Genomic DNA, 144,179 nt, shown 5'->3' with positions numbered 1-144,179 from the left:
GAAGTTAATACTCTGTTCACTGATTGAGGACAAACACCTCACCCTTGAAAAACTCAACTTCCGAATCACAAGTTTTGATTATGGCTTTCCTGATCTGAAGAACAAGCCATCTGTAATTGGTAGGCATGAACTTAAAAATCCTGAAGGAGCAATGCATCAGTCTGCAGCCCAAACATGGTGTCTCCTCAGGTTATTGCCGTGTATGATTGGAGACCTCATACCTGAAGAAAACGAGCACTGGGAACTCTTGCTTCTCCTTCTGGAATGCATGGAATTGATTTTCTCGCCATCTCTCACACCAGAAGCTGCAGTTTACTTGGCTGCCATCATAGATGAGCATCACTCTCTGTTTCTTGAGCTGTACCCTAATTTGCATCTTCGTCCGAAGCACCATTTTATGGTCCACTATCCTAATGCAATTTTGAAATTAGGACCCCTGATACAGTTCTGGTCTATGCGATTTGAGGCTAAACATGGCTTTTTTTAAACGCATCAGCCATGTCACCTGTAACTTCAAAAATATCTGCAAGACCATGGCATTTCGACATCAGATGATGCAGTGCTACTCCCTTCTTTCTGGTTCTGTGTTCAAAAGTGAAACAGAAGTTGGCCCAGGTCACAGCACTTTGCTTGCTGTAATGGATGGTTTTGGTGATGTACAAAGTGGACTTGAAGATTTCCCACCTTTTACAGAAACTTTTATTCCAGCTTGGATAAGGGTAAATGGTACACAGTACAAGCCTGGCATGACAGTATTTCTGTCCTACACTGCTGATGGTGAGCCCCAGTTTGGTCTTGTGAAAAAGATTCTAGTCTTGGATCACTCAGTCAAGCTTGTAGTCCAAAAGTGGGATACAGTAGGTTTCGAGAGGCATTTTTTTGCCTACGGTGTAATAACAACCACTAATGTGTTTGCTGTTGATCTTAGTTCTCTCCTGGACCATCACCCTCTGCATGCAGTGCAGTCCTACAGAGACAATGACATTTGCTTATATGTTTCACTTAGATACAGAATCTTTTAAGATTCTGTGTTTGCTGAAGAAAGGTATGTAAGCTTGCATCTATGCTCATTAAAGGGATGGTTCGGAGTAAAATCAACCTAGGGTCCTTTGCACCATGACCTCGAGCCAAACACCAAAACCCCCCCCAACCACCAGAAGCCTTTTTTTCCTTGGTCGAACATTATTAAAGTTAGTGCTATTTAGAGAGATCAGCCAGATGGCTTAGTGCAGGCGCTAATGGAACCAATGCTGTATCTGGTAAACTTCTACAGTAGTACAAATAGGTTCTGTACTCATAAAATGAGGCATTGGAAAGTTTGTAAGTACATCAGGAGTTTATTTAAATAACACTTGCCTAAAGGCTCATGCTACCGCTAACCCGGACATCGAGGTCACTTCTGTGATTTGGGAAAAGCCTGTAAAATCCTGGCAGAAAGCGATGCATAAGGATCTAGTGTAACGACGCCCAGTTCCAGGAATGCACTAATATTTTGTTGGTGGTACCAGTTTGCAACAATTATTACTTAACAAACTGGTACTACCAACAAAATATTAGTGCATTCCTGGAACTGGGCGTCGTTACACTACATCCTTATGCATCGCTTTCTGCCAGGCGGTAGCATGAGCCTTTAGGCAAGTGTTATTTAAATAAACTCCTGATGTACTTACAAACTTTCCAATGCCTCATTTTATGAGTACAGAACCCATTTGTACTACTGTATAAGTTTGGTACCATTCCGGGCATTATTAGTGGGGTAATTCACCAGATACAGCCTTGGATCCATTAGCGCCTGCACTGAGCCATCTGGCTGATATCTCTAAAAAAAGATCTAACTTTATTAATGTTCGACCAAGGGAAAAAAGGCTTCTGGTGGGGGGATGGGGGGGGGGGTGTTTGGCTCGAGGTCATGGTGCAAAGGACCCTAGGTTGATTTTACTCCGAACCATCCCTTTAACTTCCTCTGTTTTTTATAACCTTTATCTGTTATGTACAGGTTTGTTTTCAACAGTTTAGGAATTTAAGTATTTGAATTGGTAAGTATTCTGGTAAGTGTTAATTTAAAGCAGTAGTTATCTTCCTTTTTCTGGCATGTCCCCCTGCAGAAGTCATTGTTGGGCTTTTCATGATTTATTTTAACTGTTCTGTTTCTTAGACAGAATGATTGTAGAGAATTGTTGTTCATTTTTGACCTAATGATCTTGAGATCTGCAGTTGTTTAGAAACATTACAAGAGACATTACTAATTTGTGTGCATCTATGATCCTCTTTCTCAGATCTGCATTGAACTCCTTGGACTTTCCCCAAACAAAGCCTTTTTATTCTGACAGAGAGAAGCTAGCTACCAGTTGTAGTTAATCATGATAAATATTAGGATGTTGAGAAACTTTGGCCTTGACATGTTCAATATGTTTGAAACTTTCAGTTATAATGATTTAAATTTGAGTAGATAATTGTATATTTTTGACCCTGTATTGATTTCAGAAGAACAGAAGATATTTTTTATTGTAACTAAAGTTGTATGTTCTACAATCATTCTGCCCCAGTAAAATAGCAGTTAAAAAACATGAAAGCCCAGTATTGCCATTGCATTCATGTCTACAATGAGTGTATAAATGTCTGAACTGTAACTATCTAGTTTGCCAGTCTCAGCAACCCGCCAACAGAGAGTAACAGTTCGGTAGAATTAGGAGAGATGGAGATGGTAGAACAAACCCCGACCCCAAATCCTCTCACCGTGGCTCTGCAACTTTATCCAGCATTTGTAAGTATTGACTTTATTTACATTTGTATTGGGTATTGACCAAATATGTAACAATGAAACTGAAAAGGAACTGCTTTTACAATTGCTCAAAGTTATTTGAATATATTACAAAATGCAAAAAGTCCTCACAGAGAAGGTTATGTTGCTCTTTCGTTGTGATTCTATTTTTTTTATAGGAAATTCGTCAGATATTGCAACGTTCCCTTGAAGGGAAATCAATAGTAAAGAGTTTGGATGAAATGCAATCTATTACCACCAAACAGAGGAGGCTACTTGTAAGAATCCTTATATCCCACTTGCTGGAAACAAATGGGGAAATGTGAGTGAGCTATATTTAAATTAGCATGCGAACACCAGCAGCTACTAAGTGCTTAGAAGACATAATTGGCCATTCTCATTATTTAGCGTTTAAACATGAAAATACCAAGATTACTTCTAATTATAAAATGGTTAGTTCCAGTCCTTGATTCTGACTGGTCAATAGCAGTGTTTTATTTACGATAAAGCATGGCTATGACCGCTTCACCCAATGGTTCTGTGTATCACTGCACAACATCCTTAGCAACCACTCTTTGCAACATAAACATATCTTCTCAATTGATATTGTTCATTGAAGCTTACTGTATTATGTTGAAGAGTAATGTGAGAGAGACATCGGCTGAAGGGGTTACTTTGCTTCGCGTACCTAACAACCCCCTTCAACCGTGACTTATTCACGAGACAGGACTAGCATCGAGTACCTAATTACTTATGTGAAGCCTGAGTAAGATCATACTGGCCTCTGCAAAAGCCTACCATATTGCCCCTTTTTTGACAACTTCATCAACTTCTGTTGTTTACATAACAGGCCATCCTCAGACACAAAGAAAGGACTTGCCATGGCTTTGGTGTATGAATTTCCATGCCTAAAGGATGATACAGGCACTAGCTACGTAAGTAAAACCCGCTTTACATAAAAGGATGTATTTATTTATTAATTTATTATTTATTGTTATTTGTTTACTAACTTTATGTTTGTTTAATTATTATGGTGGGAGGGGTTATTCTGGGGACAAAAGTTATAACTTTAATTGTATGAAGTTTTTTGTTACTGTTTTGGAAAAATGTACAAGTAAATATATATTAAAAAAAAATAATATATATATATATATATATACACAGTATACATATTAGGGCTGGGTGATTTAAGTTATTGAGCAAGTACATAACATTAGTGTTGAAAACTGTCTCTTTACCCTGATTTTGCAATAATAAGTTCATAATAATGATTTATAATTAGAGCTGTTGGGTTTGATCTTGTGGGAAATGTCAGTTTGAGTCTCTACTTTTTTCCTCTTATTGAAAGTCGTGAAAACAGTTTTTCTTTTGATATTTGAGCAAATGGGAACGTAAAAATATATTTAATGTAGCCTCTCATTCACCGCTATAGAAATTAACCCAACTATGACGACTTCCGCTTCTGAGAAACCTGGATATGTGAAAACGGTCTATATTGACACAAACAATATTTATGGCTCCCTAAAATCCCTTTCAGTCATCTCTTGTACAAAACTATGCTTCACCCAATCCTGGTCACTTTAAGCTGAATTTATTCTAATGTCACAGGGAGCTTGGTACACACCTGGACGTAAACACAGGCCTGCTACAGGTTTCCTTGAAGAGCGTCTGCGGAATGTTAGGAAACGGATGAGAAAGTTAAAGCAACCTGGTCACCTAGAACCACAGCAGGACCATATCATCTCTACACCAGGTAATGGATCGTAATTTTCAATCAATTCTAGGTCTCTGAAAGGATTAGTCAAGCAGGTGTTATTAAAATTAATCATACAGTTGTTATAAAGGGAACTTTTTTTATACCAGGCTGTTAACAGCTTTATTTCTGCTGTAAGTGGCCATTTGGCACTTAAGCCCAAATTATAGTTCTCCTGAACATGACAGTCCGCTCACCGTTCACACAGGTGCCAGATTTTTCTGCTCACACAGACAAACATGCATACACAAGGTTGACCGTGACAGTGAGCACCCTATAGTGGTCAGAAATTGCTTAATGCAGATTAAAAAAACAGGCAGCATTAGCCAATAGCCAAGTTTCCATCCGGTTTTTAACGCTGTTTTGTTATTGACAAAGTAAATATGCACAAAAAAAGCTTGTGAAATTTGTTGTCACAAATTTTATGCTTGCACTTTATCATTCTTATTTAACAGAATGTGGAATGCCTCTCGAAAAAGTTCAGGAGATGGTTGAGTGGTTGAAGGTCCACAAATATCCCATCTCTGAAGTCGAAAATTATATGAAGGAAACGGCTGTTTACAGAGGCAAGTGGATCCGCAACAATGGGTCTAAAAGCATTGCGGAAGTTTTGAAGGAGTTCCCCAGGCTTGTAGACAATCCTGGCATGGTAAGAATTATTTTTGTTGATTTTTATTATTATTTTATTAATTATTTTGGTTTTATTGAAGACATTTGAGAAGTGAGCATCCTGGTTATTTAACTTTGAACATCTTTTTTGGACTTTGATTGCTGATTTGTTGTCATGGCACAAATAGCCAGATTATAAATTGACATTTATGATTATAGCCTGATGTGTTGTAGGTACTGATGTAACATTTGGCAAATTTGGACTATACAAAAGGAGAAGAAGGGTAAATTCATATCGAGTGCACTGATTAAAGGCGACTTCTCTTACTAACTGTACTGTTACTCTGAACTGACTACTTCACTGATCTAACTAAAATACTTGACTATTAACACCTAAGTTACAACCTTTATTAAAGGAAAAACCTGAATCCATGACTCCTACAAGTGAGGGGATGTGGGGGAATTTTTGCAGGCATGGTTTTGGTCCACTTATCTTCTTAGAGCAGGGGTCTCCAATCCATGTTCCTGGAGGTCCACAGAGTTTAGCTACAACCTACTCCAACATTAATGCCTGTATGTTTCTAGCAGTGCCAAAACGCATTCAGTGGGTCAAAGTTGTTTTGAGTGATCACCTTTATCATAAAACATTTTTATCCTCCTGGAAGTGGTCTCTTCCACGAGGACAATGCCACCTCAATGGTTTAAATTAAATGCTGAATGGTTTAATCTATATCCAACTGAACACCTGTGGGAGATTTTAGACCAGCACTGTCTAACAAGCTTTTCTTCACCATCATCAAATCACCAAAAGATTTAATATCTTTTAGAAGAAGGATGTTTCATCTCTGTAAAAGAAATTCAAAAACTTGTCAAATCAATGCAAAGGAGCGCTCAAGCTGTTCTGGTGGCATTTGAAGTACCAAAACTGTACTTTACTTTACTTTACTTTACTTAACTTAAGACATTTTATGTTGGTTTTTCCTTTAATTTCTAACTGATAATCTGTCAAATTAACATATTTTAGTACTTTGCTCTTTCCTAACAGGTACTTTCTGCAAACACATATTTTTTAACCGTATTGTTCTAGTTACATGTGTTTTCTATGTTTTCAAAATGTATCAGATTTCACAAGATTTCTGTATCCTGTATCCTGATGCAGCGAGGAAACTGTTTGAAAACTGGACCACGATAAGTGAAAGAATACTTCCATATGCCCAGCGAGAGGGTAAACTGCCCTCAGTACTGGGTGACATGACACCAGGTAAGCTATTTCTTCTAATGTTATAATTTTGTCATAATTTTGTTTTTGTTCACCTACCTAAAGCATTTCAGCCTTCCATGAAGTAGCTCTAAAAACAATGTCTTTTTTTTTATTCACCATGTAGTCTTCAATACGATCCTTGCTGTTACGTCTCCTCTACTTCTCTGTCTACCACCACTGTTGCAGTTTCAAACTTATATCATTCATAGCCTATATTTAGCACAAAAATTCTAAATAGTCCCCATAAATTTAGAAACTTGATGCAGGTATTCTTAGTCAGTCAGTCATTTTACAATGATAAAATTAAATTAAAAAAGCTTAAATATCGCTTGCTTGTTTCGCATTCTTTTTAAAAGCAAGCTTTCCAATGAACACCATATATAAGACTTTTTTTATATAAAAGAATCAACACTCTTGGTTATAGGGCTGTAAAATCGATTAATCGCATTTAACATAAAAGTCTGTGTTAAAATAATGTATGTGTGTGTATGTTATATTTAGCACCCATAATATACACAAACATATATTATGTTACACATACATTCCTTGGACCACTTTTGATAGATACTGACCACTGCTGACCAGGAACACACCTCAAGTGCTGCAGTTTTGGAGATGCTCTGACCCAGACGTCTAGCCATCACAATTTGGCCCTTGTCAAACTCGCTCAAATCCTTACACTTGCCCATTTTTCCTGCTTCCAACACATCAACTTTGAGGACAGAATGTTCACTTGCTGCCTAATATATCCCACCCACTAACAGGTTCTGTGATGAAGAGATAATCAGTGTTAAGAAAAGTCAGAAATGCTACTTTAGAAATATGAATTGTTATATACAGCATACTATATAAATGTTAATGCAACTTTATGTATTTTGGTCAAATTGTTTAGCTGCTAAAGAGGAGACAGCTTTGAAGGTCCTGCCAACTCTGCTTCCCCCATCCATCTACAGGATAGGAGGAAAGGTCTTCAGACCCACCACAGAAGAGGCCCAGAAGTCATTTATTGACATGCAACCTGTAAGTTTGCTTTAGTGTTTCTACTTCAATAAGGGTGGACGTTTGCACTGTTTGATATGCTTGATAACTATGAAAGTAATTCAGAGTTACAATATTGATAATTTACAATATTTATAATTTTATATATTTATAAAGCTGCAGTCCATAACCTTTTTTTTTGTGTGTGTTCAAAATTTACAAATAGTATATAATGAGTGAGTACATCATGAATCCATTTTCCAAATCGTGTTTTTGTCTTATCCTGAATCACTAACGGTACACCTATATAATAAGTCTCTATATTCAGACTATTTTAGACTGGCGGAGGAGCACAGTACCTGTGTGACTCGTCATAGACATAAAAAGAGAGAAGTAACTCCGGTTACAATGTTCTTCCGCAAAACGCATGCAGTTCTGTTTATTAACCGCTAGAGCACCAAAAGTTATGGACTGCAGCTTTACCCAACAAAAGTTAAGGAAAGCTGCAATTCGTAACTTTTTTTGGATACAAATTTTTACAAAAATCTGTTATTGAGCAAGTACATGAAAGATCAGTGTCCTTTCCCAGTGTCCCAGTCACCTTAAAGGATTAGTTCTCCCCAAAATGAAAATGTCCTAATAATTTACTCACCAAAATGCCATCCAAGATATCCATGTCTTTCTTTCCTCAGTGCGAGAGAAATTATGTTTTTTGAGGAAAACATTTCTGGATTTTACTTCTAACAATGGGCTTCATTGGTGACCATTCTTTTTTAAGTCCAAATCAATGCAGTTTCAAAAGTCTTTGAAGTGTTTAAACGGGCTGTACACGATCACAGCTGAAGAAGAGGTTGTTATCTAGTGAAACGATAGGTCATTTTAAATTTTATTTTATAATTTATAGACTTTTTACCTTCAATAGTTCGGACTGAGCTGATCAACAAACGGACAGGGAATTACGTCATCACGTTGAAAGGTCACGCCTACTATTCATATTCATCAGAATGTTATTCATTTACTATTCATATTCATATTCACTGAATAATATTACTATATATATATATATATATATATATATATATATATAATTGCAAATAATACTATTTGAACTATCCTCCTATGTATGGTCGCATAAATTATAATTTCAAATTTTTTGAAAATGACCTATTGTTTCACTAGATAACAACCGCTTCTTCAGCTGTGATCACGTACAGCCCATTTAAACACTTCAAAGACTTTTGAAACTGCATTTGGACTTAAAAACGATGGTAACCAATGAAGTCCATTGTTAGATGAAAAATCCAGAAATGTTTTCCTCAAAAAACATAATTTCTCTCGCACTGAGGAAAGAAAGACATGGATATCTTGGATGGCATTGGGGTGAGTAAATTATTAGGACATTTTCATTTTGGGGAGAACTAATCCTTTAACTTCCCCCGATTCACAACGGTACATTTATAATATTGATTTATAATTTGAGCTGTCGAGTCCAATTTCACTGGAAATGTCTGTCTGTATGCTAAGAATATACAACCATTATATCGCAAGTCAGAGTACTGGTGATGGTGCTTCATTTTTAGCTTGTTCTTATAGCAGTTATTTAGAATTTAAACCACATCAAGAAAATGGCTTCAAATTAACCAAACCAGTAAATGAGAATACCAAAAGTACTGTAAGTAAACAACCATAAACAAAGAACAGAACATTTTACCTGAAGAATAACATTTAAATGAGAAAACTATAGGCCTTTATCAAAGTACGTGTCGTCACATCTGGCTCTGATTAGTAGTGTTAAGGAATTTCCGCCTGTATTATTTTCAATGGACAGGCGCCAGTTTAAAATTTAAACTTACATGATACCCTACCATGCATGTCATCTTTCATTTTATTGGAAATGGCAAGGTTATGGGTTTGATTCCCAGGGAAAGCAAAAACTGATAAGAATGTAAATGTGTATCTTGAAATGCAATGTAAGTCGCTTTGGATAAAAGCGTCTGCCAAATGCATAAATGTAAATTATCTAAGCTGAAAATTATCTAAGCTTATCTAAATGATCATCAGTGCTGCCAGTCAGGAGATTTGTGCAAGCGGATTTGTGAGTTTTAATGTTAAAGACACTATCAACATTACAGTAATATTTAGACTTTTTTTAATGCCTAAATGTTGATAATATTAGTCCAAATTATTCTTTTATTAACATTACTATAAATATGTAAATACACATTTTGTCATATTTGGTAATGTTTGCAATACAATTTTTTTTATATTTCCACCAAAAAAGCTTAACTAGCATGTCAGTTATATTGCAGCACTCTAAGTTATTGTGTGTAATCAACAGGTTGGGACCAACATGGTTGAATATTTAAACCATGAGCTGACTGGAGCATTGCTGCACATTCTGTGCCTCAGTGATGAGACAAGGGGGACATCACAGACCTTTGCCATTATTCCAGGCCACGCCATTGAGACTGAGTCTTTGTTGGAGGCGGTTGATCTTTGCTTTAAAGCTTTTTTTGTTTTTGATGTTCAGTACACCAAGCAGTGTCTCCCCACCTGGGAGTTTCTCCAGCATGCTGTATATAAAATTGAAGGAAAAGAGTCCTCCGCTGTAAAGTTTTTGAGGACAACAGTGGTTTCAGGCCCACATGATATGTAGATGATTTTATGTATTTTGTTGCTGTTCTTAAATCAACACATCTTAATAAATTAAATTGTAATCAAATGAGAGTTCAAATTAGTTGTTTAATGACTTTTAAAGCCTGAATATTTGGACAGATTTACATTTGTTATAAAGTCTGTGGGGAAGGGTGAATGTCAGAGGGTGTGTGGGTGGGGGGGTAAAGAATGTATTCAATATTGTATACAAACAAAGTATTAAAGAAATGTATTGTTTTTAAAGAAATAATATGTTTTAAATTAAATGAGATTCAAATCACATATACATGGCCTCTCTGGTTTATTGTATTACAGAGACAATAATTATTTTACATTCGTAATATAAAATATATTTGTAACTAATGTATAAAGGCAGTGAGACAGGAAATAATCTATTTATTATTAAATAATAATTATTTATTTGATTAAACTATTTGTTTGACTTAACCCAGCAAGAGGGTTAATTTTACCCACTGGTTGGGTCAAATGAATGACCCAGTAATATGGGTTAAACGGTAAAACCCAGCACTTGGGTCAAACCAACCCAGCGCGTGTTCTGTCCAATAGTGACCCAGCAGCGTGGTTAAGGTTGGGTTATTTTTTAACCCAGCAGTTTTTAGAGTGTATAGTCCAATGGTACGCACATTTGAAGAGATAATAATTTGATGACATGTTTGTAAAATATTTCGTCATACAGAATAACATTTCTATTCATTTTACACTGATTTATGCGATCTGAAGAACTAAAACAGCTAACAGAGCTAGCGATTACTCTCCTCTTATTGATTCTCGTCAGCTATGACATCAGTGCAATATCATTAGTTTGTAAAGCGGTCAAATATCAATCACCAAAAGGATGTCTTTCTGCAATGAAGCTGTCTGTGTCATTGATAAAATATATGAAAGACAAAAGTAAAAAAATATTTGATTCCAGCTTGTTAAATGTGAATATGTTCTAGTGTCTTCTCTCCTCTGTGACAGTCAACTGAATATCTTATACACTTTAAGTATCAAAGTGATACTAACTGCAGAACAGTTGTGCATTTGTAATGCTTTGTCTGTAAATGATCATTTTATATGAATAATATTTTCAAAACACTTATTTTCATACCGTTTGATGCTGTTTTCTATGCAATTAAAAATAAAGGGAGGTCCTTTTAGACAGAAGGTCAGAATGAGGGTTGAAAATAAAGCCTTTTCTGCTTTTTTATGCAAAACACTTTATAAAAAATTATAAGTTAACCTGAAGAAACATAAAAATAAATAATAATAATAAAACGCGTAACCACAACTTGCACATCTACATATTTTGTAATGGAAAAACACATGCACAGAAAACACAAAAGCAGAAATTCTCAGCAGTTGCTCCTGCAAGCACCAGAGCAACACATACTCCTCCTATACCGAATACTTACACAACCCAACCTAAAACAAAGTCATTTTTCCTAGGGATTGGCATAGAGAAAAGGGAAATAAACGGGGTTGTTTTCTTTTGTTTTTGTTTTTTTTTTTTTTTTTTTATTGTATTTTTTTTCATTTATGTGTGTGTTATATATATATATATCACCTTCATCAGTTACTATATCAAGTGTACAGAAATGGCGCCATCTAGTGTTTAATGCCTGCAAAAGGCATTACAGTGCTAGTGGGTAAACTAATTGATATTGTGCAAAATGATAATAGCTTTCAACCTGTGAACAGCATGATGATGATCCAGCTTCAGTCTGTCTCTGAATCTCTCTTTACACTGAACACCTGTACAGATCTCTCTCTGACCTCCAGTGATTTCAGCGATGGGAGTCTCATTAAAATAAAACCCTCATCAGTTCATTTGGGTTGTTTATGACAGCAGGATCAAAAGTAGCAGCATCTCCCTTCTTAACTGACTTTTATTTTATCTGTCTCTGCACCAGGAACATCTGAATCACAAATAAACATCTGCTGCATGAAACAAGAAATAACTCAATATTGGCAGCAAACAAAACCCAAATTTAAAGTTTCAGCTGAATATGAAATGTCTATATAGTTTATTGTTGGGAATGTGCTTTGTGACATAAATAGCATCACTGATTATAGTGAGAAGGCCTGGACTCCACAGCCAAGAACCACTGAAAGGCTTTCTGAATGACATGGAAAGCAAGCAATCACAGTTCATGCTGTTTAGGGGTTTGGAAATGTAACCTCAATGTGTCTACAATATCTGACTGGTATGTAAAACTCTTGGATGTATTTTAAAAAGTCTGTACCATATTCTTCACCTAATTCGAATACTTCTGAGAATCCAGCATTTAGTTATTCCTGATAAACATTAAGATGTACAGTTAAAGAGCACTATGCACATCTCTGGGAAATCATGGGAAACAACTTTTGTTGCCATATGCATTGGATGTTCAGCTAACAGTCTGTAGGCATGACATCTAAGACTTTGGCCCTGTCTTAAATGGCACACTTTATGCACTTGTCTTGTAGTCTTACAAGTGAGGCTGTGTATGTGTGTCTGTTAAGTCCACAAGACTGTATGGCATTTCATTTGTCATTTCAGGTTTCTAACAGAAGCTGCAGTGACGCAATGCCTTTATCAATCAGCAATCGGCTCATTTACTTGTCCATTCCTGACCTAAAGTCTTCTCTTTTGCTGAGTTCACACTGGTGCTAGCTTCGCAGCAGATCCAACAGTCAGGGGCAGGGCCAATGATGTCCGAAACGAAGATTATGAGGCAGGCATGGAAATGGAGATGCATCTCATGTAAATCTGTTTGCAGCGAGTAGTGAGAGCACTGAACATATGAAAAGAAAAAATCACACAACTCACAAAGACAATAGCTACTGGACATGAAATAAACAATAAATTGTGTAGGGTTGCCACCCGTCCCTTAAAATACGGAATCGTCCCGTATTTGAGAATAAAACAGCGCGTCCCGCTTTGAATCAATACGGGACGGGGTTATTTTCTGAGTTGTCTTCAATGCAGCATCTCATGCAAATCATCCCACCGGCATTCTGTGAAGACTCGTCCTATACTGCCCCTGATTGGGTAATACACGCTGCCATCGTTGGATTGATTGGTTTGTTTCAGGTTCACGGCCAATCAGAGACAGAGGAGGGCGGGTCTCTTGGCAGAGAGCGATTTGAAAAAATGGCGGAGGTTGATCCCATAGACAGTAAAAGAAATGATCTGCAGATACCCCCCGCGTCCAGCGCTGAAACGAAAGCGGATGCAAAAGTACCGACGAGAGTGGGAGGAATCAAATACTTGGCTGGAAAGTGTCAGCGGAAATGAGTATCAAGCACAATTTGTGGTCGAGTGTTCTCTGTTGCACACGGTGGCTTGTCAGATGTGCGACAGCATGCCTCGGGAGAACAACATTCATACACTTTACAATAAGGTTCATTTATTAAACATTGGTGTATTAACTAACATGAACTAACAATGAGTAAGTAATACATTTGTTACAGTATTTATTCATATTATTATTATTTACAGTATTTATTGTTAATGTTAGTTAATAGAAATAAAGCTGTTCATTGTTTGTTCATGTTAGTTCAGTGCCATTAAATAATATTAACAAGATTTTAATAAAGTATTATTAAATGTGGAAATTAACATGAACAAAGATGGACAATTGCTGTATAAGTGCAGTTCATTATTAGTTAATGTTAATTAATGTAGTTAACTAATGAACCTTATTTTAAAGTGTTAGCGATTTGTTTATTGCCTGCAAACAATGACAAATATTTTATCCAAAATCTGTGTTCACGCCACCTTATACAAGTATTAAAGTTAATTAGCAATTAATATTTTTATGAAAACATATTTTAAGCTGTGATTTACCACCACTGGCACGTCATCGGACCTGTGGTCATCGTGGCCCTGAGAGGTGTACCCCCCAGGCGTCCTTTCTTTTTCTGTATTGAAGGTGTATAATTGTATACACAACAAAGCGAGGATCTAAACAAGACAAAGGTGAAAACAATCAATTATAAGCAGTACTAGAACAAATTCAGTGCTGTAAAAATGACAACACTGTGACTAAGCATGTATAACTCACCTTGGACAGGGAAACTAAAGATCTTCTCACTCATGATGCTGCTGTTGATGATCTTCAGTTTATATTCTCTGTGTCTGTGAAATTGACCTTTGAACTTCTAGTTTAGGGACACAATTTCCTGTCCCATGAGAGTCCTTCTCTGTTCCTGTAGCCTGTCTTTGATACCTGGCCTTTTTTTAGCCTCTGTTTAGAGTCCTTGTGTGGTTCATGTGGTCAGAGAGTGTTCTGCCTGAAGGAAAACAGGAGGGGAAAAATACATATTTCATCCTGCTTACTTCTTGGCAGCCAGATAACACAGAATGAGAGAGGAAGATAGCAACAAAACCAAGTTTCTTCTCTCACTGGATGTTTTTATCAGGTGTTTGGACTCTCATTTTGATGGCACCTATTCACTGCAGAGGATCCGTTGGTGAATAAATGATGTAATGTTAAATTTCTCGATATCAATTCCAGTGAAGAGCATAATTTATATGATACATATATTTTAGACGTTATGTAATGACATTTAGATGTTTTAAGTGACTAAAGTGTCCAAATACTTATGCTACTGTATGTTTATATACAGCATGCAATTCCACAGATAACTCTTTACACTGAGAACACTATGTCCTGTGGAAAAAAAAAAAAACTATAGAAGGCTGTCCTTGTCAAACATCCTGTCTTGTGCAACACTCTTGAATTGGGATAAACATAATATTTCATTGTTTGCTTATGTTCACATAGTTTAGAGCTCTTGAACTATTGCATAAGTGACTTTAGCTTGGTTTTCTCAGCATATACTTTAAGTTTCTGATGTTTACAAGGCTACATTTATTGGATCAAAATATACTGAAAAAATATTATCACAATTAAAAACAACCACAGTCTGAAGAGTGACATGATCCTTCAGAAATCTAATCTAATATGCTGATTTGGTGCAAAGAAACATTTATGTTTATTATTATAAATTCTGAAAAGAGTTATGCTGCTATATATATATATATATATATATATATATATATATATATATATATATATATATATATATATATATATATATATATATAGGATTCAGCATTTATTTGAAGTATAAGTCATTTCTATCATTAAAAATGTTTTTACTGTCAACTTTGCTCAACTTATTTTATTTTTGCTGAATACAAATAATAATTTCTTTAAAACAAATCATACTAACCCCAAAGATTTGAACCCTTTGAACAGAAGTGTATCTCAAACCACCTGAAAATTATTGAATATAAACACCTATATATGTATTTGCTCTTGGAAAGTAGATTCAAAAAGTTTAACTGAACTACAGTCAAAATAATTAAGTCATATTTTTAATAAATGTAAAAATTAAGAATGATATACAGTTATTTTCATTTAAATGCATTTATATTCTTACAGTAACAGCGATATATATCTGTTTATGAAGTTTAATATATAAAATACTTTGTAACATTATGAATGTCTTTCATGTCACTTTTAAGAAATGTAATGTATTTTATTTTTTATGCTTTTTAAAATATGTAAATTTGTAAATATTTCTGCATTTAATAATCTTCCTCTTATAAGCAGTCTTACTCTCCTGCTTCATGCTCTCTTCATATTTTACTGTTTACTTTCTCTCTATGTCTCTTTCACAAGCACAGGGAGATACACGGGCCTCCTCACTGTTTAGCTGATCTTAAGGAATCCTTTGGCTTAGTGGGCTGCACAGGAGGAAATTCCACCGGCTCAAATGTTCTCAGTAAAAGCCCCAGCATGGATCAAAGACCCGGAATCCCTGCAACCCGTCGACTCTGCAGGGACAGCGAGAGGCCTGGAGGAATGAACGTGACAGTACAACAGATGGTTCTCCTCCAGTCAGCAGACAGACTATGGTTAGAATGGTATTTAAGGTATCACTATGTTCACAAAAATAACTGGTAACCAAAACATATGTGCGTGACCGTAAGAAGTCTGTACTTGTTTTTTATTCCACATCATAATTCTATTGATGAAGGATAATAAAGAAGGGGAGAGACTACTCATATTGCGGATTTAAAAGCACCAGGACTGTTTTCAGAAAAGATTTAGTGCAGAATGTGCTATCTTTTTAATCTGTGAGTGTTTTCTGATGGTCTTTATGTGTGGTATCATGCAAAAGGCCCTAGAGAGCCATAATTTGCAAGATTGCACTTGACTGAAAAAACCTGTCAAAGCTATAAGTTTTACAGCTGCCTAAATAATGTGAAGGTCAGAGGTGGTTCCCTTTTTTGAGGAATTCAGCTGTTTTAAAGAACAGAATGTTCCTGGTTGTAAGTGATGTAAGAAAAACACCGCAACATCCTCCTCCATTGGAAAAGTTCTGGGGGGCTTTAAGATTTCTTTAGCAGTACTCCAGGAAATTGTGGTGGCAGTGTCACTGTGGTCAGTTATATGCAGTTGGTTCATATATAAAAGTGTATACCAAAACAGCTTTTCGATGGTTCACTATTTGTTCATTTGTCAGGAGAGTTCTTTGTTACTGCTGACATTCAGTTTTAGATTACACAAATGCTGCTAAATGCTAAAGTAAGATGTTATAAACAATATCACATTGTATAAACAACAGAATCAGTTGCTTGATATGTGATATGCAGTGCAAGAGAGGGATCTAATGAATCAATGTGGTCTCTTTGCTCAATTAGCTCTCGAGGGACAGTGTCTGGCAGCAAGGTCAAGGTTTTGGACACACATGTTGCGTAATACACTTAGATCACAGTGCCCTGTTTAGGAATTCCATTAGAATTGCAAAATCTTCTGCTTTCTCTGCTCAGAACATTTTTAAACCATTTGAAATTGAGTGCATTTAGCTGACTTGCTGTTTTCATGTTGCTTTTTTACTTCCAAAAGTTCCCACACCCATCCTAATTTCTCCCTGAATTACATCAATGCATATTAAATGAAAGTTAAATGTTCAGGTTATGACTTTAAAATGGTTTAGCAATATTTGGGACAACAGACCAGCATGCATACATTATTATAAAAAAATAATAATAATAAAAAAAAAAACACAACAACATGGGGTGGCCTGATTATTTATTTATTTATAAATGCATACATATATATGGGACTATTTAAGTGAAACAAAGGACCATTTAAATAAAACTTTGATTTAAATGGTATAAAAAATAGATTAAAGAGTGTTTTTAAAAAGCGCCAGTGCATTTAACACATTTTTAACCCTTTTTAAGTGACTTGCAAAAGCATTATTATTATTATTAAAAGTTAGAACTGTGCAAATTGCTGTAATTTAACTATGTAAAAACTGTTATTTGTTTTTATATATTTTTTAAAATATATTTCTTGCCGTGACCGTTAAAGGGTTAAAAAAGTGCACTGTCCATTTAATGGCCTGCAGTGGCAGCTGTGCTGTTAACTTTGTCCCTGCCACACAAAGACACATTAAAGCTGCTTTAAATGTCCACCATTCAATTGTCCTTTCCCTACACACACACACACACACACCAACTTGCCATATGTCTACCCGTAAGCCCCGCCCCCAGCTCTTGAGATCCCGCCCACCAACCCGTAGGATCGAATATCACGTCCGTCTTTTGCTGCATCACTCCTTATTTCATCCAAAAATCAACAGCGGCACTGTTTAAGCTGAAACTTCTCGACCACGCGGATTTGACAGCACAGATCGTCAAATCGTCCACTGTATTCTAAACCGGGGGTTGGGAGGGGAGAATCAGATCTTTTGACCCCAGTCTGTGTCTGTGTTTGTGATGTTCATGATGGTCAGAGATCCAGACTGATTATCTAGTTTCAGTCTGTCTCTGAATCTATGTATAGATCAAACTGAATCACTGATTTGAGCAATGAGAGTTTCATAAAAAAAAAAAAATCTCCTGTAATCTTCTCTTGGAATGAGGATAAAAAGACACACACACACACACACACACACACACACACACACAAGTTCAAACATCACTTCAATATCTACTATTTCCAGGCTATTATAAAAAAAATTGAGATGGCCACCCCCTGATGACTATGTCTAAACCCCAAATAAACTTTCGGTCATGCCCAACATTTTTCTAGGTAACAGTAGGTCTCTATCTTTAACCCCTTTCAAGCCACAGGATTTTGAAATCTTGATGTCAAAATACAGCAAACCCCCCCCCCCCAAAAAAAAAAAAACAATGGCACCTAAAGGGTTAAAAGTGTACAAAACATTTAACGTTACTCCAATATTCCTCTGTAATTTTGCACCTCTGTAGTGTTTAGAAAGCCAATTTGCACCCTGGAAACTAAAATGCACTACAAAGACAACATTACACAACAGTAGAGCAAAAATAAATTAAACTTTGTTGATTGTTTGTGGTCAGAGTTTGTTCACAAGAAGTAAATAACTGTGGTCAACTGCGGTCTGAAAATACACAGGCAAGCCAGTGCTTTTTGACAGTACTCGGTCAAGCCAGCTGCAATTAGTTTTTTTATTGGTTTGTGCGTGTAATTGCTTAGTTATGGTATGTGTGCGGGGAGCAGTCAAAATGAACCCAAAAATACTGCATACAATTTCATTTAACACAAAAAAATACCATAAAGCCACATCAGAATATCAATTTTCCACCAGGGCACGATTAATAAAAATGTGTGTGTGTTTGTTTTTATATATGACTAGACTTGAACATTGATTTTTTTTTATACATTACTATTTGTACATTCACATTTGTTTTGTGCATTTATTAATGTACATAATTTATTAATGTTATTAACAATTGTAAATAATTATATATAATTTGTTAACGTTAACGTCATATTACTTATGTTACATTTTTCATATTACCATAATTCATATTAATATAATATGTATTTTTAACTCTCTCTCTCTCTCTGGGCTATACACCCACCCACCCACCCAAACACACACACACACACACACACACACACACACATGTATGGCAAAATCCCTCCAAGCTTCTTAGTGCATTCAAACTCTTTTACATCATGCCCCATTTTCAAACACTCATAAAAATCTTTCCTTTATATGTTTGCTTATTCATTAAATTAATCCCTCTTCACAGACATCCTGGTTATTATTGTATACATTTTATAATATTTTTACTGTGGTTTTGGAGAAAATGAATGGCAAATTCATTCCAAAAAAACAGCAAAGTGCATTCTAGCACTGGCACCATTTCCCATTTTCAAACACTCATAAGAATATTTCCTTTATAGGTTTGCTCATTCATTAAAGGTGCCATCTGTAATGTTTGGCAAAAAAAAATCAAGTCATACTCCACATTTCATAACAGATGGGGGCAGTTTGCCTCAATAAAGTGAATTGGTCTACTCTAGAGTAACAAACGAGAAACGGCATAGTCTCTATGCTCCGCCCCTACCTTCACAACAAAACTACAGTCATAGCCGAAGCCTAACTGTGCGTTCACACCGCCGGCGTCTAGAGCGTCAAAAATCGCTCTTGCCGCTCTGCTCACGATGCTGCAGAAAGATTTGTGAGCGTTCAGACGCTCTGACATAGATCGAATGCTTATTTTGTATTTAAAGCGGCCGCAAAGCAAACAAGCTTGTTGATCTCGTGCAGACTAACCACAAGGAGTTAAGTTAACCTCATTAAATATTGTTGTGGATGAAATATTAGGATCCTTTACTTAAAATGAACAATCTCAGACACCTTGGTCCACGTATCACTTTTAATTTATTTTTTATGTCCCTGTACGCAAAAAGGGACACATCATAGATTAATACAAACGCTAAACAGCAATAATCAACCTGTCCTTTATTCTGCTTGGGAACTAATGTGCCAACTCTCAAGCATTCAGCGTGAGACACACGCAATTGATTCTTTTCACACGCTTTCACGCCACACATAATTTTTTTCACACACAGAAAAAGCACGAAGCAAAGAGGACACGGAGACCAACAGACTAGACAGAGCAGGTTAGTTATGATATAATAATAGGGCTGTGCAAAAAATCGAATGCGATTTTCATGCACCTCTCATCAGTAAAGACGCTCCTGTAATTAGAAGTATATCCCCAGCCTGTGCGTTCAGATCAGGGTTGCCAGGTTTTCACAACAAATCCTGCCCAGTTGCTTCTTAAAATTAGTCCAAAACTAGCCCAATCGCGTTTTCTGGAGGTTCCCCGATAAAAATTGCTTCCCGGAGTTAAAATATAAATTTTTGGGAAGGGTTTCCCTGGTAAAATTAGCATTTTAGGGGCTAAATATCACGTTATTTGGTATTGGGATTGCTTCAAACCGCGGACATGAAAAACAACCGCAGACTTGGCAACACTGGTTCAGGTGGAGCGGCTGTTACTACACAGAGCCGTAGTCTACCGACAACTAACACAAAATCGCTTTCAAAATCGATACATTTCTATGTTATAACTTCCCGAAAACAAATACACAAACATATAAAACAAACTTCTAGCGAAATACTGACAGCATCTAACTTACCAATCCAAAAGAAATGTTGCAAGTTTGGAGTCGAACCTCATTTCTTTCAGGTCCATCAGTTGTATCCAGCGATTAAAAGCAGTGCCGATGTTAATTTGATTTGTGTTCCCGAATGCGGTTGTTTCCCTGTAGCGGGTGACGCTTAGCCTGGTAATACCAGACTCTGCTACTTCACTTTGCTTCATAGACAGAGTCTGGAATGGCATAATAGAGAAGTGTTTTCTCTCTCGCTAGGAGGCGCTTGTCTGAAGTTTAAAATCATTGGTTACCCGTAAGCCAATCAGATACGTTTAGTTAAGACGTATGTTATGTGCCTGTACAGCCGCATCGAAGCACAGACATCATGCATCGAACCGAACTCAAATCTATGATTGAACTTCCACTGTAAACCTGTTGTAAACACATGATGATGCGAGCGAAATACCGGAGTGAACATGGCTGTAAACGACTTTTGCAGATTATGCGAAGTTAATCTACGCATCTACGTCACGGCTCTCAGCCCGCCCTCTGTTCGTTGATTGGCCCGGCTGTTTCCAGACCGGTGGCAAACAGAAAGCTCTGACGCTGTACAGAAGCGAAATGAAATTGAGCGGAAGTAGGAAGTCTGACGTAGTCAGGCTAGGTGACGCTCTCTTCCCTGAACTGAAATGAACTAGTGGGCTGTACTTTCCACACGATTGACACCAGGTTCAAGTACACGCCCACAAGCCGTGCGAGTTATTCGTGTATTGCAGGTTGGCTGGTGGTTATGTTGCCCGCATATCGCCTCCCATGGCCGAAACTGGTATTACAACACCTGTCGGGCCTGGGCTAGTAATGCTAATGTTAATTAAGGTTGATATCTCTGCAGCACTATAACTTGACATTTTTTTAATGACATCATCGCCCTTATTTCTTCTCATTCTTTTGATGCGTGTAGGTCATGTTATGGATATTTTTACCTCAATTTTTGCATATGGCACCTTTAAAGGGGGGGTGAAATGCTATTTCATGCATACTGAGTTTTTTACACTGTTAAAGAGTTGGATTCCCATGCTAAACATGGGTCCCAAGGGCACGTCTGCTGGAAGAGCGCGCGCTCCCGTATAGCAGAGCACTGAGAGCACAGACATTCACTGATCAGAGCGAGAGCGTCGCGAAATGTCACAAAAGGAGTGTGTTTTTGGTTGCCAGGGCAAGACAACCCTGCACAGATTACCAAAAAAAAAAAAAACAGCATTAAGGGACCAGTGGATGTAGTTTATTTTTACAGAGCATCAACGGAGTTGTGCAAGTGTTTGTGTTTGTTCCCTGCATTTCGAAGATGCTTGTTTTACAAACAAGGCCCAGTTTGACGCTGGATTTGCACATTGTTTATTTCTTAAGGATAATGCAGTCCCAATGAAAAAGGGTCACGATCATGTGTTGGTAAAACTGCTTCAAATATCTCTGTGTTGTTAACTTAGCTATCGGCGCATAAGCACATCAAGTAAACAACATGCGATGTTGTCATCAAACTGCACTTTCCACATGTACAGCTTAAAAAAAAAAAAAAAAAAGACGACAAAGTGGAACTTAGTCATTTTCCAAAACCGCTAAGCAAATATATACTGTTTCAGTACATACCACATAGAGACGTCGTTGCTGATGCTGCTCTTGTTAAATTTCAGCCTCTGGATCTGATTCTGGATCATAAATATACGCTGAATCTGACTGTTAGCCATGGTTTGTTTTGGATGTTTTTTTCCTCACGGTAATGTCACAGCTTCCAAACGCTCTCAACGCAAAAGCCTACTGGCGCTCGTGATTCTTTAGCTCCGCCCACACGTCACGCCTCCAGGCGGTCGTGTTTTTCCGGGAAAAATCGGTACAGACTATCTTTCTCTTATAAATATAATAAAACTAAAGACTTTTTGGAGTTATGAAGGATGCAGTACTACTCTATAGGTAGTCAAGATTAACAGGAGATTGAGTGAAAACGAGCATTCCCCCCCCCCCCCCTTTAAATAATTCCTGTTCACAGTCACCCTGGTTATTATTGTTAATTTTCTGATAATTGTATGGTATAGTTTTCACAAGCATTAGCACTTTTAAGTCATGACCCATTTTCAAACACTCAAAAAAACCAAAAAAAAAAAAAACATGAAATGCTAAGTATTAATTTAAAGCTAATCAGTGAAGCTGCTATACTACTTCTATATACAGTAGCTTCTTCTGCAATCCTTTCTTTGGATGAAGAGAAAGCATTTGAAAGAATGGAGTGGAGCTTTTGGTGTTCTGTTCTAAAGCATTTTGGGTTGGCTCCCTTTTCCTACAAGCAGGCAAAACTATTTATTCTGAATGGTCAGCCAGAGTGCTCACTGGTTCTTATATCCCCTTCCTTTTATCTTGGCAGGAATACTCATCAAGGTTGTCCCCATCACCTTTGCTTTTTAGTTTATCATTAGAGCCTTTGGCCCAAGCGATCAGACAATGTCCCACAATAGTTCCAATTAGCTGTATGAATACGTACCATAACATTTCACGGACCCACTTTATATTAAGTGGCCTTAACTACTATGTACTTACATTTTAATTAATAATTTAGTACAATGTACTTATTGTGTACATACATGTTTTTACATTGTACTTATATAAAAAAAAAAAAAAAAAACTACATGTAATTACATCTGTATTTAATTTCTGTAATTACATTTATAATTACACTGTTGACCCATACTTTACACCTTAACCCACCCTTAAACTTACCCATACCTCCAACCCTCTCCCTAACCTTACCCCTATCCCACCTCAATAGCAGCAAAAGTGTTTTACAATACAATATGAACACAATAAGTACATTGTACTTATCTTTTTATGTAAGTACATAGTAGTTAAGGCCACCTAATATAAAGTGGGACCCATTTCACTTTACGTTGATGACGTTTTGTTGTATATACTGTATCAAATATTACCGACTTGGTAAAGAAATGCTTAAAATTCTTTCTCTGTTGTTAGTTTTTTGTGTTTGTTTTTATGACGCGAAGCGAAGGAAGTTTAATCAAGGAATATTCAAGGATCATTTATTAACCCTTTGAACTGTTTACATCTGAGCAAGAAGCATGGAGCATGGGCAAATGCTGATAAAGCTTCAGGAAGTATTCTACAAGTAACCCAACTTTTTTCTCCGGATGTACCAATGTTTGTTATGGGTGATTTTAACCATTGTTTACTGGATAACACCCTGAGAGACTTTTACAAATATGCCACATGTCCAACAAGACATAACAGACCTCTAGATTTATGTTATGGTTCCATTGTAAATCTCTCCCTCTTCCCCCGCTAGGTGGGGCTGACCTTAACTCTATTCAACTTGTCCCATTGTATCATACAGCCCTAAGGAGGGGGGAATGTTTGGACTGACTGCTTACAAGGGTGTTATGAATGCACTGGTTGGGAAATGTTTAAAGACTCATGTTCGCTGTTCACTGTGTTGATAACAAAAATAATTTTAATATAATACTGGAAGGATATAGAGATGATTTTCAGCTTGCACAAGCATTAGGGCTGGGCGATATGGCTTAAACACCAAACCCGATTTTCGATTTTAATCGATTTTTTTTCCCTACAAAGAAATTGCTCAAAAACAAATGTACTCTTTTTTTGTTTTTGGTTCTGATTTTCACTTATGTAGTTTAATCTAAATTTCCCCTTTGTGCATAAGTGTAACAGGAAACAATCCTCAAAACATGCTTGTAAACGAGATGGCAGGCACTGCCATTGTAAACAGTGAAAATTCTAATAACTTACAGTGACACAATGCACCTTCAAAACTGACAGACAGCCTCCGCAGCGGGCATGACCGATGTCGCAGATCTCACAGACAAACGACTTAATATGATCGCACATTAGAAATGTTTGGTGAGATAAAATGTGCACGATAACATTATTAAGGAAAAATACATAGGTCTTTCATAATTTAGCCCCGGGGCCAGTTTAATACCGGGTTACGGTACCCATCCCTACTGTTTAAGATGCTGGAATAAATTTGTTGTGCTGCTACCTTTTGTAGCAACGGCTTTTAAACACACTTTGCAGTGGCGTTATTTGTTCTGTGTCTGACACTAAAAAAGCAAACCAATTCCAAACAACGGATGAAATGGTGCCTTTCTTTGGAACGAGCTCTGCGCTGTTAACTGTCATGTTGTCTGTGTGCGGCTGTAAGGAAAGTGGGGGGGAGGGCGAGCCCACTCTGAACTACGGAAGCCTAAGGGGAGAGCCGGTGGTGGAAGTTAAAGAGAAAACTGATTTTCATTAAAAACAAATCGCCCTTAACGTCAAATTCGAGTTAATCGATAAAATCGATTTATCGCCCAGCCCTAACAAGCATTCAATTAATTCTTTGTAAAGTTTGATACTCATGATTTTGAGAATATTCTCTGGGAGCATTATTTAATTTGTAATAGACCTATTCCATTTGAAGAACAGGATGATATTAACACATTTAAACATCTAAAAGCTAGAAAAGGTCGGGTCCTGATAATAGTGAATTTCGGTCTCTCCCTTCGCTAGGTTCTGTGGAGGGAGAGACAGAAGGATGGTGAGGTTTGAGGAGAGACACATGGAATGTGGGGTGAATCGGAGGAAGCATCCAATCTCCTGAACCTTCCTCTCCGTCTGCCCATTAGATTGGGGATGGTACCCGGAGGACAGGCTGATGGCCAAACCTAGGAGCGAGTGGAAAGCCTTCCAGACCCGGGAGATGAACTGGGGGCCTCGGTCCGAGACGATATCCTCTGGGATGCCGAAGTACCTGAAGACATGATTAAATAACAGTTCAGCTGTTTCCATGGCTGTGGGCAGACACTTCAAAGGAAGAAGACGACAGGATTTAGAAAATCTATCCACTATGACAAGAATGCAGGTATTGTTATCTGAAGGAGGGAGATCGGTTATGAAATCCACCCCTAGGTGTGACCACGGGTGATTGGGAATGGGCAGAGGATGGAGCTTGCCTGATGGAAGATGGCGAGGGCTTTTGGATATGGCACAGCTTGTACATCCAATCACGTACCTCCTGACATGCGAGGCCATGTTGGGCCACCAGAAGCGTTCCTTCAGCAACGAGAGGGTTTCATTGACCCCCAGATGACCAGTGCCAAGTGATGTGTGAGCGGAGTGAATGAGTGGAGTGCGCCGTGTCCTGGGGATATACTGAAGACCTGGTGGGCAACCCGGTGAGGTATTGGTGGTAGGCTCAGTAAGAGGAAGAGTCTCATTGGACCAGGAAATAGGAGAGACAATGACTTTCTGGAAGAATGGTTTCTGGAGTTTTGGGATTCTCTTCGGGGGCGTAACATCTGGAAAGGGCCTCAGCCTTCACGTTTTTCACCCCTGGGCAGTATGAGAAAGTGAAATGGAAGCGGGTGAAGAATAACACCCAGCTGGCTTGTCTAGGATTTAATCTTTTGGCCACTCGAAGATACTCTAAATTCTTATGATCTGTGAGGACCAGAAAGGGGTGTTTGGCTCCCTCTAACCAATGCCTTCATTCCCCCAAAGCCAGTTTGAGGGCCAACAGTTCCACACACACACACACACGGATCTTCAGAGGATCTCTGGAGAGAGGGAAGACACACACACGGATCTTCGGAGGATCGCTGGAGAGAGGTAAGACACGCACACGGATCTTCAGAGGACCGCTGGAGAGAGGTAAGACACGCACACGGATCTTCAGAGGATCGCTGGAGAGAGGTAAGACACACACGGATCTTCGGAGGATCGCTGGAGAGAGGTAAGACACACACGGATCTTCGGAGGATCGCTGGAGAGAGGTAAGACACACACACACACACACACACACACACACGGATCTTCAGAGGATCGCTGGAGAGAGGTAAGACACACACGGATCTTCGGAGGATCGCTGGAGAGAGGTAAGACACACACACGAATCTTCAGAGGATCGCTGGAGAGAGGTAAGACACACACACGGATCTTCAGAGGATCGCTGGAGAGAGGTAAGACACACACACACACACACACGGATCTTCAGAGGATCGCTGGAGAGAGGTAAGACACACACGGATCTTCGGAGGATCGCTGGAGAGAGGTAAGACACACACACGGATCTTCAGAGGATCGCTGGAGAGAGGTAAGACACACACACGGATCTTCGGAGGATCGCTGGAGAGAGGTAAGACACACACGGATCTTCAGAGGATCGCTGGAGAGAGGTAAGACACACACACACGGGATCTTCAGAGGATCGCTGGAGAGAGGTAAGACACACACGGATCTTCAGAGGATCGCTGGAGAGAGGTAAGACACAGACACACACACACGGATCTTCGGAGGATCGCTGGAGAGAGGTAAGACACACACACACACGGATCTTCAGAGGATCGCTGGAGAGAGGTAAGACACACACGGATCTTCAGAGGATCGCTGGAGAGAGGTAAGACACACACACACGGATCTTCAGAGGATCGCTGGAGAGAGGTAAGACACAAACGGATCTTCGGAGGATCGCTGGAGAGAGGTAAGACACACACACACACGGATCTTCAGAGGATCGCTGGAGAGAGGTAAGACACACACACACACGGATCTTCAGAGGATCGCTGGAGAGAGGTAAGACACACACACGGATCTTCGGAGGATCGCTGGAGAGAGGTAAGACACACACACACGGATCTTCAGAGGATCGCTGGAGAGAGGTAAGACACACACACACACACACACACACACACACGGATCTTCAGAGGATCGCTGGAGAGAGGTAAGACACACACACGGATCTTCGGAGGATCGCTGGAGAGAGGTAAGACACACACACACACACACGGATCTTCAGAGGATCGCTGGAGAGAGGTAAGACATACACACGGATCTTCGGAGGATCGCTGGAGAGAGGTAAGACACACACACACACGGATCTTCAGAGGATCGCTGGAGAGAGGTAAGACACACACACGGATCTTCGGAGGATCGCTGGAGAGAGGTAAGACACACACACACGGATCTTCAGAGGATCGCTGGAGAGAGGTAAGACACACACACACACACACACACACACGGATCTTCAGAGGATCGCTGGAGAGAGGTAAGACACACACACGGATCTTCGGAGGATCGCTGGAGAGAGGTAAGACACACACACGGATCTTCGGAGGATCGCTGGAGAGAGGTAAGACACACACACACACACACACACACACGGATCTTCAGAGGATCGCTGGAGAGAGGTAAGACACAAACGGATCTTCGGAGGATTGCTGGAGAGAGGTAAGACACACACACGGATCTTCGGAGGATCGCTGGAGAGAGGTAAGACACACACACACGGATCTTCAGAGGATCGCTGGAGAGAGGTAAGACACACACACACATACGGATCTTCGGAGGATCGCTGGAGAGAGGTAAGACACACACACACGGATCTTCAGAGGATTGCTGGAGAGAGGTAAGACACAAACGGATCTTCGGAGGATCGCTGGAGAGAGGTAAGACACACACACACACACACACGGATCTTCAGAGGATCGCTGGAGAGAGGTAAGACACACGGATCTTCGGAGGATCGCTGGAGAGAGGTAAGACACACACACACACACACACACACACACACACACGGATCTTCAGAGGATCGCTGGAGAGAGGTAAGACACACACACACATACGGATCTTCGGAGGATCGCTGGAGAGAGGTAAGACACACACACACACGGATCTTCGGAGGATCGCTGGAGAGAGGTAAGACACACACACACACGGATCTTCGGAGGATCGCTGGAGAGAGGTAAGACACACACACACACGGATCTTCGGAGGATCGCTGGAGAGAGGTAAGACACACACACACACGGATCTTCGGAGGATCGCTGGAGAGAGGTAAGACACACACACACGGATCTTCAGAGGATCGCTGGAGAGAGGTAAGACACACACACACGGATCTTCAGAGGATCGCTGGAGAGAGGTAAGACACAAACGGATCTTCGGAGGATTGCTGGAGAGAGGTAAGACACACACACACGGATCTTCGGAGGATTGCTGGAGAGAGGTAAGACACACACACGGATCTTCAGAGGATCGCTGGAGCGAGGTAAGACACACACACACGGATCTTCGGAGGATCGCTGGAGAGAGGTAAGACACAAACGGATCTTCGGAGGATCGCTGGAGAGAGGTAAGACACACACACACGGATCTTCAGAGGATCGCTGGAGAGAGGTAAGACACAAATGGATCTTCGGAGGATTGCTGGAGAGAGGTAAGACACACACACGGATCTTCAGAGGATCGCTGGAGAGAGGTAAGACACAAATGGATCTTCGGAGGATCGCTGGAGAGAGGTAAGACACACACACACGGATCTTCGGAGGATCGCTGGAGAGAGGTAAGACACACACACACACACACACACACACGGATCTTCGGAGGATCGCTGGAGAGAGGTAAGACACAGACACACACACACGGATCTTTGGAGGATCGCTGGAGTGAGGTAAGACACACACACACACGGATCTTCGGAGGATCGCTGGAGAGAGGTAAGACACACACACACGGATCTTCGGAGGATCGCTGGAGAGAGGTAAATAGAAGAGGAGTTAGTCCTTAGAGTTAACATACAGGAAAGATCTTGTCGCGAACATGACTGGACATCGGATGAGTGCGTGTGTGGTTTTTATGGTGCTGAGGTGATTGGGTGGTGATGAGGATCAGGTGGATGTGATCAGTATTCCGGTGAGAGCGTGCGTAGTGATTGAGTGGAGGTGGAACCTGGCGTGTTTGTAACAAATATAAAGAGAACAACTATTAAAGATCAGGTGGATGCATATATGTATTTGGGATGTTGTTTGATTGATAACAAGCTGAATTTTAATGTAAATGTCGAGATTGTCCAAATCTGACGTTGATAGATCATTGATGATTATTAAAGGAATGGATTAAGTGATGCCAACCTGACCATATCTTTCCATCCTTATATTAAATATTTAATTAACAAATTGTGTGATTATAAAACAACTTATTGATCAGTATTTAACCACTTAGATGTTTTGATGCAAGAGTGGAATGTGTAACAGTAAGCCTTTAAAGGGCTTTGTCTATATGTATATTTGTCTGTATATCTCCTCATCCTATGGTAAATTGGATAGATTTTAGTTTGGCTTCTAGAGGTGTTGTGAGTATAATTTATAAATCACTTGTGGTACGACAGTATTCAAACATTCTTCATCTAAGGGGTTTACGGGAAAGAGGCATTTATATATATATATATATATATATATATATATATATATATATATATATATATATATATATATATATTAGGCATATATTCTTATATATATTTTTTTTTTCCCCAATATATTGCAATACATTGAAAGCGGCAATCATTTATATATTGCAATATATTGTATAATGTATCATCAATATATTATTAAATGTATTCAAATATATAAAATTTTAGAAAATAAAAAAGGGAAAATAATATATAACAATATATCACAATACATTTTAAGAAATATATTGGTAAATATATTTTCCTTTCGTAAGGGTCTCCTCGTAACCTACCATTGATGATATACAGACCCAGGCTTTGACAGAGCTCCAGGAGGTCTTTCCCATTCTTATTTACTATATGATCGTGATTATTTCTTTGGATATGGGAGAATGCATTATTAATAAGTTTGTTGTTGATGTATTTGCTCCCTTATGTGTCGGTGAAGTTCGGCTGTAGTCCTGTTCTTGTGTTCAGGTCTCCAAAGCACATTTCCATGGGCCTGGAAGTGGCTTGTCTCTCATTATGGAGAACATGTCTTCTCTGTAGTAGGGGAAATCTGATGGTGGGATGTATATGGCACACAGGTATATATCTTTTCTGGATGGGAGCAGTTCCTTGTGGATTTTAAGCCAGGAGTAGTATTTGCATTGCTTCACTGCGTTGATGTGGTTGTGGAGTTTTGATTTGTACCAGATTATTTGTCCTCCTGAGTCCCTTCCCTGTCGGACTGTGTTGAGTTTTTGTGATGGTAGGATGATTACTCTGTAGTTGGGTGGGCAGTGCGTGACGGTGTCTGCCCTGCTCCACGTCTCCTGTAAAATTATAATATCCATCTCTTTGATGCTCTTCTGGAATTCAGTGTTTGAGCTCTTCTTATATCCTTGAATATTCCACATTGATATTGACAGAGTAATTTGAAGAGTTCACGGTATAGAGTTCCTGTTTTCAAAAATAGAGGTAATCCTTTTCTAATGTAATATAGTGTTTTGGAAAAGTAAAGGTGGGTGTCTTTGGTGGTGATCTGGTGCAAACTGGGGTTTCTGCTGATGGGCTGGTGTAGATCTGTGGTGGTGTAGTGCTGGTGCATGGGGTGTTCTGGTGTGGATTTTAGCATGTTGTGGGGGTCTCTGGTATTGTGCAGCCAGTGGTGGTCATTCTCTGTGATGAGTTTGTAGGTTTATGCTGGGTGTCTGGTTTTGTGTTCTGTAGGTTGACAGCTGTGTTGTTTTTAGGGGTGTGAAGGTGTTTTGTCTGCCCCACGCTGTGTCTTTCAGTGTTTTTGCAAACACATTGACTTTGTCCTTCTTTATGTGTACATGGTCATACAGGTCCCTGATTGTGATGGAGGGGTGATGAGCCAGGTGCACATTGGGTAGGCGAGCACATCCTTTGGAGATGTGAGCGTTGACTCTCTGGATGGTGTCTGGGTGGATGTCTCTGCGGGGTAAGAGGGTAGAGATGGTGATCTTTGTGTTGGGGTAGATCTCTGTAGCCTTCTCTGCTACTCTGCAGATCAGCTGCCCAACTCTCTCCTGTTCCCTTCTCAAGTCGTTGGTGCCTGTGTGTATAATGATATGTGAGGGTGTGCCAAAGGTGGAGTCGGAACGTATTCTGAGGGCATCCCCTGTTTTTGGGCACCAGAGTTTTGTTGTTTTAAGGCCTGGGAAAAGTATTTCTCCGTGTAGGAACTTCCCATTGGAGTTCTGTTTTCACTGGCTGTTTCTCAGCTGGGGTTGTAGCGGTCATGTTTTTTCTGAGGAGTCTCTGGGTTTTTGGAGCCTGCGGGTGTTCCTGCTTCCCTTTGGCTGTTCCAGGGCAGTGTAATGTCTGCTCAAAGTTTGTGAGGGCAGCATTGTTTCCCTGTATCATTACTGTTCCATTTTGATAAAAGTTTATTGTCAGGTGTCTGTTCTCTGGTTCTTTTTCTGAAGAAGATGCACATAAATGCACAATTGTCTGCCTTTACAGATTCCATGTTTGGTGTGATACTGGAACAGTGTGCAGGAGGCAGTGTGCCATGCAGTCGGGTGACGTGTAGAAGAGCAGGTTTGTGGTGAAGGTCTTGCCCTTACTGTTAAAGTATCTTTAAACAGTGTTTCTGGGTTTTCCTTCTGATTTTGAGCTTGTGTTGTTGTCTGCTCTTCTCAGACTTGATTTGTGGTTAAATCCTTGTTAAGATGGAATAATCCTTTTTGTTAAATCTGTGAAGTTTGTAAGTGGTTCTTCTCTAACAGTTTTTTGTGTTCGTTCCCTTCTGAAGCCTTGTTGTAGGGTCCACTCCAGTGTCCTTTTGTTTAGGTTTCACAAACTTGTCTTGTTTTCAAGAGATTTTCTCCTAATTTCTTGAAAAAATAAATATTTTTTTTTATATATATAGTGAACTTGTGTTCGCTGTCACATTTTTGTTAATTTTGTATTTTTATCTTTACCTCATATTAGAAGCAAGAAACTTTAGGAACTCTTGTTATGACCTCTCTCTCTGAATGTCTCTCTCTCTCTCTATTAACTGGATTAAAACTGCAGTGATAACAGCATTAACCTACATATCATTGTCTCAAGGCTCTGTTATTATCTCTAAAATTATGTTTTGGAATTTGCAAAGTGAAGGTTTGAAGGAAGGTTTGAGATGACTGGGATGCATAAAAAAGGTTAACTCATTCAGGATGGATTTTTTTTTTTTTTAATTTTTTTTTTTACAAATAATCTCAACAATGTCTTGGTGTGTAGTTGTGACTCCTGGCTGTTAAAATTATTAGATAAATAATTCCCGATGTGGTACGGCTCCTATTAATTGAATGATTGAATTTAAGAACTACAATCAAATTTTTTTTTTTTTTTTTTTTGACTAAACAAGCACTTATTGCGACAGAAAACACTGTAATGTTTCCACTGATTAAGAAATATTTGTGTTTGCTTTGGTGGTAATATTAGACCTATTACTGTATATTAATAGGCACAAAAATTTGTTTTGCCTATGTCATGAAAAGAGGAAATCTAGCCCTCCAAATGAGATGAAGCGAGGTTATAGAAGGTATTTTCATCAAAAACAAATGAAGAAAATTCAAGGTAAATTTTGCTTGATTGGTTAATTTTATTATTATTCGACACTTCCAAAACATGCTATACATTTAATAATTGTTTTTAAAAAATTAAGTTCAATAAAATATTTTGCATACATGAAATGCTAAGTATTAATTCAAAGTTAATCAGTGAAGTTATAAAAAAAATTTTCACAAAACAACTACAGAAATATCATTTCCACCGCACCTCCCTGTGTGATTGCGGAAATGACAGCATGTTGTGGAAATGACAATTATGGTTAAAAAGTACAATTGATATGGATTGCAAGAGTATTTGTGTAATACTTTTTTTAATATTATAATGTATTACAATACTATTTATATTTATATCATTATATTATTTTGATTACTAAGTTATATTACTTTAAATGAATAGATTTCATTTTTATCTATTTAACAAACAAAATAAAGGTCACAGGCGTATAGCGACAAAATAAAACCTGAGCCTATAAAATTTGAAGAGAGACCTAAGAGACAGGGTGAGATACCTGACGAAAAAAGAAAAAGGATCAAACTACTCCTTTTGAGGAAACAATAGAGAATCAGTTAAAGAAATAGACTAGAGGAGAATAAAAAAGTGTCTCAATGCATGCTTATCTTTCCACCACCACACACTCTCCTGATGTTGCTTAGCAGCCAGAACAGAATGTTGACCTTTTACCCACACCGCCTTCTGCCAGATCTCATTCCAAACACTGGAGGGGTAGTGCATGCAGTACTGAATGAGAGTAAGCCAAGCTTAAGAAAGCTTAAGAAAGGCAAAGAAATACAGCCAGCGGTATGATAGACTGATTTAAAAAATGAGACAGGCTGACTCTCCAAATACATCATCCAAAACGGGAAATGGTAAGAACACCTAGCACTCTATGAAAAACTTTCACAATGCTCTGATCGCTGAACTCAAACACATCCTTTCCAAAATCTGGTACCAAGTCAAGAATATCATAGGCCCAATCCCTGAGTCTGCACCAGTGACCAAACATCACAAGGAAATTACTGTGTTTGGAAAGGAATCTGTGAAACATCTCATTAGATTTGGCCTTGAATCACTCACACACACCCACGTGCACAAACACTCCCTTTCCCCTACACATGCAAACACACATACACTGACATACACATTCAAGGTGCTCAAAATCTTCCACAGTCCACATCTCTGTTTAAATGATGCAGTTTCAGGCATTTTTTTTTTTTACAGTTAATCTAATTTCACTATGAAACACTCACAGTTATTAAGCCTCATAATTATCTCACAATGTTGAAATTTTAATGCTTCATTCATTGCTTATATTTTTGCATTGCCATCAGCATTTTCAGTTGTTTACAGTATGCACTACAAACTTTCATCTGTGAGACAAATCAGCTTTATACATCAATCTCAGCACTATCAAACAGCAGGTGTGGTTATTTTTAATGACTTTGTGAATTGAGTTCAATGAGTGCGATGAGTGTGAGAATTTGTTCTAACAAATATATCTACTCTTTCTCTACATTCACGTTAATTTTTTTTTTTTCATTTCCATCACAACCCTGTCATTTCCATCACAACCCTGTCATTTCCACAACCACCTTGTCATTTCCATCACCACACTCATTAAAAAAAATATATATATTTAAAAAGTTCTGAAGTACTGAAACAGCTTACAAATGGCTGAGATAAGAGATGCTGTGCCATCCTGTTAGGATGAAAACATGCCGATGCTAATCATGATGCTGCGGCCGCTGGAAGAGTTTCTCAGCACGGACTTCCCTTGAGACCCAGGGTTTTATACTCCCTGTGGGAAAAAGTCGATGGTACGGCATATGGTTTGAGACTATACTTATATCCATCACCACCTGTAAGCTCTTTCAGTAGCTGTAGTCATCATGTCAATATTTAATTTTCAGAGTTGTCTATTCCGACTTGTGTTGCGGTAATAAACATCGACAGGCAGCAGCAGTAGTTCACCGAGTGCAACCGTTTTACATCATCAGAATAATGCCCCCCTCAGTCAAAAATATATATATATATATATAAGACTATGTGAACTAGTTAGCCACAGTGGCTATTTTTTTTTTTTTTTTAAATGGCCTATGGGGCAAAGTGAGCCAAATTCTGTGGAGTAAATCGAGCCAGCATTTCAACTTACCCCACCATAAGGCACTGTAGTCAAGTTAAATCTCTGCATTATAAACTGGTATTTTAATGGGATATTACTGGTTTAGTTTATCATGTATACATATATTGTAGTTCATTTGATAGGGATTGTGTACAAGTGAACCAAATTCTTTTCACATTATAATCAGATATATCTTTCCACCTGTAGTCGTTACTGGCCAACTAACTCTATTTAGTATGGTTTTAGGAAGACTTCAACTTTAGTGTTCAACAAAGAGAGCAAATTATTACCGAAAAAAAAAAAAAAAAATAGCAAATGACTAATTCAGTGAATCATCCACTGACTGTAATGTGGATTGTAAAGCATCTACATGTCAATGCAGCGGGAATCTGGTCTCCATTCAGACAACACACCCACTGTGTCTGTCATTTGTTCTTACCGCCACAACATGCATTACACATAAAAAAATAAAAATAAAAAAAAAACATAAATAATGCAGAAAAGCTGCAACGCGCACAGTGTCTTTTTTTTTTTTAAGGGGGACCCTTTAAACTCAACAAAATGGTCAAATAGTCTACATAGGCTATATCAAGAGCATGCTCCCAGATGAAAACAGAGAACAAAATACCTTTTGGATGAGGTGGATTACAGCCCTGCACGGGCCTCAAATATAGGCCCGCCCTTTCTAGTATCAGTTCAGACATGTTTTTTGCCCATAACAAGACATGATGCCATAAAAGGGAGAAAAAGATAATCCACCTTTCTTATTCCCATTAGTAAGCCTTCCATTCCAACTTTTGTGTGAAAGACAGAAGTGTTTAAACGGCTGCTGATGACTCAGGAGGACGGAAAAAGAAAATGTCTAAAAATATTCTGTTGATGTTGCATTAATAACAGTGTACCTCTTTCAGCATTGAGAAACCAAACATTTGTTTCCAGTTCTTATTTATTCATGATTAAAAAAACAAAACAACAACAGCACATTACCAATCACCAGAGAAACATGTTCCGACACCGCATCCAGTTACAGGCACTGATCCTAAATACTCTCAGCTACAGTAGGTCTTTCATTAACCTCAAAATAAATCAGTGACTTTCCAGGCTTACAGGGTGGACATACTGTAGGCTATAAAAAGCAATGCTATTCAGAGTTTGTTCCAGTCTGGGTTAATGTTAGTGACTAATCCAAATATACATTTGTAACATAATAATCTCAGTCAAAAACAGTAGAAACATTTACAGTATCAGTAGTGCAGACTATGAAGAGCACTTTTTGTCCTCCACTAAGAGTGTGAGGAGTGACATTTCTGTATAATGCTCTTCTCTGTGAGGCAATTGTGGAAAATGCACTCATTGTGTCACAGTTGTAGGAGGATGTGAACAGGCAAGAGAAATGTCTTATGTCTTCTTGCAAAAGAGAAATGTCTTATGTCTTTTTGCAAAAGATAAGAAAGAAATAATCGCTCAACATTCCTGTCTAGAACACTTTAGCAGCTTTGAAAAAAGCATTTATTGAAAAATACATCTATTCCCACGTGTTGTTTAGTTATTTACATTATTGCTCATATATCATGTTAGTCTAAATGTTCTTAATTCATTTACAAATATCTATTTTTAAATTGAAATTGAAATCCTGGACTCTCCATTATTATTATTATTATTATTATTATTATTATTATTATTATTATTATTAAGCCAGTTTCACCTTGAGATTGATTTAAAGATGTCCTTTGTCACTCAAAGCAATGTCTTTATTAACACCATTCACCTGAAACAAAAAAACAAAAAACAGATTCATAAATGGTAAAAGTATCTGATGTGTCACTTACACAAACAACAAAAAAATAAATTAAATGAACCATTATTCTTTTGAAGTTGTGTCTTCCCACATCATCAGCTGTATGAAATACTTACATGCTGTGGTGCTCTGCTGTATCTCTTGGAGCGACAGTAAATGTAAATCAAACCAGCAATCAGAGCTGCGACTGCAAGCAGAACAGAAACAACTATTCCTGCTACAGCAGCTGAAGACAACCCTGAATCTGAAACAGATAAAGACAGACAGACATATTTACAGCTTTGGTCAAAATTGTATGGCATTGATTTAACTGATGAATGGTGCCTTTTTTTTTTTTTTTTTTTTGTAACCGCAGTGAACATGTCACACCACTGTTAACTCAACAAGCCACTGGAAATAGCCTGATATTATTGTTGGTATGTTACTAACATTATTCACATGGTTTTGAGTTAAGCTTTCTTTTTTTATAGAAAACGCATTGAATGACTGAATTATACACTCACCAATGACATTAACATTTAATCTTTTCACTCTGGTGATACTAAAACTGCTGCTGCTGATGATCTCTAGTGTATATTCTCCAGAGTCTGTGTTTGTGATGTTCATGATGGTCAGAGATCCATTCTGATGATCCAGCTTCAGTCTGTCTCTGAATCTCTGGTCATTATCTTTACACTGAACATCTGTACAGGTTTTATTGTGATCACCAGTAATTCGAGCGATGAGAGTGTCATTAAAAAACCATGTCAACACATCATTTGGTTTTCTTCTTTCACCAGAATCTAAAGTGACAGATTCTCCCTCGTTTGTCTTCACTTCATCTCGTTCAGCAGCAGGAACACCTGAAACACAAACCAACAGCTGCTGGAGGATCTTTCTGCTGGAATTAATAACAAACTCCACATGAATCAACTGTGAAGATGAAAGCAACAAGCCCTTTCTTGCCCTTTCTTGATAAACAAAAAAAAAAACATTCTCATTTAAACACAGTTATCATCTGGTTGGAGATGATTAGATGCTGTCATCTCCATCTGAATTCAGCTACACATTTTATGAAAAAAAAAAAAAAAAAAAAATTATATATATATATATATATATATATATAGACACACACACACATATACATTGACTCACTTTTGACGATAACATTGAAGTTTTTTTCACTGCTGCTGGTACTACTGATGATCTTCAGTTTATATTCTCCAGAGTCAGTGTTTGTGATGTTCATGATGGTCAGAGATCCAGTCTGATGATCCAGCTTCAGTCTGTCTCTGAATCTCTCAGTCCCTTCATTACACTCAACATCTGAACAGATAAAACGGAGATCTCCACTGATTTGAGCGATGCGAGTGTCACTGAAATACCATTTAATATCTTCTTGTTGGTTTGTAGCAACACCAGTGTGTAGAGCGACTGAATCTCCCTCCATCACTGACACCGACAGTTTATCTGATCCAACACCAGATGCAACTGAAGAAAAAAGAATATATAAACAATACAACACTGCTACAATATTCTATATTGTCTATATCTATATCATGAAGATTTTGAGTAGAGAAACATGTCTAGATTCGTAAAAAAATATGATGTTCAGATAATACAGTGCCATGTTTTCAACAGAATATATTTAAGTCCTATATTTTTCCCATGTAAATAGTATAGCTTATTTAGGCTTTGCTCTGTTTATGTAAAGTGTTTCAACATTTACTGACGGTATGATACCATGTTATGTTTTTATATTTGGGCTGCATTGTTACTTACAATTTCGTTGAAATTGATCTAAACTGTATTTCAGCTGCGTTAGGTTACTACTTTTTTATCATTAACAACGTGACACAAAGAAATCGTGCTCGAGAGAGTTGATGTAAGGAATAAATGTCTTACCGTGGCTGAGTAAAAACAATATCCACGCAAGAGAATTACAGAGAAGCTTCATTTTCACAATTTTCCCCGCAGGATATGAATACAGATTCTGTTTTGTGAACGCGTTCTGTTCTTCTGCTACACAAGAGACACCGATTTACAGGTAGGCTAGTTATTAAAAGTGAAAGCAACATTCTTGTGAACTTCTCTGTGGAAGCGAGTCATTACCTAACTCGTGTTTCAGACTGCGCGAGCTTCACCTGCTCAGTTCTACTCGACGCTGCGTGGTAGATGTGTGCGAGCGCGTATTCAAGGCGCTTCCGTCTTCGTTAGTAAATCCTCCTTCGGTTTTTATATTTATTCATATTCATATTCATATATATATATATATATATATATATGTTATTGTAGTTGTTTTTTTCTGCTAAATAAATGCATACATTGGATTATGTTTTGACCAAAGTCTTCCTATTTACAGTTAACTAGGGTGACCATATGTGCAGTTCATACGGGACACGTCCCAGTCAGGATTTTAATAGTAATGCCTAAAATATCCAGGTTTTGGCTATTTGCACTGTGCAGGTCGATCGTTGTGTAACATTCATGAGAGCTATAAAGAGCAGAGCAGACTCCTCCTTATGCTTTCGAATCGCTTTTACGTGTTTGTTCGTTAATTTTTTTTTTTTTTTTTTTTTTTTTTTTTTGTGCACAGCGACGCTTCAAGTCAATCGAACGAACAAACACGTGCGCATTTGCATCGCTTTGATCGTTCCCAGAGCTCACCTTCTCACACGCAGCCCCACGATTGGTCGATTATGTACAATACCTGCATGTTATTGGTCAAACTGCTCCGGATGTTTTAGGCATTATTAAAATCCTGGCCTGGACGTGTCCTGTATGAACTGCGCATATGGTCACCCTACAGTTAACATTATTCTAAATCTGTTGAATCAATGGATTTTTTTTTTCTTTTCATAAAAAGATCTAAATCAAATAGTGTTATTGCATATTCCACCAGACTCCTGTTCTACATGTCCACAAGTACCAGTGTTCTAATTTTCATATCATTTTATGGTATCATTCTTTAATAATTACATGCCAAAATCATAGAAAATGGCATCTTTCTCACTACTCAAATTTAGAAAATTCATAAATTTAATCAAACTGTTTTCTGAAAACTCCACAAGACTCTTGTTCTACATATCCCCATGTACCACTGTGGGGATTTTCATCTCATTTTACTTTATCTTTAATAATTGCATTCCAAACTCATGGAAAATGCTATCGTATGTCACATTTGAAAATGCATAAAATATTTTAATCAAATTGTTTTCTGATATCTCGTGTTCAACATGACACCAAGTATCACTGTGGCCATTTTCATATCATTTTACTGAATCATTATTTAATAATTGCATGCCAGAATCATGTAAAATAGTACCCTTCTAATTAGTCAAAGTTTGAAAATTAATTTAAAAAAAAATTAATTAAAAAAATGTAAATATATTTCTGCAAAGTCCAAAAGACTCTTGTTCTACATGACTCTGAGTACCACTGTCTCATTCTTTAATAATTTCATGTTAAAATCATGACAAAAAAGCAGGCATCAAGCTCAACTGGGTGCTTGACCAAGAAACAAGCGAGAAAAAATAAATAAATAAAGATTTATGTGTCACGTTCATGAACTTTGTTTCCTTTTTTGGTCACCTTCCTAGTTTTGGTTAATTGATTATTCCCACCTGTTTTCAGTTCCCTCATCACCTACCGATTGTTTAAATACACATTCTGTTAAGTTCTCCCTCGTCCGTGATTGTTTGCATGTTTAGATGTTGATGTGTTTGTATGTAGATGTTTGCAACCTCACCTAAATGTGTAAATGCTAAATGTAATTTTGTATATTGTTTGTATTCTCCCTTTGTCATCAGTAAACTCCTTTTTTGTTCCCGATCCTCCTCTTGCACTTTGTTTTACATTTAGCACTACCTTAGTTCGTAACAGAATCACAGACCAAACAGTATAGTTTAATTTAGCAGCGTTTTTTCTTTCATTTATTTATTTATTTATTTATTTTTTATTTTTTTTCCTCTCCCGAAATGGCCATCCCAGCAGTCCGTCTCCTATGCCTGGAGCAACTTGACCGTTTGCTGGAGGACCACACCAGGGACTTTTTAGATCTGGCGTGCCTTACTCACTTGCTAGACCGCTCGCTCTCTAACTTCTTCTACACCGGCCTGAGCGAGCGGTGTAAGGCACGCCTACCAGCGAACGGTCCCCGAGAGGATTTCGCCGCTTTTGTGGAGTGGGTGCTGGAGAAAAACGGTTCTTCATGGACCGTCAGCACCGCCGAAGAGGATATCTCCAGCCCCACTCCCGACCCAGAGACCAGCCAACCACCATCACGCCGCACGGAGCCAGAGCCCACCGCAACCGCAGAGCCCGAGCCAATCACTGACAGGAAGCAGGATCTCGAGAGCGCGACTGACCAGGTGTGCGAGCCGGCAACACCGTGCATCGTGGGAGTCCTCATGGAGATTGAGGGCGTGGAGGAAAGCCCTGCCCACACTCCTACGACAGAGGGTGAGCTGTATGCAGTCTCTGGAAATCATATGGAGCAAGTTCTGGACCTTATGGACTGGTCTATGGAGGTAATCCCTAATTTTCCTGTTTTTTCCGCTGGTTCCGTCCAGCCCTGATCCCCCTGTATACACTCTCAGTCTCCCACTCCTACTTCCTCCAGTCAGTTCCTATGCTCCATTTCCGCTGGTTCTGCCCAGCCCTGAGTTTTCTGTTGCTCCACTGGTTCCGCCCAGCTCTGAATCTTCTGTGTCTCTGCTGGTTCCGCCCAGCTCTGAATCTTCTGTGTCTCCGCTGGTTCCGCCCAGCTCTGAATCTTCTGTGTCTCCTGTGTTCCCTCCCGGCCTGCCTCTCCCACCTCCTCCATGACCTACTGGTCCCTCTGCTCCACTTCTGCTGGTTCCGTCCAGCCCTGATCCTCCTGTCCTTCCTCCCATCCTTCCTCTCTCTCCTCCTCCTAGACCAGCCAGTTCCTCATCATCCCTGCTGGTGCCAGTCAGTCCCGCAGCTCACCCTCAGTCCGTGCCATCTGGGCGCGATGGTTCGCCGCTGGACTGCCAGTCTCCAGCTCTGCCTTGGCGCATTAAGGCCCTGTCTCCGCCTCCGAGCCCTGGACTCCTCCTCGGTCCTTCGACCCAGCGGCTCCGCCTTGGCTCTTAGCTCCCTCGTCTCCACCGTGGCCTGGCATCCCACCTGCTCCACCGGGCTCCCTTGTCCCTCCGGCTCCACCTTGGTCAGTCGTCGACCATCCGCCGCCTCGGGACTCCACTCCTCTGGTTCCACCTCGTCATTCCATCCCTCCGGCTCTGTCAGGCTCCTCCTTCCCTCTGGTTCCACCTCCATTCTCGGTCGCTCTGGCTCCACAGCGGTCTGCCAGAACCCCGCCTCCGCCTTGGTCGCCTTCTTCTCCACCTAGGCACTCCGGATCCTCGACGTCACCCTGGCTCTGCGGCTTTGCTGCTCCATCTTGGGCTCCTCACCCACCGGTGCAGTCTCCGCCTGTTGGCCCCCTGGTGTCGTCGACCCCTCCTTCACCATGGCTCCTTCCGCAGTTGACTCCACCATGGATCTCCGTCCTGGCTGGTCTCTGGTGGACCATCTGGCTCCTCCTGCTCCTGGCTCCTCCCTGGCTCCTCCCTCCATCCACTCCGCCCTGGTCCCTACCTCCATGCTCCCTCGTCACCTCTTGGCATGCTCTTGGCCTGCTCCTCGCCCGCCTCCAGAACCCCCACCCTCCCTCCGCTGGTATTCCTCTTGCGGTGCGAGGACGCACCGTTCCGGGAGAGGGCGAACTGTCACGTTCATGAACTTGGTTTCCTTTTTTGGTCACCTTCCTAGTTTTGGTTAATTGATTATTCCCACCTGTTTCCAGTTCCCTCATCACCTCCCGATTGTTTAAATACCCATTCTGTTGAGTTCTCCCTCGTCCGTGATTGTTTGCATGTTAAGATGTTGATGTGTTTGTATGTAGATGTTTGCAACCTCACCTAAATGTGTAAATGCTAAATGTAATCTTGTATATTGTCTGTATTCTCCCTTCGTCATCAGTAAACTCAGTACTCAGTACTAATTTGTATATTGTGGCACATTTCCTCATTATGGTGAATGATCTCCAGTGTCTCCAAGATGCTTCAAGAAACCCACCTGCAAAGCTACAAGTGCTGCTAACCATTGTAGGCACTTGTGTAAAATGCTGTAAAAATACTGCAACATTACATGTATCAATAACTACATTAAATCAACATTATGTGAGCATTCTGTAGTGAATCAGCTCAAAGGGGAAATATGAATAAAACATGACCAGTTATGATTAATTATAAATATTTAGACTCGCTGTAAGTATTTACTTGACCTCTCAGTGTCAACTGTCTGTAACCAGAGACCAGATCAAATATTAAATTGGAATAGGCTATATAAATTTTTATTCAACTTAACATATAAATATTTGATGTCATGACATGTCCATGTTGTGGGTCAAGACTGAGAAACCGCTCGCTCACACACAAATTCATGATGAGAATTACCAACCTTCATCAAGCCAAATATAATGTCAAATACAGTACACAGTCAATATCCAAAACCCATCCCAAAGCCAGCCAAAAGTAAATAAAAGTCTCCAGGTTTGTTTGTATGTGGATATAGCGAGGTCAATAGCATCTGTCAGGAAATGTGGTAAGCAATTATTAAAAAATGATAAAGTAAAGTAAGATGACAATTACCACACTGGTACTTGGGGAGATGTAGAGTCTGGTGTGTTTGCAGAAAACATTTTAATACATTTTTTTTATTAATTTTGAAATATGACTGTATAGGGAGAAAGATAGCATGTTTCATTAATTTGGCATGCAATAAAAAAAATGATACAGTAAAATAAGAAAATCACAACATTGGTACTTGGGGACATGGAGAATAACAGTCTGGTGGAGTTTACAGAAAACAGTTTGATTTTAATTTGTTTTAATGAATTTTCAAATATGCATGTATAGTGAGAAAGATGATTAGATTATATAAACATTAAAGACGATTATAAAAGAATGATACAGTGAAATAATATGAAAATCACCACATGTAGATGTTTTTTTGTCATGCAATTCTTAAATAATTACACAGTGAAATTATATGAAAACCGTTTGGTTTTGTCCTTTTTTCTTTTCTTTTCTTTTTTACCTCACACTTTTTTTTTTTTTTTTTTTTTACCAAAACTTAAATAGAAGGCCGTGAATATAAATATGAATAAATATAACAACCGAAGGAGGATTTACTAAAGAAGACGGAAGCACCCTCGAAGCTTGCATTTTCCACGCAGCGTCGAGTAGACGCGCAATGAACTTGACGCGCTCATAGCGTGCGCCCGCGTCGATAGTGTGAACGCAGTTGACCCCAGTAATGATATTAGTATCTGAGTATCTGAGCGGACTGAATTTCAGTCTGTGCTAAATTTATTCTGAAATGAAACGCTCTAGATCCACAGTTTCATTTCTCCAGTGCACCTTGGCAGTCTCGTCTACGTTCATATCATTTTACATTCTAGTCTGGTGAATGTGCAGAACTTGATATTGAACTTTTGGTAATGTCTGCTTCTTTTATCCTGTGTCACAGGATCAACAAGTGAACTAGAGGAAGCAAGTGCTTCATAATAAATCTTTACCGTGACCACGATGTCTGTGTGCTAGCAAGCCAAAAGTGTTAAATATACTCGTGTGTATTTTAGTCATGGGCTGTGAATCGACACAAGCTTTTTTAAACTTGTTATCACTTGACATAGCTAACTCTTATGACTGAGTTTTTCCCATTCTTTTCTTTTCCCCGTCAGGCTCACATGGTAGTTACTCAGCAGCCAACAGGTTACAACAGGTTGCAACACGAATATGCAGCACACTCTATTTTGCGGCGCCAGAGTAATGAATGGTGCCTCAGTTAATCTGCGTCACACACAGTGGCTGGAGCCACTCCCCCTTTGCCCTCATCGGCAAAGTTGCCCCTCGCGTTAGAAATTAAAATATTCCACCCTGTAAGGGACATACAAATGGTTATCACAACATGTTAATAATATAAATGTTTAGAAATAATGAGCTTTTCTTGTATAGTAGCCTATATGTCCCTTATGACATCTTATTTTTATTTTCAAAACAATTTCTTATGAAAAGAATGTGTCTTGATTATTAAGAACAGGTACTATAGGTTGGTAAGTAATAAAAATGTTTTGCTCAAAATTTAAATGTGCTGTTAGTGCTCCTCACCTCAAAAAATAAGACACAAGTATGCCAAACATTTAACATTACTCTCAAACTATTATTTAAAATTACTTGTCTAACGGGTGGAAATTAGCATAACAGAGTGGAACACCAGTGTTAACAGGTTCTAACAGTGGACAAGCTTTCCATCAGTCTCCTGCCTGGTTCCCCACCTGTAATGTGTGGAACTGCACCTATATAACTGCCCCTTAGCGGGAAGTCGTGGTCTAGTGGTTAGAGAGTTTGATTCCTTCCATCTCCAAGAGGTCGTCCATCTAGCGCCTCCACTGCCAGCAGAGAGTTTCAAGGAATCAACGGAATGTTATGTTGTCGGGCAAACTCATGTGACATGAAATGACCTACTGCCCCTGAGTCCAATAGTGGTAAGCGGGATATATTATGGGGAAGTTGTGGCCTAGTGGTTACAGAGTTTGACTCCTAACCCTAGGGTTGTGGGTTTGAGTCTCGGGCCAGCAATATCATGACTGAAGTGCCCTTGAGCAAGGCACTGAACCCCAACTGCTCAGTGGGCACCACAGCATAAATGGCTGTTCACGGTGTGTGTGTGTGTGTGTGTGTGTGTGTGTGTGTGTGTTCACTTCATATGGGTTAAATGAAGAGCACAAATTCTGATGGGTCTCCATACTTGGCTGAATGTCACTTAAACAACAAAAAACTAACATTTAAAGTAAACATATCACTCTTCAGAGACAATTGTATGGGTTTTTTAAGCATGTCTTGGAAAAATATGCCTGAATGCATGAACTCACAGCAAAAGAAGTAGGAAGCAGTGGTTTTACTCTCAATACCTCAAGTATATTAGAGTATACAAGATAATACTTTTACTTAAAGGACAGTTCAGCCAAAAATGAAAATTCTGTAATCATTTACTCACCATCAAGTTGTTCCAGGTTTGGAATTTTCATTTATGGGTGACCTATCCCTTTAGCGAAGGTTTTAAATATGACTAGTATTTTTTTCCCGATATGGTATTGGTAGTTACTAAAAGTATCATATATCAATATTTCTTCTACTAATTATGTTGTCATAGCTCTAAACAGTTTCTCCTTTCCTTTCCCTAAATCAGACCAGACTCCTGTACTGCAGGATAAAGCTGAATCTGCCATTTGTAATGGTTTTCAACTGAGCAAGGGAGGCCCAGACAGTGCTGCTGGATCTTCTGAGAAGTGAACGCCAACAGTGATTGGTGCCACAATCCAGACCCTGGTGTTTCTCTTCTGTCTGCCAGTGGTACATCATAAAGAGGGTATCCAAAGTGTTTGACATGTGTCTCATTCCACTGTCCACCGCATTGTCGTCCAAGAGACTGAGGAGGTGCTGGCCATTCACCAAGAGATTGACCTCCTGAAGACCCCAGAACACATGAGGCAGGGCCGGACTCAAAACTGTTGTTGTTTTTGTGATGTTAAACCTAAACTATGCTGTAAACAGTTGTTGAACAATTTGTTTTAATGTGTAAAAAAAATATTTACAGGACAAAAAATTAATAAACATAAAATAATGTTTTGTGAAAAAATTATAAGCTGAATAAAAAAAAAGTACATAAGTACTTCTCTTTTATTTACACATGTAAATATGCAAAACAAAATACAAAATGTACAGAGAGTACTCGGGCTTATTTACGGAAACTACACACGGCAAATGAATAAGTATACTTATGCATTTCATTTTTAACTTGCATCACAAAAATAAACTACAGAAATTAGGTCGTTTCATTGACAATATGACATTTAAAAAAGATATAAAAAAAAACTGTAATGTACGCATTTTTTCCCACTGTTTTCTTTTGGCTAATGAAGAATGTATTTGTTAAGCATTCTCTCAAAAAAAGAAAACGTGTGCTCTTCTCTCCTCTGTCTCGCTTTGGAGTTTGATGTCCTTCCTGAGCAGCTACACCAGCTTCAACTCGCCCCCTCACCTATTTGTCCCAGGACACTCACGACCTCACCTGTATGTGGGGGTGGACTCATTTAAAATAATGTAATCATCAGGTTTTAGCCAGGTTTCTGTCAAACAGAGCACATCTAGATTATGATCAGTGATCATATTATTTACAAAAAATGTTTTCGTAGAAAGGGATCTGATATTCAATAAGCCAAGCTTTATTATTTGTTTATCCGTTTTGCATCTGTTTGTTGAATCTCAATTAAATTGTTACTCAACTTGGTTTGGAAATTTTCTAGTTCGGGGAACAGACACAGTCTCTATAGTGTGATATCTAGGTGAAAGAGTCTCTATGCGCTGAGAATTAACTGACCTCTGTGACGGGAGGCAGCTAGCAGACGGTCGGTTTAGCCAGTCTGTCTGCTTCCTGACCTGGGCCCCAGTTAGTCAAGTATAAACATTAAGACTATGTGCCATATTTCTAGACAGAAGAGTGGCGCCACATTTGACTATGGTGGCTGGTGTCTCTATATTCACGTTCCGTACAATAGAATCACCAATAACTAGAGCACTTTCATCAGGTTTCTCAGTGGGTGCATCACTGAGTGGGGAGAACCTGTTTAATGTTTTGATCGGAACAGAAGAGCGGTGTTTTGACCCACGACTACGCTGCCTCACCTTCACCCAGTTGCCCTGCTGCAGGGGCTCTGTTTCCAGAACCGAACAATGTTCAGGAATCCCTGAGCTAGATGCATCCAAAGCCATATCATCACTAGTCCTTGATGAAATATTCTTACCACAGTTGTTTGATGAACTTGGAGCTGGAGCGAGAGAGAGGAGAGGAGAGAAGAAAAATGTCCCAGGACACTCACCCCCTCACCTGTCCCAGAACACTCGCCCCCTCACCTGTCTGTCCCAGGAAACTCACTCCCTCGCCTGTCGCAGGACACTCACTCCCTCACCTGTCCCAGGATACCCACTCCCTCACCTGGGACCTGACCTGTCCCAGGACACTCGCCCCCTCACCTGTCCAAGGACACTCACTCCCTCACTTGTCCCAGGACACTTGGCAAATGAACCATGCTTGTTAAGAACAACACCACAATGAATTTCAGCAAAAATGTGTCTATTAACTTTGAATTTTTTAAGTCATTCCCCAGCAGACTCACTTTCTCCAGGATAGTACTAAAACGAGAAAACTGGAACACTTATGAAAAATATATAGACAGGTTTGCAATCTTAACATTAGAAAATATGACACAGCAGGGCATGCAGACAAAATACTGAAGTGCTTAAGTTTTGTTAAAAGGTGCATGACAGCACTTCAAAAACACAACAAAGGGAAAGCCCTATATTTTGGCTGTCCTATTCTTTGTGGGCTTTATGTAAAAAAAAAAAAAAAAAACCTCACCTGGCTTTTGACACTTTTGCTAGGTATTTGAGTAAATAAAACCACAATTCAATGTGAAATCCTCCACAGAACTCTCACCTGCCATGTTCTTTGAATATAAACACTGTATGTATGTACTATCCTAGCATGCTAATCCCAAATTGACAAAATTTTTATAGTAAGTAGCAAATAAATGCAAAGTTGGCGATTTGTCAATGCTATATTTTACAAATGCATTGGTGTACTTTTACAAAAACGTATGCACCATTGAGACAATGACGTGAAAGTACTCAAAAAGTTCTGAGATAGTGAATAGTGAATTTGAGAAAGTTATAATGAAATTACAAATAAATGTTAATAGCTTTCTGTGAATTCTGCCTATTGTAATGAGACTGCTATTAATAGATTCATTGGGTCATGCTGAGAACAGTGATACAAATGTTGCCATAGACAGCCAAACTTCCTGTCTGCCATTTTGATTTTCTTTAAAATCCTTCTTTTTCAAACGCCTCCTGGACCATTTGTTATATTTTCACCAAAATCACATCATCTTCATGCTGATAAAATGTTATGGATCTTATGTTTATAGGCAAAACCATTTTTTTGCATACCACAGGAATCATGCCAAAATGACACTTGTTTGCTTTGATTCATTTGATAACAGCGCCACATATTGGTCAAACGTGGTAAGCCAATAAATCTAATTACTAGAGGTTGTATTTATGATTTTTTTTTTTCAGTAGTTTTGACTGAAATCATCCTAAAATTACTTCAGTTACTAATTTCAGCAGTTTGTCTGATGCTTGTTTCTTTAGTGCTTGGCCCTGTAATTGCTGCTTGCAGCTATATTTAGTATTTATTTACAACAATAAAAAGACAAGGTAAACAGGTGAAATGAGTCTTTTGGAATTACAATATGAACATTTAAATTTCTACCTGCAAGCTGAAAAATAACATTATCATGTAGCCTAAACATTAGAAATCTTTCACCGACATAGGAGAGTAGTGGGGAAGTCGTGGTCTAGTGGTTAGAGAGTATGACTCCTAACTCTAGGGTTGTGGGTTTGAGTCTCGGGCCCCAACTGCTCCCTGGGCACTGCAGTGTAAATAGCCGCCCACTACTCTGGGTGTGTGTTCACTGCTGTGTGTGTGCACTTTGGATGGGTTAAATGCAGAGCATGAATTCTGAGTATGGTCACCATACTTGGCTGTTTGTCATGTCATTTTCAGTAGTAGAGAAAGACCTTGAAAAAAGAAATGTGCACCTGATGGTAGATTTTGTAACTGCACACTCTGACTGCTATTCCCGCTGGGAGTTTGATTGACGAGCAATCTGACCAATCATAATACAGAATCTGCCATTTTTGTCAAACAAACCAGAAAGTAGTAGATTAATATTAGTCGACCTGAACTTGAAAAATTGTGTATATTGCCATCTCTCCGCAATTCAGGCGTTACAGCAATCTTTCCCAACACATTAAAGATGTTTACATTTAGATTTATTCATTTAGCAGACCCTTTTATCCAAAGCAATATACAATTGGGGAATACATCAAACGATTCGCATTAAAGAGGTAAACAGACACAGGAAGTACTGATAATACCAAGTTTCAGGGATTTTTCAAATAGTACGAGCTAGACAGGAGAATAAGTAAAGTCAAGCAAAGGTGTGGTTTTTTTTTAAAGATGACGTTAGGAATGATGAAAGAGATGAGTTTTCAGATGTCACTTGAAAATTGTCGGGAATCAGCAATCTGGATAGGATTGGGAAGATCACCCCACCAGCCAGGAACGGTGAACGAGAATGTTCTGGAATGTGATGTTGTGCCTTTCTATGATGGCACCACAAGGTGTTTCTCACTAGTAGATCTCAGACTTCTGGAGGGAATGTAGATTCATAATAATGATAGTGAATGGAGCCACAAAATGGTATTCATTGTTCAAGTTTCTTAAAAAATGACAAACTTTGAAAGATGAGACTTAATTTCATACCTAGAGTAACCTGCTCTATCATGCCTGCTGGTGTGCTGCCAGTTTCCTCTTTGTTCTGTGATGTATTTTTCATCATGGCTTGTCAGACATAGCAACAGCAATGAAGTGGGACATGTCTATCCAAATTGTCAATTAGCATCTTTATTTATTAATCTCATGGCTATTAATTACACACACACACACACACAGGCGCGCTGGAAGCTGTTTCATGCGGGGGGGGGGGGGGTGGGCTGAGGGCTGGGTTGGAAAATATGTGACGTCATTATGTTGTGACTGACGACATGAAATTTCTCTACTAGTCTTCTCCCCTGGCGTGATTGTTACTGTTTTATACACAAAGATTTTGCTTGATGTACTTGTACTTCGAAGTTTAATAAAAAAAAAAAAAAAAAAAAATCTCTGTACTGTTTAGGCTATGTGTTGTAGCCATTAAAGAAAACACATTTGGTTTCATATTTGTTTAAATATTATAGGCTAATGTAATTTTTTGATTTATTTAATCAATGTTTATTATGAAAGTGAGCATGCAGCATGAGAAAGATATGATAAATCATGCGCAATAGCCTATGAGATATGGAGTGGATAAGACATTATTTTGACCACTTTATTGAGTTTTGTTTTGTAGAAAGACTCTGTTTAAAAGATTTTCGTTTTGTATAAATTGTATCTTAATTTTGATCAATATTTTATCAACCCATTGCCTGTATTTAATAAACAAGCAAATATATTAGCAGACAATGTAATAAGGTGCTGGCACATCACTTGTATTGCACGTGAACTGGAGGGCGCAGAAACTCAGCTTGTGCCTCACAGACAGTTTTGAGAAATATAGGCTATCTATTATAGAAAGCTTAAAAATGTCTACTTTTAAACTAAAATATTAAAAACGAAAAGAAATAGGCTACTCTCTGAATATGTAGGCCTAATCCATATGAAATGTGCATTTCTCACTGGTGTTCATGGTGAGTCCGCATCGTCTTTGCAGCGACACAGAAAACACCATTTTATTAATAAACAATTAAATGTCTCCTTGCTATTTTTGACAAATTCATAATCATTTCTTTAGCCGGTTCTTTGTGGCAAAATTATGCATGCGGTCGTGCGCTTGAGAGCGGCTAGTAAACGCCCATTATTCTGATCGGAACAAAGCATGACAAATTCTACATTTATTTCATTTTCTCCATAGAAATGAGAGGCCAAGTCACAAGTCAAATAATTATTTTATTTACAATAATAGTGATTGTCGGAAGAGATGGCTTCCCTTGGCTTCAGGGAGAAAACGCCACTGAGAACAGGAATGGTCATGACATCCTTTGTTTGAGAAGAATTCCCATCATTATTTTTACTTTTCTTAACTGTGTTACCCGAAAAAAAGTCAGAAATACGTTTCTGCTGCTTATTGCTAGCCATGACCAAACAAGTGTGAGGTGACGGAAGTATTCCTGAGGAGGCTACACTGTAAAAAATGTACTGTAGAATTTACAGGATTTTACTGGCAAAAAAGTTGCCAATAAAATCCTGTAAAAATGATGTTAATTGCTGTAAAATGGATTACAGGATATTACTGCAAAGCAAATTACAGTTAATTGCTGTATGTGAAATACAGTAGTTTGTAGTATTTTTTACAGTAACATTGAATTTTACAAGTAGTTTATTTTACAGCAATATTTTGTAAATTCACTAAAGTACAGTATTTACCTGGCAAAAAAGTTGCCAACAAAGTCCTGTAAATATATTTTACAGCATTTTTTTGTAATTTCATTAAATTACAGTATTTAGCTGGCAACAAAAGTTGCCAATAAAATCATGTAAATACCCCTAAATACAATATGATGTTGTAATAATTTAACAATGAAACTGCTTTAAAGAATAATTTTAACAGTAAACTATAAAATACTGATATAAATGCATTATCATGAGCTCTATCTTAATACATTTACAAATGAATGAAAACCAAGTCAATTATGCTGCAAATAAGTATTTATTAAAACTGGCAGAAAGACATTGCAAGGCTTTTACTGGTAAAATAATATTTTCAGTCTTTCAACAGTTAAATATTATCATATAAATAGCATAGCATCACAAATAACTTAAAAAAAAGACACATTCAGAGTAGAACATTAACTTTCTATAAAAATGAAAGTCGATCAACAGAATTTGTATAATTTATTTAAACATTTAAAAATGAAAAAAAAAATGTTTTAAAGGAAAGGATTCAAATAAAATGCTGGAATCAACAATAAATCACAAATTCTGTTGTTTGAGCTTATGTTCTATTAAATTAAAAATATTCCTGCAAAAGACAATTTAATAAATACATACTGAAAGTCCATCAACTTTCTGAGATGAGCACACATGAGGGTTGTCCCTCTTGTTTTGCCTCTATGTGTCCGTCTTGTATCCAGTGAGTGTTGTGATTCCAAGAAAACATCTGCACATAAAAACAAGCAAAAGCATCAGGATAAAGTTATGTATCAAATGAAACTAGATGTCAATAAAATAAATGTCAATATGCCACTTATACAATACAATCAGCATTTACCAGTACTTAAAAGGTTACTCCACCCCAAAATGAAAATCTTGCCATTAATCACTTACCTCCATGTCGTTCCAAACCCGTAAAAGCTTTGTTCGTCTTCTGAACACAATTTAAGATATTCTGAATGCAACTGGGAAGATTGTGACTGTCCCATAGACTCTCCAGTAAATACCACTGTCAAAGCCCAGAAAAGTATGAAAGACATCATCAGAATAGTCCATCAGTGGTTCAACAGTAACGTTATGAACTGACGACAATATTTTTTGTATGCAAAGAAAACAAAAATAACGATTTATTCAACAATTCACCTCCTCTGCGTCAGTGTAGTGCCATTTTTGGATAGTATCTGTTGGACACACACTTCATAGCCTGTTCTGTGTCAGCTGGGTCACATGGACACGCTTTCTATGTTTATTTACGCTTGGATTTGAACGAAAACAGCTATGATAACGACTTTGTTGAATAAAGTTGTTCTTTTTGTTTTCTTTGCATAAAAAAATTATTCTTGTAGCTTTGTAAAATTACAGTTGAACCACTGATGGCAGATGGACTATTCTGACAATCCTTTTCATACTTTTCTGGGCTTAGACATTAATTGTTTGGCAGTCAGTGGGACAGACGCAAGCCTCCCGGTTCTCATCTGAAATATCTTAAATTGTGTTCCGAAGATGAACATAGCTTTTACGGTTTGGAACGACACTAACAGTTAACGGTGATGAATGACTACTTTTCATTTTGAATAAGTAACCTTTTTTGCGAATGAAATTACTTAAGTAAAACTTGTTACCTTTGAAAAAATTAATGTGTGCAAAAGATGCCTGCTCCCGGGACGCACAATGTTGAGGTGTGAATTCACAACCATCTGACCCTCAAATAGTCAAAAGCCACTGGGTGGACCTGAAATGAATAAATATATGCAATAATGTAACCTACAATGCAGTATTTCAATATAAAATGTAATCTAAATTACAAGTTTATCAAATTATTTAAATAATTAATATATTACCTAATAAAATCAGCTTCAGAGTCTTGAAGCATCGAACATTTCTTCACATCAGCTGCTATACTTTGCACCTAAAAGACATAAAGAAAATAATCTTGTGATTTCTTTAAAGCATTATGTACTGTAAATGAGACCAAAATTAACACCCCAAAAGGCATATATATTAAAATAAACAAACTATTATAAATTATATAATTTATAATTATAAATTGTAATATTACATTGTAGGACTGTACCACCAATCAAATTAAATAATTAACAGTGCAAAATTATATGAAATTTGAAAATACAATTAATAAATGTTGGAAAAATGCAATGCTGCTTATTAAACCTGAAACTAATCCGCCATTAGGTGGCAGTAAATAACTTAATGAGGGAATCAACTGAGTCATTCATTGAACTGATCCGTTCAACAAAGATGATTCATTTAGCTCAAGTTTGGAGAGTTTTGATCGGAGAATGAGCAAAATAGTTTTGCTTTGGTCTTTGTTTGGAACTATATTCGTCTGGGAAATACAACAACAGTTAATATTGTGTCTAAAAAAGTAAGTAACTTGTTAACTAATTGTTTATTGAACTATGTATTTGCAATCGTGATACTCAGCAAAACAGCTCAATCACTTGTGATGCTTCTTATATCATATGTTATGAATAAACTCAACAGTTGAACATTTACCTCATGTATTTTCTGTGAGTTTATGTGTGCTGTTAAGCTTGTTTTGATGTTGAACGAAACGTTAATATAATCATAATCATTCTCGTGTTTCGATGCTTCTCGTGTTTCTTTTTTTTTTTTCCTTCTTTCTTTTTTCTTTTTTAATCAGGCTAACTTGTCCAGTCGGGCATATAAAGATCTCTTTCACTTATTATAGTAAGGCGTCGAGTCAATATGGGACATTTGAACACATATAAACGAATGAAATTTCAAATGTTGCTGTTCGTCAGTTATTTAGATAGATATTAACCTTAGTTACTATGACAATTGTTCACATTAGGTAAACACTACTTTTAAATGCTCTCAATAAGAACATTTTACTTCCAATAATCGAACATTTGGCGTAACTATGCTATGATAGCAATGCCCAGTTTACTGCACAGAAGTTACCAAGGCCACTAAATGTCAGGATAGGAGGCTATTGTGACATGAAATCGCTTATAAAGTAACTTAAATACATATAAAAGGTTATATTTCTTAAGTATAATTAAGTGAACTTACCAGGAATTATGAATAAAGCATCTTATCTTCAATCGTTCTCGGGCTGCTCCAGTCGGCTGGGTTTCTGAATTTGAATGATGCGCGCAATCCCATAATGCCACACTACAGTAAGTTAGTGTAGGAAACATCTGCTTCTTGTAAATGAATTACAGTTGACGTGGAAATATACTGTTAACAACTGTAAAACCTTATTTGACCCATAATGCATTGCGAATTACAGCTGCACCTTGTAAAATGTTTATACAGTAAAATTCTGTAAAATTTTGCTGTAGAAACTACAGCAATTTTTTACAGTGTAGGTTAGTCTTTTATCAACGAAATATTAAAATAATTAATCATTAGTTTATATATTATACACTATATCTTAATCCCACATTAAACACATTGTTATGTCTATTTTTTATTTTTTTCACGTTTTTAAAGGGGGGGGGGGTGAAATGCTATTTCATGCATACTGAGTTTTTTACACTGTTAAAGAGTTGGATTCCCATGCTAAACATGGACAAAGTTTAAAAAATTAAGTTGTACGTTTGAAGGAGTATTTCTGTTCCAAAAATACTCCGGAAAGTTTTTTTCGAGTATGGCTCTGTGTGACGTTAGATGGAGCGGAATTTCCTTTATATGGGTGCTAAGGGCACTTCTGCCGGAACAGCGCGCGCTCCCATATAGCAGAGCACTGAGAGCACAACAGACATTCACTGATCAGAGCGAGAGTGTCGCAAAATGTCACAAAAGGAGTGTGTTTTTGGTTGCCAGGGCAAGACAACCCTGCACAGATTACCAAAGAAAAAACAGCATTAAGGGACCAGTGGATGGAGTTTATTTTTACAGAGCAAAAATACAGTTGTGCAAGTGTTTTTTTTTTTTACAGTTGTGCAAGTGTTTTTGTTTGTTCCCCTGCATTTCGAAGATGCTTGTTTTACAAAAAAGGCCCAGTTTGACGACGGATTTGCTTATCGTTTATTTCTTAAGGATGATGCAATCCCAAGAAAAAGGGTCACGATCGTGTGTTGGAACCGCAGGCGGTGAGTAAAACTGCTTAAAGGGGGGGTGAAATGCTCGTTTTCACTCAATATCCTGTTAATCTTGAGTACCTATAGAGTAGTACTGCACCCTTCATAACTCCAAAAAGTCTTTAGTTTTATTATATTCATATGAGAAAGATAGTCTGTACTGATTTTTCCTGGAAAAACACGACCGGCTGGAGGCGTGACGTGTGAACGGTAGTGATCGACCGATATTGGTTTTTTATAACCGATACCGATACCGATTATTTGTATGTTTATTTACCCGATAACCGATATGCAGAACCGATATTTATTTACTGTTATACTTCTGTTTCTGACAATTATTACAACACAAATGAGCTGAAAAAAACATTTTATTTATAACAATCACTCCCCCCTTGCATACAAAAAAAAAAAAACATTCTATAATACACAAATAAATAGAGAGGTCTGAGTCCAAAAAATTTAAGCGCACTGTTACTAAGTGTCTTTGTTTTAAAATAAAAGCTTTGATGAGGTAAAAAAATAAAAACAGGTAAAAAAATAAAGCACAAAAATGATTCTAACATATTGGTGGGGGCGGGAGGGCTATATAGGAGTGCATAGCCATTTACTCCCAGCTAAGCAGAACTAGGTTTTAGTGTAGAAAACAGAGTCTTTCAGCATTCTGCCCTGTAAGCCTGCTTCCTTCAAAAATGTCATGCAGTGGCCGTGCTTGAGGCTTCCTGATCATCAACCCAGTCAGGTGCTGAGCAATATGAACGAACTTTTTTTTCCCGAGACTATATAAAGTTAAACAGCACTTGTCAGTTGGCATTTTATGATCTAGATTCAATCTAACGTTAGATCATGAAATGCCATCTGACAAAGTGCTGTTTGACTATAACTTAATCAACCGCGATCGCGCATGGAGATAATAAATAATTAATTTCCACAAAGCGGTATATGTAGCCTATATGTGTATTAGCTAAATAATTGTTATGTAGTAAATGATAATATAATCTAGGGTGTTTAAACAAGATAATCTTGTCAAAAGTTTCATTCAGTGGCATTGCTTGAGGCTTCCTGATCATCAACCCAGTCAGGTGCTGAGCAATATGAACGAACTTTTTTTCCCGAGACTATATAAAGTTAAACAGCACTTGTCAGTTGGCATTTTATGATCTAAATTTAATCTAACGTTAAATCATGAAATGCCATCTGACAAAGTGCTGTTTGACTATAACTTAATCAACCGCGATCGCGCATGGAGATAATAAATAATTAATTTCCACAAAGCGGTAGGCTATATTTATATGTGTATTAGCGAAATAATTGTTATGTAGTAAATGATAATATAATCTAGGGTGTTTAAACAAGATAATCTTGTCAAAGGTTTCATTCAGTCGCCGTGCTTAAGCCTCCAGATCATCCGTCAGTTGCTAAGCAATATGAACAAACTTTCTCTTCTAGACTAATGGTGAGCAAATACAACAGATAGAGAATTAAATTCAACGCTTTTATTTTCAACATGCACTCATTCATGTCTGTTTTATTTAATTCATGTAAAGATACGTCTTTATTGGGGCAGGACATGATGAATTACACTACGTGACTCAATGAGTTCGTCTCAATTGTTTAGAAACAAGCTGCATAAATTAACTATATCAGGAATTTATGTCTCAGATCTCATTTGTGCATGTCTGTTATGTTAAATAAAGTTGATTAATTAAAGCAAACCAAGTAGAACATATATTTACCTGTGCACTGAGTTGTTTTTGACTGATCTCCTCAGACACCCGGGCTGCAATGGCGGAAATCTCAAAACGGCCACAAGATGGCGCCGTAAATCGGCGAATCCGATATTACAAAACCGATACCCGATTATGGAAAAATGCTTAAATATCGGGAAAAATATCGGTAAACAGATACATCGGTCGATCACTAGTGAACGGAGCTAAAGAATCACGAGCGCCAGTAGGTTTTTGCGTTGAGAGCGTTTGGAAGCTGTGACATTACCTTGAGGAAAAAACCATCATCCAAAATAAACCATGGCTAACAGTCAGATTCAGCCGTTTATTTATGATCCAAAATCAGATCCAGAGGCTGAAACTGAACGAGAGCAACAGCAGCAACGACTCGCTCCGAGCGGGGCTCGAACCCGGGTCTCCGATGGGAGGCGGACGCACTAACAAGGAGGGGCAGGGGGGGGGGCTGCAGCCCCCGCAGCACCCCCCTTCCCGCACCATTGCACACACACACACACAAATATATATATATATATATTAGGGGTGTAACGGTTCACAAAATTCACGGTTCGGTTCGATACGATACACTGATGTCACGGTTCGGTTCGGTTCGGTTCGGTACGTTTTAGATACAGCAAAATGTAAAAACATCTCAACTTTTCAGAATGCTGCAAGCGCACCGCGGGTCATGTGACAAGAACTAACCAATCAGCTTCGTCCTTTCCCGTAACAACGTTGAAAACTCAGCCAAGATGAAGGAACAGCTGATCATAGCTGTATATGGATTGCCATTTTGAAATAAATTTAGTAGCAGAGCTACTGCAAGCGATTTTTAGAGCTGCAAATCCATTTATCCTTCGCTGAAATTTCCGCGTGGAGAGAGCACGTCATTGTTGCTTAGCAAAGACAGACGCCTCATGAGCGCTTCTGCCCGAGCGCTTTGGAAAGGAGGAGAAAGACGCGCTTAGCGTTTTCCATGCATTTTTAGGCGCGACATGTGAACGGCCCCTAAGGCGCTCGCTCACTCAGCACGCGCTGAAGGCTCGTTGCAAAATGTCGAATGCATTTAACAGACCAGAAATATAAGATCCTAAAATAACCAACAGGTCTGGTGTTTGGGTGCACTTTGGATTCCCTGTAAGCTATAATACCAGTGTCTAAATGCTGCAGGGATGGTTTGTTGCGTGCGTGCTTCTCCTTTTTTTCGTCTTTTCCCAAATAGTACTGACACATATATCCCAGATATTCCCGCTGGTGTTTTTTTTTTCTTTTTTTTTTTTTTTGTATTCCCGCTGGTGTACCCTGTCATGTTGCAGATGCGACATACCGTTGTTTTTTTATCCACCACTCTCTTGCCATCACCATTATAGCTTAAAGGGAATCCAAAGTGCACCCAAACACCAGACCTGTTGGTTATTGGAGGATCTTCTCATTTCTAGTCTGTTAAACGCATTGGCTATTTTGCAACGAGCCTGCAGCGCGTACTGAGTGAGCGAGCGCCTGACTGAATAGCCAAACATAAACATATAAGTTGGTGTTTTTTTCTTCTTCGGGAGTGTCAGGGGCGTTGCCTGTTGCGTTGTTTGGGTTATTGGGCTACCTTGTTGAACGCATATCATTATATTTCTCTCTCTCTCTTTTTTTTTTTTTTCAAATATAATTAATTACTCCAACGAACCGTTCGGTATACATAATGCGTACCGCGTACCGAACCGAAAGCATCGTACCGAACGGTTCAATACGAATACGCGTATCGTTACACCCCTAATATATATATATATATATATATATATATATATATATATATATATATATAAATAGAGAGAGAGAGAGAGCGAGAGAGAGAGAGAGAATATATACATACAAAAATAAACTATATAAAATATTATTAAAAAAATAATAATTCAGTTCACCTACTTGTTCTGCTTTCTGGTATTTGACGTGCCAACTGCAGCAGTAAAGGCAAAGAACAGGAAAATATGACCTAAAATAGAAAGGAAGTACTTAATTTAAAAAAAAAAAAAAATGACATAACTGATTCAGAAGAAGAAATGACAGCCAACTCTGTTTGGACCAAGTATGCGTGTGCATATCAAGTTATTTATAAATTGTCATTCTAAAATATATGTTTTTATTTCAACTTATTTATGATTGCTTCTGCTACTGCAGTGACCAACATTGCATTTCTGTCATTAATTGCTTATAGAAGCTGGTAAAGCATCTGTGTTACTTAGTGTTTTGTTTAGCTGTCAGTCTGTGAATGTCATCAAAGACAAATGAAAATTCTAGATTGTTAGTTACAGTAAAACAAAATACTGAAAGAAAAAAAAAAACCTAGCCCTGTCTCCGATTTGACTGTTTATTAAGGATTCAACATTTAATAATTAAGACATGTTTTGAGGATATGAGATTTATAGTCAAGTCAAGTTAAGTCAACTTTATTTATATAGCCCTTTAAACAAAACAGATTGTGTCAAAGCAACTGAACAACATTAATTAGGAAAACAGTGTGTCAGTAATGCAAAATGACAGTTAAAGGCAGTTCATCATTGAATTCAATGATGCCATCTCAGTTCAGTTTAAACAGTGTCTGTGCAATCATTTGCAATCAAGTCAACGATATCGCTGTAAATGAAGTGACCCCAACTAAGCAAGCCAGAGGCGACAGCGGCAAGGAACCGAAACTCCATCCGTGACAGAATGGAGAAAAAACTACAGTGACCTCTGAATAAGAGGGAAACAGACTAATATTAGCGTAGATGCCACTCTTCTAATGATGTACATGGGGTGTTATGGGAAATGTTCCCGGTTCCGGTTTACCTAATTAATGCAGCCTAAAAATCCTTTAACGGATTTGGATATTAAAAGCATATTAGTATGTTATGTGTATGCCAGGTTAAAGAGATGGGTCTTTAATCTAGATTTAAACTGCAAGAGTGTGTCTGCCTCCCGAACAATGTTAGGTAAGTTATTCCAGAGTTTAGGCGCCAAATAAGAAAAGGATCTGCCGCCCGCAGTTGATTTTGATATTCTAGGTATTATCAAATTGCCTGAGTTATGAGAATGCTGCGGATGTAGAGGATTATAATGTAAAAGGAGCTCATTCAAATACTGAGGTGCTAAACCATTCAGGGCTTTATAAGTAAAAAGCAATATTTTAAAATATATACAATGTTTGATAGGGAGCCAGTGCAGCGTTGACAGGACCAGGCTAATAACGCCATACTTCCTGGTTCTAGTAAGAACTCTTGCTGCTGCATTTTGGACTAGCTGTAGTTTGTTTACTAAGCGTGCAGAACAACCACCCAATAAAGCATTACAATAGTCTAACCTTGAAGTCATAAATGCATTTATAAAAAGCAGAACAGGAATAAAATCTTCCCTTACAATCTAAATATGCACACACTAAATGGTCTGTTCATCTAACAGATCAAACCACATTTCTAAAAAAAACTGATCACAGGTTTCAGTCTGACTCAGAAGATGAGCTGCTGGTTCCACAGTTTGAGATGGCAGACTTTATTAAAGGAATAGCCCACCCAAAAAATAAAATTATAACATAATAATAACAATTTACCCACCCTCCAAACTTGTATGAATTTCCTTCTTCTCATAAACACTATATATAAAAATATTTTTATTATTATTATTTTTTATTTTTATTTTATTATTATTATTTTTTTACTCCCATAGTTAAAAAAAAGTACTATGGAAACCAATGGCTACCAGCAACTGTTTGGTTACCAACATTCTTTAAAATATCTTCCTTTGAAAATGTTCATTGTTAAATGATATAACGAAGAATGTATATAGTCTTAAAAAGAGCCAGTTGAGCATTTATTTATAACCACACATAACTCGCACAGATCTCATTGATTCCACCCCTATAGGAGGGTCAACCGCTTTCGTGGGAGGATTCAGACGATGAACAGCTCAAGTGTTTTAGATCAGACTTTTCTCAACTAAAGAAAATGTTTCACGTGTTTGTTTTGTTCTGTTTGTGTTGGTGGCATTTGATTGGTAAGTCTTAAATTTATGTTTGTTTGTTTTTGTGGCTTTAATATCAGTAACATTCTTCACAAATGTCATGGGAAATAATGGACATTGATATAGTGAATGTAACTTTTATTGAAATGTTTACAAACACAAAACCTATTTAAAAATTATTTTACAAATATTTTAGTAACTTGTCTATCTACTGAATTAAATCTCCCATGTACAAAATACAGAGGCATTATCAATATCAAGATTATTTTTTAATGTCATAATTGACTTTGTATCTTCATACATTGTGCACTACAGCTGAATGTTCTGCTGTTCTGAATGTTTTATAATTCACATTTAGTTACAAACTACAAACCACCAGAGGCTTTAATCAGTGTAAAATCTGTTTGTTCATCAGGTGTGTTTGGTGAATCAGTGTCAGTGATGGAGGGAGATTCTGTTACTTTGAAAACTGATGTTACTGAAGTACAACAAGCTGACGACATCATTTGGAGATTTGGATCATACAATTCTTCTATAGGTAAAATTAAAAAACAACATCAAAACTTCTCCACATTTGATGTTCCTGACGGGAGATTCAGAGACAGACTGAAGCTGGACAGACAGACTGGATCTCTGACCATCACAAACATCACAACTCAACACGCAGGAGTCTATATAGTAGAGATGAGTGGAGCTAAACTGACATCAAAAACATTCAATGTTTCTGTCTACGGTAAGCAGAGATTATTTGTGACCTTCAATGCTACAAATTCTGTCAATTGAGTTTAACTTGTAGCTTCTGGTTTTACTGGAACCAGAATATTATTAGAACTACTGAAGTGTTTCCTCATTTTATAGTTTGAACTGACATAAACACAAAAAATAAGATTGTTGATGAGATTTACCCGAGTTTTTGGTTATTCTCTCATGTTTTCAGCTCGTCTTCCTGTTCCTGTCATCAGCAGTAACTCTTCAAACTGTTCATCATCATCATCATCATCTTCATCACAGCAGAATTGTTCATTGTTGTGTTCAGTGGTGAATGTGAGTCATGTGACTCTCTCCTGGTACAAAGGAAACAGTTTATTGTCCAGCATCAGTGTGTCTGATCTCAGCATCAGTCTCTCTCTACCTCTGGAGGTGGAATATCAGGAGAAAAACAGCTACAGCTGTGTGATCAACAATCCCATCACAAACCTGACCACACATCTGGACATCAGCAAACTCTGTCAATTATTCACTAATCAGACCACACATCTGGACATCTGTCAGTTCTGTCACACACGTTCAGGTACAGCAGCATTGACATTAATGTTTCCTCTCAGTAATACAGTGCTGTTGTATGATAGTGGACAGATTCACTCACACTAATGGCTCATTTTGTTCATTACAGATCAGGGCTTACCTTTACTGTACATCGTGCTGATTTCTGCTGCTGCTGGATCTCTGTTGATCGTAGCTGCAGTCTTGTGGTGCTGCTTCTGCTGGAAACAAAGGAAAATAGGTCAGAAATGTAAGTAATTAATACTGATGCTGAAATATTAACTTCTTGATTGAAAGCTTGATGTTTTAACATGACTGTGATTACTGTTAATGCAGTCATGATCAACGATATATACCAAACACTGCCTAAACCAAGACCATGAAAAACGGTAAGATCATTCATGACTGATTTGTAAGATGATGTTGCAGCGTGTTGATTAAAGCTTGATGATTGAAGTTTTGTATGTAATATGACAGACAGTGAACAGATGTGGGTGGTCAGGTTTGATCATGACTTGTTCGGTGTCCTGTCATAGCTGTGTGGGCGGAGTCAGTGTGGGGGATAACAGTCCTTTTCCCCCTCATTGGAAAAGCATGGTGTAGAATCATTTCTGCCACTCGACAGAGCAACATACGAATAAAAACTGAGCCGTACTGGGTCGGACTGTCTGTACGGTATCTGTGACTGGACAAACTTCGACAGAATGGACAAAGGTGTTGTTTCCCGACATTTTCTGTTAACGTTACTTAATGGAGCAAGAGGCACTTACTACAAGCCTTGTGAAAAGTAAACATTTGATGTTTTGTTTTGCTTAATTTTAATAAAGTGATAAAGACTTGAGTAAAAGCCCGTCGTAGTTCATTATGTATGTATTTAAAATATTGTAACATTGCCAAAACAGTTAACATTTAGGTCCACTGTGCCTTGAAATAAGCAGCGTTAATTTGTGTGGTGTGTGCTGCGGCCAGTGTTGTAGTCGAGTCACCAACTGTCGAGTCCAAGTTGAGTCTCGAGTCTCAGTGTTCGAGTCCGAGTCCAAGTCCGAGTCACCAAAGAAGAGTCCGAGTCGAGTCCAAGTCGAGTCACCATTACCAGAGTTCGAGTCCGAGTCGAGTCTCGAGTCCCGTATTGGATTTTTTGTTTTTTTTGTTTTTTGAGGAAACAATAGCAACCAACAGTTGGTAGGCATTGAAGTCCATTAGCTATATGAAGAAAACATCATTAAATGTTTTCCTTAAAAAACTTAATTTAAGAAAAAACGCCATAGATATCCTGGATGGCATTGGGAGGAGTAAATGATTAGGAAATTTTCATTTTTTGTGTGAACTAATCCTTTAACACTGTATTACAGAAATACACTCGGCGAAAAAAAGAAACGTGCATATTACAATGACTGTGTGTGTGTTTGTGTGTGTGTATGTGTGTGTGTGAGAGAGAAAGAGAGAGAGAGAGAGAGAGAGAGAGAGAGAGAGAGAGAGAGCGTCTGTCACACACAAACGCTCTCTCACGCTCATTGACGAGTGATTTAGCGTGAGTGTGATTGTATGTGTTCAAGTGAATGTGTGTGTGTGTGTGTGTGTGTGTAACGCTCATGTTCGTTATTTCCAATGTAGGCGCGCAGTATGCACGCTCATAATGGAAGCGTATGCGCGCTCATAATGGAAGCATCCAGGCGCGTCCGCAACGCGCAACGAGTTAAAAACATCTCAACTTTTCAGAATGCCACAAGCGCACCGCGGGTCATGTGACAAGAACTAACCAATCAGCTTCATCCTTTCCCGCAAGTGCCCGAGCGCTTTGGAAAAAAAGTAAAGTGAGTGACGTCAGTGAGTGTGTTGTCAAGCAAAGAGAGCGAGCGGTAGCAGTGTCTGATCCCGGCCGGTCTTGGGCACGAAACATTTTTTATAATATTATTTGTAAAAAACAACGTGATGAATGCTCAAATCCGAGTCCGAGTCCAAGTACGAGTCATCAGTCCACGAGTCCAAGTCGAGTCACGAGTCCAGAGAATGGAGTCTCGAGTCGGACTCGAGTCCAAAGAATAGTGACTCGAGTCGGACTCGAGTCCGAGTCCAGGACTCGAGTACTCCATCACTGGCTGCGGCTGCCTACTCATTTTCACAAATACAAGCAGTAAAATAAATATATAACAGGAACCTTTCTATATAAAATATTACTAGTTAAACCATGGTAAAAACTTTTGCTACACTAACCATAGTTTATTATTTGTAGTAAAACTGTGGTTATAGGCTATAATTGGTAATAAAAACGCCTAAAAATAATAATAATAATAATAATAAAATAAAAACCTGGCTAGCCTACAATGCATTTACTATAGTAATACAATGGCTAATTTGTGTATAATAATAAAAGTAAATGTTTTAACAGATTATGAGATCACAGAATATTAGGGAGTGAGATTTATTTGATTGTGATATGAAGGAGGGTTACTGTAACCCGTACAGGGGACAGGACTAAAGACAGATCATTGCAGAGTATTAGGCCCAATCCTTATTCTACCCCTTAGCCCTTCCCCTTTCACGTGAAGGGGTAGGGGTGTCTCGATTGTCTTTTGGTTGGAGGGGTAGGGGTAAGGGGAAGGGCCAGATAGCCCTTCAAATGAAGATTTCTCTGGACCACACTTCAAACGAAGGGGTATGAATTATCTCGGCAACATGGCTGCTACAGTGAATAAAAAGACACATAAATATAATCTTTTTTTGGCATAAATAAAGATTTTAACGAAAAGTAATCATTTGTTTTATGTTACATTCAATTGTGAGTTCATATTAACGGTCATGTTACTCAAAGAAATGTTAGCAAAAAATTGCTAATATTTGCTAACGTCATATCATTACAGACTGCATGATAGTGCCACAGCATATGTCTGATCAGGATGATAACTGCCATAGACTAAATCCCCCCAATAATTAGAAATCGCTAAACCATTTTCTCAAATATTGCCTAATCGAGAGAGAGAGAGAGAGAGAGGGAAATTGCGTGTATTAGAGTCTGTGCATTTATCTTTTTAGAGTGAGTTTACATGTGTGTGTCAGTAAGCAGCTCATTAATACAGAACGATAATTAAAGGCTCTAATGCACACCAGTATATGTGTGTATTGTAAGAGCTAGACGACGAATGATGACGTGTGACGTCATGGTAGTGGGGTCCCAATCCTTAGGGGAATATTTTCTCCCCTACCCCTTCACCCTCTGTTTCAAGGGACAAGGAGAAGGGGTAAGCGGAGGGGTAGGGGAAGGGGAAGGGGTATAAAATTGAATTGGGATTGGGCCTAAGTAGTGCTTCCTCCAGTAGTCCGTTATCAGTCATATACGTACATCTTCAGATCAGTTTTTTTTTTTTTTTTTTTACTTATTGGAGGTACAGAACGCACACTTTTCGGTACTGCACTGAGCAAAAATCAATAGAAATCTTCACAAAAAGTAAAGATTAAGCGCCTGACAAGGTCTCTGCGCATTAAATTGAATGCTTTGTTTTCCACCGTATAAACGGATATGACATTTTTGTGGGGGTTCCCACCAATAGCGAACAAGTCATATTACCTTCAGTAAGGACCAGTTGAAAAAAAAGCATGCTTTTATGCTATTTACACTGTTTGCATGTAAATATTAAACATATTGTAAATATTAAAAATATGAAAGAATTAAACAATGTGCATTAACCTAAATTTATTATCACACAGTTAAGTATTGTATTTTCCTCAATACAATACTATTTTATTCACAAATTGTCATGTATCATCTTTATTTGCTCAAAGTACTCACGGTACGTCAGCCTCATTCACTTTTAACATTCATTGCATCTTCTCCCTCATTACTTTCAGTTTTCCACCACACTTTGTGTTTCTCCGAAAGAAGTTTATCTCGATCGTGGGTTAAAACCAAAGACTGTATAAAAACCATAGACAGTAAAAGAAATGGACACAGCGACCCCATTGGAACTCAATTGAGACAAGTGAAGCCCATTTTTAGCTATTTTTAGCACTTCCGTTTCTGAACTAAGCTTGATGACGTCAGCAACCTGTCTGACAGATGTAAATGTTCTAGTAGCTGTGCGTGCAAACTGCCATCGTTAATCTTGCAGAGACGGCGAGCTTGAGCGGGGAGTTCTTTGGCGTGAGTGAGCAGGAGTAAATATTCTGATTAATTATCTCCTTTGACTTTTTATACCTCCACGTCCCCCCGATAGCCTCATAGACAGTAAAAGATTGCCTGCGAGCTTCTCCTCCTGTCCATACGGTAATTTCTCTACTGTGCGACAGAGAGTCACTGGTTATGATGCAATCGTTAGCCCATTTTTTACAAAAACAGAATCTACGGCAACATAAAGTAAGCTACAAGGTAATGGAGCCTTTTATACATTTTTGTGTTTCTTTAGAAACAATTAATGGACAACTGGAGTCTTTAAACGCCTCAGATTATTCGCTGTCAAAGTGACGGCAAAATGAATGGGAGTCAATGGGATGCTAACGTAAATGAAGTTCTGCTACAAGATGGCGGCACGCGGCCGACTTCAACTTCCGGTCGACTTCCTTGCCGCCTGATAAAAACAGGTTAAAACGGTTCACTTCCGTGTTTACTGTGGTCGAGGGGACTAACTAGAGAATTGTGCGCTCGTCCGATTTTTTTTCACCAATGAGTTGTTTTTAGTGTCTAAGTGATGTTCAGATGTGAATGATCATCCGTACACACTTCAGCTTAGTATTAGAAGAAAATAAGACTCCCGAAGATGCTTTTAATAAGTGAACATGACAACATCACGTGCACGCTTGACAGAGCATAAATAAAACCAAAACCAATGGAAAAGTAACGCAGTGGAATGAAAAACGATATGGATACACGCTCGTTCACAATATCGTTCACATTTGCAGTTTTACTCTGCAACTAAGACTGAACACAGTTTTACATTTTACCTTACAGGACTACCATTTTGCAGTGGCGCTAACTTTGCAGAGCTAAATGACGTCTAGCACCTCTCTCTCTCTCTCGATTATTAAACCATACATAGGCTACAATCAATTAAAATGTTCCAATTTTAAAAACCAGAAACTATTGCAGAAACTTTAATAAGGAATTATAAAAGTTGGACTCATGTTAATATTCATTCTGAGTGAATTAAGGCACAATTATATTGTATTATATATTTATTTTGAAATGTTTTTTTTAACTGTGTCATCAGCAGGTTCCTGATTGAGTTTGTGTTTTCTTACAGAAATGAAAGGAGCTTGTGTGAGCCTGAAATGATCAAATATATTTAAGAGCTGATACAGACCCGTGACTCATATGTTTTAGTTCACATCTAATCTCTGCCAGGATGTTTTTCGTCTGTTTTGTTGTCGCCCTTGTGTCACATGAAAGATTTTAATCAGTGTTTTTTTTTTTTTTGCAAACACTCTCTCTTCATGTCTGAAATGTTGTATTTTTTTGTTGTTTTAGTTTAATTGTGTGTACTGTATATCATAGCTTCAGAAAATATTGTAAATGTTCTATTTTTAGCTAATCACTCTGTTAATTCACAAGTTTAAATGCCTCTATCACTGTCTACTCCTGATTAAATAAATATATTGAATATTGTATATTCAATCATATAGGCCTAACAATAAAAAACTCAATTAAACACAGAATACAGTTTTGTTCTGCAGGTGCAGGTCAGTAGTACAATTTTGACTCATATTTACACCTTTCTACTGGCATCATTTTTATTTATTGGCGCCATCTGGTGGGTTTTGAATAACATCAGCGAAAAACATCATCACGTTGTGTGTGTGTGTGTGATTACTTGCTGCATTAAATACAGAAATGAAGTGAAAACAACTGATGGTCGGAGTTCCTACCATTCCAAAGATGAATGTCTTACTGTTTGAATCTAACATGTAAATAACATTTTTAATAATTTAATAGATGTTTTTATGTGATTCACATTGTATTAAAGGTATTTTCATCAGTTCATGTCCTGGTGTACAGGTTTTTTTTAACCATCGTTCTTTCAAGCTAATTGATGTTTTTAAGAAAAGATCCATAGGTCGTCTTCTTGTTTAAAACCCTCAGTATTTAAAACCACAACAAACATCACAAATACATTCACTTCCATTTATTAACATATTAAAACCACGTTAATTGAGAAACATACATGCATTTCTGTCAAATGTAAAGCACATGAAATTGACACAAAAAAAGGATATCTTGGATTATAATAAACAAACACACAAACACACATATGTATGTATGTATATCCCACCTAGTAAAATTCACATGGAGCCACAACATATTTGATCCCCAATATAAAGATAAAGAAAACACAGCATATAGCTAAAGTGTTATATTCAGTTATGTTACAGGGCAGGGGAGTGCCAATCATTTCAGAAGAGAGAGAGAGAGGGGGGGGGGGGGTTGGTTTGGGGTTCAGAAATGTCAAACGTAGTAATAATAACGATAGGCCTAATAATATTTATGTACGTCTAATTGGCGTATGTCTAAAAAATTGCATTGTCTAAGAAATAAAATACATGACTGGACAATAACCAATGATTTGTCTTATATAATATTTTTTGACCAACTCCAGGGACTAAATACGAGATGGGAGGAAAATACATATATGTATCATTGGGTAATTACATTGTATATAAATTGCGGGCATCAGGGAGCCACTACACTGCATTTGAATGCACGATCCCTTTTAGTTTCACTTTCACTTTCGAGATTCGCGATTACACTAATACATGGAGCAGCAGCACTTACCACACATTTCACAAGATTAGATGTCTGTCAGTGGTGCTGAGGATCTGCAAATCATTCGCCTTCGTCCTCAGTCAGGTCAGTAAGCAGGTTTATGATTCCTGGCGTCAAAAGTTACTTCTATCATATGAGTCTCTTTTGGATTTCCGTACGAGAGCGCCCTCTGGCTTCGAGTATGAATGAAACATACAGCGCATGAGAGTGTCCAGCGCTCAAGGTTTTCACGTCATTTTGGACGAGAATGATGTATCCAAAACGACATGACTATATTGCCTCTTAGAACTATTGGTGCATTAGAAGACCAAAAGGAAAGGCGCAGGTTATGGGCATCCATGATCCATGAATAATAATAATAATAATAATAATAATAATAATAATAATAATAATAATAATAATAATAATAATAATAATTGTAAATAATAATACCTTAGTCATGTATTGCCTGTCTGAGACGCAAACCCACAACTTTAACCCTCTAACCACTAGTCCATGACTTCCAACAACATCAACTTACTATAGTAAAACCATGCTTATTTTTTGTATGGATATATACCATTTGTGTTTTAGTTTTTATAACTGTATTGCCTCAATGGTTTGAAGTTTTGTACTATAAAAAAAAAAAAAAAAAAAAAAAACATGTAAAAAAAAGTTCCGATCTGAATCAAATGATTTGTGTTCTGAAGTCCTGACCTGGACTTAATCAAATGATTCATGATGCATGCTCCGAAGTTCAACCCCAGCACCGTTTCTGATCTGTATCAAATGATTTGCCGTCTTTGCACCTCGCTCCGAAGTTCTGATTACATATTTTCCTCTTTAGAAAACTTTTTCAGAAACATTTCAATTTTCCTTCTGTGTAATTCATCACATCTGTTACAGCATTGTAACCAATCATTAAAAAACATTAATACAATTAATCTATTGAAAAAAAAAAAAATCTATTAAGGATAAATTGAGGAACCGAAGCATTTCTTATTTGACAGTTTTTTGGATTAATTTTAGGATTCATTTAAGTGACTGTAAAGCTGTTCTGTGTAGGAGGAGAGTCAGACTGTGAAATTGATGAGAGCAGGACAGGAAGAAGCTCTTAACCTACAAACTGAACACACATCAAACAAAAGCTCGTTCTCTTGCATGAGCTGCTTGTCTACCCAACAGATCAAATCAGATTTCTGAAGGAAATGAGACCACCCCAGGTTTCAATTTGACTCAAATGTTGAGATGCTTGTGTCACGCTTAAGACCCTCAATGAGAGATGGAAGATATTCTTTATTTGCAAAAAAAAAAAAAAAAAAAAAAAAAAAAAAAAAAAAAAAGATTTATGATTATGAAATCATTTTTTAAATCTGTAAGATTTATCATTACATTTAAGATGACGAATCCAAGTTTCCACTCTCTTTTTCAACTGACACAATCAAAATCTACTTTCCAGAAACAATCAATGTTAAAAAAAATAGCAAAACTTAAAAATAAATGAATAAATAAATAAATAAAAACTTAAATGTCTTTTTGATAAAGATTTTTGTTTTTGATACACGCACACACACACACATATGCATACTGTGTGTATGTGTGTGTGTGTGTATACGATCATAACGTGTTCAGAGTGTGTGTGAACTGTAGGGTGGTCAAACTCTGTTGAGGGAGGATTCAGAAGAGTCACTGAGCAACTGAAGAAATTAATTTTTTTTCCGCTGCACAACTGACGAAAATGTTTCTCACGCTTGTTTTGTTCGGTTTGTGTTGTCTAATTGGTAAGTTACAAATACATTTTCCATGTTGGTTTATAAATTTTGGAAAAATAGTAAGCCTGTTTAAGTTAGTCACATATAAAAATATGACGATATTGAAGGCGTATAGCAGAATTAAAGTTTACCCAATGAATGTATCATGTAAAGTCACATTTATTTTAAGACATAAAACAGATCAAATTATTGATTCCCACACATCTGTCTGTCAATATGGTGACTTTAATTTTGTTTGGTGTCTTTGCTGCCGTTACAAACTGATTTCAGGCTTTCTAAACCTAAAATAGTTTATTATTCTGAGTTAAATCTGTTTGTTCATCAGGTGTGTTTGGTGAATCTGTGTCAGTGATGGAGGGAGATTCTGTTACTCTAAACACTGAACTTACTGAAATACATGAAGATGAAATAATGTGGAATTTTGGAGCTGAAAAAACTATGATCGCTGAAATCAGCGGAGTTTATAGAGTCTGCTTAACATTTGATGTTCCTGATGGGAGATTCAGAGACCGACTGAAGCTGGACAGACAGACTGGATCTCTGACCATCACAAACACCACAACTCAACACACTGGACTCTATGAAGTAGAGATAACTGGGGTTAAACTCAACAGAAAGATTCAGTGTCAAAAAAATAAATCATTCAGTTTCTGTCTATGGTGAGTTAAGACATAATTTGTTAAGCATATTCCTGTTTTATTAAATTAAAAATCTGAATATACTTCAGTTTAAAACGGAAACAAGGGATGTCACATTTTTCTTTGTTTGTGGTAATTCACCATTATGCCGTAAAAGCTGGTTATTGAGATTAACTTCTTATAATTCTGCTCATTCATATTTTTTAGCTCGTCTGCCAATGCCTAACCTTACCAGAGATACTTCACAAAATCTATCATCTTCATCATCATCATCCTCACAGCAGAATTGTTCATTGTTGTGTTCAGTGGTGAATGTGGGTCATTTGACTCTCTCCTGGTACAAAGGAAACAGTTTATTGTCCAGCATCAGTGTGTCTGATCTCAGCATCAGTCTCTCTCTACCTCTGGAGGTGGAATATCAGGAGAAAAACAGCTACATATTTTGTTCATTACAGATCAGGGCTTACCTTTATTGTACATACTGCTGATTTCTGCTGCTGCTGGATCTCTGTTGATTGTAACTGCAGTCGTGATGTGCTGCATCTGCAAGAAATGTAGGAAAATTGACAGAAAAGGCAAGTGTTTTCTACTGCTTTTAAGCAACTAATATGAAAAATATACTCTAAATATTTTAATCAATTAATAGACAAAATTACAATAAGAAAAGGCATTTTAAAAAATACAGTGATATTTTTTATTTATTTGTGTGTTAAAAAATTATGTATGTTAATAACATGTGTTGTAAAGAAATATATATACTGTAGTTATGATTGAGCAGTTGTTTAATGCAACTATTATTGTTTGAACAGTTCAGACTTGTGAAGAAATGATCACTTATGCCGAGCCATTGTTCATCAAAAGAAAAGCACAGTCGGTAAGATAATTTAATCTGTATTTAGTCACTGCATCAATTCATATGTGTAAAACCCATAAGATTGACATTAATGTGAATAACTCTCATATATGCATATAAGTAGGTAGTAGCAATTGTTTATTTTAGCAGAAACATGCTGTAAAACTATTTGACAGCAAAGTAAAGCCTCACAATTTATGTCAATAGTATGTTAAGAACTGACGTCAGATGTCAGGAACACTTTGCTCAAGATGCCACTTAACTAGAAATTAGAACTTCTCGTGTGAAATTCTTCATGTGAATCATTGAAGTCAGAACGTCACATGCTACTGTTCAACCAAAGACATGGTTCACAGGTCTGTTCAAAGAGGGTCACATGTCTGCTGTTAATTATGCATTTGAAAAATGGTCAATTCTCCTATTGAGCTTGCACCATGTTTATATTTTTTGCATACAATTAGGGCTTTCCAATTCATTATAAACTCACAATCGACTCTTTGAGTACTTATTACTATGATAAAGTCTCCAAGAAATCAAAGTGAATGCCACATATCTAATTTAGCTGTTATTACTATATCCTGTGTGATGTGTTTTTTACAGAACATTAAAGAGGTGAACCACATAGAGTATGCACCGCTCACCATGAGAAGATTATCAAACTTTTTCTAAGTACCAGATCCTGCTGTGGGATCAAACTTCTGTATTTAGTCTATTGTTGAGTTTTGGTGCATGCAACCACATGACTTTATTTTTAATGTTTTGTTAACTTTGTTGTCCATCCATTAAAATTCTATTTTGCAGCTTCAAAAAGTAAATAAAGACATATCAGTATCTGTTGAGTGGAGTTTGTGCATGAAAATGTGTCTACTACTGGATGTTTGTGGTTTATGTTTGTTTATGAGGTGTCTATAGTCTGTCTGTGAATAGCATGTGGTTGTAGGTGGATTGTTTTTTTTTTTCCATTCCTGTCCTGGATACTATTAACTGACAATGTTTTTTTATTAGTTTTTAACATTTTTATTGTTCATCAATTCAGTCTGTTTCACAACACCCAAAGACAAAAAGTCCAAAATTAAAATTACTGAACTTAATTTAACAATTATGCATATAGTAAGGTGTAAATGTTAATTTGTGATGTGGTTACTAGGGTACTTTTGGTTGTTGGTTGTTTACTGTTCAGAAGAGCCCACTTTAAGTTTGCATGTTGCTGAAAGATCTTCTGATAAACATTTGTATTCACACTGACATGCAGCTCTACAAGAGCCTGAACTACTGCTGCAGCAAAACAGTCCCCAAAACCATCAGACTTCCTGCTGCACCTTTCACTGACTTCTTTACACACTCAGGCTTCAGTCTTTACTCAGTTTGGCACCAAACTAAATGTTTCCCTTATGACCCACATGAATAAAATGATCATCAAAGTGAACATGGACCAGTTCTCCTCTCTTCATACAACATGCTCCTCAGCAAAAGTGAGCTTAGCCTTTTAATTATTTCTGCTGATGAATGGCTTGGTCACTGCAGAGTGTTTTCTGTCCGACTTCTCTTAAACGTGCTGAGACAGATCCTTACCCTGTTCAGTGCTGAACCTGCAAGCAATTCCAGCTGCAGTGCTGAACCGATTCCCCATAGAAACTCTCTGCGTTATCCTGTCTTCTCGCACATTTGTCTTATGTGAACAACCTTTTTGGTGGATATGAATGAAGTAATGTCAATTTAAACCTGCAAATCTTGAGAAATCACAGATTTTAAATGACCAGTTTCTGGTCTTCCCTTTGGCCTTCATCTAGACAACCTCCTGTTGCAGAGTTTCAGTCACCTTAAAGCTGTCCGCCATATTACAATCTCAGTAAAAATGGGAGGAATACAGCCAGTTAAATAGGGTTTGTCATATAATTAAGGAAATTAGTGTCAGATGACAGATTAAGACCAATAACTTAAATGTATCGGTAATGCTTAGTTCACATTGCACAATTTTAGCCCTGTTTTTCACTCACTGACAGGTTTTGCAAAATTGCAGATAAATACCCAAAATTGGAGGTAAATCAGTGCTCATTCACTCAAATGACACGATTTGAGAGAATCCCTAATGCATTTGAAATATTTGGCATGCTAAATATCTGGATCTGTCTGTGATTCAAAATTCCGCTGTGTGAAGTAAGACTCAAAAATACACTGGCAATGACCTACAGCCAATGAGAGAGCAAGATAAAGGGCGGCAGCAGGAAGGTCAGGGAGGAGTTATGGGAAACGTAGTTTGCGAACAAGACAGAGTTGTTGGTGATTCTTCCTATAGGGCTTGGGCGTCGTGACTTCATTACTTGGCGTGGCTGCCATGTTGATGGCCTCCTTTACTGCTACTCGGACTACTGCGCAGTGTTTAGACGTACTCCTTCTCATCCGTGTGTCTTAATTTGATTAATTAAAAATCTATTACAACCATGGTAAACCGTTGCTGTATTGTGGGGTGTAATAGCGCAACACATAATCGCCATGGGGAAAATAAAATGAGAATGGATTAACTTTCCACCGCTTTCCTGCTTGGAGGCGCGACCACGGAGACCATAACATCTGAATATGAATTTATACAGCTTAAGTCAACATTGAACATTGGAAATAATGGAAATTTCCCAGTTTACTCATCCAAAATGTGGGAGAATTTCAACATTCATCTTTCTGTTGCTACTGTATCCCCCTGCTGACAGCAAAAATTTGTAACGTTACTACAAAACTGCAGCATTAAAAAAGCGAGTTGTGAAGCTAGGTTTGACATGACTTTCCTTACAGATAGACATGAAATTGTGCTCTCACAACAACCACACCATCTTATAAAAGCCCAACATCACGCTAAGGTTGCTTTCAAGTAAGCAAAACGATGCTTTGAAAACATCTGTTCACTGTAAGGGCAAGGAGTAGCAACAGGACAACAGCACAGAGACTAGACAGGTCTGATGGAAGGGCTAAATATTGAAAATACTCGGGGAGACAGCGGGAAAAGAGCTCAAATACGTGAGAACCCCGGAAAAAAAAAAATGGGAGGGTTTACAGCTACTTACTACACTTTTTAAACAAATAATTAAAAGTACATGTGTGAATTGTACTTAGCACTAACGGTTACTAAGCTAGCAGCTAGGTAGAGCACAGCTTACCTTTGTCCGCACTACTGCACTACTTTATTACTGTTTGCTGGTTCTATGATTTGCAGTTCCTGAACCCATCCATTTGTGAACTGCACATGAGACTTGTAGCTTCAATGACTTGTAGCTTCGGAACTATTCTGAAGTGTAGGTGCTCACAAAACAAACAAGGTAGCCGAAGATATCTGTAATGTAAAAGTGCTTAGTCGGTGCTCCACTCTTTGTTGGGAATCTCATATGGATCTAAACCGTTAATAGTGCCAATTGTGTCCACATACCAGTCCCTGTCATCCCTATTTAGCTTATCCCTGTAAATCGCACAACCTTTTTCGCGATTTTAACATCTTTTTCTTTATACTGACTCGCGAGGCTATCAACCACGTCCCAAGTTCCACCTAGAAAAAAAGATACCGTTGCACCAAACCTCCTCACGAACGAAGAAAGCCACCATGTTTACGGCAGTGACGACGAGCGCTTATCACATAAACGCTGTAGTATGTGAAATATTTAAAATTCTTCTGAGAGTTTTACACACCAGTTTGTTATTATGGCAGAATTTCCACACCTCAAAACGTGACGATGATGAAAGGAACTGTGATTGGTTGTTTGACCGACATGTCAAACAACCAATCACAGTTCCTTTCATCATGGGTGAGGGGTGAGCCTTGGCCAATGAAAGCTGCCATGAACACGAGACCATGTGGTGTGTAACCTCCTGTCTATGATTCATCATGTGAATACAGCAGCAGCAACTGGATGCTGCCCCAGATAGTTGTGCTGTGTGGAATGAATGAATATTAATAAATTTTCCTTTGAACTGTCCATTATCACCACATAAGCATTGAAGGTAGAAATAAGCTGAAGGGAAGGTAGAAATAAGCAAAGATGATGAACAAAAGGCAAGGAAGAGCAGAAAATTTTAGAGACACCCCACAAGATTATAAACAAGCAGTGATAGTCAAAACAGTCTCGTTGCTATAGCAAACCTTGCAGGTGCAGCCTCATGTTCCACATGTTAAGGTCCATTAAAAAACCCTCTCTGCCAGTTTTCCTGACTTTAAACATGTTAATACATTTCCATGGCTTTTCCAGAGAATGTTTATTTCTACCTTCCCTTCAGCTTATTTCTACCTTCAATGCTTCTGCGGGGGTAATGGACAGTTCAAAGGAAAATTTTTCTCACACTACTATTGATTAATATTCATTAATTAATAACTATGCAATTAATTCATAATCATATAAAGTGTATTAATGCTATGTATGACAATGACAATATTGGTTAAACAAGTAGAAATATGAGGGACTAGCCGGAAAGTACCAGTGGAAATAACTTCTGAGCCATTAAATGAACAACTCATTCTCACCAGTGTAACACTGAAACTCCTGATTATACTGCAGCTGCTGATCCTTAGATTATGAAGTCCAGAGTCTGTGGTCTGTGCAGTCAGACTGGTCTGTGCAGAGATCCAGTCTGATTGTCCAGTGTCAGTCTCTGAATCTCTCATCACCATCTTTACGCTGAACTTCTGTATAGATTTTATTTGTAGAACAGAGAGGTTCTTTAGAATAATGGTTCTTCACACTCATCAATTTTATATACAGTAGTGTAATACAAATAATCATGTTGAATTATTTAAATAGTGTTGTGGTGTTTATTAATTAAAAAAGACCAGTAGACCTGTTTATTTTATCTATCTTTATACTGTTTTGCATAACCCCCCCCCCCCCCCCCCCCCCAAAAAAAAAAAAAAATTATATATATATATATATATATATATATATATATATATATACACATACATACATACACACACACACACACACATATTAGCCTTGTTTTAGTTTACTATGAAAACACTGCAATCATGTTTTCAAATGAAAACAAAATCTTAAAATATAAAAGTGCTTTTTTTCCCACTGTCCATTTTGCTGTATTAATTGGTCGTATAACTACAGAACAAAATTCACGATTTAACAAATGTTAAATGTGATGTTTATGTAGTGTTCTATTTCCAGAAGTTCCAAATACTGAGTGTCTTAGGCGTTTTTTTAATGGCTGTGAGCTCAGCTGAATCCTGGAGTCTCATTCAAATGGTGGAGCGGAGGGAGTTGCCATAGAAACCGGGCGACAACAGCAACTGACAAACTTCTTTCGCTGCTGTTTGCATTTTTTTTCAGGTGAGTTTAGTACCTAAAATGACAAATATTACATAAAACTGTTACGAATACTTTCTTACATGTAACTGACACGTTTCTGTTGAATATTTACTTGGACATAAAACTTTGAAAGAGTCTGTTAGCATCTGAACTGTTTTCAGGCAATTAAGTTAACTCTTTACCTTGAGCTCTTTAAAAATCTTCATGTGTAGAGGAGAGGTTTTGATATCTTTGTAAAGGGTTTGCTGTCAGTTTGGTTTATTGATTTAGCCTAAAATATGTGCCATCCTGTTAATCCTTGACGTCACTTACAAGGAGCGCAAATTAACTGAATCTAACGTTAGTTCAAACGTGTTTTTATCAAATATTGGGGGAAAAAAATGTTATGTGGTTTAAGGAGGTTATAATATAATCTCTCTACAACAGAAGAGAAGCTCCAAAATGTCAAAGTTTCTGAAGGAAGCTGCTGACTGAAATGCAGGAAACACATCTGGTGAGCTGAGAAAGCTCTTTAAATACATTCATATGCATTTTCACAAAATATTTTCTTACATCACATTGAATCTGTTATATTTTAGGGAAGTTTTGACATACAAAGCTGAGTGACACAAACCTAAAATGTTAATTTTATTTTAAGAAACCAGTTTCTGTGTTTATATATATATATATAAATTTGCTGTCCCCTCAAAAAAACTCAACACACAGGCATTATTGTCTAAACCGCTGGCCACAAAAGTGAGTCCATCCGAAGTGAAAATGTCCAAATTGGGCCCAGTGTGTCAATATTTTGTGTGGCAACCATTTTTTTCCAGCACTGCCTTAACCCTCAGTCCCGTTCCACTCCTCCATGATGACATCATGGAGCTGGTGAATGTTAGAGACCTTGCTCTCCTCCACCTTCCATTTGAGGATCCCCCACAGATGCTCAACAGGGTTTAGGTCTGGAGGCAATCTTGGACAGTCCATCACCTTGGCCATCTTTTGAGGTGTGTTTGGGGTCTCTATCATGTTTGAATACTGCCCTGCCACCCAGTCTCTGTAGGGAGGAGATCATGCTCTGCTTCTGTATGTCAGTGTACATGTAGCTCCAATGCTGGCAGCACTCATGAAGGCCCCAGACCATGACACTCCCACCACCACACTTGTCTTTGTACTCCTCACCTGGCAGCCACCACACAAGCTAGATAAATTAAACTTGAGCTCATCAGACCACAGGACATGGTTCCAGTAATCCTGCTGAGCATGTGCTCTCAACTCCTTTGGTCGACCATGGCGAGGCCTGTTTTGAGTGGAACATGTCCTGTTAAACTGCTGTGTGGTCTTGGCCACCGTGCTGCAGCTCAGTTTCAAGGTCTATTCAGAGTTTGTTCCAGCCTGGGTTAGTGTTAGTGACTAAGCCACATACATTAGTAACATAATAATTTCAGTAAAAAAGTCAAGACTGTGTGAGAAATTACTTTTTTTTATGCTGTTCTTCTTGGTGAGGCAATTGTGGAAAATGCAATCATAACCGATAAGCATTATAATGTCTTTGTGAATAGACATAGACAAAAGATAAGAAAGAAACACTTTTTCATTATTCATGTCTAGAAGACTTAAGCAGCTTTGAAAAATGCATATACTTAAAAACATTAAGCACTTGCTCATCTATTCCTAGCAATGTATTGCTTAGTTTCTTACCTTATTGCTAATATATTGTGTGTCTAAATGTTTGAATTCATAAAAAAAAAAATTTAAATTGAAATCCATGACTCGGGACACAATTACTCTGATTTCAGTGTAAAATTTCAGCAGATCCTCTTCTCTCAATCCCCAAATTCTCTTTAGAGTCCCTTTAAATGAAAGTATCAAAATTATAAATGAAGTTCCATAGTTGTTTTAGACAGCTTCAGCCTCGAACTGTTTTAAGGAGGTCCTGTGTGCCTCAAAGCAATTTCTTTATTAACACCATTCTCCTGAAAAAAAATAAATAAATAAAATTATAAAAATCACAAATGGATTCATAAATGGTAAATGTAACTGATGTGTCAGTTACACACACATAAATGTTAACTGCAGCAATATAAATGCGAAGTATTACGATTTCAATACCGCATCTAAAATGCTTGAACTGTTGTATTGCCATTTTCTTTTAAGACAATTGCTCTCTGAAAATTCCAAACCCATGTTTTATTTATTTATTAATTATTCCTATTTACTTTATTTGGGAGTTGTGACCATGGCAGTACATCATTGGTGAATATTTGCTTCTGTGGCAATAAAAATAAAGAACAATAAAGTTTTCATAGTGTACATTTATGTTACACCCTACAATAAGAACATAATTAAAAGAACCATTATCTTCCCACATCATCAGCTGTATGAAATACTTACATGCTGTGGTGCTCTTCTAGATCTCATTGGGCGACAGTAAATCAAACCAGCAATCAGAGCTGTGACTGCAAGCAGAACAACAACTATTCCTGCTACAGCAGCTGAAGATAACCCTGAATCTGAAACCGATAAAGACAGAGAGTTGGCTACATTCACATGCAACCAAATAATCCATTTGTTATCGGATTGATGGCTCAGTCTGACTGAAAAGCCTTTGTGAATAATGCTTCCTTTTGAATAAAGTGTTGTATAAATGCATGTCCTGTCATTATAAAACTCTACTATCACCCGGCTTGTTGAGTGGAGCAAGACAACCTTGTTTTGGATTTGGTTTGGGACGTGGGGATGGGAATTTTTTTTATTAAATTTTTTTTTGATAAATCAGCAGTACAGCATATGTTTATAGGTAGGCTATATTTATCCATAAATGGGTAAATATTAATTCTGCCTATAAAAACTAATAAAGAAACTGTGTAGAAGAGTAGTTATGTAAGCAGTGAGCAACTCTATATAATCTATATGTCAGTTTCACTTTTCACTTTCACTATTTGAGCAGTGTGCGCATGTAAAAAAAAAAAAAAAAAAAAATTCATTTTCTATTTGAAGCTTGTGACATATAGACGCGCACATCAACCCGACACTTTATTTAGCGTTCATGGAAACACTACAGTCAGAATCATCAATTAGAATGAATTCCGTCTGACAGAACCATAAATGTGCATTTTAAAAAAAAATTATATAAGCGTGCATGTAAACATATGTAAGCGTATATGCCATATAACGAATAAAAACTGTAGAGGGAAACTGTAGTCAACAGGAAACAAGCCACAGGAAAAATGCCATATACTTGGCATGCTACTAAATTTATTCAGTGTGTTTTTTTTTTTTTTGTCAAAGCTTTTAGTCCACAAACCAAACACTTTGTTGAGGTGACTTATTGAAGGGTCTTTTTTTATTCCTCAAAGAAACAGCATTGAATGACTGAATTATACACTCACCAATGGAATTAACACTGATTCTCTTCTCTCTGGTGATACTAAAACTGCTGCTGCTCTTGATCTGTAGTGTATATTCTCCTGAGTCTGTTGTTCTGGTGTTCATGATGGTCAGAGATCCATTCTGATGATCCAGCTTCAGTCTGTCTCTGAATCTCTGGTCATTATCTTTACACTGAACATCTGTACAGGTTTTATTGGGATCACCAGTAATTCGAGCGATGAGAGTGTCATTAAAAAACCATGTCAACACATCATTTGGTTTTCTTCTTTCACCAGAATCTAAAGTGACAGATTCTCCCTCGTTTGTCTTCACTTCATCTCGTTCAGCAGCAGGAACACCTGTAACACAAACCAACAGCGGCTGGATGATCTTTCTGCTGGAATTAATAACAATCTCCACATGAATGAACTGTGAAGATAAAATAAGCAACAAGCCTTTTCTTGATTAAAAAACAAACAAAAACAAATTCCTCTTTTAAATACAGTTATCATCTGGTCAGAGATGATTAGATGCTGTCATCTCCATCTGAATTCAGCTACACATTTTGTGAAAACAATAAAAAAAAAAAATATATATATATATATATATATATATATATATATATATATATATATATATATATATATATATATATATATATATATATATAATAACTCACTTTTGACGATAACATTGAAGGCTTTTTCACTGCTGCTGGTACTACTGATGATCTTCAGTTTATAATATCCAGAGTCAGTGTTTGTGATGTTCATGATGGTCAGAGATCCAGTCTGATGATTCAGCTTCAGTCTGTCTCTGAATCTCTCAGTCCCTTCATTACACTGAACATCTGTACAGATAAAACTGAGATCTCCACTGATCTGAGCGATGCGAGTGTCCCTGAAATACCATTTAATATCCTCTTGTTGGTTTGTTTTAACACCAGTGTGAAAAATTACTGAATCTCCCTCCATCACTGACACCGACAGTTTATCTGATCCAACACCAGATGCGACTGAAAAAAAAAAAAAAAAAAAAAAAAATTATATATATATATATATATATATATATATATATATATATATATATATATATATATATATATATATATATATATATATATATATATATATATATATATATAAACAAAACAACACTGTTACAATATTGCTGTGAAAATGTTTATCATTCATAAATAATATGATGTTCAGATAATACAGCCTGTTTTTTCCCATGTAGCCTAAATAATATATGACATGTTACATTTTTATATTGGCCTCATTATTTACAAGGCCATTGAAACTGATATTAGACTGCATTCCAGCAGTTATGTTCCTTTTTTTATCATTAACAATGTTACACAAATTATGTTCAGTTCTTTCAGCAGCTGTTGGTTTGTTATGTTACAATCTGCCACAACAGATACCCATGGTCAAACCCAGCCGGCACATGACTGACCTTCAATGTTGAAATATGGTTGAAATAAAGTCAGTTGTTGTTATAACATTGAAACAACATTATTACAATGTTTAAAGCTGAACAGTTGAAAAACAGACGGCACATGACCAACCTTCAACGCAGAAATATGGTTGAAATAATGACACAGTTGTTGTTTCAACGTCGCCATCTTGGCAGCGTGTCACCGCACAACTCTCAGACAATCATAAATGGGCAAAAAGCATAGAAAGTAAAAGAAACGGACACAGCGACTCCATTGGATTCAACGGAGACAAATGAAGTCAATTAGAAGCACGCACTTCCTGGGGGTCGATCGTACTGCGCAGACTCAAACTGAGCTTGATGACGTAGATGTCACGTGAGCAACCTGTAAGTCTTCTAATCGCTGTGTCAAGAGAAATCTGAATCACTCACCGAATCTTGCAGACGTTGTTGAATATTTTTGTCACGTTGCTTTTATGGACTCATATGGGTTTTTCCCTTGACTTCATGACTCCACGTCCCCCCGATAGCCTCATAGACAGTAAAAGATTGACTGCGAGCTTCTCCTCCTGTCCACACGGTAATTTATCTACTGTGCGACAGAGTCGCTGGTTATGATGCAATCGTTAGCCTATTTTTACAAAAACTGCTTCTAAAGGGCCATAACATAAGAGACATTTTCGTGTTTCTTTAGAAATGATGAATGGACAAATGGAGTCTTTAAACGCCTCAGATGTAAAGTTATTCGCTATCAAAGTGACGCCAAAATGAATGGGAGTCAATGGGATGCTAACAGCAGGTGGGGGTCCGCTAATGGCGGCGCCCATGCTTCAATGAAATATGAAACCCTTCCCCCCTGGCAAAAAGGAGGGAGCTAGTTGCGGAAGCCACGCCCACCTAGCACAACGGCACTGTCAGCAGCGGCAAATGCTGAAAAAATTCCTATTAGATGTTTTACTTTATTACTTTGATTATGATTTGTTAATCTGGCTGTCATCCAAGAAAATAGACAATGAAAAGGGTCGCGCCTTTACATGACAATTACATGACCGTTATTTTTGTTGAGTGAGGCGGCTAACTGTGAGCTGCTGCTCGTTGTAACTGCTCAGTCGGTCCCGAATTATTTTATATTTGTCTGTTAATTTTTTGTATTTTTTTTTTGAGGTCCTGCACTGCAGGCAAAATGAGGTAAGAAATCGCTATATTTTATTATCTTTCGAAATACCTGTGTGTGTATTTTTGTATTGCTTTATCACGGAAGCTGAAGTTAGATGCTCATCTGATGTTGTGCAACTGATGTTGCTGATGGAATGTCTGTCTTTTAGATATTTTTCCAAGTGTTCTTGATATAAATCTCATGCAATTGCTGTGTTATATATATTTAATCGTATAATGGTCTCAAAGATAACGTACTCTGTTCGTGTTTTCTGAAATATATAATTGCAAATGTCGGTACAATTTAAATGAATTAAGATTAGCAGTGGTTCTCAAATTGTCAGGCTTCCTAGTGGTATACAGAGGAATCACAATTTAATATGAATTGTTGATACATTTAAATTAAATCTTTGAGTGACGTTTTTTTTATATATATACACATTTAAGTACAGTAACTTGCAGTTATGTAACTTATTATAAGACATTTTAATTTCATCTTTACGTTTTTCATTTACCTGTATGTAAGCACAGTGCAGTGTTAATGTTCAAACTGTGTATTTACAATGTTAAAGTGGTTGACAATAATAAATATTTTTATTAGGAATTAAGCTGCCCCATTTTTGAACTGTAGAGACGTAGCTGAATAGTTAGGACTACTACACTGCCAAAATTTAATGTTGGCCATTATGGTGGTACTCATAAAGCCAAATATTTTCTGGAAAAGTGAAAGTGATGTGACAAACAGCCAAGTATGGTGACCCATACTCAGAATTTGTGCCCTGCATTTAACCCACCCAAAGTGCACACACACAGCTGTGAACACACACACAGAGCAGTGGACAGCCATTTATGCTGTGGCACCCGGGGAGCAGCTGGGGGTTCAGTGCCTTGCTCAAGGGCACCTCAGTCGTGGTATTGCCAGCCTGAGACTCGAACCCACAAACCTAGGGTTAGGAAGCAAACTCTCTTACCACCAGGCCACGACTCCCTCCTCCACTCTCTCTCTTAAGTGGTACTTAAAACTATAAAAAGTTTGAGAACCACTGGTTTAAAGGAATGGTATATAATTAAATCCTGCTGAAGCTTTCAGTAAACCATTTAATCTTACCCCTTGTACAGTCAAGATCCAGCTTGGTAAGAAATCATTGGTAAGAAATTGTTAATCTCTGGTAGAGATTGTGATAGGTTGTGATTTTATTTAGTTTAATAAAAATGTATTTAATTTGATTTGTTTTACTAAATACACTGAATAGCTAGGGTTCTGTTTAAAACAGTATTAACTGGGGGCTCTGATAACACTGCTTGTGAATAATCTGTTAATACTGTAAACTTTCATCTGACTATATTAAATAAGTGTTTAATGAATATCCTTCCAACATTACTGTTCTTGAACTGTAAAATGAAAATTTTGTGTGATTTGTTTTGCATTCAGTTTTCAGTGAAATATCTCTCTCAATATCAACGTTTATATTTTATAAGGATTTCTTTTTGGTGTTTTTGTTTTTGCTTATAGAGGAAAGTACAGAAAGCACACAAGTGGGAGAGAAAGGAAGAGACTTTGCAAACTAGCTACAGTTGTGTATTCACCTATGCTGAAATGCGACGTTGAAACAAATTCGCGTTATCAACGTTGATTCACTTTAAATCAACACCTAATTCAATGCTGATCCCACGTCTACAGAACGACCATAATTCAGTCGTGATGAAGGTTAAACGGTGAAACAATGTTGCGATATCAACGTTGATCTAATTTGCAAAATCGAAATATAATCTAACTTCGATTCAACCATGGTACCCACGATGCAGGGTGGGAAGAATTCGGGAGAGTGGATGCAACAAATAAATGTCTTACCGTGGTCGAGTAAAAACAAGATCCCTGAAAGTGAATTGCAGAGAATTCTAAGCGTCATTTTCACAATATTCCCAGCAGGTATGAATACAGATAGCGGTTTAGAAAAACGTTATGTTCTTCTTCTATAATAGCGACGCAGTTTTACAGGTAGTTAAAAGAGTAAGCAACATTCCAGGCATTTTCTAACTCATGATCCAGAACAGTGCACAAAGGTACGCAGCAGGATCCTGCACAGGGGTGTGGGCGTGGCCCGGTGGCTAGAGCCACTGCCCCTGATCCCCCCGCCCCCCCCCCCCCCCCGCTCTGCAGCACGATCTGTGTATGGGTCTCTGGAGTGGAAGACAAAATTCCCGCTGCATTAACAGGTAGATGCGTTACAATCCACATTACAGTCAGTGGATGATTCGCAGAATTAGTCATTTGCTAGTTTGGTTTTGTATTGATTTCGGTAATAATTTGCTCTCGGTCTTTTAAAAGTAATAACAACAAAATATCCATGGTATTATAATTAGAATGTCTAATCAAATTATTGTACACGATCAGATCAAATAGAAATAGCACGCAATTCGCTGTTGTTGGTAACGTTACACGTTTTAGAAAAAATAAAATAAATAAATAGCTTTCACAAATAAAAACAAAGAGAAAAGGAGCAAAGGGGGGCTGTTAAAGGCAGTTTAACATTGCAAACATGAATACAAAGCTCCAGCAAACGAGCAGGTAAATCATCATATAGAACATTTAGCAGTTTGTCACACTTTAATTATTGTAATTAAGTGTATTTCCCATTATAATCACTTGTCTTGATACTATAATACATTTTATTAAAACCATATTAACAGTAGGCCTGTAGGTTAAATAAATAAATAATAATAATAATAATATAAATGTTCTAAATGAGTTGTTTATTAGTATATATAGATTTGTGCTGTAAAATATTAAATTAAATGTCTAATACTTATAGGGGAGAGTGGGGTAAAATTAGCAAGATAAAGTTAAAATGATGCAGAAGTATAATGAAAGTATCTATACTATCCTAATGAAATATAATTTTAATGATCAGAATGTATGCCAAAGCGTTCTAAAAATTAGAAGAAAAAAAAAAAGTGTTACCATAGCTCAGTTTGCCCGGGGTTGGGGTAAGTTGACCCGAGTTGAGTCAGTGGTTAAGATGCACCATCTGGGTGAAGATGACCATCTGACCACATCTGATTCAAACCAATGTGAAACAAATAATAATAAAAAAATAAAAAATAAAACTTTTGTGTTTGAAAAGTTTACATTTCAATATTTAATTGTTGCATTTCTGAAACAATGCGTTGAACACTTAAGTTGAAGCCTTCCAAAAACCAGACTAAACAGAGAGTTTGTTGGCCATTAGTGACTAAAAGAGGAAAAATATATCTGATTATAATGCGAAAAGGATTTGGTACACTTGTACACAATCCCTATCAAATAAACTACAAAATATGTATATATGATAAACTAAACCAGTAATATCCCATTAAAAAAAACAGTTTATAATTCAGAGATTTAATTTAACTACAATGCCTTATGTGGAGAGACTATCCTTATCAAGACATCTACAATAAAGTCTGAAATTATTACAGAGTGCTCTCTTTAATTTGTGTATTTGAAACAACATTATAATTTGTATTAACAAGCACCCACACCCCAGTGCCCCTTTTTATTTTGGGCCACTGCCCCTCAAAACATCTGTGCACGGCTCTGGCATAAAGCTTCTGAGCAAAGTGGAATTTCAGTCAGCCCTAAATGCATTCTTTCTCTCTGCTGCTCGAGATCCTCTCCAGAGTTTCAATTCTCCAGTGCACCTTGGCAGAGCTCAGTTTGTAGTAGTGTTTTGCTTATTTTTTTAAGTGAACCACAGGAAGCAGGTGCAAAAATATTTGACGTGACCACGATTTCTGTCTAAAATCTGATGTGTGCTAGCAAGCTAAATCGTATAATTATGTGTATTTTCACAATGGGCTGTGAATGATAGATCGACACTTCCTTGTTGATCCTGGAACAACATTTCCAATCAACCAATCATAATTAAGATATAACATTTAAGGAATCAGCTATCATTTCCCACTGATTTTAGGAATAAAGTACGGGTAGGGTTAGGTTTAGGGGTTGGGATTGGGTTAAGTCTATATTTTTGGACAATTAATGTTGATCCAGGAACACGTCTCACTTGGTTAAATCACGGCGACCGAAGGTACATATAGGCACCCTATTGTATCCATTCATTGCCATTTTTCTCTCCTGAGTCTATTGCAGCCCATAAAACTGTTTGTGGGAAAGTTGAGAAATTTGGCACACTGATATTGAAGATAGTCTCAACATTTCCATAGCAAGTCTGGAGTCTCTAACTCTGACTCTGTAGCTTGTCCAAGTTTCACTTATGTCTATGTTAATAACTTTTGAACCGTAAGGCATAGAAGGAAAAAAAATATATATATATTCTCTGAATACTTGGCTCACCCGGAGTCAAAGGATTGGAATGAACACCAAAATGGATGTGAGTCTAACTGTTTAGATATAGTCCAAACTCTGTGTCAAAATTGCATACTTCATTCATGCACTTTATTTATAGAGCACTTTACAGCTGTACCTGCAGACAAAGTGCTGTACATTAATAATAATAAAACACTTCATTAGTGAGTTCATGAGTTATATATTTTATCCTGTAGCTCACTGGTAGCCACTTGAGAGAAGTTAAACTAGAGATATGATGAGATATGATGACCTTTTTAGCACCCACTAACAGCCTGCTGCAGTCTGAACTAATTGCAAGTATGAAGTAGTGTTCTGGCAGGACTCCAGATACACCACATTGCAATAGTCCAAACGAGGCAAAAAAAAAAAAAAAAAGGCATTAACAACCTTCTCTAAGTCTTTTCTTGACAGAATAGGCTTAAATCGAGCAATAGATCTAATCTGAAAAAAAAAACAAAAAAAAAAACTCTTAACTACAGCATTAATCTGCTGGTCACACTTCAGCTCTGGGTCAAACCCCACACCTAAATTCCCTATTTGGTAATTCCCTATTTGGAAAGAATCGGACCATGAACCCAAATATGTGGTGGCTCCAAGGCTCTGGAACTTCCTTCCATTAGCCTTGAGAGCTTTGGATTCAGTGGAAGCTTTTAAAAAATGCCTTAAGACGCATCTTTTTAGACAAGCATTTAATTAGCAATATGGTTTTGTATGTTTTTGTGTATCTGTGTATATTTGTATGTTATGTGCATGAGTATATCTGTTAAGTGTATATTTTAATTTAATTTTGTGAAGCACTTTGTGACTTTTTTGTCTGTGAAAAGTGCTATAGAAATAAAGCTTACTTACTTACTTACATATCTAAACATCCTCTGAGAAGGCCAAAAAATATAATCTCAAGTTTTACCCTGGTTCAGCTGAAGCAGATTTTGAGTCATCCAGCATTTAACGTCCTATAGACATGCAAATAACAAATTGGGAACCATAATTCACTCCAACTCTTACAGGTAAATAGAATCTATGTATCGTCTACATAAAAATGGAACATATACAAGGAAAATAACAAGTAACAGGCATTGCCGTTGAAACAAAGTTATCATACTTTACAGAAAATGATCTATTTGACAGATAAGACTTGAACTACTCTTAAAACCGTCCCACAATTCCAATTAATTGGGATTACCGCTTTATAAGAATCATGTGATCTATTGTGTCAAAGCTGCACTTAAATCCAATAAAATAAAAGCTGCCGTGTTACCTGCATCGCTGATTATACGGAAGTCAATAACAACTCGTAAAAGTGCAGACTGAGTGCTGTGACGTACCCTAAAACCAGACTGAAATCTGTCTAAGATCTCATACCACTTAAAAACATCAACTGGGAATAAACCACCTTCTCTAAAATCTTGATAGGCATGGTAGTTTTAAGATGGGCCGGAAAATTCTTCAGTTCTAGCAGGTCTAAATTAGGCTTTTTAAGCAGTGGCTGAATAACCATCTGCTTAAGCCCTGTTGGAACAACTCCATTATAAAGATTACACTTAATACAACATTCGTATAAGGACGCAGGCACAGCAAACCATTATAACTTACCTGACCTCAGTCTTGGCTAAGCCTGACTTTCACCACCTTATCTTCCATTATGACGTTAAACATAAAAACCAAAAAGAGCCATTCTGGCTGCACCTATCCTGGCAGGATTGTCCTCTCGTCAATCGTTAGCTCTCATCTCGTTGCTATGCATTAGAGCAATAATTGGGAACATCTGGTGTTGCAATTAGGAAATCCTGCAGAGGCGGAGCGTCGTTCATGCACTTCAGAGGGCCCTTTGTGCACTTCAGAGGCCTGGTCTTCGAAGTCCGTGGCCTTCGAAGTGTGTAAACTCAACTTTGGGACACAGCTGCAGTGTTTCGGTGCTAGCTGTGCCAGCTAATGGTCAAGATGAAAAATGCATAACTTCTTAATGGATTGGCCAAAAATCTGAAAACTGTTTAGATTAGGTGCATCACGAGTCGAATGATATCCAATTTTCCCATGTCAGCAATTGTTAATTTGTAGTAAAATGCTATATTTTACGAAACTATTGACATATCGTTAGGAAACATGGTATGGGTCATCTGCACGATGCGCTGAAGGAGCCTGTGAAGTTTTGAGTCAGCTAAATTTTCACATATTCACACAACTTTGGGTGTGGTCGACTTATTTTCACAGGAGTTACCTTTTTAGACTCCTGAATCTAGCCATACCAAACATGCCAGGTGTTGCCTTATGGTTTGTGCAACGCTGCATTTTACCACTTAAAAAACATTTGAAAATATCTTAGAAACCGTTACTCCGAACGAGACGAAACCACAATTTTTTTTTGGAAATTCTAGCATGCCAGCTATATGCTAATGCCCAATTAACAAAATGTTTATATCAAGTAGCAAATAAATGCAAATAAATGCAAACAAAGTCAGCGTAATTTTTTCATATGTGTGCGCACACTCTAAGGACACATAAAAAAATGGTTGCACTATTATTGAGCAAAACATGAAATTGCCATTGACTACAATAGATTATTATGATATAATGCTATATTATACGAATGTATTGGTGTCCATTACAAAAACTTATGTACCATTGAGACAATGACCTGAAAGTACTCAAAAAGTTTTGAGACAGTGTCACCTTGTGTTGAAAAGTTATAATGAAAATACAGAAATGTTTATAGCTTTTCTGTGAATTCTGCCTATTTTAATGAGACTGCTATTAATAGATTAATTGGGTCATGCTGAGAACAGTAATACCAATGTTGCTGTAGACAGCCGAACGTCCTGTCTGCCTTTCTCTCTGGAAGGCTTTGCCCTACGGACACCAAACTTAGTGTGTGCCATTGTCAACTCACACAGAACACACCACATCTATTTGATAACAGCGCCACCTATTGTTCAAACGTGAAAAGACAATAAATCATGTTACCAGAGGTTGTATGTATTTATTTTTCAGCCTTTTTTGACTAAATCATCATAAAATGGCTTCAACTACTAATTTCTGCAGTTGGTCTGATGCTTGCTTCTGTAGTGCTTGGCCCTGTAATTGCTACTTGCAACTATATTTAGTCATTTTAAAAATAAAACAATGTAAGCTTGAAAATTAGCAATATGAGAATTTTGTGGAATTACAGTTTATACATTTTACAGTTCCACCTGCAAGCAGCACAATAACATTATCATGTAGCCTAAACATTAGTAATCTTTCACTGGCGCACACACAGTAGTAGAGAAAGACCTTGAGTCTAGCCTAACAATCTTTAACCCAGTTGTAGAAGAGGAAAAAACTTTGAGCAGAGGGGAAAATAGAACATCAGTTACAGTCATGTCCCATTTGCACCTGCTGGTAGATTTTGTAACTACACATTTTGACAGCAACTCCACTGGGAGTTTGATTGACAGGCGATCTGACCAATCATAATTCAGAATCTGCCATTTTTGTCAAACAAACCAGACAGGAGTAGATTCAGTCAACCTGAACTTGAAAAATTGTGTATATTTCCATCTTTCCACAATTGAGCCGTTACAGCAATCTTTCCCAACACATTAAAGATGTTTACATTTAGATTTATTCATTTAGCAGACGCTTTTATCCAAAGCAATCTAAAATCGGATATACGTCAAACGATTCATCTTAAAAAAGATAAATAGGCACAGGAAGTGCTCATAATACCAAGCTTCAGGCATTGTTCAAATTGTACAAGCTAGACAGGAGAATAAGTAAAGAGAAGCACAGGTGTTTATTGTTTTAATTTATTTAATTTATTTTTTTAGGATGAAGTTAGATGGTGACAAAAGGGATGAGTTTTCAAATGTCGCTAACAAATTTACAGGGAAGCAGCAATCTGGATAGGATTGGGAAGATCACCCCACCAGCCAGGAACGGTGAATGAGAATGTTCTGGAATGTGTATTTGTGCCTCTCTGTGATGGCACCACAAGGTGTTGCTCACTAGTAGATCTCAGACTTCTGGAGGGAATGTAGATTAGTATCAGTAATAGTGAATGAAGCCACAAAATGGTATACTGTATATTGTTAATATTTCTTAAAATGACAAACTTTGAAAGCAGAGACTTTGTTTCATACCCAGAGTAACCTGCTCTGTACAGTTCGGTATGTGCTATGTTTATGGAAACACTATACTTTTGTAATAAATAAAAAAGAAGAAGAATATTCTATCCAACTACAAGCAACAGCACAAATAAATACAAAAGAGTAAAGATACAAACAACAAACAGTGATTTTCAGTGGTTTTTTTTTTTAGGCAGGTCTTGCATAAGTTTTTAGGTACACAAATTGAATAAAGTAATCAAATGTAAAACAGCATTGCATTTTGCACTGTATAAATTAAACATTCTTTATCAAAGTTATAAAAGCTTTTTAATCAAGAGCAGTGAGTGATTTCTTTGTTGTCGCTGTTTGATTAATATAAAGAACTTTAAGAGAATGCACTGATACAGCAGGCCTACTGTACGTTCAGCCGGCTATGTCTGCTATAGGATACTTACCAAAACGAGCATTTTGACATAATTTTTGTGTGAATTTGTCCATTTAAAAAAATTATTCAGAGTAGTGCTGGGTGGTAAACCGGTTCATACCGAAAACCGGTGTATATTTTAGAGTTTTTCCGATTCCGATAATAGTATCGGAAATATCACCGATACCACAGCAAATTCTGGCTTCGGCTAGTACATCAACCAATATACCGATCCGATACCATTTTCTTAAACAAGACCTAGTTATGACCGCTAGCTTTGCCTAACCGCTGCATGGTTCCTTCTTCGCTGCTCAGAATGCATTGCAATCTACATCTCTGTGGGTGACGGGCGCAGATGCGTGGGAGCTCGCTGTTTTGTAGTCTCTGCAGTGTGTCACTATATGAGAACATGAACGCATAAACCATCAATTCATGAGAATTTACCATTTCATTTGAGAAAACTGTCATATCATACACACAGACATTCAAAGATCTTCATGGCAACCCATCAAATGAAATGTTCAGTTTAACGTGAGTAAATTGACATTATGTTAAGCTACTGTTGTAGCCTACAGTAGATTTAGCTATATCTCTATGTAGCAATAATAATACGTCTCTATTAATAATAATAATTATGCCTAGACGTTTGCTTGTTTTTTACTTGTATGGTGGTAAAGATATTATCTGATTACTATATCATTTCTTTTATATTCCTATACTTATTTGTTGCGGTTTTTTATACAGTTATATTGTAAAACTAAAATACCTTTTTTAGTTTGCGGTGTTAGATTTTTGGCTGCATCTGAAGTTCTTTTTCGCTTAAGAAAATAAATAATATTACTGTCAAATTCATGTCAGATAATAAAAATACTGTAATAAATACAGTAGTTCACCATGTATTTGTTCATGTTTTATTAAGGGATAAGTCTGAAGCACACCATAAAATAATTCTAGCAATTTACAAAGGGGTAGTAGTATATACAGATAAACAACCGGGTATTGGATCAGTACTCGGTATCGGCCGATACCCTGAGCCAAGGTATCTGAATCGGTATTGGGAAGAGAAAAAGGGTATCGGCACATCTCTAGTATATTTTCGTTATGATTTTAATTTTGAATATACTGCCATATCGGTGTATTTAATTACTCAGCGTTTGGAACGAACGTTATGCTGCACCGCGGCCACGCGACACTGTTTCATACGGACCCTTTACAATGTTGCACTTCTAAGCAGCGACTGCGAGGCGTGGTGAGGGTACACACAGCAGTGCTCTGGTGTTACGTTATAACATCTGTTTCACACATAGTCCATCTGGAGTGCGTATTAACGGATTCCAGCTGCACGAAATTGCGGTCCATCAGTGCGTTCAAGGAGCGGTGCGTCGTCTGCAGCAGTGCAACGATTGTTAACATACTGAGTCTATTTTTGCTGTGCTGCAGGCACTGAATTAAAGTGAAAGCGCATTGTTCGCGGGACAAATGGACATGGGTTGACATGGAAACGCATATTATGTGTGAAACAGGCGTTACAGCCAAAAAGAGGAGCCTGGTCTGTTGTTTGGAGGATTTTTGGTTTCCAAAATCCGACGTCGACCAAACATCCATTTTATGCAAGTGCTGTCGGGCTAAAAGGCGGCAACACAAGCAATTAATTCCAGCACCTTAGCCGCAAGCACGTCTTGGAATATCAACCAGCAGAAAATGCATTGTACACCTAAAAAAAAAAAAAAAAACTGTATTATTTTGAAAAAAAAACAAGATATATAGTTTTGGTCAAACTGCCCAGCAATACTTCAGAGAGAGCTTAATATTTGCGCTCGTTCTGAGGCGCGGGTTTGCGTGCTTCTGATTAGCGCATGCACAAATCTTCTCACTGCGCGTGCGAACTTGCGTCCTCTGGCTCTTAAATGTTTAAACTGACAAAGCTTAAATGAGTTTAGTTTAAATACATATTAATGTGTGCTGTTCAGGTCTCATCTGTGCGCGCACACTTTCAGCACCCAGATGATGACGAATAAATGACTGCTCATATTCCAGCATAAATCATTGACATTAAACAAGAGTAAATGGTTTGTGCAGGGTTTTTTTTTTTTTTCATCGCTGTTGTAATGTCTGGTATTCCAGAACGCGCATCCATCAAAAGAAACATATATTAGATGAACCCTGTTTGTTTTAAGTGCTATTTATAGCATACCAGCTTTTTTAGATTTAAATTGAACCGCGGTCCCAGCACATGCCAAACTGAACGAACCGAACAACCGTCTGTTGTGAACCGAACGGTTCGGTTTTTCTTCAGCGAACAATGCCACCCCTAATATATATTATTATTATTAATTATATAATAATAATAAAATAAACTAATTCAGTTCACCTTTTTGTTCCGGCATCTGGTATCTGACGTGCCAACTGCAGCAGTAAAGACAAAGAACAGGAACATATGACCTAAAATAGAAAGGAAAAATAGAAAAAAATAACAATTAATTCAGAAGAAATGACAGCCAGCTCTGTTTGGACCAAGCAGTTGTGTGCATATCAAGTTATTTATTAATTGTCATTCAAATCATTCATGTTTTTATTTCAACTTATTTATGATTGCTTCTGCTACTGCAATGACCAACATTGCCTTTCTGTCATTAATTGGTTATAACTTCCAGGAAATCATCTGGTGTATTACTGTGTGTTTTGTTTGGCTGTCAGTCTGTGAATGTCATTAAAGACAAATGAAAGGTAAGTCTAGATTGTTAGTTACAGTAAAATAAAATACTGAATCCAACACAAAGAGTCAAAACTAGTCCTGTTTCTCCGATTTGACTGTTTATGAAGGATTCAATGTTTGATTACGACATGTTTTGAGTATATCAACTGTGATATTTACAAAAAGCAGAACAGGAATAAACTCTTTCCTTACAAGCTAAACATGCACACACAAAATGGTCTGTTCATCTTACAGATCAAACCACATTTCTAAAGAAAACTAATCACAGGTTTCAGTCTGACTCAGAAGATGAGCTCATAGTGCCACAGTGTGAGATGACAGACATTAATTAACCCTATAGGGATACCTCACACACACACAAAAAATGAATAAATAAATAAATAAAATAAAAAATAATGATAGTAATAATTTACTCAACCTCCAAACCTGCATGAACTTATTTCTTCTTATAAATACTACTATATTTGACTCCCATAGTAAAAAATAAATAAAAAAGAAGTACTACGGAAGCCAATGGCTATCAGCAACTGTTTGGTTACCAACACTTTTGAAAATCTCTTCTTTTGAAAATTTTCATTGTTAAATGATAGAACGAAGAATGTTTTCTAGTATATACTGTAATTCCTCAAATAAAACCGGTAGTCAAATAAACGCCGGGTCTCTTATAGTGGCCGGGGATGTGGTGAACACAGACAAATAAAGGCCGGTCTTAAATAAAGGCGGGGGAAATTTGTGCAGCAGAGCCAAATAATGAATGAACACACCCACTGCTGGAGCGTTTCTCATTCACGAGTCAAGAACCGGTTGCATCGGTTTTCGGATCACCAGTACACTGAACCGAGAACTGTTTGTCGGACGCATCCGATTCGAGAACCGAGGAGCTGATAATACTGCGCATTCGTGATTCAGTGTGAACCAGACTGACACACAGAGCGTCTGAACCGAACTGAACTGATTCTTTTGGTGATTGATTCTGAACTGATTCTGTGCTAATGTTATGATCTCTGTCCACTGGAACGCTATCGCTTTTAATTTAATACGGTTTATTTAAAACAATTACTTATCAAACAGATGGAATTAGAAATAAAGGCCTGCCTCTAATAAAAGCCTGCTTCAAAATAAAAGCGTGTTACCTTCTGCAGTTCAGGTAAATAAAGGCCCCGGCTTTTATTTGAAGAATTGCTGGTAGTCTTAAAAACAGCCAGTCGTGCATTTATTTATATCCACATTTAACTAGTGGTTGATTCCACCCCTAAAGGAGGGTCAACCGCTTTCGTGGGAGGATTCAGAAGATGAACAGCTCAAGTGTTTTAGATCAGACTTTTCACAACTAAAGAAAATGTTTCACATGTTTGTTTTGTTCTGTTTGTGTTGGTGGCATTTAACTGGTAAGTCTTAAAATTATGTTTGTTTTCGTGGCTTAAGTATCAGTAACATTCTTCACAAATGTCATGGGAAATAATGGACATTGATATAGTGAATGTAACTTCAATTACAAGGTTTACAAACACAAAACCTTTTTAAAAATGATTAAAAAATTATGTGGTAGTAATCTGTTTATCTACTGATCTAAATGTCCCATATACAAAATACAGAGGCATTAACAATATCAAGATTGACTTTGTATTTTTTTGTATTCTAATGAAATTTTCATACGTACATTGTGCACTAGACAGCTGAATGTTCTGCTGTTCTGAATGTTTTATAATTCACATTTAGTAACAAACTACAAACCACCAGAGGCCTTAATCAGTGTAAAATCTGTTTGTTCATCAGGTGTGTTTGGTGAATCAGTGTCAGTGATGGAGGGAGATTCTGTTACTTTGAAAACTAATGTTACTGAAGTACAACAAGCTGAAGACATCATTTGGAAATTTGAATCAAACAATTCTTTTATAGCTAAAATTAAAAAATGGCCAAACTTCTCCACATCTGATGTTCCTGACGGGAGATTCAGAGACAGACTGAAGCTGGACAATCAAACTGGATCTCTGACCATCACAAACATCACAACTCAACACGCTGGAGTCTATGAAGTACAGACGAGTGGAGCTAAAAAGTCATTAAAAACATTCAATGTTTCTGTCTACGGTAAGCAGAGATCATATGTGACCTTCAATGCTAAAAATTCTGTCAACTGAGTTTAACTTGTATCTTCTGGTTTTACTGGAACCAGAATATTCATAGAACTACTGAAGTGTTTCCTCATTTTATAGTTTGAACTGACAGAAACTCTCACGGATTGTGAACACGCTACACCAAAAATAAGATTGTTGACTAGATTTACTTAAGTTTTTGGTTATTGTCTCATGTGTTCAGCTCATCTGCCTGTTCCTGTCATCAGCAGTAACTCTTCACAATGTTCTTCATCATCATCTTCATCACAGCAGAATTGTTCACTGTTGTGTTCAGTGGTGAATGTGAGTCATGTGACTCTCTCCTGGTACAAAGGAAACAGTTTATTGTCCAGCATCAGTGTGTCTGATCTCAGCATCAGTCTCTCTCTACCTCTGGAGGTGGAATATCAGGAGAAAAGCAGCTACAGCTGTGTGATCAACAATCCCATCACAAACCAGACCACACATCTGGACATCACTCAACTCTGTCACACATGTTCAGGTATGTCAGCGCTGAAATTAATGTTTTCTCTCAGTTATACAGTGCTGTTGTTTGATAGTGTTTGTTGTAGGTCAGATGGACAGATTCACTCACACTAATGGCTCATTTTGTTCATTACAGATCAGGGCTTACCTTTACTGTACATCGTGCTGATTTCTGCTGCTGCTGGATCTCTGATTATTGTAGCTGCAGTCTTGTGGTGCTGCTTCTGCTGGAAACAAAGGAAAATTGGTCAGAAATGTAAGCAATTAATACTTATGCTGAAATATTACCCTCTTGATTGAAAGCTTGATGTTTTAACATGACTGTGATTACTGTTAATGCAGTCATGATCAACGATATATATCAAACACTGCCTAAACCAGAACCTCAAAAAATGGTAAGATCATTCATGACTGTTGTAAGATGATGTTGCAGTCTGATTAAAGCTTGATGATTGAAGTTTTGTGTGTAAGACAGTGACAGATGTGAATGGTCAGATTTTATCATATTACCTTCTGTAAGGACCAGTTAAAAAAAAAAAAAAAACATGCACAGTTTGCACGTAAATATTAAACATATTGTACATGTTAAATAATTAAACAATGTGCATAAACCTAAATGTATTATCACGCAGTAAAGTGTCTTTTCCTCGGTAACAATAAAATACTATTTTATTAACAAATGATCATTTATCATCTTAATTTGCTCAAAGTACTCACGGTACGTCAGCCTCATTCACTTTAACATTCATTGCATCTTCTCCCTCATTACTTTCAGTTTTCCGCCACACTTGTTTGTGTGTTTCCCGGAAGAAAGTACGTTTATCTCCTAACACCAAAGACTGTATAAAAACAGGTTAAAACGATACACTTCCGTGTTTACTGTGGTCGAGGAGACTAACTAACGAGAATTGTGCGCTCGTCCGCTTTTTATTCACCAAGTTGTCTTTAGTGTCTAAACGATGTTCAGATGTGAATGATCATCCGTACACACTTCAGCTTAGTATTAGAAGAAAATAAGACTCCCGAAGATGCTTGTAAGTGGACGAGGCAACACTTCACACGCGCGCTTGACGGAGTATAAACAAAACGCAGTGGAACGGGGGAAAAAATGGATAACTTTTCTGTACGTTCGCTTACAATATTCACATTTTCAGTTGTACTCTGCAACTAAGACTAAGAATTTTTAACTTTTAGTTCCTTTTTTGCAGCGACGCTTTCTTAGCAGAGCTAGATGACCCCTCTCTCTCTCTCTCTCTCTCTCTCTCTCTCTCTCTCTCTCTCTCTCTGGGTGTAATGGGCGGAGCTTAACCTAGTCCAGCTACAGCTATTGGCTCCAGGCTCTGCGGTCTTATTTTTTGTGGTGTTTATAGACCTACAAATCTATTTATTGTTATGGATACTCCTAGACAATATATGTTGTCCTATAGATAAAAATACTCACATCAAGTAAACGTCAGCGATCATTAATACATAGGCTACAATCAATTAAAATGTTCAAATCCTAAAACCAGATCAAAGAAATTGTTTTGCAGAAACGTTAATAAGGACTTATAAAAGTTGGACTTAAGTTAATATTCATTCTGAAGGAATTTAAGGCAACATTATATTGTATTATATATATATATATATTATATATTAATTTTGATATATATATATATATATATATATATATATATATATATATATATATATATATATATATATATATATATACAGTTTATATATTTTTTTACTGTGTCATCAGCAGGTTTCTAATTGAGTTTGTGTTTTCTTACAGAAATCAACGGAGCCTGTGTATTCAAATATCGGCAGAAATAATCAGCAATGAACAAATATATTTTAGAGCTGATACACGGACCCTTGACTCGTACGTTTTAGTTCACATTTAATCTCTGCCTGGATATTTGTCATCTATCTCTGTTTTGGTATTGCTCTTGTGTCACATTAAAGATTTTAGTGAATTTTTTTGTTTTTGTTTTTGCACATACACTCTCTCGTCATGTCTGAAATGTTGTTATTCTGTTTTAGTTTAATTGTGTGCTTATCATAGCATCAGAAAATCATGTAAATGTTTTATTTTTTTTAGCTAATGAACCATGGAAATGTATAACTTTATTAAAATTGATCTCACCTTTAATGTTGTCCTGCCCCTGTCTACTCCTGATTAAATAAATATATTAAATATTGCATATTCAATATAGGCCTAACAATAATAAAAACTAACTCAATTAAACACAAAATACCTTTTTAAAGATTCTTTTAACACACAGTTTTGTTCTGCGGGTGCAGGTCAGTAGGACAATTTTGACTCATATTTACACCTCTCTCCTGGCATCATTTTTATTTATTATACTGAGTGGCATCATCTGGTGGGTTTCGTATAAAAATAATAATAAAAAAAAAACATCAAGTTGTGTGTAAGTGTGCATGATTACTTCCTGCAGCCAGGGATGTTCACGAGTCTTTAACCTGGGGTCCGAGTCGAGTCTCAGTCATTTAATGGCTCGCTAAAAAGATCCCATTCAGAATCCTCATGTATTGAAATCTTCCTACAAAGCAGTTTTATATGCTATAGACAAAATATATGATGTTTTTTTTTTTGAAAACCAAAGTCACTGCAACTGTTTACCAAGATTTGTAAAGCACTTCATGCTTCCTTCTGCTGAGCAGCTTTTTGAAGATGCTGATTTCATTTTCCCGCAGGATTTGGCACCTGCATACACTGCCAAAAGCACCAAAAGTTGGTTAAATGACCATGGTGTTGGTGTGCTTGACTGGCCAGCAAACTCATAGACCTGAACCCCAGAGAGAATATATGGGTTATTGGAAAGAGGAAAATGAGAATCAAGAGACCAAAAAAAATGCAGATTAGCTGAAAGCCATTGTCAAAGAAACCTGGGCTTCCAGACCACCTCAGCAGTGCCACAAACTGATCACCTCCATGCCACGGCGAATTAAGGCAGTAATTAAAGCAAAAGGAGCCCCTACCAAGTATTGAGTACATGTACAGTAAATGAACATACTTTCCAGTTGTCTTATTTTTGTTGAGATGGTGTTTTTTTGTTGTTGTAGTGGTTGTTAAATGTGAGCCAAAATAATCACAATTGAAAGAACCACAGACTTAAACTACTTCTGTCTGAGTGCATTGAATTTATTTAATACACGAGTTTCACAATTTGAGTTGAATTACTGAAATAAAAAAAAACTTTCCCACGACATTTTATTGAGATGCACATTTGAAGTGACCTCTCATCAGAATTGTCCTAAAACCCAAACATTCTGCTTCTTGATTTAGGATAACTTTGATTAACATTTTTTTTTATACTGACTAATATACTGACTACTATATACAGTATATATATATATATATATATATATATATATATATATATATATATATATATATATATATATATATATATATATATATATATATATATACAGTACACACACAAACACATACAGTATATCCACTTTACATATCTACCCAGACCAGAACAAATCAGTTGTAAAAACTTAAAAAGCTTTTTGGTTTGTTAGGATCTTGCGATCTAAGGGCACACTTGGTCCGAGATATGAAAACATTCTCACCCCACCATGACTGAGACACACCCTTTAGCAGCAGAACAGAATTCTTCTAAAGATTTCAATCTTTCTGTAAATATAAGTGACTGCTGTGAAATTGAAACCATTTTACCAATCACATGGAGGCCTTTAGAACAATATTAGACATGAAGGGGAAAAACAACAGGGTCACAAGATACAACATATGTGGTATAAAGATATTATTTGCGAACTGTCAGTGAAGCTTGCTGGGGGAACATCTGTACTGAACAACTGAACATCTGTACAGATCTTACTAGGATGTGAGGTAGCAATGTGAATGTCATTAAAATACCACATCATCACATTATTTGTTTGCTTGTTTTTACATTTTGAACATATTCTCCTTCAGTCAGTCATTTACTTCATCAGCAGGAACAGTGGTGTGCACAAGGGGGAGCTGGGGGGTGGGCGAGCCCCTGCCCCTTTGAGGTCCGACGCTAAAGTGCCCTCGCGGTCCTGTCTGCCCCCAGTCTGCCCTTTCTGAATGTAGGATATGATGATTTTTTTCTTGGAGGATAAAAATGTCTCCACGATCTGCTTTTGAAGAAATATTGTATTGTGCTGCAGCACACATTCTATCAGCTGCAGTTCTGGAGCCACCGAGACAATATACTGTGATACAAGTTACAGCACATTAACATCAGTGTAAACTCAGCGAGTTTACTCTCACACCACACACATTTACAAAACAACATTTTTTGGCATCTGCTTTAAAGCTGGTTATTTAAATGTTTAATTTGTGTGCTTTTCTGACGTACGGTTTTCCACACATAGCATAGCACGAAAACCAAAAAGCCCATCAAACTGTTCCTGATTACAGAACTAAGTATTTTTTTTTATGCCAATACTGTCAAAACACACAAGGATTATGTATTAACTCAGTTGGATATGTCTAAAATGGAAGTACACAACTGAAAGAAACAGATGCATGTCTATATATCAGATGTGTGCAGCTCTTAAAGGGACAGTAGCCTACATGCTGCCCTGTGAATTAAAGAGATAGTTCACTCTTATATTTTATTTCTGTCATTATTTACTAACTCACATGCTGTCCCAAACCTGTATTAACTTCTTTCTTGTGCTGAACACAAAAGAAGACATTTTGAAGAAACTGTGTAACCAAACAGTTGCTGGTCCACATTGACTTTGATGGTAGAAAAAAAAAAAAAACCCTCTTGAAGTCACTGTGAACCAGCAACTGTTTGGTTTTCCATCTTCTTCAAAATAGAGTTTATGTTTAGCAGAAGAAAAAACTCATTCAGGTTTAAAACAACTTTTGAGTGAGTACACGAGGTATAAAAAACAAAACACTATTTTAATTTTTGGGTGAATTATCAGAATCAGAATGATTCCTTTAACATTAATAATAATAATAACAATAATAATAACAATGTTTAATGTAAAACTCCAAACAAACAGAGAAAAAACACTCAATACTCTTGACTGCAAAACTTTAATACAGTTGCTTTAACAATCAATTTATGTATATATATATATCAATGTATATACTGTTTTATTCTTATATTTGTTAATATATTTTTTAATGCTCCTGCTAAATACGCCTATTGTACCTGAAAATAAAACACTTTATTATATGTGTAGAATATTTGCGTTTGTAATGTGTATCTTTGTTCTCATTTTTTAATAACAAAGAAAACATTTATACAAAGATTTATATATTTACTGATGCAATTTGGACTAAATATCCCCCATACCTTTTCATATTTTGTTACCTTAAAAGGCTTTATAATAGGGAAATTAGTTTTGGCTGGGATGCTCAAAAAGCTTGCAAAATAGACAAAGAATTGTGATAAAATCATGATATATATATATATATATATATATATATATATATATATATATATATATATATATATATATATATATATATATATATATATAAAAGATTTGTTATATTTGTATCATATTGCCCACCACTATAGCTGAGGGGGAGCAAATCTATACAGACTCCAAACCCCTGTCACCGGTCCGTGATTGTGCTCTCGTAATGCCATTTTGCCCCTGCCCCTCGGGAGGTCTGTGAACGCCACTGAGCAGGACCACCTGAAACACAAACCAACAGCTGCTGGGGAACTTTCAGTTAAAAACTACAAGACTTTACTACTGTACATCAACAAACATCCAGGACTCATGACACAATTACTCTGATTTCAGTGTAAAATTATCTTTACTGTCCCTTTAAATGAAAGTATCAAAATAATAAATGATGTAACATCGTTTTTTTAGGCAGCTTCAGCCTCAGATTGATTTAAGGATGTCCTGTGTCCCTCAAAACAATGTCTTTATTATTTAACGATATTCTCCTTATTTATTTATTTTTTTTAAATAAATGGTACAAGTAACTGATGTTTCAGTCACACACACACAGACACACACACACACAAATATTTAAAACAGTGTCTAAAACTGCGTCAAGCTGTAATCTTTTGTGATTTATAACAATACACATTTGAAAATCTGAAGTATTTTTGCACCACATCTAAAATGCTTGAATTGTTGTATTGCCATTTTTTATTTCTATTTACTTTATTTGGGAGTTGTGAACATGGCAGTACATCATTGGTGAATATTTGCTTCTGTGGCAATAAAAATAAAGAACAATAAAGTTTTCATAGTGTACATTTATGTTACACCCTACAATAAGAACATAATTAAAAGAACCATTATCTTCCCACATCATCAGCTGTATGAAATACTTACATGCTGTGGTGCTCTTCTAGATCTCATTGGGCGACAGTAAATCAAACCAGCAATCAGAGCTGTGACTGCAAGCAGAACAACAACTATTCCTGCTACAGCAGCTGAAGACAACCCTGAATCTGAAACAGATAAAGACAGAGAGTTGGCCATGTTCACATGCAACCAAATAATCCATTTGTTATTGGACTGATGGCTCAGTCTGACTGAAAAGCCTTTGTGTAAACACCTTAATCGATCAGATTGAGCTCGATCAGAATTAAATTTAGATCAGATTGAAGGGGGTGGTTATTGTTATTCTAATATGATTGAGAGTGCATGTAAACACTCAATCAGTTTGAACCAGGAAACTGAAAGAACTGCGCATGTGCAATGACAAAGAAATAAAGTAATGATGCATGATGCATGGAAGGAGTGGCTCTTCCTTTTGAATAAAGTGTTGCATAAATGTTTGCCCTCTCATTATCAAACTCTCCTTTCACTGTGGAGCAGGACAACCTTGTTTTAGATACTCATCCACAAGCGATCCATTTTTTATTTTTTTTTCCCTCAAAGAGACAGCATTGAATGACTGAATTATACACTCACCAATGACATTAACATTTAATCTTTTCACTCTGGTGATACTAAAACTGCTGCTGCTCTTGATCTCTAGTTTATAATCTCCAGAGTCTGTGGTTCTGGTGTCTGTGATGGTCAGAGATCCATTCTGATGATCCAGCTCCAGTCTGTGTCTGAATCTCTGGTCATCATCTTTACACTGAACATCTGTACAGGTTTTATTGGGATCACCAGTAATTCGAGCGATGAGAGTGTCATTAAAAAACCATGTCAACACATCATTTGGTTTTCTTCTTTCACCAGAATCTAAAGTGACAGATTCTCCCTCGTTTGTCTTCACTTCATCTCGTTCAGCAGCAGGAACACCTGAAACACAAACCAACAGCTGCTGGAGGATCTTTCTGCTGGAATTAATAACAAACTCCACATGAATGAACTGTGAAGATGAAATAGGCAACAAGCCCTTTCCTGACTTGATATACATACACATATATTAAATATATTAATAACTCACTTTTGACATTAACATTGAGGGCTTTTTCACTGCTGCTGGTACTACTGATGATCTTCAGTCCATATTCTCCAGAGTCTGTGGTTCTGATGTTCATGATGGTCAGAGATCCAGTCTGATGATCCAGCTTCAGTCTGTCTCTGAATCTCTCAGTACCTTCATTACACTGAACACCAGTACAGATAAAACGGAGATCTCCACTGATTTGAGCGATGCGAGTGTCCCTGAAATACCATTTAATATCTTCTTGTTGGTTTGTAGCAACACCAGTGTGTAGAGTGACTGAATCTCCCTCCATCACTGACAACGACAGTTTATCTGATCCAACACCAGATGCAACTGAAGAATATATAAACAATACAACACTGCTACAATATTCTATATTGTCTATATCTATATCATGAAGATTTTGAGTGGAGAAACATTACTAGATTCATAAAAAATGTGTTCAGATGATACAGTGCCATGTTTTCTATATTTATGTGCCATGTATATATATATATATATATATATATATATATATATATATATATATATATATATATATATATATACATACTAGTCCTATAGCCTATTTTTTCCCATGTAGCCTAAATAATATATTTAGGCTTTGCTCCGTTTATGTAAAGTCTATCAACATTTACTGACGGTATGATACGATGTTATGTTTTTATATTACAATTCCGTTGAAAATGATTTAAACTGCATTTCAGCTGTTACGTTCCTTTTTTATCATTAACACATTACACAATTTATGTTTCTCTGGCAGGCGCTGTTGTCACCTTAACCTCAATCTGACGCTGGGTCATTCCTGGTATGCATTAACATTTGGCTTCACAAGTGTTGAAATAAAAAGGTACATGATTTTTATGTTTTTTTGTTTAGTTTTTTTGCATTCTACCAAAATAGTGACATGTTTTGGTCAAATTGTTTGGAGTTCAAGGTCTTTACAGGGGATCTGTATCTGGGGCTCTAGTTGCCCTGGTCTCCGCTGTCTTTCAGGGCAGTAGAGGTCCTTTCTAGGTGCTGATCCACCAACTTGTCTGGATACGTACTGGATCCGGGTGACTGCAGTGACCCTCTGATCTGGATACAGACTGGATCTGGTGGCTACGGTGACCTCGGAATAAGAAAGAAACAGACAAATATTAGCGTAGATGCCATTCTTCTAATGATGTAGCAAGTCCATCGGGTGTTATGGGAAATGTTCCCGTTTCCGGTTTACCTAATTAATGCAGCCTAAAAATACTTTTGAAACGTATTAGTGTGTTATGTGTGAGACAGGTTAAAGAGATGGGTCTTTAATCTAGATTTAAACTGCAAGAGTGTGTTAAATATTTTAAATCTATACAATGTTTAATAGGGAGCCAGTGCAGTGTTGACAGAACCGGGCTAATATCGTCATACTTCCTGGTTCTAGTAAGAAATCTTGCTGCTGCATTTTGGGGTAACTGGAGTGGCAGAATAAACACCCAATAAAGCATTACAATAATCTAACCTTTTGGTCATACACGCATGGATTAACATTTCTGCATTTGACATTGAGATCATAGACCATAATTTAGATAATTTAGAAAAAAAGCAAATGCTAAAAACATGGCTTTTTAAGGAGAGATTGCTATCAAATAGCACACGTAGCTTCCAAACTGATGACGAAGAATTGACAGAGCAGCCATCATGTCATATGCCGCTATTCCACCGAAAACACCTGGAACATTTGTACCAGGAACTTTTTCCCCCAGGAACTTTTTTTACACCAGACCTGGTGCTTTCTGCGTTTCCACCGCGGTCTGAAATCCTGTGAAGATAAGGCAAATAGTCTGGTGAAGTAGGTCTGTGCGCGTTTCTCAATACAAAGTATGCTGATTTATGACTTGCATCCTCGGTAGTTCATACTTTGCGCATTCGTCTCAGGAGTGTGATGTCCGTGATGACAGAAATCCAGTAATTCTGCAAACAGCAGCGTATTTGATAACATCAGTCATCTCGCCTTGGCTACTGCAATTTTTTGTATATTTACAATTAAAAAAGAAAATTTGATATCAAAACATAATAAAAAAAAATTTCATTTAAACATAATAATAGCTGCAGAAATGTACTTAGTTTAGGGAAATGTGTATATATACAGCCATTACAATGAAAAAGAATATTATATCAATTTGTCTTTTTTTATTTTCATTTAAACGTAAATTGAATACAGACCAAAGATTACCAGTTAGATTTACCCCGTACAAATTATATTTTATGTTTAACCACTAAAGAGACATCAGCACCATCGGCACATATCGGAAGGACTAGCCGAGGTGAGACTGCTCTCGGCGTATAAATGATCACCGAGCCCCCGCTGTTTGCGTGGAGCTCACCGTCTCTGAAATCGGAGAGAAACATTTTTAAATAGGCACTGTCTTTATAAATAAACCACAGATTTGAGTTTTAAACAACTACATTCTCGCCTGAAATACTTTTAAAATTACATTTCATGACACAATAACAGTAATATTTTGAAAATGATCCGAATAAATGGTGGTTGAGATCACAATGCTGCGTGAACTCAACCAATCAGCTTGTTTAGCACCCAAGCCCCGCCCTCGAAAGTTCTGGAACTTTATAAAAGTACCACCTCGCCAGCAGGGACTTTTTGGGTGGCATTTTTTTACACGGAACTTTACGTAGTTCCTGGTTCCTGCGGTGGAAAAACACCTAGTACCAAGCCAAAGTCCCTAGTTCATGGGTAAAGTTCCTGCGGTGGAAACGCAGGTCCTAAAATTATATAATTCCTATAATTTTAGGTTCTATAATTAACACCTCTGTTTTTTTTTCAGAATTTAGCAGCAAGAAATTACTTTTCATCCAGTTTTTTATATTGACTTTGCATTCTGTTAGTTTTTCTAATTAGTATGTTTCACTGGGCCGCAAAGAAATATAGAGCTGAGTATCATCAGCATAACAGTTAAAGCTATCACCATGTTTCCTGATGATATCTCCCAAGGGTAACATGTAAAGCGTGAAGAATAATGGCCCTAGTACTGAGCCTTGAGGTATATATATATATATATATATATATATATATATATATATATATATACTCCTCCCATATATATATATATATATATATGGGAGGAGTTCGGTGAGGCCATGGAGAAAGACTATCGGTTGGCCTCGAAGAGATTCTGGCAAACTGTTCGACGCCTCAGGAGGGGGAAGCAGTGCCCTACTAACACTGTTTACAGTAGAGATGGGCATCTGTTGACCTCAACTGGGGATATCGTCGGGCAGATTCAGGAGGAACAGTGTGGTTTTCGTCCCGGTCGTGGAACACTGGACAAGCTCTATACCCTTTCCAGGGTGCTGGAGGGTTCATGGGAGTTTGCCCAACCAGTCCACATGTGTTTTGTGGACTTGGAGAAGACATTCGACCGAGTTCCTCGCGACATCCTGTGGAGGGTGCTCCGGGAGTATGGGGTCGGCGGCTCCCTACTTAGGGCTGTTCGGTCCCTGTACGACCGGAGCAAGAGCTTGGTTCGCATTGCCGGCAGTAAGTCAGACCTGTTCCGGGTGCATGTTGGACTCCGGCAGGGCTGCCCTTTGTCACCGGTTCTGTTCATAAGTTTTATGGACAGAATTTCTAGGCGCAGCCAAGGGCCGGAGAGTGTCCAGTTTGGGGACCATACGATTTCGTCGCTGCTTTTTGCGGATGATGTTGTCGTGTTGGCCTCCTCAGACCAGGACCTTCAGCGTGCACTGGGACGGTTTGCAGCCGCGTGTGAATCGGCTGGGATGAGAATCAGCACCTCCAAGTCCGAGGCCATGGTTCTCAGTCGGAAAAGGGTGGATTGCCCACTTCAGGTTGGTGGAGAGTTCCTGCCTCAAGTGGAGGAGTTCAGGTATCTTGGGGTCTTGTTCACGAGTGAGGGAAGGATGGAACGTGAGATTGACAGACGGATCGGTGCAGCTTCTGCAGTAATGCGGTCGCTGTACCGGTCTGTCGTGGTGAAGAAGGAGCTGAGCTGTAAGGCAAAGCTCTCGATTTACCGGTCAATCTACATTCCTACTCTCACCTATGGTCATGAACTGTGGGTCATGACCGAAAGGACAAGATCCCGGATACAGGCGGCCGAAATGAGCTTTCTCCGTCGGGTGGCTGGGCGCTCCCTTAGAGATAGGGTGAGAAGCTCGGTCACTCGGGAGGAGCTCAGAGTAGAGCCGTTGCTCCTCCACATCGAGAGGAGCCACCTGAGGTGGCTCGGGCATCTATTTCGGATGCCTCCTGGACGCCTTCCCAGGGAGGTGTTCCAGGCATGTCTCACCGGGAGGAGGCCCCGGGGAAGACCTAGGACACGCTGGAGGGACTATGTCTCCCGGCTGGCCTGGGAACGCCTCAGGGTCCCCCCGGAAGAGCTGGAAGAAGTGGCTAGGGAGAGGGAAGTCTGGGCGTCTCTGCTTAGACTGTTGCCCCCGCGACCCGGCCCCGGATAAGCGGAAGATGATGGATGGATGTATGAATATATATATATATATATATATATATATATATATATATATATATATATGATTCGCCATCATTCGTCATATGTATGATGTTATAAATCACTTGGTTTTTTATTATGATGATAATTATGATGGAAAAAATTAATGCTGTGTTAATTGTATTAAATATTTTAATTAGTGGTGGGCCGTTATCGGCGTTAACGTGCTGCGTTTACGCGAGACTCTTATCGGGCGATAAAAAAAATATCGCCGTTAATCTATTCTCAAAGTTGGGTTGAGATCTGGGTCTATACTAAGCAAACTATGATGACTTTCACCTTGATATTTTATATAACCGACTGGTTGAGGCCAGCCTAAAAAGATGCTCAGGACAGTTGACGGGCCACTGCTGCGCATCGTCACGAAAGCTTATCTTTTTCACATTTTTTTAAGCCTTACCGCTTGTCGATTTAAACATTAAAGCATCCAAACACAAGACGCGGAAAAGCTGAACAGAGTAGCGCGTGCTGTGTAGGTGCGCACGAGAGAGAGAGCTGCGTATCACGGACAGCGACACTGAACCGAGCTCTCTTCTGCGAAGTTCTCCTCATAAGTCCCTCCTGCATCTGAACGAACAAATGCAAATCGCAGTTTGAACAAACAAAAAGATGTGAAAGAGCACAATTCAGTACTCGCGATGTTCTGGTGTTCAGGGCTCACGCAGAGAAAGGCGTCTCGAGACGCTAAAAATAAGCGTTTTCAAGTGTTTTGATTTTTGGTCTAGTGCCGACAAATACATATGAAATATGTCAAAATATCCACCTTGAAAATGATGCTGGAAAAAACTGTCAGTTATTTCTTAAGTGAAAGTAAACAGTTGAGGAAAAAAATGGGATGTGTATTATATTGGATGCGTTCACCATCTCTTAAAGTGACCGCGCCTAATTTAGCCACTGGCTGCTGTAATGTTAATCCAAGAAAATGAAAGAAAATCACTCACTGCTCTTGACTACTTTGTAGTTTTAACAGTCAAACCAAAAATTATTCAGACACCAGATATATTTTTATAGCAAAACTGTAATAATGTGATAAATGTTGAAGGTGTCTGAATAAATGTAGGTTTGATTGTATATTTCATTTTAACATTGAAGACTATCCAGTGCTTTTTTACATTTAATTATTTAGTTTCTGTACCTTGACACCTACAAACTTGAAAAAAACTTAAACATTGTGTAAATATCACAAATAAATAAAAATAAACAAACATACAAATTAAACAATTTCAAACTGCTGCTGACCCCAGCTACGGCCCTGCTCACAACTGTTTCACACATACTCCATCTGCAGTGCGTATGCAGTCCGTGTGCGTTACGTATGTGGTGCAGCATGGACTCGATGTTCTTTCACACAGGATGCGTCCTGGAACGCAACTGGAATCCGTTAACATGGGTGCGTAACATGGGTGCATGGCTGCACTGCAAACGGAGTATGTGTGAAACAGGCGTACGGTTGTTTGCACCTTGTGCAATGTGGAATTTTTTTCAAGCAGTTTGTGATGCATTTTGGAAACAGGAGATGTATATTTCTAATGCACCACCTAGCTTGATAAACCCCTTCTCAAAGACATACTGTTTGTCAATTTTATTTGGGTAACACACATATTCTGAATACCATCGGCAGAATTCGAATGAGCCATTTTAATCTAGATTAATTTCAAGATCACAGTGAGATTAATCTAGATTAAAAAAATTAATCTATGCCCACCTCTAATTTTAATATTTCCCCACTCAGCCTAGTGGATGGTTACTTTTTTTTAAAATATAATTTCAAATATCAGTCTTCAATGTTTTATTTGAAAAATATCAAAACATTATTTATTCATTTTTAACTGCAGGTTAAAGTATTCAATGTCCCAACGAGCTGCATTAAACAGTGTGTAAAAACATCTAAGTAGCACTTCTGATACAGCTTCTGTTTTCTCTGCATTGCAAAGATCAATTTTGTTGATACTGATTGCATTTGCTTGGTAACAGTCTAAATGCAAGTTTTTTACCTAAAACATGAAGTACAGTTTTAGAAAAAAAATGGCGTAAAGGTAAAAAAAAAAAAAAGAATAATTAAAAAGAGAAATAAGATATCAGCACAATAACACACTCAATTCAAGTCAAGTCACCCTTATTTATATAGCGCTTTAAACAAAATACATTGCGTCAAAGCAACTGAACAACATTCATTAGGAAAACAGTGTGTCAATAATGCAATATGATAGTTAAAGGCAGTTCATCATTGAATTCAGGTATGTCATCTCTGTTCAGTTTAAATAGTGTCTGTGCATTTATTTGTAATCAAGTCAATGATATCGCTGTAGATGAAGTGACCCCAACTAAGCAAGCCAGAGGCGACAGCGGCAAGGAACCGAAACTCCATCCGTGACAGAATGGAGAAAAAAACCTTGGGAGAACAAAATATTGTCTAATTATTGTTATCGTTAAAATCCCAGAAATCACAGAGATATAATCCTGTGTCATTATTGCAAACCCTTATTTATTTTTTTCTCTTTATTTTGATGGGCCAAACCCCAAGAATTACTGTGGCCTCATCTGGCCACCCCTATTAACATTTTATGGGGGCGTCACTGCTTGGTGGAAATGAATTTGCACTGAGGATAGAATAAAATTGTATGCATATATCAATAAAAAAAAATGTGTTTAAAATACAAAATAGTATTTATAATGTTTATTATCTCTGTTTAAGTGATAAAGAAGACCTAAATATACAATTTAAACCATATCTTATAAATATGTGACTCATTTTACAGGAATGAGTAAATAAATCATTGAGACATAAAGTCACTGTAACAGGAATGACCCCACAACAGATTAATACGGTCACAGAAGTCGGGAGAGGGAGAGGGTTATGTTACAATAAATGTCTTACCGTGGTCGAGTAAAAACAACATCCCTGCAAGCGAATTACAGAGAAGCCTCATTTTTAAACAATTTTCTCCGCGGTAAATGAATACAGATTCTGAATTATAAACCGGTCTGTTCTTCAGCTATAATAGCGACGCAATTTCACAGGTAGTTAAAAGGAAAAGCAACAGTCCAAGAACTGCCAAGAACGAGTGAATTTCAGTCCGCGCTAACTGCGTACTGCCATGACTCATCTGTTGTGAACCACCGCGTGGTCAAGCCAGCCGAGATTGAAATGTTCGTTTAGACGCCCAGGATTGAGACATAATGTAACAAGAGGACTTTTCTCGATTTCTTTTTTGCACTTCTGCTATAATATGCGTGGTATTTATTTTTCTACCATTCAATTCATGGCAGGATTCGAAGAAAAAGAGAAATAGGAAATTATTCGATTTAGATGGCTACAAAGACCCCATGTTAAAAAAAAGAAAGAAAGAAAAAATACTAATATTAATAATAATGGTCAGTTTTTATATGGGACGTCCCATACCTCATATGAAACCCCTTTACATCAGCGTTTTCTAATGCCACATTATAACAATTTACAGATCTATAAAGACCCCATTTCTAATTAGTAGAAATAGCTAATGGTTAGCTCTTATAAGGGACGTCCCATATGCACACCTCATATCAAACAATTTCACTGCAGCATTTTTGAGTCATATGTGTCATATCTAAAAAATGCAAAGGTAAATGAGGTGTGCATAAACTATGGGACGTCCTGTATCAGAACTGACCATTGCTTTTTTTTTCTTACTTATTAGAAATGGGGTCTTTAAAGCCCTCTAAAGCACCCAATTTAAGCAATGGTCAGTTCCGATATGGGACGTCCCATAGTATATTCACACCTCATATGAAATCATTTTACTGAAGCATTTTTGAGATATAGGATCATATGGCACTTACTAATAAGAAGATCAAAACAAAGCTCAGTTTCTATACTGGACATCCCATACTATATGCAAACCTCATATGAAACCATTTTACTCATGTATTTTTTTTTGATATTACATATACTTTAGAGGAATATAAAGTAACCGTTTCTTAGAAAAAGCTCATGGTTAGTTCTGTATGCCAAAATCATCAGTATTAAAACAATAAAAAACCTAAAATATTTCAGTTGGTGTGAAATGAATAAAAAATATATGAAAGTTTAATTTTTATCATTACATTATGGAAAATAATTAACTTTTATCACAATATGCTATTTTTTTAGAAGGACCTGTATATGGCACTTTAGAGAGCTATAAACACCCCATTACTAATAAGTAGGGGGAAAAAAAGTCAGTTTTTATACTGGATGTCCCATACTATATGCACCTCACATGAAACCTTTTTACTTCAGACCATGCTGATAAAAAGTTATGGATTTTGTGTTGATAGACTTTTTTTTTTTAATTAATATAGAAAATAGCAATGAAAATAGCAATGAATTTGAGGAATGATGCCAAAAGGACACTTGAGGCTGTCTCTCTGTAATGCTTTGGCATACTGACACCAAATGTTTGGTGAGACGTTGTAAACACACAGAACACACCACATTGATTTGATAACAGCGCCACCTATTGGTCAAACGTGATAAGACAATAAATAATGTTAGGTTTGTTGTTAGGCTTTTTACTTAAATCATACATGGCTTCAATTACTCATTTGTGCAGTTGGTCTGATGCTTGCTTCTGTAGTGCTCGGCCCTGTAATTGCTGCTTGCAGCTATATTTAATTAAGTTATTTTAAAAATAAAAATAAATGGGGGAAATGAGTAATGTGAGAGTCTTGTGGAATAACAAAAACATTAGTAATCTTTCTCCGACACACACAGTAGTAGAGAAAGACCTTGAGTCTGGGCTAACAATCTAGAAGAGGAAAAAGAGTGGGACAAACATAATATCAGTTACAGGGAGTAACCTCAGAGTGCAGTCTGGTTGATGGGACAGGGCGACACTTCAGGATGTAGGGACATGTTTTTATTAGTTGTTACAGCTACTGTACATAGCTGTTCAGATATGCAATTGAAGTGATTGTGCACAAGTATACTGTATTGGTTAGCACTGTGGATCATTTCCTATAACTATCAGTTAACATCAAGCTCAAAGACATTTAAAAACATTTCAGCTTAACTCACTTTCAGACAGCAGAGTTTTTGAAATAACTTCTGTTTGTGATCGAATGTGGGTTCTGTTCACCATATAAGACAGACTTACCGTATTTATATTCGATGCAAAAGATCTCCCCGTGGATCATACCGGCTGTTGTCAGACTCATTGTACATACAAATATCTAACTGGATTATTACAATTAATGGCAAAATGAATGTGTGGGAATGTAAACCGTTATTTCCTACGGACACGCTACAGCAAAAGATATAAATAATTGGCTTAAAACAATTTTTTTTTCGGTGTGAAAATACTAACATGCCTAATACTTCTGCACAGTACTGTATATATTAGTATTTTATTAATAGTTTTATAAAAGAGTATGAAGTTGTGACAACAATCTATAAGATTTGTATAAAAAACAAAGTTATTCTGTAGTCAGTGTTTATATAATGTTTAATAACAAGTATAAATAAACCTGTGTTTTTGTTCCACAGGTTCCCCCGGAAACCCTTTCTGAAATCCTCAGTGAAGTTATTTTGTCAACAGTTTCTATGGTATGTGGGATGTGGTCACTCAAGAAAAAAAAGAAAAAGAAAAAAAAAAGCAGCACACTTTGCCTGGCTAGACAGTAAGATTTTTCCCCAGTTTAATGCACCTTCTCCAATTTAATTTTGTAGTACGAAGCTGTTAAACTTTATTTTTTTTATGTATCTTTCCTGTATTGTCTTTACACTATAAGGTGTTGCCAACTGGAAGAATTTCACTCCCGTCTAGCGGAACATTTTCAGACGGATTTACAGCATCAGAGAATGTTTGCAGTGCAGAGCCCTCTTCAAGTCAAACACACCAGTGTACGGGAAGAGGCCAGAGTGGTGAACTTCTGGGCTTTTGCTCAAACGTTTCCACAGGATTTTGCTCCCAGGACTGGAATGTTTTTTTTTTTTTTTTTTTTTTTTTTTGCGGCATGAAACAGACCAGTGTGTTAAGTTCATAGATGGGAAATAGACAAAAAGTAACCATGGTTTTATTTTAGTAAGAATATTTGTTGGCACATTGATCACCATGTGTTATAACCATACAAACATAGTTTCTTTTCTTTTTTTACCATGGTTAATGTTTGTAGGGGCTAAGGGAATGTTCAGTATATTACTGGTGGCTTGCAGAGACTGGTGACAATTTTTTACACACACACACACACACACACCATGTCATCTCCCAACAGCACAAGACTCTGCTCTGCTTGTGCACATCCCATCATTAGATCAGATCAGATCAGATCAGATTAGATTAGATTCAACTTTATTGTCATTATGCAGAGGACAAGTACAGAGCTAATGAAATGCACTTTCCTCTAACCAGAAGTGCAATAAGTGTTTTTTTTATACATATAAGTGGAAAGTAAGTGAAGCTATGATTTACAGAATGTAGGGATTATATACACATTATGAACAGCAGCAACGTGAAAACAGTGGTAATAAATACAGTTGGTTGAGTGTGCAATAGTATTGTTTAACAATGTATTCTTTAAAATTCTCCTTGCACTACTGTTATTTTGTATAGAAATAGTTTACTGTGCTTTGTACAGTAACAACTTTAGACAGTTTACAGTGTAATAGCTTGAACAATGTGCAGTCTGTGCAAAATATGAGAAGTGCAATACATATATTTAAAGTACTCTGACCAGTGCAATAAGAGAGCAGGCCTAGGTTAGACTGGTGGTGTGGAGTGTCACAGCCTCAGGGAAGAAGTTCTTCCTAAGCCTACTGTAATGCCCGCCAGATGGAAGGAGGGTGAAAAGTCCATGGTTAGGGTGAGAGGCATCCTTGATGATGTTTCTTGCCCTGCCCAGACAGTGCTTATTATAAATGTTCTCGTTGGAAGTTAACTGGGTACCGGTGAGCCGTTGTGTGCATGACTCCTAGTCCGCCTGAAGTCCACAATGATCTCCTTTGTCTGCTGTTTAGTTCCAGATTCTTGGTGGCACACCACACAGCCAGGTGCTGCACCTCATCCCTGTAGGTTGACTCAACTTCATCCTTGATCAGACCTACCACCGTTGTGTCATCTGCAAATTTGATTATGGTGTTGAAGCCATAAACAGGAACACAGTCATAGGTGAATAGGGAGTACACGAGAGGGCTCAGTACGCAGCCCTGTGGCACTCCAGTGTTCAGGGTGATTATGGACAATGAGAGGTTATCTAACTTAGCAGACTGAGGTCTGTAAGTCAGAAAATCTAGAATCCAGTTGCAGATGGATGTGTTGATTCCAAGCCGACTGAGCTTGGAGGGGATTACAGTACTAAATGCAGAAATGAAGTCAATGAACAGCATTCTCACATGTGTATTTTGACTGTCCAGGTGGGTGAGTGAAGTGCTGTTTGAGATGGCGCCCTCTGTTGTGGTGATAGGCAAATTGGAATGGGTCTAGTGCAGCAGGGAGACAGGATTTTAAGTGGGATGCAACCAGTTTTTAAAAACACTTGGCAATGATGGGGGTGAGTGCAAAAGGACGGAAGTCATTAGGGACCGAGGCAGTGGAGTGCTTCAGTACTGGTACAATGGTGGAGGTTTTGAAGATTGTGGAGACCGTTGTTTGGGCCAGGGAAAGACTGAAAATGTCAGTGAAGACCTCAGCCAGCTGCTCCGCACAGGCTTTAAGCACACGACCAGGTATTCTGTAGGGGCCAGCTGCTTTCTGTGCATTCACCTTATGCAGAGTAGAGTAAACATCTGAGGTGGAGAGTGTGAGAGGCAGTTCACTGGGTTGATGGTCATATTTGACTGAGATCTCCTTATTATTTTGATCAAAATGATCATAAAAGTGATAGAGCACATCTGGGAGGGAGGCAGAGCTGGAGGGGGGCACAGTGTTAGGTGGTTTGTAATCTGTGATAGATTGTATTCCTTGCCACATACGCTGGGGGTCTAAAGAATTGAAGTGTTCTTCAATTTTCTTTTTGTGTGTGAGTTTGGCCTGGCAGATACCCTTCCTCAGGTTGGCTCTGGCTGAGCTGTAAGCCTCCCGGTCTCCAGACCTGAAGGCTGCATCTCTTGCTTTGAGCAGGAGGCGAACCTCTCTATTTTTTTTGTGTGAGGTCACTCTGCCCACACATCTGTTATTGTGCTCCCAGACAGAGTTGGTGTAAGTGTCAAAGTTGATCTGAGAGTTTGTGGTGGCCTGGGTAGCAAACTCACTCCAGTCTGTGTGCTGGAATTGATGTTGAAGAGTGGACTCAGAACCTTCCAGACAGATTTTAACAGTGTTTATTGTAGGTTTCACACATTTGATGACCTGGATATACTTGGGATAAGGAACAAAGAGAGGTGATCAGACTGACCCAGGAGGGGGAGGTGTGTGACTTTGTAAGCATCAGTCACATTAGTATATACGTGGTCCAGTGTTTTATGTCCCCTTGTAGTGCAGGAGACATTTTGGTGAAATGTATCTTAAAGTGTAGTGATTAAAGTCCCCAGCAACAATAAAGGCTATATATATATATAATCTGTTCACCTACATGTTCCGGTATCTGTTATCTGACGTGCCAACTGCAGCAGTTAAGACAAGAAACAGGAAGATATGACTTTAAATAGAAAGGAAGTACCCTTTCAGAAGAAGAAATTACAGCCAGCTCTGTTTGGACCAAGCATTTGTGTGCATATCAAGTTATTTATAAATGGTCATTTTAACATAACCATTTATGTTCTTATCTCAACTTATTTTTGAATGCTGCTGTTGGATTTGAATGAACTAGATGTGCCATATTCGGTAATGTGATATTACGGTATATGAACGGTACTGTTATTTTTGGCACTTCTAAATACTGTGAATAATTACATATTACAAATTATTCATACTTTAGAATGCATTTTAAGAATACTTTTCCCCTCAACTGTTCAAAATGCACAACACCGCTGTATGCTTCTTGAAAGATTGTGTGCTCTGAAGTAAACAAGCACAATTGAGAAGTACTTAGGGGAACATGTGAAAGATGCGCTGAATGAAAGCACATTCATTCTTTGACAGCAGATGGAGCTAAACTGCAGAAAATGCAGCCTTTACTCTGGAAGCCCCATAAATAAAGCAGCTGCTACTCTCTAAAATTTATTTAAATAGCCATTCAAGTTTCTGGATTTGCTATTGTGTTCATCGCAGCGCCAAATATACTTAAATATTTCGATTTTTAGACAAATTTTAATCTGGACTACAACATGCTCTATATATTTTTTGAAAGTGAAAGGGCTTTATTAGTTAACATTAGTTAATTCATTACTTAATAAACTGCCAATGAAAAATTCTTCTGAACATTCATATTCCGATATTTAATAACACATTGTTAAAGGTTTAGTTCACCTAAAAATGAAAATTATGTTGTTAATGACTCACCCTCATGTCGTTCCAAATCTGTGAGACCTCCGTTCATCTTCAGATGTTTTAGATTTAGTCCAAGAGATTTCTGTCACTCCATTGAACGTGTATGCACGGTATTCTGTCCATGTCCAAACACTTTCCACCACAATGGTGACGTGACAAATGAATCAAATATCAAAATTTAAACCTCTGTTAATTCTGAATAAGAGCTTCTCTAGATGTCTGACAGAAATACAGTCACAGAACCTTGTAAGGAGGATCTGTGAACATCTATATCGGATGTACAGAAGACAAAAAAAAAAAAAACATAAAAAAAAAGACATCATAAAAACAATCTGTCTCCTCAGTGGACGTCTTTTCAACGTCTGCAAAGACATAAAAAGACGTAACTTTGCCCAGTGGGTTAGGTTGGTGTTAAAATACGCAATAAAGTAATGTTCACGTAATATTTCCTTTAAAAACAAACAAAAATGTTAAATACATGTGACTTCATGTCACAAGACTGCTAACGTATGAAGATATAATTAACACTGGATTTATTTAACATGCATTATGTACCATGTGTTGAGTTCAGTGTAAAATGCATTGAGTAAAGAAGTTAATATTCAAGACTTGGTATGTCCTTGTGCTTTAGACACAAACTTTCAATAATAAAAAAAGTTATTTGACCCGTGTTATGGTCTTTTATTTCTTTAGACTATTTGAATAATATAAAGTCGTGGCCTAGTGGTTAGAGAGTTTGACTCCTAACCCTAGGGTTGCAGGTTTGAAACTCGGGCCGGCGATAACATGACCGAGGTGCCCTTGAGCAAGGCACTGACCCACCAACTGCTCCCCGGGTGCTCCAGCATAAATTATGAACACTGCTCTTTTTTTACTACTACTTTTTTTTTTTTTTTTTTACAGTGTACATCAATTAATTGTAATTTGCTTTGCAGTCATTTCCTGTAATCCCTTTTACAGCAATTAACATCATTTTTACAGTATTTTATTAGCAACTTTTTTGCCAGTAAAATCCTGTAAATTATACAGTACATTTTCTACTGTGTATACCGATGAGTAATTAATAAGCAATTAATTACAATATGAAAATTGTATACCGACATATCCCAAGCACTGACATGTCATTAATTGCTTATAACTTCGAGGAAATCATCTGGTGTATAAATCAGTGTTTTGTTTAAAGGGGGGGTGAAATGCTATTTCATGCATACTGAGTTTTTTACACTGTTAAAGTTTGGAACAAAAATACTCCTTCCGGTTTGTCACAAGTTTCGGAAAGTTTTTTTCGAGTATGGATCTGTGTGACGTTAGATGGAGCTGAATTTCCTTATATGGGTCCTAAGGGCACTTCTCGCGGAAGAGCGCGCGCTCCCGTAGAGCAGAGCACTGAGAGCACAACAGACATTCACTGATCAGAGCGAGAGCGAAATGTCACAAAAGAAGTGTGTTTTTGGTTGCCAGGGCAAGACAACCCTGCACAGATTACCAAAAAAAAAAAAAAAAAAAAACCATCAAGGGACCATCAAGGGACCAGTGGATGGAGTTTATTTTTACAGAGCATCAACGGAGTTGTGCAAGTGTTTTTGTTTGTTCCCTGTATTTCGAAGATGCTTGTTTTACAAACAAGGCCCAGTTTGACGCCGGATTTGCACATCGTTTATTTCTTAAGGATAATGCAGTCCCAACGAAAAAGGGTCACGATTGTGTGTTGGAACCGCAGGCGGTGAGTAAAACTGCTTCAAATATCTGTGTGTTGTTAACTTAGCTATCGGCGCGTAAGCACATCAAGTAAACCTCTTGTACACCTTTAAAGAAAAAAAAAGACGACATAAAGTGGAACTTAGTCATTTTCCAAAACCGCTAAGTGTAACGGAGGCCAGAGAGTTAGTGCTGTGCAGGTAAACCTCCCCGACCTCAAGAGACGCACTAGCAACAGACGCTAGTGGCTGCAGCCATTTAGCCTCCTTGTTAGAGGAGACTCGGGTTCGAGCCCCGCTCGGAGCGAATGCGAGGAGCGTCAGAAAGGACCCGGGAGAGAGGGGTTACATAAGCAAATATATACGGTTTCAATACATACCACATAGAGACGCTGTTGTAGTCGTCGTTGCTGCTGCTCTCGTTCAGTTTCATCCTCTGGATCTGATTCTGGATCATAAATAAACGGCTGAATCTGACTGTTAGCCATGGTTTGTTTTGGATGATGGTTTTTTCCTCATGGTAATGTCACAGCTTCCAAACGCTCTCAACGCAAAAGCTTACTCACGCTCGTGATTCTTTAGCTCCGCCCACACGTCACGCCTCCAGCAGCTCGTGTTTTTCTGAAAAAAATCGGCACAGACTATTTTTCTCTTATAAATATAATAAAACTAAAGACTTTTTGGAGATATGAAGGATGCAGTACTACTCTATAGGTACTCAAGATTAACAGGAGATTGAGTGAAAATGAGCATTTCACCCCCCCTTTAGCTGTCAGTATGTGAATGTCATCAAAGACAAATGGAAGGTAAGTCTAGATGGTTAGTTGCAGTAAAATAAATAACTGAATCAAAAAAAAAAAAAAAAAAAATCAAACTAGTCCTGTGTCTCCGATTTGACTGTTTACGAAGGATTCAACGTTTGATTACGACATGTTTTGAGGATATCAACTGATATTTATAAAAAGCAGAACAGGAATAAACTCTTTCCTTACAAGCTAAACATGCACACACAAAATGGTCTGTTCATCTTACAGATCAAACCACATTTCTAAAGAAAACTAATCAGGTTTCAGTCTGACTCAGAAGATGAGCTGCTGGTTCCACAGTGTGAGATGGCAGACTTTATTAAATGTATAGCCCACCCCCAAAAAAAGTATAATAATAATAATAATATTAATAATTTACTCACCCTCCAAAAATTCACTAACTTATTTCTTCTTAGAAATACTTCTATATTTGACTCCCATAGTAAAAAAAAAGAAGAAAAGAAAAAAAAAAGAAGAAAAAAAATAAGTACTATGGAAGTCAATGGCTACCAGCAACTGTTTGGTTATCAACATTCTTTAAAATATCTTCTTTTGAAAATGTTAAGTGTTCAGTGATATAATGAAGAATGTTTACTAGTATATAGTCTTAAAAAGAGCCAGTTGAGCATTTATTTATAACCACACATAACTCGCACAGATCTCATTGATTCCACCCCTATAGGAGGGTCAACCGCTTTCGTGGGAGGATTCAGACGATGAACAGCTCAAGTGTTTTAGATCAGACTTTTCACAACTAAAGAAAATGTTTCACGTGTTTGTTTTGTTCTGTTTGTGTTGGTGGCATTTGATTGGTAAGTCTTAAATTTATGTTTGTTTGTTTTTGTGGCTTTAATATCAGTAACATTCTTCACAAATGTCATGGGAAATAATTGAAATTGATATAGTGAATGTAACTTTAATTTAAATGTTTACAAACACAAAACCTGTTTAAAAATTATTTGAAAAATATTTTAGTAATTTGTTTATCTACTGAATTAAATCTCCCATGTACAAAATACAAAGGCATTATCAATATCAAGATTATTTTTTTAATGTCATAATTGACTTTGTATCTTCATACATTGTGCACTAGACAGCTGAATGTTCTGCTGTTCTGAATGTTTTATAATTCACATTAAGTTACAAACTACAGCTAATTTCAGGCTTTGTAAACCACCAGAGGCCTTAATCAGTGTAAAATCTGTTTGTTCATCAGGTGTGTTTGGTGAATCAGTTTCAGTGATGGAGGGAGATTCTGTAACTTTGAAAACTGATGTTACTGAAGTACAACAAGCTGACGACGTCATTTGGAGATTTGGATCATACAATTCTTATATAGCTAGAATTAAAAAACAACATCAAATCTTCTCCACATCTGATGTTCCTGACGGGAGATTCAGAGACAGACTGAAGATGGACAATCAAACTGGATCTCTGACCATCACAAACATCACAACTCAACACGCTGGACTCTATATAGTAGAGATGACTGGAGCTAAACTGTCATCAAAAACATTCAGCGTTTCTGTCTACGGTAAGCAGAGATCATTTGTGACCTTCAATGCTACAAATTCTGTCAATTGAGTTTAACTTGTAGCTTCTGGTTTTACTGGAACCAGAATATTCATAGAACTACTGAAGTGTTTCCTCATTTTATAGTTTGAAACGACAAAAAACTCTCACAGACTGTGAGCACACTACACCAAAAATAAAATTGTTAACTAGATTCACCCACATTTTGGGTTATTTTCTCATGTTTTCAGCTCATCTTCCTGTTCCTGTCATCAGCAGGAAACTCTACACAATCTTCCTCTTCATCATCATCACAGCAGAATTGTTCATTGCTGTGTTCAGTGGTGAATGTGGGTCATGTGACTCTCTCCTGGTACAAAGGAAACAGTTTATTGTCCAGCATCAGTGTGTCTGATCTCAGCATCAGTCTCTCTCTACCTCTGGAGGTGGAATATCAGGAGAAAAACAGCTACAGCTGTGTGATCAACAATCCCATCACAAACCAGACCACACATCTGGACATCACTCAACTCTGTCAGACATTAACTAATCAGAATCAACATCTGGATGTCAGTGAACTCTGTCACACATGTGCAGGTATGTCAGCACTGATATTAATGTTGATTTTCTCTCAGTAATACAGGGCTGTTGTTTGATAGTGTTTGTTGTAGGTCAGATGGACAGATTCACTCACACTAATGGCTCATTTTGTTCATTACAGATCAGGGCTTACCTTTACTGTACATCGTGCTGATTTCTGCTGCTGCTGGATCTCTGTTGATCGTAGCTGCAGTCTTGTGGTGCTGCTTCTGCTGGAAACATAGGGAAATAGGTCAGAAAAGTAAGCAATTAATGCCTATGTTGAAATAATGATCTTATTTAAGGAATACATTTCAACATAAGATTGAAAGCTTTGTTGTTTTAACATGACTGTGATTACTGTTAATGCAGTCGTGATCCACGAGATATACGAAAATGATTCAACACTGCCTACACCAAGAACACAAAAAAGGGTAAGATCATTCATGACTGTGTTGCAGATTGAAGTTTTGTGTGTAATATGAAAGACAGTGAACAGATGTGGATGGTCAGATCATATTACCTAACGTAAGAGTAAGCTCGAAAAAAAAAAAAAAATTACACTACTTTTGCACCTGTAAATATGAAAATTATTTCCTCAAATCAATGTGCATAACGCTAGATTTGTAAAGTGTTGTATTTTGCCCTCAATAAAAATACATAAACTACGTTTCCCACCACACTTTGTGTTTCCCGGAAGAAAGTACGTTTATCTCCATCGCGGGTCAAAACGGCACACTTCCGTGTTTCCCGTTGTCGATGAGACTAGAAGATGCTTGTCCGCTTTTTATTTAGGTTAACAACTAGATTTTAGTGTCTAAGAGATGTTCAGATGTGAATGATCGTCCGTACACACTTCAGATTAGTATTAGAAGAAAACAAGACTCGCAAATGTGCTTTTAATAAGTGAACATGACAACACTCCACACACGCGCTTGACGGAGCATAAACAAAACCAAAACCAAAACCAGTAAAAAACACAGACAAACAACGGAAAAGTTAATTGGAATGAAAAAATATAGGACATGGATACACGCTCGTTTACAATATCGTTCACATTTGCAGTTTTAGGCTACTCTGCAACTAAAATAAAACAAGGTGTTATTTTTTATATAACTTTTAGGACTATTATTTTGCAAGTGGTGGTCACTCTGGACGAAATGGGCGGAGCTTAACCTAGTAAGCGCAACCTTGAAATGAACACCCATTGACTCTGCAGTTAGAAGCCTCTCTTATTTTTGTACTGTACGACTATTTATTGTTAATGTTACTACTAGAAATGATATAGGCTGTCCTGCAGATAATAATACACAACGTCAGCGATAATAAAATACAGGCTACAGTCAATTATAATCTTAAAATTTAGGATCAGTCAAATAATAATAATAAATAAATAAATGTTCTGAGTGAATTCGAATCAAAATTCTATATTAATAATAATAATAATAATAATTATTATTATTATTAACATTATCATTCAAAGTTTTTTTTTTTTTTTTTTTTTTACTGTGTCATCAGCAGGTTTCTAATCGAGTTTGTGTTTTCTTACAGAAATCAAAGGAGCCTGTGTATTCAAATATCGACAGAAATAATCAGCAACGTACGTTTTAGTTTACATTTATTCTCTGCCATGTCTGAAATGTTGTTGCTCTGTTTTAATTAAGTGTGTGTTTAAAATAGCATCCAAAAAACATGTTCTATTTTTTAGCTATCACTCTGTAATTTAACAACTTAATTAAAATTGATCTCACCCTTGACCGTGTTCTGCCTCTGTCACTGTCTACTCCTGATTAAATAAATATATAAAATATTGGATATTCAGTACAGGCCTAATGATAACAAAAAGAAACTCAATTAAACACAAAATACCTTTTAAAGATTCTTTTAACACACAGTTTTGTCCTGCAGGTGCAAGTCAGTAGGACCATTTTGACTCATACGTACACCTTTCTACTGGCATCATTTTTATTTAATTGGCGCCATCTGGTGGGTTTTGAATAACATCAGGTGTGTGTGATTACTTGCTGCAGCAAATACAGAAATGAAGTGAAAACAACTGAGATTTCTCCAAGGAATTAAGAATGGACGCTAGTACCAATATCCAGCGAATGCTAAATTGTCCCTAGTAACAATTATGTTCAAATAATGTAGCTGTTGGTGTAACTTCACCGATGTTGAGATTGAGCAGACAGAAGATGGGGAAATCGATTCAATTAAGCCAACGTTATGAATTCAGGCTGTTAAAAACGATTCAATTTGTCAAGTTTTAAACCGGGGGGCAAAACTCGATCCTGGAGGGCCGCTGTCCTGCAGAGTTTAGCTTTAACCCTAATTGAACACATCTGAATTCAACTAGATTTAATTGAATATTTAATATTCGCTATTGTGAGTGAAAGTTTTTTCATTTGTGGAGTTATTAGAATTTAATTATGATTTTCCATTTGAGTTGTATTCAAACACCTCAATCAGACAAGTGGTAACATTGTCTTTTATCATTTTCTTTCTTTGAAAAAAAAAAATACAAATAAAAAATAACAGGGGGTAATTGATTTTGAACTTGGAGCAGTTGATTTGTCCACTTGACATGTCTGGATAAAAAGGAGAAAAAAATTAAACATTCAGACTTTAAAGGGATAGTTCACCCAATAATCAAAATGATGTCATTAATGACTCACCCTCATGTCGTTCCAAACCCATAAGACCTCCATTTATCTTCAGAACACAGTTTAAGATATTTTAGCTTTAGTCCAAGAGCTCTCAGTGCCTCCATTGAAACTGTGTGTACGTTATACTGTCCATGTCCAGAAAGGTAAGAAAAACATCATCAAAGTAGTCCATGTGACATCAGAGGGTCAGTTAGAATTTTTCGAAGCATCCAAAATACATTTTAATCCAAAAATAACAAAAACTATGACTTTATTCAGCATTGTCTTCTCTTCCGTGTTTGTTGTGAGAGAGTGTTCAAAACAAAGCAGTCTGGATATCCGGTCCGCGAACGAATCATTCGATGTAACCGGATCTTTTTGAAACAGTTCACCAAATCGAACTGAAGTTAAATCATCTGTTTATAATACAATTGCTGCCCTATTAGGCCTATGTAGCAGGAACACACAATAATAGCTGCCAGCAGAATGCCAGCAATTATTCTAAACAGAGCAACCAGAGACAGATCTGGAATAGCTAGAGACAAAATTATGTATTATTACTGAAGAACAACTGATATTTTTTTTAACAGCTAAGCACAGATAAAATGACATTAATTCATATTTTCAGTACTTAATATGGGGTACTGATGCAGTATTCCCTATGACAATTTTTGATGTCACTGTTCATAATTGTCAGATCATTGACATTACCTGGCAGTTAAAGTATATTGTGTGGGCTTATGGTCTGTTTTTAAAACATATGTGCACACTTGTTTCTTTGAAAAACAATGCTATAGCCAGTTATTCTGCTTTGAAATGTGCCTCAGAATGTCTGTTTTTGATTTGTGTGTGATTCATGTCCACTGGAAATTGAAAATCCACAATAAAAGGTAGCAGAGCCAAACACTCGTCCGAAAATCCAAAATATACAAAGATGAAAGAGATCCGCCCTTGTCCAAATGCAGCGCCAAAAGCTTACACCATTTATTGTTCAGAGGTCATGAAAATGTGTGGAAAGAAGTGCAAGCACAAAACGCTTTAGATTATTAACCCTTCCTCAGTGCCATGTGCTACCAAACAACACATTAAAACATGCATTACTGTAATACCCCTAGTATCATGAAGATCTTTTCAACAAATACACTTATATCTCAAATCTATAACAAAATACAATTGTTCTAAATTCTCTGATCTTTTGCCAACTGTTCAATATAAATCACCAAAAGGGCAAGCCACAGACAAAAAAAAAACTAACAAAAAAAAAAAAAAAATTTAAAGTGAAATTCAGCCAAGTTTGGTGACCCATACTCAGAATTCACACTCTGCATCTAACCCATCCAAAGTGCACACACACAGAGCAGTGGGCTGCCAGTTATGCAGCAGCTCCCGGGGAACAGTTGGGGTTTGTTGTCTTGCTCAAGGACACCTCAGTCGTGGTATTGCCAGCCCAAGACTCAAACCCACAACCATAGGGTTAGGAGTCAAACTCTCTATAACCACTAGGCCACAACTTCCCTTCATCACAGCAGAATTGTTCATTGTTGTGTTCAGTGGTGAATGTGGGTCATGTGACTCTCTCCTGGTACAAAGGAAACAGTTTATTGTCCAGCATCAGTGTGTCTGATCTCAGCATCAGTCTCTCTCTACCTCTGGAGGTGGAATATCAGGAGAAAAACAGCTACAGCTGTGTGATCAACAATCCCATCAGTACATAAATTAGTCACAGTAATGGGTCATTTTGTTCATTACAGATCAGGAGTACCCATTCATATGAAATAGGGTTGATCTCTGCTGCTGTTGGTTCTTTTTTAGTTGTAGTCACAGTTGCGATGTGCTGCATCTGGAGAAATGTAGAAACACTGACAGAGAAGGCAAGTGTTTTGTACTGCTTTTAAACAAGTAATATGAATAATACTGTAAATATTTAAATTAATTAATACACAAAATTATCATCACAATTATTCTCAGTTATTTGTAGTTCATTTTTAATGGAAGAAACTGAAATAATATGTGTAGTTATTAGTGGACCACCCATTATTAATATACTTAATTATAATATTGAGTGTGATGTGTTTTTATATATATATATATATATATATATATATATATATATATATATATATATATATATATATATATATATATATATATATATACATACATACATACATACATACATACATACATACACACATATATATATATATATATATATATATATATATATATATATATATATATATATATATATATATATATATATATATATAATGATAAAGGGGGCTATGTGGTGTATGCTCCAGTCACAATGAGAAGATGATCAAACTTTTTTCTACGTGTCAGATCCTGCTGTGTGATCACTTAAACTTCCATTGAGGTTTCTTGAGAATCACCGCACGCACACAAGCAACCCACAAGACTTTCATTTCCTCTTTGGAAAACAATTGAGGATATTTTTAATGTTCTTCTTTTTTCTTCTTCTTTTTTTATTTAAATAAAAGACATACTTGGTGTGCAGAAAGGATTGTCAACACTTCTTGCACATCAAGCATGCCGGTTTATATTTGACGAGTTATGTATGTGCATTAATCAATGTTTATATGTGAATAAACTGTCTTTTTAAACTTTTTGTGTTGACTTTAAATAGATGGACAGAAAATGATGATAAAATATTAAACACCTTCATGTGTGTTCTGGATGAACCATAGTTTTTTTGGGTTTGGGAATGATGTTAAGGTGAGTATGTAATGAGAGAAATATCAGTTTTTGGGTGAACTATCCCTTTAACCCTTGTGTTATGTTGCGGGTCAGTTTTACCCGTTTAGATTTTCTAGTTGTTGGAAATACTGGTTAGCCTATGTTTTTTTTGTTCTTGATATTTTGTGACTTTTTCTCATTTATCATCATGAACATGCATGCAAAGTTTCAACATGCTGGTGTTTTTTGACATATACAAACACAATTACTATTACGTTCGTGATGTTCGCGGGTCAATTTGACCCGCATATTTTAACGCTCTAAGGAAACTGTACTGACCCAAAATAATAAAATTTCTTGGTTATATTTTGTTATTTTATTATTTTACTACTTTATGAAGCTAAAAAATGAGGATTTCCTCATTCATTTCAATACAGAAAAATATTTTGTAAGCCACAGATGGTAAAAATTACCTATCATTTATTTTTCCAAGCTACCTGAAATAATATTAAACCTTTTTTCTTTTATTGATATTTTGACTTTTCTCCATTTATCATCATGGACATGCATGCAAAGTTTCAACATGCTGTTTTTTTTTTACATATACAAGCAAAATTAATATTACATGTGTGATGTTCGTCGGTCAGTTTGACCCTCATAGACCGCCATTCAAAAGAAACTGTACAGACACAAAATAAAAAAAAAATATGTCATGTATGTCAGGCATCAGCTCCAGTTCTAAAGTGTACGTCTATCTAAAAGTGCTCTAACCCTAACCAAACACACTTGACAAAGCTAAATCATTGTGTTCAAAATTAATGGCAAATTACAAATGACAAACCTGAGCTACCCGAAGAGATTCTGAACATGGAGGGCAGAAACGTGCATCTGGAGTCAGACCCACAGAAAATAAAGGAGTGAACACAGATGATGGGGAAAAACGGAAGAGATGTGAGGTGTGCCCATTCAAGTGTGACAGCAAAACCAGCACCATGTGTGTGAAGTGCAAGAAATTCAAATGCCAAAGCACACACTTGCTGTGTGCTCATCATGTCAAAAGTAAGTTCATGACTTTATGAAATGAGTTTACAAAACAGCCAACTTAAGAAAAATAAATATTTTCATTATACAGCTACATGTAATTGTTCAGTTAAGATGTTCTAAGAAAAAAAAAAGCAAAAAAAAAAAATATATATATATATGCAAAACAAGTCAGCATAATGTTTATTTCTAATTTTGTCAAAACAAAACATCTTTTTTAAAAAGGTTAAAAAACATTTTCATTATATCATACCTTCAGACATATTTTTGGGGGAATATTTGACAAATGTTGATAATAAAAGTTTACAGTTTGTACCTGAATCTTTGTTGTTTTTCATAGAGTGATTTTTGAGGAATTGTATTGAATCCATTTAGGGTGTACACAGAAATTGAACAGTGCACAAGGGTTAAATTCTCAAATCTATGTGTGTAATTCTCCAACAAAAAAACATAGATGCAAGATACTCATCAAAAATAGTCAAAGTGAACCCTGCTTTAATCTGTACAGATATTAGTGGAGTGGAGTTTGTGAATGAGAATGTGTTTACTGCTGGATGTTTGTGGTTGATGTTTGTTTATGATGTGTCTATGAATAGCATGTGGTGGTCGTTGTGTTTTTTTTTTTCATACCTGCTCATGACACAGAAAGTTTGACTTTTTCTTTTACAAAAAAAAGAAACTTAAAACACCAGTTTGTATTTATTTTATACAAAAGTTTCTGTTCACAACAGTCATGCACAAAAAGTCCATAATCCATTCAGCAATTAACAAATGAAGAGTTTGGTTCCAAAATGCAAAATAAAACCATTTGGATGAATTTGAGTAAAATGTGTTTTCTGCACCAAGAAAGTGGCACGATGAAAACCACTATAACATATTTAGCTAATAATAACATTAAAGATATATTTTCAGATATACATTATAATTCTTTCCGAAAAATGCAATAAATCCATGATACTTTTTTTTTTTAAGTTATTTTTCATATTTAAACTGATGAAAATACACAATATAAGTTTATCCACATGTGACTCTGAACTTGGTCAATACTAATTTTATATACAGGCACTGGACTAAAAATACATTCAATAGTCATTGCTTCCAAAATGAATTCAACGGGTCATCTTGTTAATGATATAAATTAATTACAACAATAAAATACAATTTCATCATGAACAAGAACATAAACAACATCACATTAGACTTCAGAAATTCCAAAATTACATTTCCCTTAAATTCAAATTCCACAAGTGCATTCATCTTTCCCATGTTACATTCCTTTAGTTGACTAGTGCTATGTGCTGTATTAACAAAAACATAAATGGCATTAATAAAACACTAACACTGACAAGCAATATCGCATTCATAATCGAATGTGATTCATCTAAACATTAATGAACGCAATATAGCGTAGCTTATCAGTGATCTACGGCTCTGTGTATTAAATGCATTTGAATAATTTCCATCTGGTGATGGTGATTTATCGGTACTAATCACAGAACCGGCTTTACTGACGAGATGTGCATGACAATCACATGCAATTTACTATGCAGCATGAATTAGGAAAACTAGGAAGCTGTGTGTATTCAAATGATTGCCATTACTGTCTAGAGTGTGTGCAATGGTGTGCTTTGATTAGTTGAGCGGATATATCACATTCTGCAAAAAATAGGAGACTGGTGTTTGTCGCAGTTTGGAAAACAAAGGGAGAAAGCATGACCTAATAACTCTGCCAATATCGCATTTTGCGTAAAATTAAAAATGAACTTTTCAATACTGACCAAATAAAATACTGATGTTGGCGGAAACGTTTTATTTTTATTTTTTTTAATGCTATAAATAATTTGTATGATTTTATTTAAAATTTGAATGACGTTTATCGTGTTTGGGAACCAAACTCTTTAAATATGCAGTTAGTAAGGTGTAAATTGAACTTTGCGATGTGGTTACTAGGTACTTTTGGTGTTTACTGTTCAGAAGAGCCTTGTCCACATGTTGCTGAAGGAAGTTCTGATTAAACATTTCCATTAACTCTGCCATGTAGCTGTATTTGAGGCCCAACTTCTGCTGCGGAACACCATATATATATATATATATATATATATATAAACTTTGTAATCAAAAAAACATTAAAAAAAATTATTCATATGAAAGTGAAAGTTACGTGACATGACATTCAGCCAAGTATTTTGACCCATACCCAGAATTCGTGCTCTGCATTTAACCCATCCAAAGTGCACACACACACACAGAGCAGTGAACAGACAGACACCATGAACACACAGCCGGAGCAGTGGACATCCATTTATGCTGCGGTGCCCAGGGAGCAGTTGGGGTTCAGTGCCTTGCTCAAGGGCACATAAGACATGGCGTTGCCGGCCCGAGACTCAAACCCACAACCCTAGGGTTAGGAGTCAAACTCTCTTGAGTTTGGCCTAACAATCTAGAAGACGAAAAACCTTGAGCAGAGGGGGAAAAAAGAACATCAGTTACAGTCTTGTTCTATTTGCACCTGCTGGTAGATTTTGTAACTGCACACTCTGACTGCAACTCCCACTGGAAGTTTGATTGACAGGCGATCTGACCAATCATAATACAGAATCTGCCATTTTTGTCAAACAAACCAGACAGGAGTAGATTAATGTTAGTCAACCTGAACTTGAAAAATTTGTATATTGCCATCTCTCCGCAATTGAGGCGTTACAGAAATCTTTCCCAACACATTAAAGATGTTTACATTTAGATTTATTCATTTAGCAGACGCTTTTATCCAAAGCAATTTACAGCTGGGGAATACATAAAACGATTCATCTTAAAGAGGTAAATAGACACAGGAAGTGCTCATAATACCAAGTTTCAGGCATTGTTCAAATAATATGAGCTAGACAGGGGAATAAGTAAAGTGAAGCAATTTTTTTTAGGATGAAGTTAGATGGTGGTGAAAGAGATGAGTTTTCAACTGTCGCTTGAAAATTGTCTGGGAATCAGCAATCCGGATAGGAATGGGAAGATCACCCAACCAGCCAGGAACGGTGAACGAGAATGTTCTGGAATGTGATTTTGTGCCTCTCTGTGATGCCACCACAAGGTGTTTCTCACTAGTAGATCTCAGACGTCTGGAGGGAATGTAGATTTGTAATAGTAATAGTGAGAGGAGCCACAAAATGGTATGTATTTTACAATATTTTTTTTTTTTGAGTTGAGACTTTTTTTTCATACCTAAATTAACCTACTCTGTCTTGCCTGTTGGTGTGCTGCACCATGTGTACATTCAGTTCACCTACTTGTTCCGGTATCTGACGTGCCAACTGCAGCCGTAAAGACAAAGAAAAGGAACATATGACCTTAAATATAAAGGAAGTACTTAATTAAAAAAAGAAAGAATGACATAACTGATTCAGAAGAAGAAATGACAGCCAGCTCTGTTTGCACCAAGCTTTTGCGTGCATATCAAGTTATTTATAAATTGTCATTCTAAGCATTTATGTTTTTATTTCAACTTATTTATGAATGCTTCTGTTGGACATGTTTTTTTGAGTGTATCAACTGTGAGATATAAAATGCAGAACAGACATAAACTCTTACCTATCAAGCTAAACATGCACACACTAAATGGTCTGTTCATCTTACAGATCAAACCACATTTCTAAAGAAAACTGATCACAGGTTTCAGTCTGACTCAGACGATGAGCTCATAGTGTCACAGTGTGAGATGACAGGCTTTATTAAAGGGATACCTCACCCGAAAAAAATGATAATAATAATAATTTACTCACCTTTCAAACAAAACACTAAATAAATATACAAAAAATTAATAAAATGTTTTTCGTAAAGTTCGGTTACCAACACTCTTTATCTTCTTTTGAAAATGTTAAGTGTTCAATGATATAACAAGGAATGTTTACTAGTATATAGTCCTAAAAAGAGCCAGTTGAGCATTTATTTATAACCATGCATCATTCACACAGATCTTGTTGATTCCACCCACAATAGGAGGGTCAATCACTTTCGTGGGAGGATTCAGAAGATGAACATCTCAAGTGTTTTAGATCAGACTTTTCTCAACTAAAGAAAATGTTTCACATGTTTGTTTTGTTCTGTTTATTTTGGTGGCATTTGATTGGTAAGTCTTAAATTTATGTTTGTTTGTTTTGTTTTGTTTTTGGGGGAGGGGCTTTAATATCAGTAACATTCTTCACAGATGTCATTAGAAAAAAATATATATATATTGAATACAACTTATAGTGGTTAGAGAGTTTGACTCCTAACACTAGGGTTGTGGGTTCGAATCTCGGGCCGGCAATAACATGACTGAGGTGCCCTTGAGCAAGGCACCGAACCCTCGACTGCTCCCCGAGCGCCGCAGCATAAATGATGAACACTGCTCTGTGTGTGTGTTCACTGCTCTGTGTGTATACACTTTGGATGGGTTAAATGCAGAGCACAAATTCTGAGTATGGGTGAATGTCACGTCACTTTCACTTCAATTTTAAGGTTTACAAATGCAAATTATTTTTTTGCCACTAATATGTGAAGTTAAATCTGATCTTCAAAGATGGGATGCACTACACTTAACTCTAGCAGGCAGAGTGAAATGCATAAAGATGAATGTCTTACCTTGATTCTTATATTTATTTCCCTTCCAGTTTTTCTCCCAAAAGCTTTTTTTCATACACTAAATAAACTTATTTTATCATTCTTGTCTAGGGGTAAGAATCCGTAAGAATCCAGTGTAGAAATTGTTAATTTTTGTGTACCAGAACACAAAATATCATTGACAAACAAGATAAAGAAAATGTCATCACCCCTTGCCACTTTATTAGCCAGGAGAATATTATTACTCGAGTGGAAATCAACAGTCCCACCTAAAGCTTCATTGTGGATGAGTGACCTGTTTTTATATTTGAAATTAGAGAATATTTAATCAAGGAATTGGTCCCAAAACTTTATGAGACATGGCAACCTAATTTTGGTCCATGCATCTATGCAGAAATGTTGTAATTCAGCCACAATGGAGGGTTTTCGGGCATTAACAGCCTTTTTAAGGTCATGCCACAGCATCTCAATAGGATTCAGGTCAAGACTTTGACTAGGCAACTCCAATGTCTTCATTTTGTTTTTCTTCAGCCATTCAGAGGTGAACTTGCTGGTGTGTTTTGGATCATTGTTCTGCTGCAGAACCCAAGTTCACTTCAGCTTGAGGTCACAAACAGATGGTCGGATATTCTCCTTCAGGATTTTTTGGTAAACAGCAGAATTCATGTTTCCATTTATCACAGCAAGTCTTCCAGGTCCTGAAGCCGCAAACAGCCCAGAACATCATACTACAACCACCATATTTTACTGTTGGCATGATGTTCTTTTTCTGAAATGCTGTGTTACTTTTACACCAGACGTAATGGGACACACCTTCCACAAAATTCAACTTCTGTCTCATCAGTCCACAGAGTATTTTCCCCAAAGTCTTGGAGATCATCATTATGTTTTCTGGGCCAAACTGAGACAAGACTTTATGTTCTTTTAACTCAGCAGACCATTTTGCCCAGTCTCATTTTTGCCAGAGTCATGAACACTGACCTTAACTGAGGCAAGTGAGGCCTGCAGTTCCCTGGACATTGTTGTGGGGGGGTTTGACCTCTTGGATGAGTCATCTCTGTCCTCTTGGGGTAATTTTGGTCAGCCAGCCACTACTGGGAAGGTTCTCCACCGTTCCATGTTTCTGCCATTTGTGAATAATGGCTCTCGCTGTGGTTTGCTAGAATACCGAAGCTTTAGAAATGGCTTTATAACCTTTTCCAGCCTGATAGATCTCAATTACTTTCTTTCTCATTTGTTTCTGAATTTCTATGGATCTCGGCATGATGTCTGGCTTTTGAGGATATTTTGGTATACTTCACTTTGTCAGACGGGTCCTAATTTCTTGATTGTGAACAGATGTGGCAGTAATCAGGTCTGGGTGTGGCTAGAGAAACTGAACTGGTGTGATAAAACACTGTTTTAACAGTGGGGCAAACACTTCTTCACACAGGGCCATGTAGTTTTGGATTTTGTTTTCCCTTAATAATACAACTTTCATTTAAACCTTCATATTGTGTTTACTTGTGTTATCTTTGACTAATATTTAAATCTGAAACATTCAAGTGTGACAAACATGCAAAAAAAAAAAAGAAAGAAAAAGAAATCAGGAAGGGGTCCAACACTTTTTCACACCACTGTATATATAATTATTATTATTATTATTATTATTTCTTTCCAAATTGTCTATTTTTATTATTGCTGTTGTTCTTTTAATTGTATTTTATTTTGGTGGGAAGGGTAATTGTGGGGGGAAAGCTATAAACAGCAAAATCTCCAGTCAGAGGTGGGAAGTCCAGGTGCCAAAGAGTAAAAGTCCTGCCATATTTTTGTTCCACCCATGAACTCATCATCCGATTTCACCAGAGGAGGAACCAAGTCATTCCTTCCAAGTCACAGACGAGTCTTGAGTCAAATCCCAAGTCCTCAAAGAGTTAAAGTTAATGAGATAATTAAGTGACTAATTAAATGATGATTGTGCATTAATGATGAACACCTGCTGTTATTGAGAATTACAGAGGATCAGATGGTGATGTTTTATGTACCCTATGCCAAGGATACAAAAGCTGTAACCTTGAGGGTACACTCTCAGAAAATAAAGTACATAATTGTGTAGTAGACCGGGTTTCTCATGGTTGGGGTTCTAATGTTGTTAAATGCTGTGATGTGATTGGTTCTGAAGGTCACGTGACTCAGTAAAAACGGGAAGCTCGGGAGTGAGCTGCTGAGCTGGGTGTGTTCTGATGCGGCTGTTCTCTGGCAGTTTTATTCAGTAAAGTACTAAGTTATTACAACCACCGTCTTCAGTGTTTTACTTGGACCCCAGGATATTACTTTGGCGACGAGGATGGCGCTAATAGGACGAGTGGAAGAGTTCAAGGAGTCGCGGGAGGATTTCGCTTCCTACCTGGAGAGATTTGAACTATGGCTACTGGCAAACGAAATAAAAACAGAAAAACAGGTCAGTGTATTCTTAGCGTGCATTGGACCAGAAACTTATGGACTGCTGAAGAACTTGGTAATACCGCAGAAGCCCGCCGAAATGACTTATAAAGAGTTGACGGACACATTGAAATCACATTATCAGCCGAAGCCTTTGGTCATAGCGGAGAGATTCCGTTTTCAAAAACGTGATCAAAAAGAAGGAGAGTCAGTGACGGAGTACATAGTGGCAATAAGACAATTGTCGAAGGATTGTGAATATGGGACTCACTTAGATGACGCATTGAGAGATCGCCTTGTGAGTGGACTGTCTGCTGAATCGATTCAAAGAAAATTACTGGCGGAAAGAGAGCTGACGTTTGCCCGTGCATGTGAGATAGCGTTGACAATGGAGATGGCGTCGAAGAATTCTCTTGAAATCTTGGGAAAAGTACAGGCTGCAGATTCTCAAAGATCTGCACCATGAACACCCCGGCATCTGTAAGATGAAGGCCCTAGCTCGCAGCTATGTATGGTGGCCAGGGTTGGATGGCGAGATTGAGAACTTGGTCCAAAACTGTGCTGTGTGTCAGGCCGTGCAGAATGTACCTGCAGTGGCACCGCTCCATCCCTGGCGGTGGCCTGCCAGAGTGTGGCAGAGAATCCATCTGGACTTCGCGGAGAAGGATAGACAGTACTACCTGGTGATAGTGGACAGTCATTCTAAATGGGTGGAGGTTTTCCACATGACCTCCACAACGTCAAGCCGAACCATAGAGGTGTTGCGCAACCTATTTGCTGCATATGGTCTTCCGGAAGAGGTCGTGTCGGATAATGGACCCCAGTTTGCCTCCGCAGAATTCAACAGTTCCTTGACAAAAATGGGGTAAAACAAACTTTGATACCACCATATCACCCATCATCGAATGGAGCAGCTGAGAGATCGGTGCAAATATTGAAGCGGGCTCTTGTGAAGCAGGTTCTAGACGCCAGTGGACAGCCCAGCATCTCGCTGCAGCACAGGCTGTCAAACTTTCTGCTCATGTATAGGGCTACACCGCACTCAGTCACAGGTCGCTCTCCAGCTGAGCTGTTTTTAAAGAGAGAGATTCGCACCCGGTTCAGTCTTTTGAGACCAGATCTGTCGAGCACTATGGAGCATCAGCAGGCAAAACAAAAGCTGTATCATGACAAAGAGAGACTGAAATTGAGAGAGTTTCAGGAAAACGACCAAGTTCGGGTGAAATATTTCAGGGGAGGAGAAGAGAAATGGACTGCCGCGACTGTCATAAAGCGCTTAGGTCCTGTGACATACCGTGTCTGGGAAGGAAACAGACAGCGGTCAGTTCATGTGGACCACATGTTGGGAAGAAAAGGAGACCTCAAGGAACGGGAGTCATGTGCACTTGTTGAGGGCCGAGACTTTACTTCAGAGGATTCACCAAAATTGTACCTTTAGGGGTACAATAGCTTGTCACTGGTGCTGTACCCTTGTGATTTGTACCTTAAGAGGCCAGTTTTGTACAGAGGTGGGAAGTCCAGGGGCCAAAGAGAAAAAGTCCAGCAGCTGATTTCACCAGAGGAACCACGTCATTCCTTCCAAGTCACAAACGACTCTCAAGTTAAATCCCAAGTCCTCAAAGAGTTAAAGTTAATGAGATAATTGAGTGACTATTGAATGTGCATTAGTGATGAACACCTGCTGTTATTGAGAATTACAGAGGATCAGATGTGGACGTTTTATTGGTAAAAAAGATGCCACCATCATGGAGATCAGTGTTTGGTTTAATTGTGCTCTTGACCCTTGACTTGTTGTGCTAGATCTTTCTCTGTAGCTCTACATGGGTTGTTGTGGAGAAGACAGAACTGTGACATGTGAAAAACATATAGTAACAATGAGTTGGTTTAACTATATCTCAAATATTTTTGTCTTCTTTCTCATCACATGTCTAGGTTTTGAATAATTCTAGTGAAACTACAGCATGCACAGAAAAAAGCACTGCTCTAATATTTACAAGATATGGATTATTTTTTATTTGTAACACATATAAAAGTTTTAACAGTGTGTTTTAGACACACACACAGATATCAAGAACCAGCATATGAATCTCTACAATGGTTACAATCAACAAAATGCTTCATGTTGCAATACATGCATTACTCCCATAATGCACTGCAGTATGAATAATAATTTTCACCACTGTTGAGGATCACATGATAAATGTTCATGGCTAAATGCCTAAATCCAATTATTTTTTCTTAATATTGAAGTGTTACAAAGCATTATATGGTGGCATTTGCATAATGAGATTTCTCTCTTTTTTGTGAAAGTGACATACAGTGACCCGTACTCAGAAATCATATTCTGTATTTAACCCATCCAAAGTGCACAGACAGAGCAGTGAATTCACAGAAGTTCTTTCTAACAACTAAACCACGAACTCTTCTCATATAATCAAGAAATTTAATCAAGATCATACAGTCATCAAAAGCATAAGTCACCTGCTAGATCAAGAGTTGTATCAGCGTTGCACAAATGTTTGCTGCAAAACAATAATGCAATTGCATAGAAGCAAATTTGTAAAAACCGCTTAAAGGCTCAAGATATGAACTGAAGCAAATACTCACCACAATTATGATGATAAAGTTTTTTTTTTTTTTTTTCAATTGATTTCATCCAAGGTTGTGCTTAAAGTCAGTTGTAGTTCTTGTGTTTCTCTTTTCTTCAGTGATGTTGATTGTAAACAGCAGGTGTTCATCACTAATGCATCTTCATTTAATTAGTCACTTAATTATCTCATTAACTTTAACTCTTTGAGGACTTGGGATTTGACTCAAGACTCGTTTGTGACTTGGAAGGAATGACTTGGTTCCTCCTCTGGTGAAATCGGCTGATGAGTTCATGGGTGGAACAAAAATATGGCAGGACTTTTACTCTTTGGCACCTGGACTTCCCACCTCTGTCTCCAGTGTTAATTTAACACTCTTAGTGTGGAGTCTGGGGCCTGTTCTTCGTATGTCGCTTATTACATCCGAGATCAAATGACACATCCAAGATGATATCATCGTGCTAATCCTGATCCGGCTGATCGGGTTCTTCGAACACACATGTTGTGTACGATTAGTATCGCTGGATTGAGTTATCTGAGATAATTGCGCATTCATGTGTTGTCTTAAAAGGGGATATGTATCGATACTCGAAACCATGATCAGCAGTGCAGCAATTGGCTGGTGGCAAGACGACAATGTAATGACGCCATATAATTTAAAACTACACCTGACGAAAAACAAATTTCTGGACTTTTATAAGGAAACAGCCAAGCAAACAAAACTACATAAATGTTATAATAGAGACATGAAACAGATAATACATACATGTTTTCATTTTATTATAATTTCTTTCATGATTCCCAATTATTTAGATTCACAATTTATAGTTGTGCAGTCTTTACATTTTTATTTCAATGTAGAAATTATCTATTAATTTCATTTTATATTGGGACAGATTTGTTACGTGACAGCATTAATGAAAGTTTCTTAAGGGGCAATATCATATTATCTGCATCTCCTGCGCTCCATCAAGCCCCGCCCATAATATCATCATCACTCAAAATAATGCACGACTCTATTATCTGTATAGCATGTGTGTAATACTGTGTGTAAGATAATACAATTATGAAGTAATAATTTTATGACATAAATATTTCAGTGAGTAAAACTAGCTGTCTAGTAGGCTGTTATGGACTACACAGCATTTCTATATTATTTTTAAATATTTTTTTAAAATGATTATTATTTTAAATTATTGTCCCTGGATCAGTACGATACTCTTGTAATAAAGTAGCAGTGGTAGCAGACATATTTTGAGTATCAGTTCTGGTTGAAAAGAAGCGATCTAATCCTGTTTACATGAAATAAGCCAGGTTTAAGCTAACGGGCCTGTTGCTATGAGAGCAGCTCCGGGATGAGCTTCGAAGAACCAAACGATGCAAGATCACGCCAAATCGTCAACAATCAAATCCAGCTAACTGAGTTAGCGACGTACGAAGAACAGGCCCCAGGCCCCTGGACTCATATAAACTTTGAAGCAGTGTTAAAAGTAACACTGAAGCAGGGTTGAAGTTAATGAAATAATTAAGAAGTTAATCGAGTTATGATTGACCATTATTGAAGACACCTGATGTTAACAAGCAGACTCACCAAACGAGAAAATCACAAATTGTGTGTCACCATTATAGTGGTCAGTGTTTGCTTTAGTTGGGATATTGAACCTTCAGATGTTTACTTTAGACTTTGTGTTACTGTGGTAACAGAATTATAACATACAGACCAGAGCAAAAGCAATCATGTGTGCTATTAATTGTTGTTTGAGCCAATTGTCATGGAGTGACCTGAATGTGTGAGTTCAGGTTTCATTAATGTATACATAAATTAAGTGGGAAAAAAGATAGCAATCCTCCATATTTGGCACAATTTTAAAAGTAAGTTCTACATAAAGAATTTGTTTTTTTTAGTTTAGACACACAAACTTCAAGAATCAGCGTGAGCATCACAACAATGATGACCATCAAAAAAAAAAAAGGATGTTGTAGCCAATAAAAACTCATCCATGGCTCCCATCATGCATTGTGGCATGAATACATTACGAGCTGAACTGTCTTCTTAACTTTTTATTCTAACTATATTTTATTTTTGCTGTTTTTATGTGAATTTTTAGTATCTAGTTTTGTGATGTTCAGAGTAGATCTGTTTATCTGGATATGCTGTTTGTCACCGTTGCTGAGATTCATACGCTGATTCTTGTTATCTGTGTGTGCCTAAAATAAAGACTCTTTAATAAAAAATAAATAAAAAAATCAGAATCCCTTGCAAGAGACACTACTGGTGGAAATTCTGATTTTTTCTAGATATTCGTTCATTTTCAGTTTGTTCACCAAAATGATTTGTTTAGTTATAATTTCTTTGTATTACAAAAAATATGCCAGCAGGTGGCAAAAAAGAGTGTATTAAGTGTTATGTCTTTAGTCAACGAACAGATTCACAAATTGATCTGGCTTTATTAAAATGTGTGTATATTCGCATTTAATATATAAAGTCTAATTAAGTTGTTTAGATGAACAAAGCACAAGGTTTTCTTGCCTAATTAGCATTTTAATTGTTTGGTCAGACAGTTTGTATACTATATATTCACATTCATAAATCGGGGATTAAACGTGGAGTTACTAAATATCAAAACAAGCGTATGTGCACAGTACTGTACCTTTGCATTTTCCGAGATTGACACGCTAAATGGCAGACTAACCCAGTTTACTCTCATTCATTACGTTCATGTACGAGATAAGCTATGCAACAGTTCATTTCATTCACGAACGACATGTATCCGTTCATTCAGCTCGTTCACGAATGACATGTGTTTCAGTTCAGTCATTTCATTCACGAACGAGATGTACTAAATCATTCAACTCGTGCAAGAGCGACATGGGTACCAGTTCAGTCATTTCGTTCACGAACGATAAGATCTCTAGATCTAGTTCAGACTCATGAAACTCGTTCATTGAAGGGCGTATTCGTTCACTACATTGAACAAATCACATACTCTGTCACATCTCATACTCAAAGGCTATTGGCTCGAGGTTGAGTAATTCTTTGACAGGATGAAATGGTTCAGTTTACCCGGTTCACTGAGCTGCGCATGCGCCACTAATAGCGCCACGCTGCTGTGGAGGGAGAAACTTCACTGAACGATAAATATGAATCAGTGGATTACGTGAACAAGAACGATTCGTTCACCTAAAAGATTCGTTCAACAAGAACAATTCATTCACGAACGACACATCACTAGCAGACATTTTCATTGTGGAATCAAAGCTTTTACAATCAATATGGAAGTTTTATTTAGAGAAAACACTGTAAATTAGTTCAGTAACTCAGGTCAAACAATGATTACATTAAAACATAATCACCATCACCCGGTTACTTTTGCTCTTGGCTCGCCAAACAAAGTTTAAAAGTAAGAAGCCACAAGCCAAGATCACAACTAAAGCAAACACTGACCACTATAATAGTGACACACAAATTGTGATTTTTCTCAGTTGGTGATTATGCTTGTTAACATCAGGTGTCTTCAATAATGCTCAATCATTACTCAATTAACTTCTTAATTATTTAATTAACTTCAACTCTGCTTCAGTGTTACTTTTAACACTGCTTCAGAGTTTTTATGAGTCCACAGACTCTACACTCAGAGTGTTGAATTAACAATGGAGATATACACCAGAGGCCTTAATCAGTGTAAAATCTGTTTGTTCATCAGGTGTGTTTGGTGAATCAGTTTCAGTGATGGAGGGAGATTCTGTTACTTTGAAAACTGATGTTACTGAAGTACAACAAGCTGACGACGTAGTGTGGACATTTGGATCATACAATTCTTCTATAGGTAAAATTAAAAAACAACATCAAAACTTCTCCACATTTGATGGTCCTGATGGGAGATTCAGAGACAGACTGAAGCTGGACAGACAGACTGGATCTCTGACCATCACAAACATCACAACTCAACACACT

General features: G+C 37.4%; 1 protein-coding gene and 2 long non-coding RNA genes across 6 annotated transcripts; 1 reads left to right on the top strand and 2 right to left on the bottom strand.

The window, feature by feature from the left end:
- Window positions 1–35,652: 35,652 nt before the first annotated feature.
- On the bottom strand, window positions 35,653–124,481 carry LOC113040362 (uncharacterized). Of its 3 annotated transcripts, none has more exons than XM_026198715.1 (6): window positions 124,394–124,481; window positions 95,393–95,463; window positions 37,863–38,198; window positions 37,232–37,570; window positions 36,845–36,972; window positions 35,653–36,698 (listed from the first exon to the last, which is right to left on the bottom strand). In XM_026198715.1, exons 2-6 carry the CDS (start codon window positions 95,406–95,408, stop codon window positions 36,648–36,650), a joined length of 870 nt encoding a protein of 289 aa, XP_026054500.1. In that variant the 5' UTR covers window positions 95,409–95,463; window positions 124,394–124,481; the 3' UTR covers window positions 35,653–36,647. The 3 variants fall into 3 exon arrangements, with proteins under 3 accessions (XP_026054500.1, XP_026054498.1, XP_026054499.1); XM_026198713.1 differs by lacking the exons at window positions 95,393–95,463; window positions 124,394–124,481 and adding exons at window positions 82,246–82,581; window positions 86,014–86,085; XM_026198714.1 differs by lacking the exons at window positions 95,393–95,463; window positions 124,394–124,481 and adding an exon at window positions 86,014–86,141.
- Window positions 49,584–69,860, bottom strand: LOC113040370 (uncharacterized). Its single transcript, XR_003275207.1, has 5 exons — window positions 69,689–69,860; window positions 63,071–63,149; window positions 59,596–59,662; window positions 50,187–50,302; window positions 49,584–50,072 (listed from the first exon to the last, which is right to left on the bottom strand). It is a non-coding gene; the product is annotated as an uncharacterized LOC113040370 (long non-coding RNA).
- LOC113040369 (uncharacterized) lies at window positions 62,904–63,742 on the top strand. 2 transcript variants are annotated; one of them, XR_003275206.1, is made up of 4 exons: window positions 62,904–62,956; window positions 63,059–63,169; window positions 63,265–63,317; window positions 63,406–63,742. It is a non-coding gene; the product is annotated as an uncharacterized LOC113040369 (long non-coding RNA). The 2 variants fall into 2 exon arrangements; XR_003275205.1 differs by having other exon boundaries at window positions 63,059–63,178.
- Window positions 124,482–144,179: the final 19,698 nt, after the last annotated feature.

This window comes from Carassius auratus, chromosome 22 (genome assembly GCF_003368295.1).
Source record: "Carassius auratus strain Wakin chromosome 22, ASM336829v1, whole genome shotgun sequence".
NCBI lineage: Eukaryota > Metazoa > Chordata > Actinopteri > Cypriniformes > Cyprinidae > Carassius > Carassius auratus.
This window is presented reverse-complemented; position numbering and strand designations above follow the sequence as displayed.

Excerpts from the sequence above, each read along its gene's own strand:
- LOC113040362 (XM_026198713.1), bottom strand. The coding sequence starts at position 86,071 with ATGACGCTTAGAATTCTCTGCAATTCACTTTCAGGGATCTTGTTTTTA. Across the intron at positions 38,199-82,245 it reads CTTCAATGTTATCGTCAAAA|TTGCATCTGGTGTTGGATCA; the intron begins GTGAGTTATTAT and ends TTTTTTCTTCAG. Across the intron at positions 37,571-37,862 it reads CTTCAATGTTATCGTCAAAA|GTGTTCCTGCTGCTGAACGA; the intron begins GTGAGTCAATGT and ends TTTGTGTTTCAG.